Source organism: Phaethon aethereus (assembly GCF_964289735.1).
Source record: "Phaethon aethereus genome assembly, chromosome: W".
NCBI classification, from domain to species: Eukaryota; Metazoa; Chordata; class Aves; order Phaethontiformes; family Phaethontidae; genus Phaethon; species Phaethon aethereus.
Genome location: NC_138581.1, coordinates 38,620,900 through 38,765,078, shown reverse-complemented (window position 1 = coordinate 38,765,078; position 144,179 = coordinate 38,620,900). Strand labels below are relative to the sequence as shown.

Here is a 144,179-nt window from a genome sequence, read left to right as displayed (position 1 = left end):
GACCTGGGGAACACCGCTTGTGACCGGCCACCAGCCGGATTTAACGCCGTTCACCACAACTCTCTGGGCTCGGCCATCCAGCCAGTTCCTCACCCAGCGAAGAGTACACCTGTCTAAGTCATGAGTCGCCAGTTTCTCCAGGAGAATGCTGTGGGAGACGCTGTCAAAGGCTTTACTAAAGTCCAGGTAGACAACGTCCACACTCTTTCCCTCATCCACTAGGCGGGTCACCTGGTCATAGAAGGAGATCAGGTTGGTCAAGCAGGACCTGCCTTTCATGAACCCATGCTGGCTGGGCCTGATCCCTTGGGTGTCCTGCAGGTGCCCTGTGAGCACTCTCAAGATAAACCGCTCCATGATCTTCCCCGGTACGGAGGTCAGGCTGACAGGCCTGTAGTTCCCAGGATCCTCCTTCCGGCCTTTCTTGTAGACGGGCGTCACATTGGCAAGCCTCCAGTCTCCTGGGACCTCCCCTGTTAACCAGGACTGCTGATAAATGATGGAGAGTGGCTTGGCAAGCTCCTCCGCCAGCTACCTCAGTACTCTCAGGTGGATCCCATCAGGCCCCATAGACTTGTGGGTGTCCAGGTGGTATAGCATGTCCTTGACTGCTTCCTCCTGGATTATGAGGAGTACATTGTGCTCTCCATCCCCATCTTCCAGTTCAGGGGGCTGAATACCCTGTGGATACCTGGGCTGGCTATTAAAGACTGAGGCAAAGAAGGCATTAAGTACCTCAGCCTTGTCCTCGTCCTTGGAGACAATGTTCCCCGCCATATCCAGTAGGGGATGGAGATTCTCCTTGCCTCTCTTTTTGTTGTTAATATATTTGTAAAAGCATTTTTTATTATCCTTTGCGACTGTGGCCAGACTGAGCTCTAGCTGGGCTTTTGCCTTTCTAATTTTGTCCCTGCTTGACCTAACGAGATCCTTGTACTCTTCATGAGTTGCCTGTCCCTTCTTCCAGAGGTGATAAACTCTCCTCTTTTCCCTGAGTCCCAGCAAAATCTCCCTGTTCAGCCAGGCCGGTCGCCTTCCCCGCCAGCTCTTCTTACGGCACATGGGGACCGCCTGCTCCTGCGCCTTTAAGATTTCCTTCTTGAAGACTGTCCAGCCTTCCTGGACCCCTTTGTCCTTCAGGACTGTCTCCCAAGGGACTCTCTCAACCAGTGACCTGAACAGGCCAAAGTCTGCCCTCCGGAAGTCCATGATAGCAGTTTTGCTGACCTCTCTCCTTACTTCACTCACAACTGAGAATTCTATCATGTCGTGGTCGTAAGCCCAAGACGGCCTCCGACCACCACATCTCTCACCAGTCCTTCTCTGTTTGTAAACAGCAGGTCCAGCAAGGGACCTCCCCTGGTGGGCTCACTCACCAGCTATGTCAGGAAGTTATCCTCCACACACTCCAGGAACCTCCCAGATTGTTTCCTCTCTGCCGTGTTATACTTCCAGCAGATGTCCGGTAGGTTGAAGTCCCCCACAAGAACAAGGGCCAGCGAATGCGAGACTTAGTGATGCACAGCACAATTGATCACCTCCCGCTGACCAATGCCCAGTTAGTTCCCAAGCCACAGCCCCTCCCCAGCCAACTCTCCCAGTTTATATACTGAGCATGACGTTGTATGGTAGGGAATATCTCTTTGGCCAGTCTGGATCAGCTCTCCTGGCTGTGTCCCCTCCCAGCTTCCCATGCACCCCCCACCTTCTCTCTGGCAGGCCAGAGCATGTGAAGATGAACAGTCCTTGACTGCTTAGCAACTACTAAAAACATCAGTATGTTATCAACATTTTTTCATCCCAAATCCAAAACACAGCATTATACGAGCTATCAGGAAGAAAATTAATTCCATCCCAGCTGAAACCATCCATCCAATTCCTTATCCATCAAACATTCCATCCATCAAACCCATATCTCTCCAATTTAGATGCAAGACTGTTGTGGGGGACCGTATAAAAGGCCTTATAGAAGTCCAGGTAGATGACATCTTTAGCTCTTCCCTTGTTTAAAAAGATAACGATCTGCAGGATCTGCAGGAGAATGAATCTGGTATATAGCTCTTCCTGTGCATCCAGAGGCTTTTTCTGGCAGTGTATCGTTTACAGTCCTGAGTCGTCGTTACTGTGCTGAGCAGGCAGTAGGAAACTTCTGTACTGATAACATTCCTATAATCTGTTTTAATAAAAACTTAATTTCCTTCCTTTCTCGCTTCACTTGCAGTATTCTTAAATAATTTATTTTTCTGAGTTCTACTACTGGTCATCTTGCAAGCATCCAAATCACATTGTTGTTAAACCTTTGAGAAAGGATGTGGTGGGTTGACCCTGGCTGGATGCCAGGTACCCACCAAAGCCACTCTATCACTCCCCCTCCTCAGCTGGACAGGGGAGAGAAAATATAACAAAACAGCTTGTGGGTCGAGATAAGGAGAGAACAATCAGCAATTACCGTCATGGGCAAAACAGACTCGACTTGGGGAAAATTAATTTATTACCAATCAAAATCAGAGTGGGATAATGAGAAATAAAAACAAATCTTAAAACACCTTCCCCCCATCCCTCCTTTCTTCCCAGACTCAACTTTACCCTTGATTTTCTCTACCTCCTCCCCCCGAGCAGCACAGGGGGACGGGGAATGGGAGTTGTGGTCAGTACATCACACGTTGTCTCTGCCGCTCCTTCCTCCTCAGGGGGAGGACTCCTCACACTCTTCCCCTGCTACAGCATGGGGTTCCTCCCATGGGACACAATCCTCCACAAACTTCTCCAACATGAGTCTCCCACAGGCTGCAGTTCTTCACAAACTGTTCCAGACTGGGTTGCTTCCATGGGGTGCAGTCCTTCAGGAACAGACTGCTCCAGCGAAGGTCCCCCACAGGGTCACAACTCCTGCCAGCAAACCTGCTCCAACGTGGGCTCCTCTCTCCATGGGTCCACAGGTCCTGCCAGGAGCCTGATCCACTGTGGGCTTCCCACGGGGACACAGCCTCCTTCGGGCATCCATCTGCTTTGGCGTGGGGTCCTCCACGGGCTGCACGTGGATATGTGCTCCACCGTGAAGCTCCATGGGCTGCAGGGGGACAGCCTGCCTCACCGTGTTCTTTACCACGGGCTGCAGGGAAATCTCTTTTGCTCTGGCACTTGGAACACCTCTTCCTTCTTCACTGACCTTGGTGTCTGCAGAGTTGTTTCTCTCACATATTCTCACTCCTCTCTTCTGGTTGCAATTGCTTTTGGTTTGGTTTTTTTTTTTCCCCTTTTTAAATATGTTATCACAGAGGTGCTACCACCATTGCTGATGGGCTTGGCCTTGGCCAGTGGTGGGTCCGTCTTGGAGCCAGCTGGCATTATCTCTGTTGGACACAGGGGAAGCTTCTAGCAGTTTCTCACAGAATCCACCCCTGCAGCCCCCCCACTACCAAAACCTTACCACACAAACCCAATACAAAGGAATAGATCGATTTTACTGTGAATCTGAGCCCAGACTAGACAATCAGGATTTCTCTACATCTTTGACAGTTTATCACAGAGAAAATGTTCTTGGGGCATCTTTGGCATATACAAGTCTGTCAAATGCTTTTGGAAAGCAAATACAAAGCAAATATGTTTTTTTGGAAAGTGCTAATCAAAGGCAATGTAACAAAAAAAAAATCCCCAAGATTCTTCTTTTTTTATTGCAAGTAACATTTATTAAGCAGCTGTTTTTTCTTTGAATGGACTAATGGTCATCTTTCTTTAATATTCCTAACTAACTGTACTTGCTGTAAGAGTGCATCAGTTATGTCAGGACCTATCATATACATTTAGACATGGCTAGACAGGATGAGATTATGTTGACTGAAGTGGTCTAGAGACAAAAATATATCACAGAATCACAGAATCATTAAGGTTTTAAAGGACCCTCAAGATCATCAAGTCCAACCATCAACCCAACACCACCATGCCCACTAAACCATGTCCTGAAGCGCCACATCCACATGTTTTTCGAACACTTCCAGTGATAGTGACTCCACCACCTCCCTGGTCAGCCTGTTCCAATGCTTGACGACTTTCTTGGTGAATAAATTTTTCCTAATATCTAATCTAAACCTCCCCTGGCGCAACTTGAGGCCATTTCCTCTCGTCCTATCACTAGTTACTTGGGAGAAGAGACCAACACCCAAGTTGCCACAACCCCCTTTCAGGTAGTTGAAGAGAGTGATAAGGTCAAAACAGACTCCTTATATGTTTCTTTTCTAAACCATAATTTAGGTAATGTTATTCTTTGAGGAACTGATGGAGATTAGTTATTAATTTCTGAGGCCCAAAGTACAATGTGGAAGTATATGTGCAAAGAAAGGCAGAACATTTATTGTAATCCACATGCTTTTTCAATGTGTGAATGTGTGAGGCAGAACACATACAGTCACCCTCTGATGTGCTTAGCTATTCATTCTGATTTTAGTCCCAGTTATTTTTTATATAGATGTAATTTCTCAGGCTCAGGTGTACTTACCTTTGTTTTATACTGGTAAATCCACAATGCTGGGAGCTCACAGTCCATTTGCTGCCAGTGAAATTCAGAGCATATTTTAGAATATTGGTATAAAATTGTGGGCTTTCTGAAATCAAAGGGAAAACTGTTGCTGAGTGACCAGTGGCATAAGTCCATCTCACATGATGACCTGAACCCCATCTGAAACAATCAAATCTCTTGATGATTTAAAACCATGCTGAAAAATCTCATGAATATAATCATAGTCACAGATTTATGGGGCTTCCTTTTTTAATTTTTCTGAGTGAAATTCTTGCAAAATTTGTCTCTACTGAGCAATGCGTCAGTACCTCATCTCTACCTAGAGTTAGAAGTAAGATATGCAAAGAAATTGGAAGCAAATAAAGTTAAGCAAAATTTTTTACTGCTGAGAAGCAGGTCTGGAGATTTTTTTTGTCCAAACCACTTCATGCATTCTCTTTCTTCACGTATCAGAGCTCTAGGCAGCAAATGAAGCTTTACTGCAGCCTGTGATGGATGCACTCAACCCCTTAACCAAACTAGTGGTACTTGTTAGGTACTAGCTTGGTACAGGCTCCAAAGGAGGTAGAGGCCTGAGCTGTAGCCGGGCCAAGAACTCCTCTAGTTTCAACCTGTTCTCTGAAAACCCACAAAGGAACAGAGTGACACAGTAAACATCAATACATATGAGTTTGGAACAGCAATCATGTGATTAACGCATAAATAACAGGTGGCTTTTCCAAAACTCATTTATCAAAAAAAAAGTTGTTGGTACAAGGAGTCTCATGCCTACCTTTCCATCGCATGTGATTTGACTATGAGACAACCACTTTATTCCATGAATATGACAGCCTAAGTGAGCCGCCTTTGAGCTCTCCCTGCTAGGCAGCATGGCTGCATGGGGGTGATCTCCCCTTAAGCTGGGACACCTCTCAAGGTTGCTCCTCAAGGCAGAGAGACCTTTTACCAATGGCAGATCATTGGACGAGCCCAATTTGAGCTCCCCCTGAATTGCAGCTAGACTGCCACCAGGTGAGTCTCCCCTTGAGCAGGGATGTCTCTCAAGGTTTGAGATTCCTCACCTGAGACTCAGAGATCCTTCCTTGCTGGAGGCGGAGAGATCCCTTACTCCTTGACGTTGAGAGATTCCTTGCTGCAACAGATCCTCGGTAACTGACTAACAGCTTGTTAAACTTTGTAAGTTTTGGTATCTCAGTTTTCCTTTGTATGTTTCTTCCATGCCATGAAACTTATTGAACCTTAGTAAACCACTGTAAAACTTTGTTAAATTCCATTGAATTTATTGAACTCTGTCAAATTATTATTTTACCTCAATAAAACATATTGCTGCTTCTCTCTCTCGAGTGAGGTGCGTTCCACTCCTCCATGACACAGCCTGCAAGCAGCATCTGTCTAATGTCTAGTTTCAGAGTTGGAGACTGAAGAGAATGGGAGATCATTCTAGACCGTTCCCAGGAACCGATTTTGCCTTCTAGTGTATTTCCTAGAGCTTTGCTACATTTGGTGCTTCCTGTCTAAGATTTTGTAACCCTAATGGCATCATTATAGTTGATCGTTCCTATTATGTTATCAACATATATTTTATTCAGTGATTTAAAACTGTTAATGTTCACTGTGCCCTGAAAATATGCAGGATATCTCAACATATTAAAAAATAGAACGTTGTGGCTCTTTTACAGCAATGCAAGATGTATATTTTAAAAACTATCAGATGCCATTGCAGGGCAGAGACGTTGTTTCCTTGTTCCCTTGATTGGATCAATTTTAAATGAATGAATTTACTCTAATCTTGTTGCAAAACTTTTGGCATCTTGGGTTAAATTATTGACTGAACAAGCTGAGGAATCCTGTCACTTGTTTAACATAGGCATTTAATAAAAGTATTTCATCAGAAGTTTGTGGTAGAGTTTCCTCTTTAAGGTATGTGTATCTGTGTTTTATATGTTTTTTGTCCAACATTTAACTAAAGCATAAAGTATCAATCATTATTTTGTTCAAGCCCTCTTCTGTTACATATTATATCATCTCTAATTTCTGTTATCAAACATGCTCAACTACAGCAAAGAGGAAGTTTGTCTTCCCAATAACTGGAAGTACATTTAAAAGAGCAAAAGGAAAGCATATAGTGCTATTTTATTCAAACCAGCCTATTAGCACTACCTATATATTAGAACCAGATTCCATTTGGGGGCCCAGAGTGAAAAATCTTGCCATCACCACCCCCTAAAAAAAAAAGTGGTGAGAGAAAACACCAACAAATTTATTTGAAATAAAACAATTATATTTCTTGGCCATTACACCTACATTAACTCTTATGAAATAATAAAATAGAATACATTTAATCTCCACAGAAAATTTTCCTTCTGAGGAAGCAGAGGAAAGCAGGAGCAGTTCTTTAAGGAAGACTTTTAAGGAAGGCTTTACAGCAGCAGTCATGCTACTAATCAGTTGGAGGACTATTATTATTCTGTGTTAATGCTCAAAAATAGTCTTGTCTTAGCCTTGTAGAGAAGGAGAATTATGAGTCAAGCAAGGAAACTCTGAAAAAGACTTTGTGAAAGTCCAGCAAGAGGAAAGAACTTTTTATATGCTGTCCTGGTTTCAGCTGGGATAGAGTTAATTTTCTTCATAGAAGCTAGTGTGAGGCTGTTTTGGATTTGTGATTAAAATAATGTTGATATCATACTGATGTTTTCAGTTATTGCTAAGCAGTCAAGGACTGTTCATCTTCACATGCTCTGGCCTGCCAGCGAGAAGGCAGGACCCTTTTTCTTTCCGCTGAGGCGGGGGGGGGTGAGTGAACCGCTGTGTGGTTGTTTTGGCTACCTGCCGGGTTAAACCACGACATACACAAGAGGATTTCTTTTTATATGTAAAGGATAGAGGACATCCTCAGAGTTTTAGCCTAAAACAATTGTTCAGGCTTTAAAAAATGTCCTTTAAATGCATCCTTATTAATGATAGCAGCCTGCAGATAATACACATCAATTACTTCAGCTTAGACAGCTGGGATTTGAATGTACCAGTGTCAAATGTCCTTTTCAAGCTTACTTTTTTTTTTTAATTTGGGAAGTGCTATCAAATTAGGCACTCAAGTTAAAAAGGATTCCTCTTTTCTTTTTCTTTCGAAACCTTGGTATTGAACATAACAATAAGACAATGTGAAACTGATTTTCCTTAAAAGATGAAGGCATAATGAAAGCAAATCAGTGGTGTTGCAAATTGTAACCCTTCCAAAGAATAAAAAAGCCAGAGTTGAAAGGGAAGCACTGGCATATGCTTCCTGAGATGAAAGCTACTGGGGTAGATATTGGTATTTTGACCTAATGGAAGATGTAAAGAGAATAATGAGGTTACATAACCCCACACTAGTTTTGAAATGACTGCTTTCTTAAAGAAGCATTTTGTTTTCAGCAGCTGTGTACCAATTATATCATCTAATAAAATACCCCACCCCCAATGAGTGGTCTCTCTTCTTGCTCCCCTTCTATAATTAAAAAGGAAATCAGAATCACAGAATCACTAGGTTGGAAAGGACCTTCAAGATCATCAAGTCCAACCATTAATCCAGCGCCACCATGTCCCCTAAACCATGTCCTGAAGTGCCACATCCACACGTTTTTTGAACACTTCCAGGGATGGCGACTCCACCACCTCCCTGGGCAGCCTGTTCCAATGCCTGACCACCCTCTCAGTGAAGAAATTTTTCCTAATATCCAATCTAAACCTCCCCTGGCGCAACTTGAGGCCATTTCCTCTCGTCCTATCGCTGGTTACTTGGGAGAAGAGACCAACACCCTCGTCGCCACAACCCCCTTTCAGGTAGTTGTACAGAGCGATAAGGTCTCCTCTCAGCCTCCTCTTCTCCAGACTAAACAACCCCAGTTCCCTCAGCCGCTCCTCATAAGACTTGTGCTCCAGACCCCTCACCAGCTTCGTTGCCCTTCTCTGGACATGCTCCAGCACCTCAACATCCTTCTTGTAGTGAGGGGCCCAAAAGTGAACACAGTACTCAAGTTGCGGCTTCACCAGTGCCGAGTACAGGGGCACAATCACTTCCCTACTCCTGCTGGCCACACTATTTCTGATACAGGCCAGGACGCTGTTGGCCTTCTTGGCCACCTGGGCACACTGCCGGCTCATATTCAGCCGGCTGTCAACCAGCACCCCCAGGTCCCTTTCCGCCGGGCTGCTTTCTAGCCACTCCTCCCCAAGCCTGTAGCGTTGCATGGGGTTGTTGTGACCCAAGCGCAGGACCCGGCACTTGGCCTTATTAAACCTCATGCAGCTGACCTCCGCCCATTGATCCATCCTGTCCAGATCCCTCTGCAGAGCCCTCCTACCCTCCAGCAGATCAACACTCCCACCCAACTTGGTGTCATCTGCAAACTTACTGAGGGAGCACTCGCTCCCCTCATCCAGATCATCAATAAAGATATTGAACAAGACCGGCCCCAGAACCGAGCCCTGGGGAACACCGCTTGTGACCGGCCACCAGCCGGATTTAACGCCGTTCACCACAACTCTCTGGGCTCGGCCATCCAGCCAGTTCCTCACCCAGCGAAGAGTACACCTGTCTAAGCCACGAGCCGCCAGTTTCTCCAGGACAATGCTGTGGGAGATGCTGTCAAAGGCTTTACTAAAGTCCAGGTAGACAACGTCCACACTCTTTCCCTCATCCACTAGGCGGGTCACCTGGTCATAGAAGGAGATCAGGTTGGTCAAGCAGGACCTGCCTTTCATGAACCCATGCTGGCTGGGCCTGATCCCTTGGTTGTCCTGCAGGTGCCCTGTGGGCACTCTCAAGATAAACCGCTCCATGATCTTCCCCGGTACGGAGGTCAGGCTGACAGGCCTGTAGTTCCCGGGATCCTCCTTCCGGCCCTTCTTGTAGACGGGCGTCACATTGGCAAGCCTCCAGTCTCCTGGGACCTCCCCTGTTAACCAGGACTGCTGATAAATGATGGAGAGTGGCTTGGCAAGCTCTTCTGCCAGCTCTCTCAGTACTCTCGGGTGGATCCCATCAGGCCCCATAGACGGCCCCATAGAAGGCTCCATTTTAAATTCAAGTATGCTTTAGATGAATTTTAAGAAAGTTAATTTGAAATGACAGTAAATAAACCTCCACCATTCAGTCACTGGTTTTACATTTCTCTGTAATTGTCAATTTACTGCTTTATGCTGCAGATAAAAATTACATTTCTGTATGGAAACCTAAGCCACTATTCTTTGCCTTTAGGGACCTGTTCAAGGAGACTTATGAATTGTTCAGGTATTGTAAGTGCCAGCCAATGCAGATTTTAACTATGCTTCCTTGCCCTGGAACCCTCCTACTGCTTCAAAGGAAATAGCTTTGTCCTGTCTGTCACCATTTGATCAATGTCTTTATAACAATGCAATAAGCCCCACAAAAGAAGCAAGAGAAAAATATGTACCTCAGAATCCAACAGATGGGTACTTGTGCAAGGACTGGGCATGTCACCTCTTGCTGCGATCTAAAAATTAAGCAGTGCATAGTCTGCTTTACCGTCATCTCTAAAGGGAGGCACTAGAAAATGGAAAAAATCGAAGAATCAATATATACCTACAGACTCCAGGTATCTCAACCAGTGGGCTCCGCTTCCTTTGGACTCACTGGTACGTAACTTCACACCTGGAGATCTGGTTTACATCCAGACCTAGAAGGATGAACCACTAAAAGAAAAGTAGAAGGGATCAGCTCCTGGATCCACTACAGGAGAGTGAAGGGAGCTCCACCAGAGGAACAGTGGACATCTATACCAACGGGAGCACTAAAGCTAAGACTTTCTAAAAACTCTATGGGCTAACGAACTGTTTATAGTTATAATATGGTTTATGGTAACACTGATCTTTTCAAACTAAATCACAATGACAATAAGAATATTAACGAAGGTACTCTTACTGTCACTACTAATCAGACACTCTACACCATATGTGATCAGAGTTCATGGAAACACAGGAAGAATGGGAAAGCCAATACAGAACCTTACATTGACAAACACTGGTAATCATATAATGACAAAAACAAATAGGCACCTTATTTCTGTTACACCACTAGGTGATAGAATCTCTATTGAATGTAATGTGAAAATCTATCTAAAGGGACATGCCTCTGTAGTCATCAAAATGACAAATCAAACTCAATCAAAGGGAAAGGTGCTTTTCACGCCCCTACCGTAACATTAGCTGCTTCTTCAATGACACACCTCTGGCAGTAGTATGCTTATGGGTAGGTACAGGGAGAGATAATGGAAATGGACTGTCCTTAAAGATCATGCTAACACCTATCCCTAAACCTCATATGACTCCAACAGTAACCCTGACTGCCTGTTGATCTATTTCCTACTCTATTGCTTACACAACTACCCAAACTATATGCCCATTGATCACTGAAATTGGACCATATGCAATCAGATATGTAGGACAGCAAGTGATGTTTATCCCATCATAGAGCCTCAAACAAGTAGAACTAACATTGCAAATTAATATCTCTGCAGTTAAACCAACCTGTTCACCATTCATAAGTACGTCTTATGCAGGTTGGTTAGCATGGTTACATGGGCAGTCCCTTACCCCATCAAAATGAGCAAGGAGAGATGTAACTGGTACCTTAGGGACAGGATTGGGAGTCTTAAGCAGCATAAATGCCGAAATACTTGCAAACAAACTTAATACAGCCACACATGATCTAAACAAACTGGAACATCCATTATGGTGACGTGGAAGTCTCGGACACGACACGTACGACCAATATGATCAGGTCAATGCCGTTTATTGTCTTGTCTGACTCCAATATATATCATAATTTTCGCTTAGTCACTGCGCACACACTCATGATTGGTTACAGCTTGTTACACACATTATTGCAATTGGCTATATACAAGATATCACGCGCTGTCCATGCGCCCCTCACACAGTCAGGATTCGCTGCTTGCAGGTGTTCCTGTTTTTCTTGCTTCTTCTTAGCTGTTTACCACAGCTCCTTCTCCTCAAGGCCGAGCCATGCAGATATCCAGCTGTTTACCAGCTTCTCAGTGCCACAGCTCCTTCTCCTTAAGGTCGAGCTGTGCAGCTCAACACCACAGCTCCTTCTCCTTAAGGTCAAGCCGTGCAGAGTGACCCCAACATCTCCCCCTTTTTGTTTTTGTATAAACAAAACCTGATGGATCATTTGCAACCCGAGGAATGTGAGGAAGATGGACCATCTGTACATTCTTGTATCGTCCTGTGCCGCGAACTCAGCCCAGCAGTTGGTAGGTGCCAGCTTTACGTGGGCGTCCCCACGGAGGCAACGGTGGCCTTGCCGTACACCGGCCCACTGCCCTTCAGGAAATCCCGGTATTACACATTTTTAGAGGAACGAGTTTTGACACACGTGGCCAGCGAGCATCGAAACTCACCTCAGTTGTCACCTTTTAACACAGGGAACCTATGGCGCATGCGCCCGCTGGCCAGACGTGCTGCACGCGCCACAGCCATCCCGTCTATTGGTTCGTAGGCTTTGTTCACACGGCATCTTACCATAATCCAGCAGTCACATATCAACTATGCTTAAATCAATAGCAGAATGTTACAAGGCAAACAATTCTAGCTGTACTACTCCTAGCGATAGAAGCTACTTCTAGTGATGGAAAAAGTGCTTGTATAAAGCTATGAAAACCAATATTATATCTTACCAAAGGATTTGTAGTTATAGAGCACTTTGCCCTAAAAGCTTTCCATGTTTGTCTAATGATACTGCTAATTTCAGTGTGATTAATTATTTGCAAATTAGGAACTAGGACGCCCATGGCACAGTCCCCTGACCAGTTCCCGGGCAGCTGTTTCCCAGCCCATTGATCTCCACACAGCCACCATAACCCTTCTGGCAGATTGAAAAGGGATTGCCCGGGGAGGAAAGAGACAGACAGAAGGTGTCCTGTCCTGTTTGATTTGCTAATGTTACCCATACATTTTCTTTTGGCTGAGGTGGCATCCAGATTGCGATGACACCTGATAGTGTCAAGATGTGTCCGACGATGACGATGGTGACTGTTCCACCCATGGTTTTACCCATTTTGTGGGTACCTAACGAGTTCCAGAATCTGTAATGACACAAGCATAACCTCGTCCCCAGGTTAGCAGTTGAAAAGGTCCTTCCAACATATTCTTTTCCAAATTTTTAACTTTTACTTGCACATTTTGTGTTAACTCACGTAGGCTTCCTGTCATTCCTTTTACATGTTTTATTATGGGAGGCACTGTTTCTCCTTCTGCTAGATGCAAATAATTTAACACATATAAGGCTTTATTCAAACGTTCTTAGGGTAATGTGGTAGCCTCTCCCCCTTTTTGTTTTGAGCGTGTTTATCTAACAAAGCTCATTCATTGGGTGTGTAAGACACTTGTTTGAATTATTAGCTAGCCAGGCATTCCTTAGTACCTTTTGAACCATTCCTTGTAGACAGTGTAATAAACACGGTACAATAAGCATTATTATTAAGATAACAAATAATAAAACAAGAGGAAAACCCATTCCAACACTTTCAAACTGTCCGCCGTATTTCCTAACTGCACAATCAATCCTAGTGGATGTTTCCGTTCCCCTCCTGAATTAACTATCATAGTGAGATACTCTCAGTAGGTGAACATCTGTGAGCATAGGCTGTTGCTATCTTTTTAGTAATTTTCTGCAATGCTTGCTGTTGATCCTCGTCCAGTTGACGGTGCTCTGGAGCCTCCACCGAAGACCCCAGGAGCGGCATCAAAGGCCTCAGATCATCATTAGTAATTCCGCAAATATTTCGAACCCACTGTATGTCCCCCATTAATTTTTGGACATCAGAAAGATTTTCTATTTTCGAATTAATCTTTATTTTTTGTGGGCGGACCACTCCACTGGTAATAATCCAGCCCAAATATTGCCATGGTCCCTTCTTTTGAATTTTTTTTTTTCGGTGCTATTTTTAAACCCCATTTTCCTAAATAGTGCTCTAAGTGCTGTAAAATGTGGTCTGCATTCAATTGTGTCCCTGCTATTAATATATCATCTATATAATGATACATTATTAAATCTGGATACTTTTTCCACACCGGTTCTAGAGCCCATGCCACAAATGTCTGACACATCATAGGTGAATTTTTCATTCCTTGTGGTAATACTACCCAATGATACCTCTTTGCTGGCTCTCCTTTATTTACCGATGGTACCGTAAAGGCAATCTTCTCTGCATCCTCAGCTGCTAAGGGAATGGTAAAAAAGCGATTGAAATATACTCTTTGATTCCCTGCAAAAGAAATGATACATTTGTGACAATAATTACAATGACATAGAACAAACCCACAACACCGTTTTACAAATATGGCATATTGAAGTTCCTGCTCTTGACCGCCCAGGGAGAGCCACTGAAACAGTCAATGAGCCATCATTCCGCATACAAAAGAGCGAAAACATCATCTGGGGGTACGTCGGAGTTGACTGCGTCCGTGGGACGTGTGACAGGATCTTCTGGTCTTACTGCCGGCCGTACCGACCTGGCTGGTACCCACTTCGCTCTGTCCCCTCCCCCTCTGCCAAGGCCCCTTGTCTCATGCCTCGCCAATGTTGGGCAGGGTCGTATCTTGACTTGGGGGAAGGATCACCCCAGGCAGCCCCCTCCTGTTGCAGCACAGGCGACCAGCGCTCATGTTCCGGGTCAGGAGGCAGGGGCCAAGGAGGACTCGCCACCTCCGTTGGTTGCGTTAGCGGGGGCGGGGGGCGGGTGGGGTGGGGGGGGAGGCGGGCGGGGGTTGCTCGTTCTCATCATCCCCAGCTCGGCCTCCCTTCTCTCCCAAGGCTGTGGCAGCGGCAGTTGCTGCCGCCGCTGCCCGCTCTGATTTTATCGCCTTTATAGAGTCTCTGACTAATCGCCAGGTCGTTAACACTTTCACAGCCGTATGATCCTCTTTAGAGGCTGCCTCAAACACCAATTTCCCTGCTTTCTCCCAGGTAGGTAACTCAAAAGCTGTTGCAGAGTCTGCTGCTAGCCCCTGGCTCTTCAAAACAGTCTCAAATAGCAATTGCCACGTTGTTGCTAGCTCCGCTGCTTGCCCATCTCCTTTCGAGACTCGCCCCATTGATCTTTCACATGGGCACACAGGGGAACCTTGAGTACATTGTTCTGGGCAATGTTGCCCCGTCTTGCCCTCACATACATCATCTTAGATCTGTTTCTCTGACTTATCTAATGCAGCCGGTTCACCCGGTGCATCTGGCACCTCAGGAGGTGCAGTCGGAGTTGCTGAAGGTCCTGGACCCTCTGACTCAGTTAAAAAGGGATTGGTTGAATACGGTTTAACAGCCTCCTCCATATCAGCTGCAGCTTTTCTCTCTGCCTTTAAAGCTTTTAATGTGGTTAATATCAACTTCCACGCCGTCACTAACTCTGCAGCGGTTTTATCTCCGTTCCCAATATGTCCCTATAACATTTTTCCTATCTCCTCCCACGTCTCTGCCTTAAACGCCACAGACGCATCGGGGGGGTACCCTTTTTGGCACCAAATTAGAAGCCTTCTAAGTGTATATTCATCATATTTCAGTCCTCTCTTAGAGAGCATATGCAGCAGGAGTCTGACCATCGCCCCTTCTTCATGCGATGCGTTCTGCCTTTAGTTCTTTTAATGTCTCTAGGATCAACCTCCAGAGGGTCGTAAATTTTATACTGCCTTTGTTGCCTGTGCTGACTTCATTCCTCAGTGCTGCACCAATTCCTTCCCAAATCGGGATCTCAAAAGCCTCATTTACTGAGGGGATTAGTCCTTTTTGCTGCGCCCATACCAATAATCTTTTTAGGCCGGCTTCCTCATACTGTACACCTCTCTTGGAGAGGATTAATTGGAGGAGCTTAACCACTGCTTCTTCCTCTTTTGTTAGCGTGGACCCCATCTCCTCCCCAGCCGCTCACCTGATCAGGGCGAGATTCCAACAGTTTCCTCAGTTGCGCTAGCGACTTCCAGGCACCGGGGCAGTGCCTGCTACGGCTGGCTTCCGCACCCCCTTTGCTGTCTCTTCTGCTCCGGGAAGCATCGACGAGAGGGTCCCTGTTTGGGCGCCACCTGACGCGGAAGTCTCGGACACGACGCATACAACCAATATGATCAGGTCAATGCTGTTTATTGTCTTGTCTGACTCCAATATATATCATAATTTTCGCTTAGTCACTGCGCACACACTCATGATTGGTTACAGCTTGTTACACACATTATTGCAATTGGCTATATACAAAATATCACACGCTGTCCACGCGCCCCTCACACAGTCAGGATTCGCTGCTTGCAGGTGTCCCTGTTTTTCTTGCTTCTTCTTAGCTGTTTACCACAGCTCCTTCTCCTCAAGGCCGAGCCATGCAGATATCCAGCTGTTTACCAGCTTCTCAGTGCCACAGCTCCTTCTCCTTAAGGTTGAGCCGTGCAGCTCAACGCCACAGCTCCTTCTCCTTAAGGTCGAGCCGTGCAGAGTGACCCTAACATTACGGTCCTCCCTATCAGCTTTAGGAAATCATCAATGGCTCTTATCTGATGTATTGCCTCAGTGGGAAAGAGCTGATGAAAAGGATCACCAATTAATCCTAGATGCACTTGGCCTAGACTAAAGTAATATTCCTCTAGTTCTTAGTTGTATCCAAGCTCAACGGTGGGTGCGATCTACAATAGCAGCAATTGTAAGAAAAGGTGAAGATGGCATCTTACCCACTGAAATTCAAAAAATAATCTGGGAAAATGCAACCAAATTCGAGAAAAAAATCCAATCATGGTGATATCTATCTAGTCAATTTCACTTATGATCCTATGTGTCGTGGTTTAACCGCAGCCAGCAACTAAGCACCACGCAGCCGCTCACTCACTCCCCCACAGTGGGACGAAGGAAAGAATTGGAAGAGTAAAAGGGAGAAAAATCATGGCTTGAGAGAAAGACGGTTTAATAGGTAAAGCAAAAGCTGTGCACTGATTCAAAAAATATAAACTCAATAACATCAAAGTGTTATTAAGCAGACATCTTTATTACAGCGCCAGACGCATGGGGGATATCTCCTCCTGTTAAACACAATCACACAGTCATTAGGCCAAAGAAATCTGTACAAAAGCCAAACCAATCATGCAATCAACAACCCTCCAGAAAGTACACACAAGGACAAAAGGACATTTACAAAGTCCACACCTGACTAATTACATATGCTAAAATAAACTCATAACTGTCCCAGGTCCTTGTTTCAATCCCCCCTTTTCTATTATCCTTGCAAGTTCTTTCACAATTCCTCATAACATACCATTATCACCTGTTCGATTAAAATACTTCCCTGTTGTGACTTCATGTTTGATCTTATTCTTTCTCCAAGCATAATCATCCACTCTCTTCAGACAACACCACATTGAACACTGAATTATACAACAGGTAAACAAAATAAATAGACCACCAACTAATATGAGTACAAACATCTCTTTGATCCATTTAAAATCTGGTAACCAAGAGGTTAATTTCTTCCAAACTTCTTCAAATCCCCAAGAGGTGTCATCTAAAGTTATTCTTATCATGACCTACTCCATAGTGGGGGTTATTAAATAGAGAGATGTTAACCAGAACTGGAGCTCCTATTAGAGATAATGTCTGGCTAGAATGTCTAGGCATTTGCAATCACTCTTGTTTAGAATTTGAGTAATACTTTGGGACAGCATCAGATGTACATTCTGATCCCAGTAAATCATTTCACAGATTGGACTCATGGTTATCAAATTTACAATAAACATAACGTATTTATACATATTGTTGTTTTATCTTTAGCTTCAAGGAATCCTGTTGTTCTGTCATCCATGGAGGGGAAGCCTTCTCGATCCTTGAATAGTGAATTCACGCCAACTGTTCTTTAATCTTGATAGCAGTGAAGGTTGTTAGCAGCACTTGGAAGGGTCCATTCCACTTCTCTTCCAAGGGTTCACCTGTAAAAGCTTTAATATAAACCCAGTCTCCCGGCTTAAAAGGATGAATGGGATAATCCAGACCTCTAGATCTGGTTCCTAAAACTATCTTGTTTACCTCATTAAGTTGTTTTCCTAATATTATTATATATTTCTGTAGATTATTATCTGAGATCTTCCCCTTGGTATTGGGATTGGTACTTCCTCCCAAACAAAATTTCAAATGGACTTAGATTCTCTTTTGTTCTTGGTTTTATTCTAATTCATAATAAGGCTAATGGAAGCGCCTGGTACCAATACAAATTTGCCTCCTGGCTAATTTCAGCTAGCTGCTGTTTAATTAGATGATTCATTTTCTCAACCTGTCCACTTGCCTGTGGCCAATATGGGGTGTGTAGTTCCTGAAGTAGTTCCTGTAGTTTATTCCTAAAATTTTACTAACCTGTTGTACTAATTGTGCACAAAAATGAGTACCCCATCTGAGGACGTCACAGCTGGTACCCTGAACCTAGGAATAATTTCATTTAAAAGTACTTGTGTCACTTCCCTAGCCTTATTAGTCCTACAAGGGAAAGCTGCTGGCCATCCTGCAAAGGTATCTGTTAATACTAACAAATACCAAAACCCTCCTTTTCTTGGGAGTTCAGAAAAGTCTATTTGCCAATTTTGACCTGGAACTTTCCCTTTATCAATACTTCCAAAGTTTACAAGATTTTCTACCTTTGGATTATTCTTTAAGCCTATTTCACATTTATTAACCATGGTTTTTAGAGTTTAAAACAAATTCCTGGCTACTATCTGTTTCATAAGGGAATTATACAAGGCTTCAGTTCCCCAATGAGTCTCGTCGTGTTCTGCTTTTACCAGTTTCCATAATATTCTAAAGGGAACTATTATTTTGTTACCTTTTAATTTCTCCCAGCCTGATGATTCAACTTCTGCTTCCAAATCTTTAATTAATCTAAGATACTTCTCACCATAATTGACCAAGTCTGGTAGTGGCAAAGCTCTTTCAGGAATCAAACTTAATACCTCACCTTGTTCCGCAGCTCTTTTTGCCTCATAATCTGCCGATTTATTCCCCCCTTCCTGAGCGGTGTTACCCTTTTGGTGCCCCTTGCAGTGCATAAACAAAACCTTCGGTGGTTGCACCGCATCCAAAAGCCTTAGGATCATGTCAGCATGCTTATTTTGTTTTCCTTGGGCCGTCAAAAGTCCCTGTTCCTTCCCCATGGGCATGAACTGCATACACCCAAGGCATATTTTGAATTTGTCCAGGTATTCACTTGCAGTCCTTCAACAAGCTCTAATGCTCTCATTAAAGCAATTAATTCGGCTCTTTGTGCAGATGTACCCTTAGGGAGTGACTTTGCTTCCACCACTTGGTCTGTGGTGGTCACGGCATACCCCGCCATTCGAGCTCCATCCTTTACAAAACTACTTCTGTCGGTGTACCAAGTGTGTTCAGCTTCCTCCAGTGGCTCCTCCTTCAAGTCAGGCCTGCTTGCATACACGGTCTCGATGGTTTCTATGCAGTCATGCACAACAGTCTCCATTTCCTGCTTATCACTGTAGAAAAGAAGCAGGGTTGATAACAGTAGATGTGACAATTTCATCATCATCCTGTTCCATCAGGGCTGCTTGATATTTCAGGAACCTTGATGGCGAGAGCTAATGTCTTCCTTTTTGTTCCAAAATGGAAGTTACAGCATGGGAAGTGTGCACAATCATCTTTTGCCCCAAAGTGAATTTTCAGGCTTCTTGAATAATCAAAACAACGGCAGCCACTGCCTGAAGGTGTCCTGGCCATCCTTTTCTGACTTCATCCAGTTGTTTGGTAAAGTACGCTGCTGCTCGCTTATGAGGACCCAGCCTCTGGGCTAGAATTCCCAAAGCCACTCGCCTTTCAGACGAGAACAGCCAGAAGGGCTTTGTTATGTCAGGCAGGCCCAGAGTTGGAGCCCTCATTAGCTCCAATTTCAGTTCTTTGAACGCCCTCTTGGCTTCATCAGCCCGTATTAATTGTGTCTGGCTATTTTTCAGTAGTTCATACAGATGTTTAACCAGAAATCCATAATTATAGATCCATAACCAGCACCAACCTGTCATTCCCCAAAAGGTTCAAAGCTCTTTTACCATGGTCGGTTCTGGAATCCTGCAAATAGCTTCTTTGCGGTCATTCCCGAGCTGTCTCTGTCCCTTAGAAATCACAAATCCCAGGTATATTACTTCTTTCTTCAAGATCTGGGCATCTCTGTAATGAGACTCGGTAGCCACTTAGTCCAAGAAAATCCAACAAACTCACAGTCCATTCTTTACATTCTTCATCCTTTTCTGTGGCTATCAAAATATCATCTACATACTGCAAAAGAATCCCATTTCCCAGAGGTCTTTCCCAGGCCTCTAATTCTTTAGCTAATTGATTTCCAAAGGTCGTGGGGGCTGTTTTTAAATCCTTGGGGTAGCACTGTCCAGGTTAGCTGGGTTTTTCGTCCTGAATCGGGGTTTTCCCATTCAAAGGCGAATAAATTGCAGCTTTGAGGGACCAAGGTGAGGCAAAAGAATGCATCTTTCAGATCTAATACCGTGAATCATTTCTTTTAAATTAGTCAATAAGGTGTATGAGTTTGCCACTACCAAGTGTAAATCTTCAACTATCTTATTTATTGCCCGCGAGTCTTGTGCCAATCTGTAGGCTTTGCCATCGGGCTTTTTGACAGGCAGAATAGGAGTGTTATATTCTGAAGAGCATTCAATTAATAATCCAAATTTTATAAATTCTTCTATAATGCTTTTCACTCTTTGCCTGTCTTCCAATTTCAGGGGATATTGCTTTAACCTAACAGGTCATGCTCCCTTTTTGAGTTTAACAACAACCAATTCTGCATTTTTAGCCTTTCCAAGTATTCCTGAAGCCCATACTCCTGGGTATACCTGGCCTTTTATTTCTTGTATAATTTCTTCTTCCCCAATTTGGGGTTCAGTAAGAGCCAAACTTAAAATTTCATCATAGTTCTCTTCTGGTATTTTAAATTCAATTTCTCCACCTCTAAATCCTATTTCAGCATTCAATTGTTCTAATAAGTCCCTTCCCAAAAGTGGTTTCTAAAGAACGTCTTCTCAGTCTGTCCAGTTGCTCCCACAATATTAGCAGTTTGCCTACTCACAGGTAATAAGGTCTGATTTAATACTGAAAATGTGGCACCTGTATCTATTAAAAATTCTACAAGTTTCTCTTCTTTCCCTAGCTGAACTTTTACCAAGGGTTCCGTTAGGGAAGATTCCCCTGGTCCCTGTCAATTATCTTCCAGGTCAGTAATCATCACCGACTTGCCCAGTCTCGGGCACTCCTTTTTCCAATGCCCCCTTTGCTTACAATAGGCACACTGATCTTTCGGGAGGGATTGATTTCCCCTGGATGGGGCACTTAGGCTACTTCTCCTGGCTCCTCTCCTCCCATTAGTGTTGTTTCCTGGTGGGTTCTGAGATGTTACCTGGCCCCTTGTGGTGCACAAAGCAGCCACTGTAGCACTGGCAATTGTTTTACCCATTACTCTCTCTCTTTCTGAACCTTTAAACATCTTTGTCCAATGCTACAAGCCGAGCAACATCTTTTTTGCTTCCCATTTCGCTTACTTTTGTCTTTATCGCCAGGACCATAGGGTCCTGGGGTGCTAAATTGATTCCACACTCTTTCTGCCATTCAGGGTGGTTTCGCAGAGTGAAAAAACATATCTGCATAAACCACTTCATCCCATTTTCCTTCTCTCTGAAGGAACAACATTAATTGTATTATTACATTATATGTATAATACATATAATATGTACATTAATGTAATAATGTATTATATTTTAATGTCCCATTAAAGGGCCATTTTTCTCCATCATCTAATTTATAGAGAGGCCACCACTGATTACAATACTTAATTAAGGTTTTTCTATCTACACTTCCTCCCGGCACTCCCCCTCAGATCTTTCCAATGCTGTAAAACACATCCCAATTAACTTTCCTTTAGAATTCTGCCACTCTGTGACTCTCCTGTATCTGATGCGAATTTTGCCGTTAATAACCAAAATCCAATAAATGACAAACCAATAATCAATACCCGAAATGCATTAGCCAAAAGTCAGTTAACCAATCCTGTTTTCAAACGGGGACGCAGCCCCTCCAAATGGGGATGTAATCCCCTACCAAATGGGGACGCAGCCACTCCAAATGGGGATGTAATCCCCTACCACATGGGACATAAGTCCCCCAAATGTATACCTATAAGGTGCTAGCAACCTGGTATACGCCGACCTGCGTGCAAGTCTGCACATCTTATAGACGGTCCCAAATCAATCGATCGTTACCAAATTTAGGATTTAAAATTGTCTTCTTACCAGAGTGTCTTTGTCCCCGTGGCGATCCAACTGAGAATGGGAGTCTGTCCGGAAAAGATCTCCGGGGGTACCCAAGAGAGTCCCAGACTCATCGGGTCCCACAGCCGAACAGAGGAGGTCCCTTCGTGGTCGCTAAATGATTCAAAGAAATGCAAAGTTAAGAAATTCAAACTTAATAACATCAAAGTATTCTTAAGCAGACATCTTTATTACAGCACAGGAAAAATGGGGGATATCTCCTCCTAACATGCATGCCTTGAAACAAAAGTTCATCCTTTATATACCTTAAAGACATGAATATTCACACATTTTCTGAGAAATCTCCACCTCCCTGCCTATCTACTACATTTACATAGCCAAGAGATTCTTTCTTATCATCCTTGTTTAAGCACTCCTGCTAGGATGTTTCTATTCTCAAGGTTAATTTCTCAGTCCTTGCGCTTAACTCTTCTTTGTTTTAATTCCATGAGGCCTCTTGGTTCTACACGCACGGATTTCCTTGTGATTAACTATTTACACATAGCTGAAATGTTTGCACTGAGGCAAGTATAGCCTAAGGACTATGAGAGTAGGCTGTTAAACACAATCACACAGTCATTAGGCCAAAGAAATCTGTACAAAAGCCAAACCAATCATGCAATCAACAACCCTCCAGAAAGTACACACAACTACAAAAGAACATTTACAAAGCCCACACCTGACTAATTACATATGCTAAAATAAACTCATAACTGTCCCAGGTCCTTGTTTCACCGAGGTGTGCTAGCTTTGTGGGCCTACCACCTAGCACCCAATTCTGCCCAGATTTGGAATAAAAGCAAATATCTCAGCTCTGTGTGTTTTTCATCTCTCTGCACACTGGGTGGAAGAACCCTTATTTGGGACAACAGTGACACTGGGCCTCCCCAGTCGCTGGGAAGGAATATATTGGTTGAAGACAGCTCAAGCCCTTTGCTCTTTTCAAAGTTCATTTTATTAGTTGTCCAGTTTTTAAACTTTATGTTGGGCTGAGACACCTATACTATTCCCCCCTACCCATGATGGTCTGTCTGTGTCAGGAAGACATTACTATCTAATAATTATTGCAGGGAGGGCTGTTTACACAACCCAATGACCCAATGGTACAGCTCTATATATAGAACAAAGGTTACCCTCCAGTGTCCTCTGTGTTAAGTTCAGCTTGCTTTACAATAATTTGTGGATATTCCTTACATTCTTCCCTGAGCTCATCATTCGTGCCCATCTCCTCTGAGATCCTTCACAACAGAGTATGAATGATATCTCCTTTCTCCTGTAAGGGCATGTATGGGATCACCCGGCTAGACCGGTTTTGGAGCACAAAGGCGAGATGCAGGGAGTTGTGATTCGACTGGGCTTCCTCTCACCTTGACAGATCCTTATCTATGCAGAGATGACTTGGGGGGAGCTGCAGAAACAGCTCAGCCCGGGGTTGCCTGAACAATGCATCATGGTAAGAACCAAAACCCCCGAATGGAGCCTTGAATAATCTCTTAACAAACAAATGCCCTGAGCACCATTCCACCACTATTCAGTAATTTTGTGTGCTAGACATCACAAAATTAGTAATACAGACTAAGGGGCCATCACACCACCAGAGATAAACATCCCAGATAGTATAATCCACTCAGGTGTAACCCTGCCCCCAGCCATCGAATCAGGAAATAAAACCTGTAAGGTTTGGGCAGAAAATTGGGGAGTCTTTTTTTCCGATACAGTTGGCCTGTAGGAGATTCTTCCCCCTCATTGTCCAGGACGCTGTACAAGGTAACTTCCCAGGGATTAAGAGGCCTTACCTGATAGAGAGGGTAAGTGATTAAGAAACATACGTATGGCATTTGGCATGCTTTAAGATCGTGATTAGTGCACTCTTTTTACAGTATTAATATGTAGCGTGTTTGTGGTTTGTGTTAGTATCCTATGAATTGTGTTAATTGCATTTGCATTGCAATTACATTATACTGGCATCTCTGCTAACCTAAAGAGCAAAAGAAAATAACAGGGCATATTTGAGGCTTAATAAAACATTGCAGTATGGAGTCCTTTCTGAACTATTATAAGCATTTGCTGAAGTGCATTTGCTGATTTAACAAACTGGTTTAGATGTTTAATATGCTGTTGTAATGATGTTCAGATGCTTTTCTTAGTATTTGTTGATCTGCAAAAATGTGTCCTTGCCCAATTGCACTAGAGTGGGATGAAATAAATAAATAAATGTAATGTGATGTATTTGCACAAAAGCAGAGGAGTGACTGCCCCTGACAGTTAGAAAAAAAGTCAGTATGATGTCTGAGACAGCCCAGGGTCTGCACTGCAAAATAAATTACATGATTACCTTAATGCCTGGGCTTCACACTGACATACAGAAAATTGGAAAGGTAAACGCTTGCATTGGCTTCAGATGATATTTACTACTTAATGGATTTATTAACAGCCCCAGTACAGTCATATTGTATTGAATTATTGGTCTCTATTTAGCTGTGTGTCTGTTGAAGCTTGAATGTCCATTTAAGGGCAAGTGAGCCTTGTGAAGGCTTTTTGAAGCTTTGTGTACAGAGGAAGATGCAAGCTAATGGCTACTAGCTTGAATAACAAGGAACTTAAGGATGCTGGGAGTAGACAGCAAAGCATAAGGTGCATTTTTATCAAAATTAATGCCAACATAAATATTAATGCAGTCTGTCCGGCACATCATTTTTAAATGATTCTTGTTTTCTTTGTATTTTATCACAAATGGATAGAAATCACTGTGATTTCTCTCTCTCTCTGTCTCTTTTTCTCTCAGAAGGTAGAGTTTAAGACAGACCATTATCTTTACAGCTCTCCATTGTCACAGCAGCAGGATTTCTACAAGGCAAAGGAGGCAAATGAAATACTAGCTATAAGAAGTATACTGCTACCAATAAAATATCTGATTATAATATAATGTACTGTACAAAGTTATTGTTATGGATTCATTATTATATTGTACCACAGCAGTTCAATTAAGAAGTATCATGTGTTCATTTACAGTGAGCTCCATGAGATGGTCACAGTGTTGCTATAGCTACATCATAGGAAACACAGGCTGAATGCTTAGCTGCTTAATGCATTGGCTTGTACTTCAAGAAGCCTAGGGCTCGATTTTTGGCCTGGCCCTCACACATGATGTAGCTTGTATAATGGTTCAGCATACCTTAGTATGGTATGGTTACTACCTAGGAGAAATGGCTGTCAAATGCAATGCCATTGGCAGAGGGTTTATCCAGTTAACTATATTTCAAGAAAAGGAAAATAACTGTGAGACTGCATTATGTGGATCAGCAACAAAACTGAGCAGGGTTTTGCTCCAGGTGAATTAGTTGCAGTGACAATGCAAAGGAAAGAGATGATGAGGAAAGATGTGCTTATGGGAGCAAGGAGGGACAGAGACCAAAGAGGGGACTTTATTTTGAGATGCAATAAAAGGTATCACAAAGCTTCTGTCTTCCTATAGATAACATTCATGATGAGGATTCTGACTCACAGTATCTGGTAATTCATATTGGGGATAGTTAAAAAGTTATCACTCTCAGCTGTCTCTTTGTGCCTTTGCCAAAAGTTACTGCTCCGAAGCAGACATGGCAGATGTGAATATGCACTGGTTCTTCAGCTGCCCCAGTTCAAAACACACATACTTGCACAAGCTGTAGCATCAGAAAATGCCTCAGCTGCATCCAGCAGAGATAGTTAGAGCCCACAGTTTTGTCCATTTGCCTCTGGAGCAAGCACAGGGTTAAGCAGCTATTTTCTCTATATTTTAAAGAATAATGATAATAGACTTATAGACTTTATTAATAAACAGACTGTTTATCAGTAAATTAGAAAAGAGAGGAAATGTATCCAACTGTTATATGATAAAGTGAAACAGAAGTACTTTTAGGGTGAAAGATCTCTTGATCTAGCATTCTGGTGTTTTCACTGCCTTTCTCAGAAATTTCTCCTTGCTAAAAATGAAACTGAGCTGATCGTGTCTCTCTGGTGATATAAGCATCTCTCTCGGTACCTTAGTGTGTTTTGGTCACATAGAGCCAAACAGATCAACCAAAAATAAGGTATGGAGAAAAAAAACTTCCATTACAGCTTTGAAATGGCTTTGGAGACACAAATTTTTGTGACACAAAGGGAAAATTCCAATTTTCTATTGTAACGGCCTTGTTATAAGGCAAGCAAGCGTTAATCTGTATACAAGCAAATGTAGATGTAGCTGAGGTATGTTCTTTGTCTAGGAACAAGTTGACCGTCCTTGAGCATGTCAGGAGTGGATAGTGACGGAACTTCTAATCTCGATTTGGCTTCAGATCTGTCCTTCAAGATGGGAACATCCTGGAGTATGAGTGAACTAATTATGTAGTTAATCAGTATATTTAGAATAGTCAGCCAAAAAAAGCACAATTAAGCTGTATCCTTAACCAAGCTATCCTCATTATAATACTAAAAATCACACCCATAGGTCAAGAAGACCCTGGCCCAGGTCAGGCTCCCACCCCCGAGCATGTGTAGTATGTAGAAATGATTGTGTAATCATATGTAAATTAACTAACTGACCAATGGGGGGGGGCTGAGTTAAGGTAGTGGCTATAGATAAGAATGTGTATAAGAAATACCGTGAAAAGTCCCTAGGTGTGCTAGCCTTGTGGCTCTGCCAACTAGCACCCAAACTTGCACAACTTTGTAATAAACTGATATCTCGTCTGTGTGTGTGAAATTGTCTTATTGCACACCAGGTAACGAATCTGTCTTTTCAGACAACAGTTTTCTGGCAACCCAGATGAGACCGCCGTAAGGCCTTGCCCAGGTCAATTTGTTGTGACTGATGGGGAGCTGTGGACTGACTAGATTCCAGCGCGCACCAACCTCTTGTTCGGGGACTCTATCAGGCCATCTCCCCTGCTGGAGCAATAAGTGACACAAAAGTGCAACGCTTAAATTGAGATATCGATTAGTAGGATAGCAAGGAAATAAGAGGATTTGGTTTATTAGTATTGTTATAAATGATTTAGTCCCAAACAGGATTCCAATTCAAATTTACAATTTATTAAGTGAATAGAGGCAAGCAAACAGCGCTGGGTGCGCCGGGAGTCTCTGCTCCAGCAAGACGCACGCGGTACAGTTCCTGTTCCTGGTTTATATCCTGTCCGTTAATACATATTCATGAATAGGCGTGTCTTCTTCGGCGCATGCCCTCTTTTCCTTCTAGAATCTTCTCGACTCTTCCTCAGCGTGATCCTGTTCGCTAATACATATTCATGAATAGGCGTGTCTTCTAATACATATTAATGAACAGGCGTGTCTTCTTCAGTGCATGCCCTCTTCTCCTGCTAGAGTCTTCTCGAATCTTCCTCGGCGTGCCCCCAGGATGACCCCAAACCTTATGCATGCACTTTCTTTACACATTTATTTATTTCATCCCACTCTAGTGCAATTGGGCAAGGACACATTTTCTTTACACTTTCTTTATCCATCCGAGAGTACTGAGAGAGCTGGCGGAGGAGCTTGCCAAGCCACTCTCCATCATTTATCAGCAGTCCTGGTTAACAGGGGAGGTCCCAGAAGACTGGAGGCTTGCCAATGTGACGCCCGTCTACAAGAAAGGCCGGAAGGAGGATCCTGGGAACTACAGGCCTGTCAGCCTGACCTCTGTACCAGGGAAGATTATGGAGCGGTTGGTCTTGAGAGTGCTCACAGGGCATCTGCAGGACAACCAAGGGATCAGGCCCAGCCAGCATGGGTTCAAGAAAGGCAGGTCCTGCTTGACCAACCTGATCTCCTTCTATGACCAGGTGACCCACCTAGTGGATGAGGGAAAGGCTGTGGATGTTGTCTACCTGGACTTTAGTAAAGCCTTTGACAGCGTCTCCCACAGCATTCTCCTGGAGAAACTGGCGGCTCGTGGCTTAGACGGGTTTACTCTTCGCTGGGTGAGGAACTGGCTGGATGGCCGAGCCCAGAGAGTTGTGGTGAACGGCGTTAAATCCGGCTGGAGGCCGGTCACAAGCAGTGTTCCCCAGGGCTCACTTCTGGGGCCGGTCTTGTACAATATCTTTATTGATGATCTGGATGAGGGAATCGAGTGCTCCCTCAGTAAGTTTGCAGATGACACCAAGTTGGGTGGGAGTGTTGATCTGCTGGAGGGTAGGAGGGCTCTGCAGAGGGATCTGGACAGGCTGGATCGATGGGCTGAGGCCAACTCTATGAGGTTTAATAAGGCCAAGTGCAGGGTCCTGCACTTGGGTCACAACAACCCCATGCAACACTACAGGCTTGGGGAGGAGTGGCTCGAGAGCAGCCCGGCAGAAAGGGACCTGGGGGTGCTGGTTGACAGCCGGCTGAACATGAGCCGGCAGTGTGCCCAGGTGGCCAAGAAGGCCAACAGCGTCCTGGCCTGTATCAGGAATAGTGTGGCCAGCAGGAGTAGGGAAGTGATTGTGCCCCTGTACTCGGCACTGGTGAGGACGCACCTTGAATACTGTGTTCACTTTCGGGCCCCTCACTACAAGAAGGATGTTGAGGTGCTGGAGCGTGTCCAGAGAAGGGCAACGAAGCTGGTGAGGGGTCTGGAGCACAAGTCTTATGAGGAGCGGCTGAGGGAACTGGGGTTGTTTAGTCTGGAGAAGAGGAGGCTGAGAGGAGACCTTATCGCTCTGTACAACTACCTGAAAGGGGGTTGTGGCGACGAGGGTGTTGGTCTCTTCTCCCAAGTAACTAGTGATAGGACAAGAGGAAATGGCCTCAAGTTGCGCCAGGGGAGGTTTAGATTGGATATTAGGAAAAATTTCTTCACTGAGAGGGTGGTCAGGCATTGGAACAGGCTGCCCAGGGAGGTGGTGGAGTCGCCATCCCTGGAAGTGTTCAAAAAACGTGTGGATGTGGCGCTTCAGGACATGGTTTAGGGAACATGGTGGTGCTGGATTAATGGTTGGACTTGATGATCTTGAAGGTCCTTTCCAACCTAGTGATTCTGTGATTCTGTAATACTATGCGGTCAGTGGTCAAACTGGTTTGAGCTGATATACCAGCAAAGTAGTTTAACTTTCTCCTGTAAAATACCCCTTTTTATGGTGCAGGAGAAATCCATAAAAGTACAGAAGATTACACTTCATCACACAAATCAGATGAACATATTTCACAATCCCCCATCTTTTTCTTTATAGTATTGATTCGTGTTTTCATTTCCAATTGAGTATAACCAAGTAGATTAATCTAGTAACAATCCCCCACATATCCTCAATACAACTATCCCCATTTTAGTAAGCCGATCACCACCCATAAAATCTCCCCAAAATCCTCCTAGATTGATTCCATTCCAAGTTTGTCTCTCAGGAGGCCATTCGTTCTACCTAATTTAGGGGTAACGGGAAAAAACTAGGTTTTATTGTTGATTACAGGTATGCGCTGTACAATTAGAAAAGGTCCTCAGTTTTTCCATTTTTCTGGGGTAAACCCCAGCTGGAGTCCAAGGAACTCACCCCAAGTAGAACTAGAAGAGGTCCGGTCAGGGCCATAGTGATCGGCGGTCACAGCCCGAAGGGGTTGCAGCCCTTGGCAGACCCTTTTTAAGCCGCAACACCAGTTCCCCTCCGGTCTTGCCCTCTTCTTTCCTTTAAGGGGGTGCTTTCTTAGTACCCAAATTAATTGAGCACTGCTTGTGAAGGCCAGAGCTTTGCTAGATCAGTGGTTTGTCCAGACCTAAGCACTTGCCCGAGCCTGGCGATCCTCTTTATTTGCAAGGCTTTATGGCTACAGAAAACTGCCAGTTAGCCTGCAACACTAATCTTACAAATACACACCACCTTCTACACAAAGGACAAATTCTAGTTCCAGCTCCTTTTTCCTGTTGTTCTTTTGCCAACAACTCCTTCCAATTATACTCATTTGGAGTACCCACTGTTGTTTCCTATTACCCTTTCCCATTGTTTTCCAAACTTGGGGCATTACTTATATTGCTCTCCATAGCTTCCCATGGCCATCGTTCACCTTGATTTGTTCCACCACAAACGTAACAATTAGTTATATTCAATGACTTTACAAATAGATTTTTAGCAACTGTGGGAATTTCATGTTTCACTCCTGTTTTATTACAGGAGTAGCCGCAATAAAATTCCCACAGCAATTTAGTCAGATGTGACCTTCCACTCCTTCACTGGACCTTTTACTCGTGACACATGTGTCCATCCTTTTTCAGCAGTTCTCACAGCTGTTTCTGTAGTTAATAAAACAAGGAAAGGTCCTTCCCAGAGGGGAGATAGGTTTCCTTCTTTCCATGTTTTTATCAGAATTTTATCTCCTGGTTCTAACTGATGAATTGCAAATCCTAAAGGTGGTGTTTGGGCCATCATCCCAATCTCTCTTAATTCTTTTAATCTTTTTCCAATGGTAATTATATATTGTTGGATACTGTGATCCTCAATTACATTGTTCCCCAGAGGCATTCCTTGAAAATAAGGCATGCCATATAACATTTCATATGGTGATAATCCAGTCTCACTGTATGGTTTCGTTCTTATGTTTAGAAGTGCCAATGGTAAACATTTCGTCCAGGGCATTTGCGTCTCAATCATTAATTTCGCCAATTGTTGTTTTATTGTTTGCTTTCTACCTTCCCCGAGCTTTGTGGGTGCCACGGAGTGTGGTATTCCCACTGTATACCTAATGAAATGTGTGCCCTGGTCAGAATCAATGTACTGGATTATCCCATATCTAGGTATCAAATGTTCCAGTAAAATTTTTACCACCATCTGTGCCGTAGCTCGTGCTACAGGGTACGCTTCTACCCACTGTGTTAAATGATCTACTATTACCAATAAATATTTTATCCTCCCTACCTTAGGCAATTCAGTGAAATCGACTTGTACTTTCTCAAAAGGTCTGTAAGCTGTTTTTCACCCTCCCGTGGCTGTTTGTCGAAACACTGTCTTATTTACCTTTTGACAGGTTAAGCAACCTTGTGTAATTTGCTTTGCTATTTCAAAAATTCCAATACCACCAAATTGTTTAAGAAAATGATCACTTAACGCTTTTGTACCCCAATGTGTTTGCGCATGCAAACGTTCTAATATTCGCCTGGTGTAGGCTTTTGGCAACATTTCTCGCCCATCGGGCAGTGTCCATTTTCCTTGTTCTAATTTAGCTCCTATTTTCTCCAATTTTGTTTGTTCTTCTGGCGTAAACTTCTTCTCTCTTTCCTCTCGTTCTTCTTTGCTGGTGTCCTCCTTTGTTTGTATTACATTAATTTTGGCAACTTTAGTCCTCAAGGCTGCTTCCTGGGCCTCTTTATCTGCTAAGTTATTTCCTCTAGTTCGGTAATCTAATCCCTTTTGGTGTCCCCTCACATGTACCACTGCTATCTCCTTTGGTTCTCTTAACGCCTTCAAAATCTTTACTATTAATTCTTGATGTATTAAATTCCTCCCTTGAGTATTAATCAAACCTCTTTCTTCCCAAATTTTTCCAAAGGTGTGGACCACCCCATATGCGTATTTAGAATCTGTAAATATAGTCCCGCTTCTTCCTTTTAATAATTCCAGGGCCCTACATAGGGCATACAGCTCACAAGCCTGAGCTGACCATGATGGACTCAGAGGTCCTGATTCCACAAGTTCCAAGTCCTTATTAATTATTGCATATCCTGATTTTCTCTTCCCTTCTACCACTCTGGAGGAGCCATCTATAAACAGCGCTTCTCCATTTTCCAACTCAGCATCTCTTAAATCTGGTCTCACCTTTGTCTGGGTCTCAATTACCTCTAAACAGTTATGTTGTAATTCCTCTGATGGTTCTCCAAACAAAAATTGTGCTGGACTCTGAGCAGAAGTCACCCTCAGTTCTAAGTCAGGGGAGTCTATTAGTATTGCTTCATACTTTAGGATTCGGCTGTCCGTTAACCATTTTTCTGCTTTTTGTTGTAAAACATTTCTGACATTGTGTGGGGTACACTTTTAAAGGAGAACTAAAGGTAATCTTCCTAACTTCTTCTATTAATAATGCTGTAGCAACCAAAGCTTGGAGACAAGCAGGCCATCCTCTGCTTACTGGATCAAGTAACTTAGAACAATACCCCACGGGTTTTTTGATTCCTGCCCAGTCTTGAGTAAGAACTCCATATGCTGTCTGGCTTGATGTATTCACAAAGAGATAGAAAGGTTTTTCTAGATCTGGGAGGCTCAATACAGGTGCTTGTATTAATGCCTTTTTTACTTCCTCAAATCTCTGATCATCTTCAATAAACCATTTAAGTTGGATATTAGTTAATTTTTCATATAAGAATTTTACTTTATCACTATAATTTTCAAGCCATGGTCTACAATATCCTAATAATCCCAGTATTTGCCTAATTTCCGTTTTAGTTTGTGGGGGTCTTAAGGATAGAATCCCAGATACCCTATCAGGATCTAACTTCTTCCTTCCCTTACTCAGCCAATGTCCTAAGTATTTTACTTCTTGTTCTACAAACTGTAGCTTTGATCGGGACACCTTTAATCCCTTTTCCCCTAGAAAATTTAACAATTTAATGGTGGCTTTTCGGGTCCCCTCTTCAGTTTCTCCTGCTACTAATAAATCGTCCACATATTGCAATAATTTTACCTCCTTAGGTATTGTGAAATCTTGTAGAATTTTTTCTAAAGTTTGTCCAAATAGATTTGGTGACTCCGTAAACCCTTGTGGTAACACAGTCCATCTTAATTGTTGTTTTCGTCCTGTTTCAGGGTCCTCCCACTCAAAGGCAAAATAATCTCTGGATCCCTCATCCAGAGGACAGGCCCAAAAAGCATCTTTCAAATCTATTAAACTATACCAAGTATGTTTGGGAGATATATGACTCAATAAAGTATAAGGATTTGCCACCACAGGGAATTTAGTGATTGTTCGCTGATTTACAGCTCTTAAGACCTGCACCATCCTGTATGACCCATCCGGTTTCTTTACAGGAAGAATGGGCATGTTATGAGGTGACATACATGGTTCTAGGGTTCCTTTTTCCAAAAGTCTGTCAACTACAGGTTTTAATCCTTTTCGACCCTCCATAGGTATAGGGTATTGCTTGATTCTAATTGGGCAGTGCGGATTTATTATTTGAACCCTTATGGGGTCCATTTTTATCTTTCCAGTTTCCCCTTCCTTATACCACACTGAGGGGTTAATAGCTTCTTCATCCCCTTGTGTTAAAGTGTGTAATTTAATCTGCAATTTGTCCCCTTGACTCTGAATGCTCAAGTTTAACTTCAAAATCAAATCCCGTCCTAATAAATTGTATTCCGCTTCAGGGAGCAAAAGTAAATCATTAAGACAAATTTTCTTTTCTGTTTCTACTTCTACATCTTTCAATATATTTACTTTAAAAGGCTCTCCTTTTGCTCCTACTACTGACATGTAACTCTTCCCTTTTTCTATTCCTTTTGGAAGTTTTTGAATGGTTGACTTTTCGGCCCCTGTATCCACTAAAAATAAAACTTCCTCTTTATGGGGACCAATTAATAATTTTATCAAGGGCTCTGTTGATGTTGAAGTCCCCAGAAGATAGAGCCCCTGACACCCCTAGTCTTCTTTGAACATCTTGTCATCTTGTTCCCGCTTACGGCAGTCCTTCTGAACATGTCCCCTCTTGTTACAGTAGTAACAGACGGGAATTGTAAATCTTTCTCGATAAGGCTGTCCCCGGGGTGTCTGCTCTATTCTTTTTTCCCTTTTCTCTCCAGACGGAGTCTTATTTTTCTGACTTTCTCTTACTGCTGCTACAAAAATTTTTGCTTTTGCTTTTTGTTTTTCTTCGTCCCTCCTAACATAGACTTTCTGGGCTTCTCTAAGTAACTCCTCTAATCCTCTTTCTTGCCAATCTTCCAATTTTTCTAATTTCCTTCTTATATCCCCCCAGGATTTAGCTACAAATTGTGTTCTAAGGAGCGCAGTCCCAGCCACTGTATTCGGATCAATTCCAGAATACATTTGTAGGTTTTTCCTCAACCTCTCCAACCATTCTGTTGGAGATTCGTCTTTCCCTTGTTGTTCATTAAACGCTTTAGTAATGTTTTGCCCTCGGGGAACCGCTTCCCTTATTCCCTGTATGATTAACGTTCTCAAATCCCTCATATTTTGTCTTCCTCGGGGTTGCTGATGATCCCAGTGGGGATCCACATTTGGCCATTTCTGATCTCCCGGGGGTCCTGCCTGATTCTGTCTTTCCCAAATTCTCATTCCAGCTTGTCTAATCATTCCCCTTTCCTCAACAGTGAATAGGATCCCTAAAATGGACTGTATTTCTTCCCAGGTATAAGTATTGGGGCCTAGGAATTGGTCCAATTTTTCAGCTACTCCGAGGGGATCATCTAATAGGGTCCCCATTTCTTTCTTGAAATTTCTTACATCTGTGGTATTTAATGGGACTGCCACAAACCCGATGCCTCCCTGATTGCCTCCGAGGGGTACTTCTCGTAAGGGATATAGAGAAGCTCCCTCAGATACAGCAGTCCTACTTCTCGTACATGCAGCCGGAGGTCGATCTAATTCCGGTGCTGTTGGTGGTGGAGATACTACGGCCACTGGAGGGGGAGCCGCCGCCGGAGATGGATTATTAGAATATGGAGGCGGTAGGTTATCCAGTGGCTCCCATTTATCATCTTTTTCCTTTTCACTTTTCCCCTCTTCTTCTTCCTCAAACTTTTCATCTGTTTTTAATGTAAGTATTGAGGCTGGAAAAGGACATAAAGTTCTGTCCCATAATCCTGCATAATCACTTTCCTCCTGACTAAAAGGTTCCTTTGAATTAACATATATATTTAAGGCCTGGCAGACCCAGTCTTCAAAAGATCCAAAAACGGGCCAAAAGACATGTGGTCTCAAAGGTTCTTTTGGCCATTCTACCATACAATATTGAACTAATTTTAATTTACTTTTTCCTTTTCTGGGGCCCCTATCATTCCAATTTTCAATCATTATTCCTAATGGACTCTCCGGAGGTATTTCTAGTAATTCGCTCCCTTTCTTCTGGTCCTGGGTTCTCAATTTTGTCTGACCCATCTAGGAATTTTTACTGTGGCAATTCCTACAGCCCTTGGCTACCAGTAAGGGTGTCTTGCAGGGGGTTTAGGACCTATCACCCACCCACGAATCCTCTAAGAATCGCTTCGGTCCTTCACCGGCCAAGTCCCTCGCGGGAGATTGGAACCGCGGTTAGAAGACCTCCACAATTGCTTCGGAACTAGGTTCCGTCTCAGTCACGCTCTTACACACACAGGCAACCGAATCCCACCCAACCGAATGGTATACACCTTAAATACTTACGACTCCGTCGTCTTCGTTTGGATCTTCGCGTGCAGAATTACGGGCAAAATAAACTGCTGCAGCCGGCAAGGGAGCTCAAAAAAATCAAATTCTTTGCTTGCCCCTATTCAGGTTCAGGATGGCGTTAGTCCCGACCCGACCCGATGAGGAGCCACCAAATGGTGGGGCACCCCTCCTAGATCAAGTCAGAATTCCGGAACCAAGACCATCCCGGACGAGCCCCCAATTGTTATAAATGATTTAGTCCCAAACAGGATTCCAATTCAAATTTACAATTTATTAAGCGAATAGAGGCAAGCAAACAGCGCTGGGTGCGCCGGGAGTCTCTGCTCCACCAAGACGCATGCGGTACAGTTCCTGTTCCTGGTTTATATCCTGTCCGTTAATACATATTCATGAATAGGCGTGTCTTCTTTGGCGCATGCCCTCTTCTCCTTCTAGAATCTTCTCGACTCTTCCTCAGCGTGATCCTGTTCGCTAATACATATTCATGAATAGGCGTGTCTTCTAATACATATTAATGAACAGGCGTGTCTTCTTCAGTGCATGCCCTCTTCTCCTGCTAGAGTCTTCTCGAATCTTCTTCGGCGTGCCCCCAGGATGACCCCAAACCTTATGCATGCACTTTCTTTACACAATACTATGTGGTCAGTGGTCAAACTGGTTTGAGCTGATATACCAGCAAATACAAATATAGTTTAACTTTCTCCTGTAAAATACCCCTTTTTATGGTGCAGGAGAAATCCATGAAAGTACAGAAGATTACACTTCATCACACGAATCAGATAAACATATTTCACATTACCTATATCTTGTTTTCACACTCTGTAAGGCACCCCTGGTACCAAGCTTCAACGTGTGACCCCACTGGTCAATTAAGGCACCCCTTGCCAACATCTACAGGCGACTTATGCACATGCGACTTTATACCTTTTTATACGTTTTCCGTGAAAAATAATTAAATTTTAATACTCACTAATCCAAGGATTCACCCCCCTTTCACCCTTAAGCAAACATCTCTTTTCGGGCGTTGCACCTTTGAGTTGCTCATCGCCCCAACCTCGGAGATCTGGAGGAGTCTGCAATCAACGGGTCGATGCACACTGGAGTCCTATCCGGTCCGATTCTCCGCTGTCAGGGTCGGCAAGACAATCTGTGCAAGGCCTTATGGCTGTCCCATCTGGGTCACCAAAACTGCATCCTTCTTTTTTCCTAGGCATGCTCAGTGAGGAAGGGGCTTTTGTGAGGGGGGGGGGCTTTCCTTGCCCAGGGGCAGGTTTCTATTATACCAATTAGATGTTAATTAGATGTTAATCAGGATAGTTCACTCAGCGTTCAGTAGTTGTGTTCCTTTTGTGATTATCTTGTTCCTTCCCTCAAGGTTGCGCCTTGTTAACTGCTCACAGAGACTAAACAATACCCCCGCTTCATTCCTCGCATACCTTCAATACCAGTGCTTCCACAGAGCCCACCCCGGGCAAGTTTGAAAGGTTGCTCCGCAGACTCGCAGTCCCCCGGGACAATTCCGCGGGCCCAAGGGCAGGCAGCCTTTGATGGGCGCGGGCACTAGCATTCGCAGCCCTCTCCCTAATTCTCTGTTCCCGTCTTGCCCTACGAGGAGAGACCGCGGAGGAGCGGGGAAAGGCAGACACACACACAACCCCTACAATGCGAGAGGCTAGCACTCACCCCAGTCTAACCGCAGCGATATTCGCCCACAGCAGCAAGAAAAAAGCGAGCTGTAGCTATGCAGACGCGCGTACTATCCCATTTTCTCCCTTCCTAGCTCTTCCAATCACGTGGTGCGAGGAGGTGGGGGTCGGGGTGTCATGTGAGAGCAGGAGGCTGGATACTGGTAACCCAGGCTGGAGGGGAAGATGGCGGCGGAGAGAGAGCCTCCGGTATTGGTGGATATACGGCTTGCCGACTTCGAGGTGCTGGAGGATGGCACGAATGTCTTTGCTAGCCCCGTATCCATCTTGGAGGTGAGTGCCCAGTTGTCCTGCAGCCACCCTATCTCCTTCCCTGGCTCAGTCTATTACTGCGGGGTCCAGCCGTTGCCTACACCCCTGCGGTGGAGTGTGATGGTACCGGCACCCATTGGGCCCTCCCTGACTAACAGCGGTCCCTTCTCACCCTCATCTCGGCCTCGAGCTGTGGCCCTCGCCGCTCTTTTCTCTGGGAGCGGCAGCTCCTTGGCCCTTGCCTTTTGGTGGGGAGAGTCGCCTTGCCAGGGGCCCTCTGGGGCCCTCAGCCCCACGTGGATTCTGTCGTTCCCCTGAAGTCTTTCTCCTGTCAAAAAAACCCAAGGAAAAGTCTTTCTCCAAGTATCACACATGCAATTGTTCAGAAAAATCAAGAGTTTGAAAGATCTAAAAATGTGTGGTGAATACATCTATAAACCCCTCTTGCTTTCCATGTTAGGAGTCTGATAAAAAAAACTCCACTACAACTGAATATGTAAATACTTCCTAGTTCTGAAAAATGCTTATGTGTTTATTGAAGTGGTAACTTTTTTCTAAGTTTTGGCCATGTTTCACCTGTGCTAGTGTCTTACGGAAAAACTTTATTCTCCCTGTACAGAGTTATCCATTTAAAAAGAAAATTGTGTTCCTCTTTTCCTGAAGTTTCCTGTTCCTGACCTTTACAGTAATAGGATCAGTGCATATTTCTTTATTTTGCTCTGACTGTTGCCTGTCCTTAAAAAGGTCAGTAAGTAAAGAGGCTCTTAAATGCCTTCTCTGAAGTAGCTTAAAAAGTTTTGTTTATTTTTTCTTTTTATAGATAATCTGTGCAATGCTACAAAAAAAAATCTGTCAAAAAGTATTGTGAAGATATAAGAAATTATGTGATTTGTGAACCTGCATTTGCAAGCACTATTTTAATAGACTTCTGTACATCTGTGTGTGGTACAGTGTGTATTATTGGAGTCTTGTTTTGTACTTTCAGAAAAACTGCAATAAAACATAAATAATTTCTTTATTGATGTGCTCTTGAATTAAACCCCCAAGAGATGTGATAGAATTAATGCCTAAACCACAGTCTAACAATGAAAAGTTATCATCTTAATGATTAAAAATAGTTACTGAAAACTTCTGTAGCTGGAAAAACTGGCGAAGAAATGCACTTTCTCTGTATTGAGTGGTTTGGTTGACAGTTCTGTTGTGCTGCTTTGTTTTTGTAGTCAGTTTATTTGGAAGAAAGTAGTTAAGTAGCAAAGGGAAGGCTCATTGCTTAAAGAGAAACTTTGAAGACAAAGCTTTTTTGACTTTTAATCAACTGAAGTGCTTAGGAAAGAACCTTGCTCTTGTGAATTTCTATCAAATTTAGACGGAAGAGATCACAAAGTCTGAGTTTGAACTTCTCCCTATCTTAAAGCTAGATTGTTTAACTTAAGTATACAGGGCACCTTAGTCCAGAGAAGAATGGTTATGTCATGGTGTGGGTCTAACTAAACTTATGTCTTTGAATGTTGTTGTAGTAGTGTTGTAGTCCTATAATATTAATGAAATAATTGTTTCTAAATGGCAATGGCAGCTTTATTAAAATAAAAACAGAGCTGACAATCCTGATCATATGTATGTTTGCTGATTAACTAGAGAGGAGAGCATGGCAGGTGACAGTGAGGTCCAAAGCCAATTTATGTGAAGGTTATGGTGCTTTGAGAGGGTTCCTAACTGTTTTAATCTTGGAGCTGTTCCCTTGCTTTTTGTGTGATTAATTTCTGTTCTTGCCACCCTCCTTTATTTTTTCCTCATTTTTTTTCTTGCTTTCATTCTTTTTGCACCTCACAGAATACATGCTTTTCTGTTTTCACCTATAATTTGGCTAAGCTAAGTAGTGGAAAAGCTGTAAGATTGCTAATAATTCTTCCAAATAGCTTCAGTGTTAGCATTTGTTTTATAAAAGGAGATTTTGTTAACTCACTTAACTTTGTTCCAACAAAATATAAATTTCATGTATATTATGAACAGTAAAAATAAATTAAACTTTGAAATTTCTTATAGCTGCAAGCAGCTGTGTATTGTTTGAATGGAGTTAAATTGTTCACTTAATCTCTGAAAAACTGGTATGGAGTGCTTTTTCTACATAGAAAAAATTACTAAACAAAAATCTAAATATAAGCCTTTCCAGAAGGACCTTCATAATCAAACTACATTCAGAATGCTAACAAACTTATTCTAGATATTTCTGTAGCAGTTTTTCATGTAAATTAAACATGAGGAAATGGGTATTTATTTTTTTTTCTGACAGAAATGAAGAGAGCTGTTGACTAGTTTGTATCCTTTGTTCATTGTTATGAACATTGACATAACATTCCCCTAGGAGTAGGAAATGGAAAAAGCTGACTGGGCTTCCATTCTGTACATCTCGCTTTGTTTCTTTGCAATGAAAGAACATTTATTGCAATACTTATATACTGATATGTGACAACTGGTTCTCTACTATTTCACTTTTTTTTTTTTAAACAGTCAAGTCCTTCATCTCCAGAGCCAGCAAGTCTTCCTGCAGAAGACCTCAGCACAAACTCTAATGGTCCAAAGCCAGCAGAAGTCATGCCAGATGATGACAGAGAAGACCTCTTTGCTGGTAACTGCTTTTTTTTTTTTTTCTCTAATATGGCTGCATAGACTCTTTTCCTCTTGGACTTAAAGGGGTGTGCTTTTGTGAGGAGGAGGAAAACCTTTTTATTCTGTAAAAAGTAATTTCCATGTCTGTAAGGAAATATGAAGCAGTATCCTTGCAATGCAAACTCTGACTTTAAGCTTAAGCAATTTAATATTGTTGTAAATCTTAACCATTGTTCAACCTGTTGAAGATATACTTTCTGGAAAATTCATTAAGTAATGTTTTCCTTTGGATATTAGGGGTATCACTAGTCTTTGTCGATCATTCTTTATTGGATTCAATGATCACCTATTTAATTGAAGTCCTATGATCTGCAATATACTGTCAAATTTATGAACTTGAAATAATTTGCAAAAAAAGTGACATACTATAAAAGGAAAAACAGCTGAGGTTCTTTGTGTAAAGTTTGTTCTACTGTTGTTAACGCATCTAGCTACTGGTTGAATATTATTGTAAAACTATTTTGAAGTGTAGCCTTTTCTTTTTGAACTGCAAGTAGAAGACTTAATCTTGTTATCAGAGAAAATAAAGTGATATGTGACTTCTCTTTAGAGGTAGATGAGTCTTCTTTAAATTTCAATAGTAAATTAAAATTGGAGATTTTTTCACCAAATTTGTATGTTGTCGTCTCAGCAGTAAACACTTTATTACACTCTTGACAACACATGTTTTTGTAGTGGAACTATTAAGAATTACATACTGAAGTAATGGCACTTTGAGAAGCTTATTTGATAGAAAAGTACAATTTAAATGTCTTAAGATCTTGACAGTGATGTACAGGATTTTTTCTTGTGGGACTCTAGTTAAGTTTGATTACTGAATACAAGTTTCTGTGTGATATGTACTGTCACTGCATAGTATGGCAATGTTAGCTATTTAATAACTTGTTCTGCTGATGGTAATATAGCATGTCTTGTTACGTAATAATATTCAATATTGTGTGTGTGTAAAAACATGAGGCAAGTTAAAGCCTTGCTTCTACTGTATAACCATTTACAGCTGTCACAGTCCTTTTTTCCAATTATGAAGACTGATAATTCAGATGATATTGAAAGCTGAAGGGTATTTCTACATATTAAAAGACTTTTTTATTATAATTAAAAGGTAAGAAACTGACATAGGGGATCAGTCACAGAATCACAGAATCATTAAGGTTGGAAAAGACCTTTAAGATCATCAAGTCCAACCATCAACCCAACACCACCATGCCCACTAAACCATGTCCCGAAGTGCCACGTCCACATGTTTTTTCAACACTTCCAGCGATGGTGACTCCACCACCTCCCTGGGCAGCCTGTTCCAATGCTTGACCACTCTCTCAGTAAAGAAATATTTCCTAATATCTAGTCTAAACCTCCCCTGGCACAACTTGAGACCATTTCCTCTTGTTGTATCGCTAGTTACTTGGGTGATCAGACCAACACCCACCTCACCACAACCCCCTTTCAGGTACTTGTTGAGAGCAATAAGATCTCCCCTCAGCCTCCTCTTCTCCAGACTGAACAAGCCCAGTTCCCTCAGCTGCTCCCCATAAGACTTCTCTAGACCCCTCATGGGCTTCATTGCCCTTCTTTGGACACGCTCCAGCAATTCAATGTCCTTGTAGTGAAGGGCCCAAAACTGAACACAGTATTCGAGGTGTGGCCTCACTAGTGCCAAGTACAGGGGAACAATCACTTCCCTACTCCTGCTGGCCACACTATTTCTGATACAGGCCAGGATGCTGTTGGCCTTCTTGGCCACCTGGGCACAGTGCCGGCTCATATTCAGCCGGCTGTCAACCAGCACCCCCAGGCCCTTTTCCGCCGAGCAGCTCTCCAGCCACTCCTCCCCAAGCCTACAGCATTGCATGGGGTTGTTGTGACCCAAGTGCAGGACCCAGCACTTGGCCTTATTAAACCTCATAGAGTTGACCTCTGCCCATCGATCCAGCCTGTCCAGATCCCTCTGCAGAGCCTTCCTACCCTCCAGCAGATCAACACTCCCTGAATCATAAGTGCTTTGGCTGAACTGTTAAGCTGAGTTATGAAGGTAGAAGAAAATCAGGTTTTTTTCTGCCTGTCACTGGAGACCTGTAAACTTTGCTGTTCCATTTATTAGCGTTGTGATTCTCAGTTCTGCAAATAAGAAAACTATCTTGCTAAAACCATTTAAGAACTTCTTCCCTTAGGATAAAAGTAAAAATGTTCATCATTTTGGCCAATAAAAGCTTAGCTTTGCTTAACTTGCTCCAAATCATGTAGTATTAAGAGTGTCTTGGATGACTTTGGTGGTACGTTATTTTATGGTGGTGGTTGTTGGGGAAGCGCATGAGTGTGCGCACAGGGTTTTTTCTGGATCTCAATAAGAAAGGCTCAACAAGAAATGGCTTAATAAAATAGCCGTTTTAATAAGACAAAATAAGAAGAGTAAATCTTACGTCCCTTCAGATGGTGGGAACCCCGTGATTGTGCAGCATCAGACGGACCCCAGATGGGTTTCTCCCATGGCATGCTGCGCAGATTCTGTCCGAGGAGGGAAGCTCCTTCTTTTTGGTCATTTGAGCTATTATATAATTTTCTTACAAGAAAACAACTCTATTCATAAAGGATGTTCTCATGAGAACTTCTTGCTGCAGTGTTAGATAAAGGCAAGGCCACACACCAGTACCAAGAGGGAGCTGCCTGCAATCTCCTCTCTTACAATGAGCTGTTGAGTTTATCCTGTGGCCAAGGAATTTGCGCAGCACAGGCCAGAAGGCCAAGCTGGATGTGCAGCCCAGCACAGGCCTGGGCATCCTCAAGTTAACTGTTATGTGGATCACTGATGACTCAGTGTGCAATGGTCTCCCGGTCAGGATCGCTACATTCCACCCCATGATCCACATACAGTTTACCTTTACTAAAGGTATATTTTAAGTTACAGATTATATCAATAACTGTCGTGGTTTAGCCCCAGCTGGCAACTAAGCACCACGCAACCGCTCACTCACTCCCCCTCCCGCAGTGGGATGAGGGAGAGAATTAGAAAAAAAACCTTGTGGGTTGAGATAAGCACAGTTTAATAGGACAGAAAGAGAGAAAGAAACAACAATAATAATACCAACAAAGGAATGTACAAGAACAAGTGATGCCCAATACAGCAATTGCTCACCACCTGGCGATCGACAGCCCATCCCCGAGCAGCAATTTCCGCCCCCCGGCCAACTCCAGTTTATTTACTGGGCATGATGTTGTATGGTAGGGAATATCTCTTTGGCCAGTCTGGGTCAGCTGTCCTGGTTGGGTCCCCTCCCAGCTTCCCGTGCACCCCCAGCCTTCTTGCTAGCAGACCAGCACAAGAAGCTGGACTGTCCTTGACTGCTTAGCAACAACCCAAAACATCAGCACATTATCAACGGTTTCTCATCCCAAATCTAAAACACAGTCTTACACTAGCTTCTGTGAAGAAAACCAGCTCTATCCTGGCTGAAACCAGGACAATAACATAAAGGCTTCTCAAGACCTAAGTATGAGGCCCAATAGAGCAGATATGGCCTGTTCTAGATCGCTAACTCCTCGAATACAATGTCTTCTGCAAAGGCAATGTGGGTTGGGGGGGGATGATAATGTTGGGTTTTTGTTTGTGGTTTTTTTGGTCAAGAGAATCCTGTAGGAACTTCTGTTCAGATGATTGCTATCTTAAAACCTGGTCATCCATAAATTTCTTATATAGAGTTAAGAACTAAATCTTGAATGACTGTTCTAAAAACATGGCCTGAAGTTCAATGTATAGATGAAGCTGAAAAAATGTGTCATGGACTGCCTGTGCAGGACATAGCTATGCCTTCTGCTTCTGATACTCATAGGTGATGAGAGTAAGGCTGTGAAATTATATCAGTGCTTTTTCATCTTTTTCAGAAAAATAACAATTTTTTCCACTTGTCTAGTCTGGTAAAAGATTGCTTTTTATGTGTTTTAGGAATGGATCCTCTCATGCAAGCATCTAGCTTCTGGGGAAAAGTGAACATGGGTTTTGTTGTTGTTGTTGTTGTTTTGGGGGTTTTTTTAGCTTCAGATCCAGATAAATTTGTTTTAAGCCTTTATTTCTCAAAGTTCATACAGAAAAGATGATGCTAATTCTGTGGAATACAAAACATGTACTTGAAGCCCAGTTGAACAGCAAAAGTTTAGCTAATAATGTCTGTCAGGCTGTTGTCATGTGAAATGTCTAATCAGAGTAGCTGTGTAGATGCCTGGCTGCTTTTTAGAAGCTGGTTATTGAGTTCCAGGTCTGTTCTGGTAGAAAGAAACATGCAAAGGCCTTTGAACCTACAGTTTTGAAGTCAGAAGAAAGCCTTATGGGTGGCTGACTGTCATGTTAATACTATTTATGTTTTCATTAAGACTGTTCTTAGCCCTCCTATTATAATGGCAAGAGTCATGAGTTCTGACTTGGGCATAGTAGTTTCTCTCAGTTCTGTTAGGATATCTGCCTCTGAAATAGCACTAAACACTGTGAAGCCTTTTTTAGTAACTTGTCCTCTATTCTGGACAGCAGTTTATACTTCAGTTTACTTCCAAATTTGTGTGATAATCTTAGTAAACTTTGAACAATAATAAGCCACTTTAAATACTCAAGTGGTGTCAAAAAGTTAGAGGTCTATGACATTTAGAAATGCAATAAGTAAAAATAACTTATTCAGCTGAAGTGATGCTGCAGTGAGGAACTGCAAAATTGTACTTTCTAAGATGATGATGATTGACAAATACTAGTGGTGACATGTAAAGAAGCAATAGGTATCTAATGCTGAAATTGAGTTCCAAGTTTAAGTGCTGAAGAGTGCTGATAAAAACTTGGTATAGTTTCCTGTGGAATGGTAATTAAGCATAAATAGTCATCTTCTGCAGCAGGCTGAGAGGTTTTCATGTTCTGTTGGAGTTGAGCATTGTGACAGTGATCTTGTATCAAAGACTGTTTATGGATTGTAAAGTAGGTATTATTGCATACAAGTCTTAGGGCATTAGATTTGTGGGAGTGCTTAATATATGCTGATAACTGCCATGACTGATGTGACTGTTGGTCTCAATGTTTTTTTTCCTCGCAAATGTTGGACAAAGCAGTTGCATCTCTTTATGCAAGAAGAACTTGTGCTTTTGAGCACTTTCCAGGAAAGCAGGAGACCTAGATTTCATTTTTCATGTAAATATTAATACAGACTTTACAAAAAAGCCCTAAAAATCACCAAAAAAACCCCCAGCCAACCAACCAGATACTTAAATTTTCATCGGAAAATCTAAACTGAATAAATTGATCAAATGTTTCTGAAAATACCATAGTTTCTACTCTGAAACCTATCAAATTCATCTTTCCATAAAAAAACAAAAGAATTGTCAACAGAACTGATTCGTTGGCTGGAGAGCCAAGGAGTGATCAGCAAGACTCGCTCACCCTTTAACAGCCCCATATGGCCAGTGCGAAAGTCTAATGGAGAGTGGAGACTGACAGTAGACTATCGTGGCCTGAATGAAGTCACGCTGCCACTGAGCGCTGCCGTGCCGGACATGCTAGAACTTCAATATGAACTGGAGTCAAAGGCAGCCACATGGTACGCCACCAGTGATATTGCTAACGCGTTTTTCTCAATCCCTTTGGCGGCAGAGTGCAGGCCACAGTTTGCTTTCACTTGGAGGGGTGTCCAATACACCTGGAATCGACTGCCCCAGGGGTGGAAACACAGCCCTACCATTTGCCATGGGCTGATACAGGCTGCACTGGAACAGGGTGAAGCTCCAGAGCACCTGCAATACACTGATGACATCATCGTATGTGGCAACACATCAGAAGAAGTTTTTGAGAAAGGGAAGAAAATAATTCAAGTCCTTCTGAAAGCTGGTTTTGCTATAAAACAAAGTAAGGTCAAAGGACCTGCACAAGAGATCCGGTTTTTAGGAATAAAATGGCAAGATGGGCATTGTCAGATCCCAACGGATGTGATCAACAAAATAACAGCTATGTCTCCACCAACTAGCAAAAAAGAAACACAAGCATTTTTGGGTGTTGTGGGTTTCTGGAGAATGCATATTGCAAATTACAGTCTGATTGTAAGCCCTCTTTATCAAGTGACCCGGAAGAAGAACGATTTTAAATGGGGCCCTGAGCAAAGACAAGCCTTCGAACAAATTAAACAGGAGATAGTTCATGCCGTAGCCCTCGGGCCAGACCGGGCAGACAAGAAGTTAAAAATGTGCTCTCCACCACAACTGGGGAGAATGGCCCTACCTGGAGTCTCTGGCAGAAGGCACCAGGAGAGACTCGAGGTCGACCCTTAGGGTTTTGGAGTCGAGGATATAGGGGATCTGAGTCCCGCTATACTCAAGCTGAAAAGGAGATATTGGCAGCATGTGAAGGAGATAAACTGCCAGAGAACGAAAGGCAATATGCCCTGTTTACTGATGGGTCCTGTCGTATTGTAGGCAAACATCGAAGGTGGAAAGCTGCTGTATGGAGCCGTATACGATGAGTTGCAGAAGCTGCTGAAGGACAAGGTGAATCAAGTCAGTTTGCAGAGGTGAAAGCCATCCAGCTGGCTTTAGATATTGCTGAACAAGAAAAATGGCCAATACTCTATCTTTATACTGACTCATGGATGGTGGCAAATGCTCTATGGGGGTGGCTACAGCAATGGAAGCAGAGCAACTGGCAGCGCAGAAGTAAGCCCATCTGGGCTGCTGAATTATGGCAAGATATTGCTGCCCGATTAGAGAATCTGGTCATAAAAGTACGCCATGTAGATGCCCACATACCCAAGAGTTGGGCCACTGAATAACATCAAAACAACCATCAGGTGGATCAGGCTGCTAAGATTGAAGTGGCTCAGGTGGATCTGGGCTGGCAACATAAGGGTGAACTATTTATAGCTCAGTGGGCCCATGACACCTCAGGCCATCAGGGAAGAGATGCAACATACAGATGGGCTCAGGATCGAGGGGTGGATTTGCCCATGGACCCTATTGCACAGGCTATCCATGAATGTGAAACGTGTGCTGCGATAAAACAAGCCAAGCGGTTAAAGCCTCTCTGGTATTAAGGACGATGGTTGAAATATAAATATGGGGAGGCCTGGCAGATTGACTATATCACACTTCCACAAACTCGCCAAGGCAAGCGCTATGTGCTTACCATGGTGGAAGCAACCACCGGATGGCTGGAAACATACCCTGTGCCCCATGCCACCGCCCGGAACACTATCCTGGGCCTTGAAAAGCAAGTCTTATGGTGACATGGCACCCCCGAAAGAATAGAGTCAGACAATGGGACTCATTTCTGAAAGAACCTCATAGACACCTGGGCCAAAGTGCATGGTATTGAGTGGGTATATCACATCCCCTATCATGCACCAGCTTCTGGAAAAATCGAACAATATAATGGACTGTTCAAGACTACCCTGAGAGCAATGGGTGATGGGTCATTCAAACATTGGGATAAACATACGGTATGACATTACTACTATGGTTGCTATCTACCATATCAATGGTATTACAGTAAGAGTCACCCAGACTGATGAGGAATGAGCTTCACTGAAACTGAGCAACGTGCAGCGGTGATGGAACCAGAACTGGCTTCAGCAGCTTGCGCCCAACACCTTCCTCAAGATTGACATCTTTGACCTGCAGACCATGGACACGGACCGTGCCAGATGACAATCCAACACCACATACCATCTCCCCTGCCCTGAGAGACTGCTCTGATGGATGAAGCCCAGAGTCATGGACCAAGTGAACTCCACAGACATTTTAAAGTGATGGCCCATGGACTGAGAGAATGGTATCTGTGTGTATATATTAAAAGACAGGAAGAGTATTGATGAATAATTGGAATGTATTGAAAAGTGTAGGACCCGAGCATGACGTAAATGGTATGAAATAATGGGTGGATACTGTCCTGGTTTTGTCTGGGATGGAGTTGTTTTTTTCTTTCCAATCGCTGGTATAGTGCTGTGCTTTGGAGTTGGTATGAGAATGATGTTGATAACACACTGAAGTTTTAGTTGTGGCTAAGTAGTTGTAGTGCTTATAGTCAGTCAAGGACTTTTCAGATTCTCATGCTCTGCCAGTTAGGAGGTACACAAGAAGCCGGGAGGGGACACAGCCAGGACAGCTGACAGCCTGGCCAAAGACATATTCCCTACCATATAACGTCATGCCCAGTACATAAACTGGAGTTAGTTGGGGGATGGGAATCACTGCTCGGGGACAGGCTATCGATCACTGGGTGGTGAGCAATTGCTGTATTGGGCATCACTTGTTCTTGTACATTCCTTTGTCGGTATTATTACTGTTGTTATCATTGTTGTTTCCTTCTCTCTTGCTGTCCTATTAAACTGTTTTTATCTCAACCCATGAGTTTTTTCCCAATTCTCTCCCCCATCCCACTGAGGGAGGGGGAGTGAGTGAGCGGCTGCGTGGTACTTAGTTGCTGGCTGGTATAAAACCACGACAAGTTCAAGAGGAAAATAAATTGTATGATTTTGGGAAGCGTGGTCAGTCTTCGCAGGAAGGTTATAGATCTGTGGTTCATATATGCAGGGAGAAGACATGAAAGGCCAAGGCTTAATTAGAGTTGAAACTGGCCAGTATTGTGTTAGATAAAAAGAAGTGTTTTTTTAAGTTTGTTAATAGCAAGAGGAGGTCTAACGAAAACATTGGATCAATATTTGTTGAAGATTGTCACCTGACTAATAGGGATTAAGAAAAAGCGGAGGCATTCGATGTGTTTTTTTGCCTCAGTCTTTAATAATACTGATAGACCTTGGGCTGCCCGGTCCCCTGAGTCGAAGAAACACAAGTGTGGGAACAGTGACTTTCCATTTGTGGACACTGAAATTGTAAGGGACCAGCTGTATCAGCTGAATGTGCACAAGTCCATGGAGCCTGATGTGAGCACTGAAGGAGCTAGTGGATCACAGAATCACAGAATGGTAGGGGTTGGAAGGGACTTCTGAAGATCGTCTGGTCCAGCCCCCCTGCCAAGGCAGGATCACCTAGGGCAGGCTCCACAGGAACGCGTCCAGTCAGGTTTTGAAGGTCTCCAGAGAAGGAGACTCCACAACCTCTCTGGGCAGCCTGTTCCAGTGCTCCGTCACCCTCACAGTAAAGAAGTTTTTCCTCATGTTGAGGTGGAACTTCCTGTGCTGCAGTTTGTGCCCATTGCCCCTCATCCTGTCACTGGGCACTACTGAAAAGAGACTGGCTCCATCCTCCTGACAGCCACCCTTCAGATATTCAGACACATTGATAAGGTCCCCTCTCAGCCTTCTCTTCTCCAGACTAAACAGCCCCAGGTGTTTCAGCCTTTATTCACGAGAGATGTTCCAGGCCCTTAATCATCCTCGTAGCCCTCCGCTGGACTCTCTCCACAAGTTCCCTGTCTCTCTTGAGCTGGGGAGCCCAGAACTGGACACAATACTCCAGATGAGGCCTCACCAGCACAGAGTAGAGGGGGAGGATAACCTCTCTCGACCTGCTGGTCACACTCTTCTTAATGCACCCCAGGATACCATTGGCCCTCTTGGCCACCAGGGCACATTGCTGCCCCATGGATAACATTGTCTACCAGGACTCCAAGGTCCTTCTCCATGGAGCTGCTTTCCAGCGGGTCAACCCCTAGCCTGTACTGGTGCATGGGGTTGTTCCTCCCCAGGTGCAGAACTCTACACTTGTCCTTGTTAAATTTCATGAGGTTCTCCTCCGCCCAACTCTCCAGTCTGTCCAGATCCCATTGAATGGCAGCACAGACTCCTGGTGTATCAGCCACTCCTCCCAGTTTTGTATCGTCAGCAAACTTGCTGAGGGTACATTCCAACCTTTCATCTAGGTCATTGATGAAGATGTTGAACTGGACCCAGTACTGATCCCTGGGGAACACCACTAGCTACAGGCCTCCAACTGGACTCTGCGCCGCTGACCACAGCCCTTTGAGCTCTGTTGCTTTGCCGGTTCTCCATCCATCTCACAGTCCACTCATCCAACCCATACTTCCTGAGCTTTGCTATGAGGATGTTATGGGAGACAGTGTCAAAAGCCTTACTGAAGTCAAGGTAAACCATATCCACTGCTCTCCCTTCATCTACCCAGCTAGTCACTCCATCATAGAAGGCTATCAGGTTGGTCAAGCGCGATCTCCACTTCGTGAATCCATGCTGACTACTCCTGATAACTTTCTTTTCATCCATGTGCCTAGAGATGGCCTCCAGAGGGAGCTGTTCCATCACCTTCCCAGGGATGGAGGTGAGGCTGACTGGTCTATAATTTCCCGGGTCTTCCTTCTTGCCCTTTTTGAAGACTGGGGTGACATTGGCTTTCCTCCAGTCCTCAGGCACCTCTCCTGTTCTCCATGATTTTTCAGAAATGATGGAGAGAGGTGTTGCAACAACATCAGCCAGCTCCCTCAGCACTCGCGGGTGCATCCCATCAGGGCCCATGGATTTGTGAGTGTTCAGTTCAGCCAAACGATTTCTAACCCAAACCTTGTCGACCAGTGGAGAGTCTTCCTCCCTCCAGGCTTTTTCGCTTACCTCCAGGGTCTGGGATTCCTGAGGAGTAGTCTTAGTAGTAAAGACTGAAGTGAAATGCCTGTATCAGAAATAGTGTGGCCAGCAGGAGCAGGGAAGTGATTGTGCCCCTGTACTCGGCACTGGTGAGGCCGCACCTTGAATACTGTGTTCACTTTTGGGCCCCTTCACTACAAGAAGGATGCTGAGGTGCTGGAGCGTGTCCAAAGAAGGGCAACAAAGCTGGTGAGGGGTCTGGAGCACAAGTCTTCTGAGGAGCAGCTGAGGGAACTGGGGTTGTTCAGTCTGGAGAAGAGGAGGCTGAGGGAAGACCTTATTGCTCTCTACAACTACCTGAAAGGGGGTTGTGGTGAGGTGGGTGTTGGTCTCCTCCCAAGTAACTAGTGATAGGACGAGAGGAAATGGCCTCAAGTTGTGCCAGGGGAGGTTTAGATTGGATATTAGGAAAAATTTCTTCACCGAGAGGGTGGTCAAGCATTGGAACAGGCTGCCCAGGGAGGTGGTGGAGTCACCATCTCTAGAAGTGTTCAAAAAACGTGTGTATGTGGTGCTTTGGGACATGTTTTAGTGGGCATGGTGATGTTGGGTTAGCTTGATGATCTTGAAGGTCCTTTCGAACCTTAATGGTGCTGTGATTCTGTGAAAAAGGCGTTCAGGAACTCTGCCTTCTCTGCCTCCTCTGTCACCAGGGCTCCCACTTCATTCACCAAAGGTCCCACATTTTCCCTAGTCTTCCTTTTACCACTGATATACTTGAAGAAGCCCTTCTTGTTCTCTTTTACTTCCTTCGCCAGATTTAGTTCCAAGAGGGCCTTGGCCTTCCTTGTTGCATCCCTGCACATCCTGACAACATTCCTATAGTCCTCCCAAGCGACCAGTCCCTTTTTCCACCTACTGTAAACTCTTTTCTTCCATACAAGTTTTTCCAACAGTTCCTTGCTCATCCATGGGGGTCTCCTGCCTCCTCTACTTGATTTCTTACTTAAAGGAATGCACCGATCTTGAGCTTTGAGGAAGTGGTGCTGGAATATTAACCAACTCTCTTGAGCTCCCCTACCTTCTAGAGTCCTAGCCCACGGGATACCTCCAAGTAGGTATTTGAAGAGGACAGAGTTAGCCCTCCTGAAGTCCAGAGTCGCAATCTTATCGCCCTGCTTCTTCCTCGTACGATACTGAACCCCACCATGTCGCGATCACTACAGCCAAGGCTACCCCCAACCTTTACGTCCCCAACCAGTCCTTCCTTGTTTGTTAATACAAGGTCCAGCAGCACACCTCTCCTTGTTGGCTCTTCCACCACCTGCGTCAGAAAGTTGTCATCAGTGCACTGCAGGAACCTTCTGGACTGTGTGTGCCTAGCTGTGTAGCATTTCCAACAAATATCTGGGTGATTGAAGTCACCCATAAGCACCAGGGCATGTGATTTTGAGGCTACTTCTAGTTGTTTGTAGAAGGCTTCATCTACTACTTCTTCCTGGTCTGGTGGTCTATAGTGAACACCCACAACAATATCGGCCATATTAGCCTGCCCCTTGATTCTTACCCATAAACTTTCAACAGGTACTTCATCCCCCCCTAGGCAGAGCTCAATACATTCCAGTTGTTTACGTACATAAAGAGCAACACTGCCTCCTCACCTTCCTGGCCTATCTTTCCTAAACAGGACGTAGACATCCATGACAACATTCCAGTCATGCGAGCTATCCCACCATGTCTTTGTGATTGCAATGATATCATGGCCCTGTGACCGCACACAGATCTCTAGTTCTTCCTGTTTATTCCCCATGCTGTGTGCATTGGTGTACAGGCGTTTCAGGAAGGGAGTCGATCAATTGTCACAGACAATCTTGATATTATTATCACCCTCCCCCTTTGCATCTAGTTTAATTCCTGTCAATCAGCCCCGCTGTCTCTCGGGCGAAGACCCTCTTCCCCCTTTGAGAGAGGGGATGTTATGAGGATGTTATGGCAGGACCCGTCTTGATCTGTTCTCCCAAATATGGGTTCTTCCACCCGGTGTGCAGAGAGCCGAAAAACACACAGAGCCGAGATATTTGCTTTTATTCCAAATCTGCGCAGAGCTGGGTGCTAGGTGATAGGCCCACAAAGCTAGCATGCCTCAGTGAACACAAGGAAAATATTTATACACTTTGAGCAACAGTTATCAGTATATTTTACAAGTTGGCTCAGTCACCCTTGTTCCCCTGGGTTCTCACAAGTCTCGTCTCCACTTAAAGTCACAACGTCCTTCTTTTTTTCCAGGCATGCTCAGTGAGGAAGGGGCTTTTGTGAGTAGGGGGCTTTCCCCACCCAGGGGCAGGTTTCTATTATGCATATTATATGTTAATTAGAAGTTAATTAGGATAGTTCACTCAAGGTTGAGTAGCTGTGTTCCTTTTGTGATTATCTTGTTCCTTCCCTCAAGGTTGCACCTTGTTAACTGTTCACAGAGACTAAACAATACCCCCAGCTTCATTCCTTGCATACCTTCAACAGATTCCCCCCTTTGAGACTTAGAGAAATAATCAATATTTCAAATAAGTCTCACTTAGATCTTCTCATTTTAAAGTCCCCATCCTTGGGAAGCTTCAGAATTTTCCAAAATTGCTCTATGGTTTCTTCCCATTGCCATATGTCTTGTTGGAAATTTTTCTATCCTTTATAGGAAAGCTTTTAGGTCTGAGGAGTTTATTTTCCTTTCTCCTGAGCATGCCTACTTTGGGTGATTGCATTAGAGCTATTTGCTTCATTATGAGCCAAGCCTTAAAGTACAATATGATTATAAGCAATACACGTAAACATGTTAGTGACAACAAGACCACAGAGGGATGTCACATGACATCAGAGTATTAAGGCATGGACTCTGGCGGGGATTCAAGCCAAAGACCTTTATTGCTACAAGTGTCTGCTTTTTATACAGTTACAGCTCTCTCACGCACCACAAAATGCATCCTGATTGGTTACCACACACAGTCCATGCGCTTCTCACACAGTCAGGATTGGCTGCCTGCAGGTGTCCATGCGCTCTTCTCTAACCATTCTCCTTCCTTCTTCTGCTCCAGTACCTCCCCTTTTGCTGCTCACGACAATGTCATGCGCTTCTCCTTCCTCCTTAGTTGTTTACCACCTTCTCAATGCCACAGCTCCTTCTCCTCAAGGTCAAGCTTTTGCAAGGTAATCCCAACATAAAACCATTACGCCTTGTCCTATCGCAATAGGCCCTGCCAAATGGTCTGTCCCTATTTTTCTTATAAGCCCCCTTTAAGTACTGGAAGGTTGCAATAAGGTCTCCCCGGAGCCTTCTTCTCTTCTCCAGGCTGGACAACCCCAACTCTCTCAGCCTTTCTTTATAGGAGAGGTGTTCCAGCCCTCTGATCACTTTTGTGGCCCTCCTCTGGACCCGCTCCAACAGGTCCATGTATTCGCTGTGCTGAGGGCTCCAGAGCTGGACACAGTACTCCAGGTGGGGTCTCACCAGAGCAGAGCAGAGGGGCAGAATCATCTCCCTCGACCTGCTGGCCATGCTTCTTTGGATGCAGCCCAGGATACGGTTGGCCTTCTGGGCTGTGAGCGCACATTGCCGGCTCATGTCCAGCTTTTCATGGACCGGTACCCCCAAGTCCTTCTCGGCAGGGCTGCTCTCAATCCCTTCATCCCCCAGCCTGTACTGATAGCAGGATCCTGCACTTGGTCTTGTTGAACCTCATGAGGTTCACATGGGCCCATTCCTTGAGCTTCTCCAGGACCCTCTGGATGGCATCCCATCCCTCAGGCATGTCAACCCCACCACTCAGCTTGGTGTCGTCTGCAAACGTGCTGAGGGTGCACTCGATCCCACTGTTTATGTCATTAATGAAGATATTAAAGACTACTGGTCCCAATACAGATCCCTGAGGGACACCACTCATCACCGATCTCCATATGGGCATTGAGCCATTGACCACTACCTTCTGGATGCAACCATCCAACCAATTCCTCATCCACCCAACAGCCCACCCATCAAATCCATATCCCTCCAATTTAGAGAAGGATGTTGTGGGGGACCGTGTCAAAGGCCTTACAGAAGTCGAGATCACAGAATCACTAAGGTTGGAAAGGACCTTCAAGATCATCAAGTCCAACCATTAATCCAGCACCACCATGTCCCATAAACCATATCCTGAAGCGCCACATCCACATGTTTTTTGAACACTTCCAGAGATGGTGACTCCACCACCTCCCTGGGCAGCCTGTTCCAATGCTTGACCACTCTCTCAGTAAAGAAATTTTTCCTAATATCCAATCTAAATCTCCCCTGGCGCAACTTGAGGCCATTTCCTCTCGTCCTATCGCTAGTTACTTGGGAGAAGAGACCAACACCCACCTCACCACAACCCCCTCTCAGGTAGTTGTAGAGAGCGATAAGGTCTCTCCTCAGCCTCCTCTTCTCCAGACTGAACAACCCCAGTTCCCTCAGCCGCTCCTCATAAGACTTGTGCTCCAGCCCCCTCACCAGCTTCGTTGCCCTTCTTTGGACACGCTCCAGCACCTCAGCATCCTTCTTGTAGTGAGGGGCCCAAAAGTGAACACAGTATTCAAGGTGCGGCCTCACCAGTGCCGAGTACAGGGGCACAATCACTTCCCTACTCCTGCTGGCCACACTGTTTCTGATTCAGGCCAGGACGTACCCCCAGGTCCCTTTTCTCCGGGCAGCTTTCCAGCCACTCTTCCCCAAGCCTGTAGCGTTGCATGGGGTTGTTGTGACCCAAGTGCAGGACCTGGCACTTGGCCTTATTAAACCTCATACAGCTGACCTCCGCCCATCGATCCAGCCTGTCCAGATCCCTCTGCAGAGCCCTCCTGCCCTCCAGCAGATCAACACTCCCACCCAACTTGGTGTCATCTGCAAACTTATCGAGGGAGCACTCGATCCCCTCATCCAGATCATCAATAAAGATATTGAACAAGACCGGCCCCAGAACCGAGCCCTGGGGAACACCGCTTGTGACCGGCCGCCAGCCGGATTTAACGCCATTCAACACAACTCTCTGGGCTCAGCCGTCCAGCCAGTTCTTTACCCAGTGAAGAGTAAACCCGTCTAAGCCACGAGCCACCAGTTTCTCCGGGAGAATGCTGTGGGAGATGCTGTCAAAGGCTTTACTAAAGTCCAGGTAGACAAAATAGATGACAGCTGTAGCTCTTCCCTTTTCCACTGATATAGTCACTCCATCATAGAAGGCCACTAGGTTGGTCAGGCAGGACTTGCCCTCGGTGAAGCCATGCTGGCTGTCTCGAATCACTTCCCTGTCCTCCATGTGCCTTAGCATAATTCTAGGAGGATTTGTTGCATGATCTTAGGCTCAGAGGTGAGGCTGACAGGTCAGTAGTTTCCAGAGTCCTTGCTACCTTTTTTAAAAAAGGGTGCAATATTACCCTTTTTCCAGTCACCAGGTGTTGTCCCTAAAGTCGGGGTTCTTTTACCTGGTGTGCAAAGTGCCAATCATGATACAGAGTCAAGATATTTGTCTTTATTTCAATTCTACATAGAAAAGGGTGCTAGGTATATAAAGTGGCCAACACACCCGCAGGGGAGACAAGCCGAGGTTTTATACAATTATGTTACAAGGATATACACACAACAAAAATGATGATAGGCTATAAAAAGTTATGTAACAAAGGTTCTTTTACGCATGCTCTATTACTTCACTCATTGTACTAAGGTGGTCTTTTAGTTCCATACTCATTATGCACAAGAGGGAGTTAATTTTAGTATTACAATGAGGCAATGTAAGGTAAGGTAAGGACAGAGCTTTCACTTGATACTTATCGAACATTGACCAATCCAAGTTATAAATCAGAAAATAAAAGAAACAAGCAACTACACAATATGGTTCAAATTCCATACTCTAGGTTTGGTAGGAGCTTTCCACCTCAGTTTCCATGGTTTCAGAACAAAAAGTGAGTTAACCAGTATCACCTTCCTCCTTTCAACATCACAGGGACTTCACCCGACTACCATGACTTTTCAAATACCATGGAGAGTGGCTTGGCAACTACATCAGACCATTCCCTCAGGACTCTGGGATGCGTCTCATCAGGTCCCATTGTTCTCCCAAATATGGGTTCTTCCACCCGATGTGCAGAGCGCCGAAAAACACACAGAGTCAAGATATTTGCTTTTATTCCAAATCTGCGCAGAGCTGGGTGCTAGGTGGTAGGCCCACAAAGCTAGCACACCTCAGTTAACACACAGAAAATATTTATACACTTCGAGCAACAGTTATCACTATTTTAAAAAGTTGGCTCCGTTACCCTTGTTCCCATTGACAGTTCACTCGAGGTTCAGTAGCTGTGTTCCTTTTGTGATTATCTTGTTCCTTCCCTCAAGGTTGCACCTTGTTAACTGCTCACAGAGACTAAACGATACCCCCAGCTTCATTCCTTGCATGCCTTCAACAGATTCCCCCCTTTGAGACTTAGAGAAATAATCAATATTTCCAATAAGTCTCACCTAGATCTTTTCATTCTAAAGTCTCTGTCCTTGGGAGGCTTCAAAATTTTCCAAAATTGCTCTTTGGTTTCTGCCCATTGCCATATGCCTTGTTGGAAGTTTTTTCTATTCTTTACAGGAAAGCTTTTAATTCAGAGGAGTTTATTTTCCTTTCTCCTGAGCATGCCTACTTTGGGTGATTGCATTAGAGCTATTTGCTTCATTATGAGCCAAGCCCTAAAGTACAATATGATTATAAGCAATACACGTAAACATGTTAGTGACAACAAGACCACAGAGGGATGTCACATGACATCAGAGGAGGGCTTCCCACCATCTATGTTCTCCATCTTTCTTCATTCGGTCCAAAACACGATGTCTCTCTTCTGCCTCATGGTAAACTGTGATTCAGGTCCTTTGTCCGTCATCTCGGGCACGTCCCATAGATGTTGTAAAGGGTTTTTTTTTTTTTTACCAGCGTGAGATTCATCCCAATCGGAGTAAGCAGAAGGTTTTAAACTAAAGTTTAAAAGTTTAAAGTTTAAAGTTTGCTCAGTGTCAAGGCAAATGTCCTGAGCTTTAATGGTGTTACTTCCCTGTTGTTCCCATACCACACATGCATCAATTTCAACAGTCTGCCGTTTGTTATTGCCTCTTTGGGCCTATACTCTAATGGATAGAGTATAGTAACGTTGTGATTTAATCCTAACGCAATGATCAGGTAGATGGTTTTTACTGATGCATTCTGTATGGGTAAAGCAAAAGCCGTGGCTTTATTATTAATAGGGTCATGAGTGAAGTTAACTAGATACCACCACGACTGGAATTTTCTTTCAAATTTGGCTGTGTTTTCCCAGATTATTTTTCAAATTTCAGTGGGTAAGGTGCCATCTTCTCCTTCTCTTACAATTGCTGCTATTGTAGATTGCACCCACAGTTGAGCTTGGATGCCACTGAGAGCTAGAGAAATATTACTTTGAGTAATGCACACCAAGTGCATCTAGGATTAATTGGTGGTCCTTTTCAGTAACTCTTTCCCATTGAGGTAATATTTTAGATAAAAGCCACTGATGAGTTCCTGAAGCTGATAGGGAGGTTCCTGATAGGGAGGACCGTAATGGATGTTCTAGTTTGTTTAGATCATGTATGGCTGTACTAAGTTTGTTTGCAAGTATTTCAGCATTTACACTGTTTAAGACTCCCGGTCCTGTCCCTAAGGTACCAGTAAAATCTCTCTCTGCTCGTTTTGAAGGGTAAGGCTCACGTAACCATGCTAACCACTCTGTATAAAATGTGCTTACGAATGATGAACTGGTTAGTTTAACTGCAGAGAGATTAATTTGCATTAATAGTTCTACTCATTTGAGGGACCATGATGGGTTAAACATCACTTGCTGTCATCCTACATATCTGATTCCATATGATCCAATTTCAGAGATCAATGGACATATAGGTTGTGTGGTTGTATAAGTAGTAGTATGAGGTTTAGGGGTAGGTGTTAGCATGATCTTTAAGGATAGTCCATTTCCATTATCTTTCCCTGTACCTACCCATAAGCATACTACTGCCAGAGGTGTGTCATTGAAGAAGCTAATGTTACAGTAGGGGCCTGAAAAGCAGCTTTCCCTTTCCTTTGATTGAGTTTGATTCGTCATTCTGATGACTATAGAGGCATGTCCCTTTAGATAGTTTGTCACATTACATTCAGTAGAGATTCTATCACCTGGGTGGTGTAACAGAAATAAGGTACCTATTTGTTTTTGTCATTATACGATTACCAGTGTTATAAATGATTTAGTCCCAAACAGGATTCCAATTCAAATTTACAATTTATTAAGCGAATAGAGGCAAGCAAACAGCGCTGGGTGCGCCGGGAGTCTCTGCTCCACCAAGACGCATGCGGTACAGTTCCTGTTCCTGGTTTATATCCTGTCTGTTAATACGTATTCATGAATAGGCGTGTCTTCTTCGGCGCATGCCCTCTTCTCCTTCTAGAATCTTCTCGAATCTTCCTCAGCGTGATCCTGTTCGCTAATACATATTCATGAATAGGCGTGTCTTCTAATACATATTAATGAACAGGCGTGTCTTCTTCAGCGCATGCCCTCTTCTCCTGCTAGAGTCTTCTCGAATCTTCCTCGGCGTGCCCCCAGGATGACCCCAAACCTTATGCATGCACTTTCTTTACACAATACTATGCGGTCAGTGGTCAAACTGGTTTGAGCTGATATACCAGCAAAGTAGTTTAACTTTCTCCTGTAAAATACCCCTTTTTATGGTGCAGGAGAAATCCATGAAAGTACAGAAGATTACACTTCATCACACAAATCAGATAAACATATTTCACATCAGTGACTGTCAATGTGAGGTTCTGTATTGGCTTTCCCATTGTTCCTCTGTTTCCATCAACTCTGACCACTTATGGTATAGAGTGTCTGATTAGCAGTAAAAGCCAGAGTATCTTCATTAATATTCTTACTGTCATTGTGATGTAGTTTGAAAAGATCAGTGTTACCATGAACCATAACTATAAACAGTTTGCTAGCCCATAGAGTTTTTAGAAAGTCTTAGCTTTAGTGCTCCCATTGGTACAGATGTCCACCGTTCCTCTGGTGGAGCTCCCTTCACTCTCCTGTAGTGGATCCAGGAGCTGATCCCTTCTACTTTTCTTTTAGTGCTTCATCCTTCCAGGTCCAGATGTAAACCCAATCTCCAGGCATGAAGTTATGTACCAGAGAGTCCAAAGGAAGCGGAGCCCGCTGATTGAGATACCTGTGTAAAGAGGATAATACCCATGAGAGAGAGAACAAAGAATCTTTCAAAATTCCTTCACCTTTAATGCGTATCCGGTCACTCCAGCTACCCACCTCATTGACGGGATATAGTTTTCCATATAGTATTTCAAAGGGGCTTATCCCTTCTCTCACTCATGGAGTGATGCTAATCCTCATCAGGGCAACTGATAGGATATCTACCCATTTAAGCTGGGTTTCTTGACATACTTTGGAAATTTGTGTTTTAAGGGTCTGATTGATTCTGTCTACCTTCCCACTAGCCTGTGGTCTCCAAGGGGTATGTAGATCCCATTTCAATTGGAGGAATCTCGACACCCCTTGGATTATTTCTAAAATAAAATGAGGTCCATTATCTGAGGACAAGCCCTCAGGGATTCCGATTCGAGGAATTATTTCTTTTAATAAAATTTTAATTACTTCCCTAGCTTGATTGTTGCGGCAGGGGAAAGCTTCTGGCCACCCAGAGAATGTGTCTACCAAAACAAGTAAATATTTATATTGTCCACATTTTAGTAATTCAGAGAAATCTATTTGCCAGTGCTCCCCAGGGGTATTCCCCTTTTTATGTCACCCATCAGTGGCTTTCTTTGAATCTTAGGGTTGTTCGCATAACAGATCTGACACCTTCTTAATATTAGGTCCACACTTGATTGCATTTTTGGCCCTATTGCATATCTCCTGACACTATCATAGCATCAGCTCCCATATGAGTCTCGTCATGTAGTCTTTTAAGGAGAACTCCCATCATTTTGGCTATAATAAGAACTTGTTGGTTTGGAGTGATCCACCATCCTTCTGCATTCTTTGTACACTTCAATTTTTCTGCTAGTTGATCTTCTTTCTTCGAATACTGAGGGGGCTCTGTATTAAGCTTTCTGCTGGGTATCAAAGCTCCAATTATTTGCTCATGTAAGGCAGTGCTTTTTGCTGCTAAAGCAGCTCTTTTGTTTCCCTGAATTATTTCTCCTTGCCCTTTTTGATGAGCTTTGCAGTGTATTATTGCCACTTCTTTTGGTTCTAATACAGCCTGAAGCAAATTTAAGATCTCTTGTCTATATTTTATACCGCTCCCTTGTGAATTTAGTAGTCCGCGTTCTTTCCAATTAGCTCCATGAGCGTGAACAACCCCAAAGGTTTACTTAGAGTCTGTGTATATATTGATTCTTTGATTTTTTCCAATTTCCAGTGCTCTTGTTAGAGCAACTACTTCAGCTTTTTGTGCTGAGGCATTAGGGGGTAAAGGTTTGGCCTCTATTTCCTCCCATAAGGTAACCACTGCATATCCAGCCTTTCTTTCTCCATTCCGTATAAAGCTGCTGCCATCTGTAAACAATTCTAAATCTGCATTCTTCAGTGGCTCATCTCTCAGGTCTGGCCTACTGGCATAAACATATTCGATAGTAGCTAAACAGTCATGTTGTAAAGGTTCTTGTTCTGCCATTGGCAATAAAGTGGCAGGGTTTAGAGCTGATACTACAATTAGGGTGACATCTTCTTGGTCTATTAATGCAGCTTGGAATCTGGCTAATCCGTTTGGAGAAATCCAGTGGTGTCCTTTTTGGTTCAAGATAGCAACCACTGCATGTGGGACTAGTACTGTTATTGGTTGTCCCAAGGTGAGCTTCCAGGCTTCTTGAAATGACAGCACAGTGGCGGTTACAGCCCAAAGACAAGCTGGCCAGCCTTTACTCACTTCACCCAATTGCTTTGAAAAATAGGCTACCGGCCTTTTCCAGCTTCCAAGAGTCTGAGTCATTACCCCCGAAGCCACTTGTTGTCTCTCATGTACATGCAACTGAAAAGGTTTTGTCAGATCAGGGAGGCCTAAGGCTGGGGCTTCCATCAGTTTTCTTTTGGTTTCATCAAAACTGCTCCGGCACTCTGGAGTCCATTCTGACAGCTCCCCTGGACCTTTTGAGGCTGCATATAAGGGTTTGGCTATGAGCCCAAAATTGGGGATTGCGACGAGCGAGGGAAGGCAAGCAGTCGACTCAATATGAGTGATAAAGCAAGCTTCAACTTTATTGCAAAACCTTACACCTATTTATACACTAAGTTCTACTTTATGCATACTTGTCTTACAATCATTGGCTTAGCTCTAAAGAGTGCATTATCATACTCCTCCTACTTGTGCTTACTGCTACGTGGTCCGGGTTCCATCCTGTTTTTCTTATACAGTGCTGCTTCTTAGCTGTTTACCACAGCTCCTTCTCCTCAAGGCCGAGCCCTGCAGATGTCCAGCTGTTTACCAGCTTCCCAGTGCCACAGCTCCCTCTTCTCAAGGCCGAGCCGTGCAGATATCTAGCTGTTTACCAGCTTCTCAATGCTGCAGCTCCTTCTCCTTAAGGTCGAGCCGTGCAGAGTGATCCCAACATCTCCCCCTTTTTGTTTTTGTATAAACAAAACCTGATGGATCATTTGCAACCCGAGGAATGTGAGGAAGATGGACCATCTGTACATTCTTGTATCGTCCTGTGCCGCGAACTCAGCCCAGCAGTCGGTAGGTGCCAGCTTTACGTGGGCGTCCCCACGGAGGCAACGGTGGCCTTGCCGTACACCAGCCCACTGCCCTTCAGGAAATCCCGGTATTACACATTTGTAGAGGAACGAGTTTCGACACACGTGGCCAGCGAGTGTCGGAACTCACCTCAGTTGTCAGCTTTTAACACAGGGAGCCTATGGCGTATGCGCCCACTGGCCAGACGTGCTGCATGCGCCACAGCCATCCCGTCTATTGGTTTGTAGGCTTTGTTCACACGGCATTTTTTCATAACCCAGCAGTCACGTATCAATTTATGCTTAAGTCAATAGCAGAATATTACAAAGCAAAACAATTCTAGCTGTACTACTTCTAGTGATATAAACTACTCCTAGTGATAGAAAAAAGGTACTTGTATAAGGCTATGAAGACCAATATTATATCTTACCAAAGCATTTGTAGTTATAGAACACTTTGCCTCAAAAGCTTTCCACGTTCATCTCATGATACCGCAAATTTCAGTGTGATTTACCCCTACATTTTCTTTTGACTGAGGTGGCATCCAGATTGCGATGACACCTGATAGTGTCATGATGTGTCCAACGATGACGATGGCGACTGCCGCACCCATGGCCTCACCCACTTCGAGGCACCTGCAAAGTGGGTATAACCATGGGTAAAACCATGGGTAAAACAGCCACCACCGTCAACCTCGTCCCCTGGTTAGCAGTTGAAAAGGTCCTTTCTCCTTCCGCAAATAATTTAACACATATAAGGCTTTATTCAAACATTCTTAGGGTAATGTGGTAGCCTCTCCCACTTTTTGTTTTGAGCGTGATTATCTAACAAAGCTCATTCATTGGGTGTGTAAGATACTCGTTTGAGTTATTAGCTAGCCAAGCATTCTTTACTACCTTTTGAACCATTCCTTGTAGACAATGCAATAAACATGGTACAATAAGCATTAGTATTAAGATAACAAGTACTATAACAACTGCCCCTTTTATTAAGTCGTGTAAGCATCCACTTAGACCCAAACTTGACAGCTATTAACGTGGGGTTCAAGCATGTTTTAAAGGGCTCAGTTGCCGTAGCTGAACTCAGGCAAAAGTCTGTCGCCCCAGTTTTATTCGCCCACGCCACCCATAAGTTCGTACGGTCAGGTAACAGTATCGCTGGGACCAGTATGAGTAGAACTACGCTGATCATCATCAGCAATGGCAGCTTTGGTCCAGCGGCTTGGAATCCACTTCGGCCCTGTGGGAGTAAGTACACACATATAACCTCTACCCATATACTTCACTTCTGCTGGACCTTTCCACAGTCCGGTTGCTGGATCTCTATACATAACAAAAACTGGCTTATCATCCTTATTTTCTTTAGGATAGCTATGCACCCATGCTGGTGGCTCTTTCTGGTCTACAAAAATACATAAATGATTTAACACAAAAAGAGTCTTAACAAGTCTTTCTTGTACATCTGAGATTTCCTTAAATTTTTGCAAATATTGTTTCAGCGTTTGATGTGCTCTTTCAATAATAGCTTGTCCCGTGGGTGAGTGTGGAATACCAATAGTATGTCGCACTCCCCATATTTGGCAAAAACGTTTCATCTTGACGCTTATGTAGGCAGGGCCATTGTCAGTTTTTATCGTTTGTGGTACTCCCATAACTGCAAAACAACTAGTCAAATGTCGCATTACGTGGAGTGCTCGTTCCCCTGTCTGTGCCGTGGCCCATATAAATTTGCTATAGGTGTCAATCGTAACATGTACATATTTCAGTCTGCCAAAGTCAGCAACGTGAGTCACATCCATTTGCCACAATTCTCTGGCCTCGAGTCCCCTGGGATTCACACCGATCCCGAGACCGGGCCCATGATGGCTACACGTAGGACAGGCCCGCACAATCCCCTTGGCTTCTTCCATGGTGATACTGAACTGTCGGTGCAAACCTCGCGCATTTTGGTGAAAAGCACTGTGTGCCTCCCGTGCCTTCACAAACTCATTCAGGGGAGCCGCCATGGACACGAGTTGGTCAGCACGTGCATTCCCTTCTCCAAGTCCCTCAGACCACTTGTGGCTTCGGATATGTATGATACAATAAGGTAGCGTGCGTTGCTGTATGGCTGATTGCAGTTGTCGAAGTAGCTCAAACAGCCGCAGGTTCTGCACTTCCTTGATTTGAGCGTCTTCAATGCGATTTACGATACCCGCTACATACATCGAGTCAGTTACTATGTTCAGTTCCTTGTGCATCCATTGCAGGAATGACCAAACAACAGCAGCCAATTCTAATGTTTGTAGGGAATCACCTGTTTCTGCTTGGAGGAGTTGATGTTTCCACTGACCATCTTCGTGCCACGTTGCTGTCGCTTTTCGTGACCTTTTTCCTGCGTCTGTGTATATCGTAACAGCATTTGATAGAGGTCGTTCACTGCGTTTCGGCCGCTCTATCCAATCATTATTACTAATCCATTTTAACAAAGGTGCTTTTAGTGACTCTACCTTAATGTCTAGAGCTTCACTCAGTAGACTCAACTGTAATGCCGGCGATCTTTGTAGCCACCACTCTAGATCTTCTCTACGTATTGGTAAATACACAACATTTGGTTCTGTTCCGGTAATTTGTAAGATGCGTGATCTCCCTTTCCGGATAATTTCCGCTAAATTTTGTGTCTTCTCTTGAATTGTAGTCTTTGGTTGCATTCCGGTAAAGATCCATTCTAATACTCTCACAGTCTCCCCCTTTTTCTTTTTGCATTGCGTGAGTGCACCAATAAAATGTGTGGGGCCGTGCAAAACGGTTAAGTCCACAGGTAAGTCAGGGTCAATACGATCCACTGCTCGGTCAACGATGTGGGCACTGAGTTCTCGAATCATGGTTTTTTGTGGCTCTGTCAGTGTGACGACGCTGGCTGGATTGGTTCCTTTTAATAAGGGACGTAAGACCTCTAACTCATCATTTGCAATTCCTGCCACAGGACGCAGCCATTGTAAGTCACCCAATAGTTTTTGTGCATCATTTAAGGTGTGAATCTCTGTTCGTATGGTTAATTTTTGTGGGCTCACTTGTGATTCACTGATGTTCCAGCCAAGGTATTTCCACACTGGAGACCGCTGGATTTTCTCTACTGCTATCATGAGATTTTTAGTTTGAAGCTGCTGTTGTAAAAATGTTTCTTGTTGCAGCAAAAAAGGTCGCTCTTGTGCAAACAAGATATCGTCCATATAGTGATAGATAGTTGTTTGGGGCCATGCCTCTCGAACAGGCTTTAAAGCTGCATCAACGAACAATTGACACAAGGTGGGACTATTTTTCATGCCTTGAGGTAATACAGTCCACTCAAACCGCAAATCAGGCCCTTCTCTGTTGATGGCTGGTAAGGTAAAGGCAAATCTTTGAGTGTCATCGGGGTGCAGCTGAATTGTAAAAAAACAGTCTTTCAGATCAATTATTAAAAGATGCCATCCTGTGGGTAACATGGCCGGATTTGGAAGGCCTGGTTGCAGGGCTCCCATAGCTTGCATTTGTTGATTCACTGCTCTCAGATCATGAAGTAGTCGATACTTTCCGGATTTTTTCTTGATTACAAATATGGGTGTATTCCAAGGACTGGTAGAAGGTTTGAGATGACCTTGCATCAGTTGCTCTTGCACCAACAGATGTGCTTGTTGCAGACTTTCCCTTTTCAACGGCCACTGCCTGATCCATACAGGCTCGTTTGTTAGCCACTTCAACGGGATCGGGAAAGTCCACGTGGCAGTGACCGTACCTAAAAAGGTGGTTCTGTAGTAAGAATAACTCCTAATTGATTCAGCACATCTTGTCCAATAAGTGCGTTAACTCCTGTTGGTAGGGGCATAACTGTCACATAAATTGATGCAATTCTCCCATCAATGACAATGTGTATTCTTTGTTGACTGCGCTGAACAGATGCCGTTCCTCCCACTCCTTCTACTCCCCCTATTGCATTCTGTAAAGGCCAGTGATTAGGCCACTGGTTGTTGGCGATGATGGTAATGTCGGCACCCGTGTCTAAAAGTGCTGATAGCTGTTTTTTATCGGTTCCATGTAAAAGTGTGACGCGAGCGAGTGGGCGCTGGTTCATTGGTATAGCTAACATTGCCAGTCCTCCTGTAGATCCAAATCCACTTGATCCACGAAATTGAGCGGTCTCCGCTGCCATCTGTTGAGTTAATTGTTGAATCGGTACAAGTTGGGCGATGCGGCTTCCCTTTGGGATATGAACTGGTGGGAAGTTTGTTTGTACAACTATATAGATTTCTCCTGTAAAGTCACAATCGATTACTCCTGGTAATATAAAAAGTCCTTGGAGACCACTGGATGATCGCCCTAACAACAATGCTCCATGAGATTGTCCATTGATAACTATGGGTCCTTTAATTCCTGTAGCAATTTTTTGCGGCTGGTCATCAATTAGCGTGACATCTACTGCTGTCGCCAGATCCAGTCCGAGGCTCCCCCTGGTTGCTGGTCGAAGTTGGGTTGCTGGTCGAAGCTGGGCAATGGCGTCTGATTTCTCTGCACTGTTATTTGGTTGGGGGCTGTCATTGGTCTGAAGGTGACCGGAGCCGCAATTGGTGTCGGCGCGCTGTGGCTCTTGGCGCTCAGTTTCCCGTTTCCCGAACGCCGGCAGGCTGTAGTATTATGATTGTTCATTTGACAGTTCTGGCACCACACTTGTGGCTCCCGACATTGTTGGCGGACATGTCCTGGGCGGCCACATCGGAAACACTTATACTCTCTTCGGCCAGTCGTCTTGCTTTGGTGGGCATCCGGAGGCTTCAGTGGGGCAAGGGCTGCAAACGCCTGTCCCTGCGCTTTGACTAAATTTTCCCCTAGTTCTTTGATTGTCTCAACTAACATGGCTTGAGCTCCTACAGGAACTCTACTCATTCGCTCTAACATGACTTCTATGCTGGCGTCTAAGGGTAAGGTGACAAGGATGCCCTTCGTGTAAGTATTACAATTCTCTAATACACACTGTCTCAGCAAAGGTCCTTTCATAAAATCTGCCATATCTGCGTGGTTAATAGCATCTGTGACTCTATCTACAAAAGATGCAAAAGGCTCCTCTCTCCCTTGTTTGATTGACATATATGAGGGAGTAACTGGTGCAGTTTTAACTTTCTGCAAGGCCTCTCGCGCTAACTTCATAGATTCTAACAACACGTCTGGGCCAGTTTGCATCTGTATTTCTACAGAGGCAAAAGGACCTATACCCATTAGCTGTTCTACAGTTATTCCAGCCAAACGATCATTTGGGGCTCGAGGCGAGTGCGCAGATATTTCACAAAGTCTTTGCCAGTGGGCTTGCCAAAGTAATTGTTGTGATTGCTTCAAAATAAGTCTCATTATGTTCTTAATATCTTCTGGACATAGCATCCCGCTACCCCAGATATAGTTTAGCATTTGCCTTGCAGGCTCGCTATGCACTCCCGACTCATTAACTGTGTTTCGTAATTGATTTAATATTTTCCAATCTAGGGCCTCATGCACCCCAGTCATAGCCCCCGCATTATCTACCTGGTAGATTACCGGGAAGGCTTGAGGGTTAATTTGATCTAATAAATCAAAATCTTTTTGTTCAACAGCTTCTCGTGCTATTTTGTCCCAACCAATCCGCACTAAACGCAGCTGTCGATAAGCTTGGGATGGCTTGGGGGTGGCCTTTAGAAGACTATCAGCTTGAGCAGTCTCCTGACCGCTACTGTCTACCCTCTCTTCCTCTCTTGGACCTCCCCTCTCCCCCTCCCTCTCCCCCGGCAGTGCGGAGGGACAAGCCCTTTCTGTCGGTGGATCAGGAGGGGGATGAGAGGGTCGGCGAACGACGGGAACAGGAATTCCCGAAGGCGGAGGTGAAAAATAGTCACCCCCTGCTGTGAGACGTCCAGCGGCAGGATCAGACTGCTCGAGCCGATCAGAGGCAGCTGTAGCTATTCGCTTTTCAGCTTTATATCTTTTCATGCAATTAATAACATCTCTCCAAGATTTCATTAACTTTTTTGCTGATTTATCATCATCGATTACTAGATCCCACAAACAATCTCCATAAGAACGCCACTCGTCTACTTCAAACATACTTTCAGGGTCTTTAAAAAACCCTTTCGCTTTCCCTAACGCAATTAACCCAGCCAGATCTTTTAATTGGCTTACTCCCCGCTTTTCTAAAAAGCATTTTAAGATTTCGAATGCTACCTCTATTTCCATTGCGCGCTACGTTGACCTTCTTAATTATCCGGTCAATTATTTTTGCAGCCTTTTCCCTTGGGTAGCCTTCTTTCGGACGGCGAACCCCTTCTTAATTATCCTGGGTTCAAGCACGGATCAGGCGCGCCGCGGCAGCGTCCGCCGATCTTCTGCTCCCTGGTCGCTGCTACCAGTGCTTCTCCGATCTCGCTGTCCGGTGAAAAACAAGGATGGGGGTCCCTGTTCGGGCGCCACTTGCGACGAGCGAGGGAAGGCAAGCAGTCGACTCAATATGAGTGATAAAGCAAGCTTCAACTTTATTGCAAAACCTTACACCTATTTATACACTAAGTTCTACTTTATGCATACTTGTCTTACAATCATTGGCTTAGCTCTAAAGAGTGCATTATCATACTCCTCCTACTTGTGCTTACTGCTACGTGGTCCGGGTTCCATCCTGTTTTTCTTATACAGTGCTGCTTCTTAGCTGTTTACCACAGCTCCTTCTCCTCAAGGCCGAGCCCTGCAGATGTCCAGCTGTTTACCAGCTTCCCAGTGCCACAGCTCCCTCTTCTCAAGGCCGAGCCGTGCAGATATCTAGCTGTTTACCAGCTTCTCAATGCTGCAGCTCCTTCTCCTTAAGGTCGAGCCGTGCAGAGTGATCCCAACAGGGGATCCATATTTGGCAGAATCTGGCCATTCCTAGAAATCCCCATAACTGCTTTTTTGTCTTGGGTACTGCTATTCAGCATATAGCCTCTTTCTCTCTTCCCCTAGTGCTTGTTGTCCTTTTGATATATTAAAGCTGAGGTATCGGACTTCTTTCCTTACAATTTGGGCTTTTTTCTTTGAGACCCGATATCCAGCCATTCCCAGAAAGTTTAGCAGGCTTACCGTAGCTTCTGTACAAACTTGTTCAGTGTCAGCTCCAATCAAGATGTCATCCACATACTGTAAGAGAGTAACATCATTATTATTAATTCACCATTGTTCTAATTCTTTGGCCAATACTTCACCAAACAAAGTGGGACTATTTTTAAATCCCTGGGGAAGAACAGTCCAACATAATTGTCCTTTTCTTCCAGTGGTTGGGTTCTCCAACTCAAAGGCGAAGAGCGTTTGGCTTCGTTCTTCTACTGGAATGCAGAAAAAAGCATCTTTTAAGTCTAACACTGTGAAACAGGCATGGTTCTCTGATATAGACGTCAATAGGGTATAAGGGTTAGGCACTGTAGGATGTATATCCTTGGTCATCCAATTTATAGCTCTTAAATCCTGCACCAATCGGTATTCCTGGGAGTGAGGCTTCCTCACTGGTAGGATAGGTGTATTATATTCAGATTGATGTTCCCTGAGCAGTCCATGTTGTATAAAGTTATTTATCAGAGGTTCGAGGCTTCTTTGAGTTTCCAGTCTTATAGGGTATTGATGCACTCTCACTGGTTTTGCCCCCTCCTTTAATTCTATCTTAATTGAACTTATGTTTTTTGCTTTACCTGGGTTTTTTGAAGCCCACACCAGGGGTATTACCACATTCGATACAGCGTTCGGAATATCCTCTTCACACTCTTCCAATGCTTTATCTGTCAGCAAGTAGATCTGGGCTCTCCAAGCCATTTCAGATGGGATATGGAGCTGTACAGCATTTTCCAAAAAGGTTACTTGTGCATTCAATTTACATAACAAATCTCATCCCAATAGGGGTAAGGGGCATTCTGGCATATATAGAAACTCATGAATTAATTTGGTCCCCCCAATTGTGCATTCCATTGGCTGTAGAAATGGCCTTGATGTTCTTTTTCCCGTTGCCCCAACAATAGGTATAGTTACTTTACTTAAAGGTCCTTTACAACTAGTAACTACTGAATGAGTGGCCCCACTATCAATTAAAAAAACTATAGTCTCATTCCCCAGCTTAACTGGAACCAAGGGATCGGCTGGGGGGGCTTTAATGTTTTCCCCTGGTCCTCTTCATTCATTATCTGAACCTTCTAACATGATAAGATTAGCATTTCCTACATGATCTTGTTCCTCTGGCCTTTTTTGGTTTGGGCATTCGTTCTTCCAGTGCCCTTCCCATGTACAGGCCGCAAACTGATTTGATCCTAGAGGGGTTCGGTTTTGTGGGCCTCTTCCCTGTATTATCACAGTGCGTCCCCTCTTCCCTCTACCCTTTCCTCTGGCATCATTTCCATTTATTGCTGCTGCCAGCAAGGATGCCTACAACCTCATTCTGCTCTGTTTTTCTTTCTTTTCTCTCTCATCCCAATTGTTATACACGTTATACGCTATTTCTATTAATTGTGGAATTGACATTCCACAGGCTCCCTCAATTTTTTGCAATTTTCTCCTTATATCCTGGGTCGACTGCCCAATGAACAACATATTAAAAATCCTCTGATTGGCCTCGCCATCTGGATTCAAGTCCGTCCATTTTCTGGCTACTTCACATAACCTCTCGTAAAAGGCCGATGGATTTTCATTGGAGCCCTGTCCCAACTCTGTCCTGGTTTTGGCCAAGATAGAGTTAATTTTCTTCTTAGTAGCCAGCACAGTGCTGTGTTTTGGATTTGAGATGAAAAGAATGTTGATAACACACTGTCGTGGCTTAGCCCCAGCCGGCAACTAAGCACCACGCAGCCGCTCGCTCACTCCCCCTCCCGCAGTGGGACGGGGAAGAGAATTGGGAAAAAAAAACCTCATGGGTTGAGATAAACACGGTTTAATAGGACAGAAAGAAAGAAGGAAACAACAATGATCATACCAACAAAGGAATGTACAAGAACAAGTGATGCCCAATACAGCGATTGCTCACCACCCAGTGATCGACAGCCCGTCCCCGAGCAGAGATTTCCGCCCCCCGGCCAACTCCAGTTTATTTACTGGGCATGACGTTGTATGGTAGGGAATATCTCTTTGGCCAGTCTGGGTCAGCTGTCCCGGCTGTGTCCCCTCCCAGCTCCCCGTGCACCCCCAGCCTGCTTGCTAGCAGGCCAGCACAAGAAGCTGGACTGTCCTTGACTGCTCAGCAACAACCCAAAACATCAGCACATTATCAACAGTTTCTCATCCCAAATCCAAAACACAGTCTCACACTAGCTTCTGTGAAGAAAACCAGCTCTATCCTGGCTGAAACCAGGACAGTATCCACCCCTTATTCCATACCATTTACGTCATGCCCAGGTCCTATACTTTTCAATACATTCTAATTATTCATTTTTACTCTTCTTGTCTTTTAATATATATACACAGATATCACTTTCTTAGTCCATGGGCCATCACTTTAAAATGTCTGTGGAGTTCAGTCAGTCCATGACTCCATCATAGTAGTCTCTCAGGGCAGGGGAGATGGTATGTGGTGTTGGATTGTCATCTGGCACAGTCCATGTCCATGATCTGCAGGTCGAAGATGTCGGTCTCGAGGGATTTGTTGGGCGCAAGCTGCTGAAGCCAGTTCTGGTCCCATCACTGCTGCACGTTGCTTGGTTTCAGTGAAGCTCATTCTTCATCAGTCTGGGTGATTCTTACTATAAGACCATTGATATGGTAGATAGCAGCCATAGTAGTAATGTCATACTGAACAATTAACATAATACAATTCAAATCATTGACTGTTTTCACCCAAAATCAAGTCTCCTTGAGGTACACATCGGACTTCCCCATCCTTCCGCATTACCCACCAAGTGCACCCAGGTCCCTGGGCAAAGGCAATCCCACGAATGGGTTTGCCTTTGCCTGAGGCAGGAGTAACCCAGACTGTCTTCCCCAGCATATTTCTCACGTGCACCACAGGGACTTTATCCCCTTCTACAGTACATAAAAGTTTTGATTGGGCAGGGCCGGCTCTATTAGTAGATCCCCTAGTGTTGACTAACCAGGTGGCTTTGGCTAAATGTTTATCCCAATGTTTGAATGTCCCATCACCCATTGCTCTCAGGGCAGTGTTTAACAGTGCGTTGTATCGTTCAATTTTTCCGGAAGCTGGTGCATGATAGGGGATGTGATATACCCACTCGATGCCGTGCTCTTTGGCCCAGGTGTCTATGGGGTTGTTTCGGAAATGAGTCCCATTGTCTGACTCAATTCTTTCGGGGGTGCCATGTCGCCATAAGACTTGCTTTTCAAGGCCCAGGATAGTGTTCCGGGCGGTGGCATGGGGCACAGGGTATGTTTCCAGCCATCCGGTGGTTGCTTCCACCATGGTAAGCACATAGCGCTTGCCTTGGCGAGTTTGTGGAAGTGTGATATAGTCAATCTGCCAGGCCTCCCCATATTTATATTTCAACCATCGTCCTCCATACCAGAGGGGCTTTAACCGCTTGGCTTGTTTTATCGCAGCACACGTCTCACATTCATGGATAACCTGTGCAATAGCATCCATGGTCAGGTCCACCCCTCGATCCCGAGCCCATCTAAATGTTGCATCTCTTCCCTGATGGCCTGAGGTGTCATGGGCCCACTGAGCTATAAATAATTCACCCTTATGTTGCCAGTCCAGATCCACCTGAGCCACTTCAATCTTAGCAGCCTGATCCACCTGATGGTTGTTTTGATGTTCTTCGGTGGCCCGACTCTTGGGTACGTGAGCATCTACGTGGCGTACTTTTATGACTAGATTCTCTAGTCGGGCAGCAATATCTTGCCACAATTCAGCAGCCCAGATGGGCTTGCCTCTGCGTTGCCAGTTGCTCTGCTTCCATTGCTGTAGCCACCCCCATAGAGCATTTGCTACCATCCATGAGTCAGTATAAAGATAGAGTATTGGCCATTTTTCTCATTCAGCAATATCTAAAGCCAGCTGGATGGCTTTCACCTCCGCAAACTGACTTGATTCACCTTGTCCTTCAGCAACTTCTACAACTGGTCGTATAGGGCTCCATACAGCAGCTTTCCATCTTCGATGTTTGCCTATAATACGACAGGACCCATCAGTGAACAGGGCATATTGCCTTTCGTTCTCTGGCAGTTCATTATATGGTGGAGCCTCTTCAGCACGCGCCACCTCCTCTTCCGGTGATATTCCAAAATCTTTGCCTTCTGGCCTGTCCATGATCACTTCCAAGTTTCCCGGGCGATTAAGGTTTCCTATTCGAGCCCGCTGTGTAATAAGCACGACCCACTTACTCCACGTAGCATCAGTCGCATGATGTGTAGAGGGGACCCTCCCTTTGAACATCCAGCCCAGCACCGGCAGTCGGGGTGCCAGGAGGAGCTGTGGTTCAGTACCAACCACTTCTGAGGCAGCTCGAACTCCTTCATATGCTGCCAATATCTCCTTTTCAGTTGGAGTATAGCGGGACTCAGATCCCCTATATCCTCGACTCCAAAACCCTAGAGGTCGACCTCGAGTCTCTCCTGGTGCCTTCTGCCAGAGACTCCAGGTAGGGCCATTCTCCCCGGCTGCCGTGTAGAGCACATTTTTAACATCTTGTCCTGCCCGGACTGGCCCGAGGGCTACGGCATGAACTATCTCCTGTTTAATTTGTTCGAAGGCTTGTCGTTGCTCAGGGCCCCATTTAAAATTGTTCTTCCGGGTCACTTGATAAAGAGGGCTTACAATCAGACTGTAATTTGGAATATGCATTCTCCAGAAACCCACAACGCCCAGAAATGCTTGTGTTTCTTTTTTGCTAGTTGGTGGAGACATAGCTGTTATTTTGTTGATCACATCCGTTGGGATCTGACAATGCCCATCTTGCCATTTTATTCCTAAAAACTGGATCTCTTGTGCAGGTCCTTTGACTTTACTTTGTTTTATAGCAAAACCAGCTTTCAGAAGGATTTGAATTATTTTCTTCCCTTTCTCGAAAACTTCTTCTGCTGTGTTGCCCCATACGATGATGTCGTCAATGTATTGCAGATGCTCTGGAGCTTCCCCCTGTTCCAGTGCAGTTTGTATCAGCCCATGGCAAATGGTAGGGCTGTGTTTCCACCCCTGGGGAAGTCGATTCCAGGTGTATTGGACGCCCCTCCAAGTGAAAGCAAACTGTGGCCTGCACTCTGCCGCCAAAGGGATTGAGAAAAATGCATTACCAATATCAATGGTGGCGTACCACTTGGCTGCCTTTGACTCCAGTTCATATTGAAGTTCTAGCATGTCTGGCACAGCAGTGCTCAGTGGCGGCGTGACTTCATTCAGGCCACGATAGTTTACTGTCAGTCTCCACTCTCCATTAGACTTTTGCACTGGCCATATGGGGCTGTTAAAGGGTGAGTGAGTCTTGCTGATCACTCGGCTCTCCAGCCGATGAATCAGCTCATGGATGGGGATCAGGGAGTCTCTGTTGGTGCAATATTGCCGCCGGTGCACTGTTGTGGTAGGAATCGGCACCTGTTGTTCTTTGACCCTGAGCAACCCCACCACAGAAGGGTCCTCTGAGAGACCAGGCAAGGTGGACAGCTGTTTAATTTCTTCCGTCTCCAAGGCAGCTATACCAAAAGCCCACCGGTACCCTTTTGGGTCCTTGAAATACCCTCTGCTGAGGTAGTCTATGCCCAGGATGCACGGAGCCTCTGGGCCAGTCACAATGGGGTGCTTCTGCCACTCCTTCCCAGTTAGGCTCACTTCGGCCTCCAGCACAGTCAGCTGTTGGGATCCCCCTGTCACTCCAGAAATACAGATGGGTTCTGCCCCGATATGGCTTGATGGCATCAGGGTACATTGTGCACCGGTGTCCACTAAAGCCTTATATTCCTGTGGGTCTGATGTGCCAGGCCATCTAACCCACACAGTCCAATAAACTCGGTTCTCCCTCTCCTCCGCCTGGCTGGAGGCAGGGCCCCTCTAGTCCTGGTCATAGTACTCGTTACCCACTTCTTGTAAGTAGGAATCAGAAGTCCCTTCAAGAGGATCAGAGGGGAGATCAGCTCTTCTATTCTTTCTGGGAAGCTGCCCACTGGAAAGTGGATCGACGATTTTTCTGGAGGAACCTGAACCCCCTTTTGTAATTGTCTTTTCTTGCAGCTCGTGTACTCGTGCCTCTAGGGTCGAGGTAGGTTTTCCATCCCACCTCCTCATGTCCTCTCCGTAGTCACGCAATTGAAACCACAGGGTGGCTCGTGGTGTGTATCCTCTATATCTTCTCTCTTGAACAGAAGAGTGCTTACTCCTAATGGCTGAGACGCTGGTCTGTATGGGTGGACGGTAGGGCGTATCCTCTTTGAATTGCCGGAACTCCCAGGACAGTTTCTCTACTGCAGAGACGCAGGCCCGTAGGGAGGAAGAGAGACTTTCTTCGTATTGCCAGAGTTGGCCAGCCAATTCATCCACCGTTGGTCTCTCTCCATCTTTCCAGGCCATTACTGCTAATGAGTTGGCATATTATGATGGTGCACTCCGTACAAACTTCCGCCACATAGGTTGCGTGCAATTGACTTCATCTGGGTCTTTGGATGATTGTCCATTGTCCAAGTCACCATAAATCACTTCCAGCACAGCTAGCTCCCTCAGGTACTGGATACCTTTCTCCATGGTGGTCCACTTGCCTGGGTGACATAGAACATCTTCCTTGAAGGGATACCTTTCCTTCACACCCGACAGGAGTCGTCTCCAGAGGCTGAGGACTCGTGCACCTTTTCCAATTGCTTTGTCAATGCCCCCTTCTCTAGAAAGGGATCCCAGCTGCTTGGCTTCCCTACCCTCTAATTCCAGGCTACTGGCCCCATTGTCCCAGCATTGGAGCAGCCAGGTGACAATGTGCTCACATGGACGACGGCTGAAATCCTTTCGCATATCTCGCAATTCACTCAGGGATAGAGATCGGGTAGTTACCGTCTCTTTTATGAGTTCTTCCTCTTCCTCCTCTTCAAGCGATGACTCGCTCTCTTCCCTCTTCCGTCCTTGTGATGGCCCTGCTTCAGAGCACTCTGCCTCCTCACTCTCTTCCTCTGGCTCCTTCTTAGCAGAATCTTCCTCCTCCCTTACTAAACGAGCTGACTTCCGCTTCCAAGATTTCTTCTTTTGTACAGGGGCAACTGATACAGGGATGGGCTGGTTCTCTGGTTCAGCTGCAACAGTCTGAGTAGCTACAGTGCCTGCCGTGGGGATTGGAGTAGTCACAGTGCCTGCCACATTGCCATCAGACCCAGAGAGCCTCTCTCCCCTTTGCATATGTGAAATAGAGCTCGGTAGGCATGGGCCAGGCCCCAGCACATTGCAATGATTTGTGTCTCCTTGGAGCTGCCAGGCTGACAGCATACTTCTTCCAAATATTCTGCTAGTTTATCAGGATTCTGCACTTGTTCAGGAGTGAAGTTCCAAAACACCGGAGGTGCTCACCGCCCCAGGCATTTGCCCATGCTGTTCCACACACCCTGCCATTCATAACTATCCAGCCTTGGGGCAGATCTCCGAGTGATATTCTTAAATTGCTTGCTAACCTTAGACAAAACCGAAACAATGTTCCCCAGAAGTAGCAATAGAGGTATTTTAACTACCCAAGGGTGTTCAAAATACTGAAAAATTATTGTGATGAAGGAGCAAATGTTATGATAGAGGGTAGCAAAGGTACCACTCTGCATTTCCTCCATAAAAAACCTTTCAGAGGCAGAAGTATAATTGCTAATCGTCTCCACAAGACAGTAGCCAAAATACAGTAATGGCTTTAGTACAGAGCTCAGATGATACCACATTAAGCTCAAGGTCAGTGCTCTAAAAACAAAACTCACAGGCGAGACATTACTAATCATCGCAGAGTGCAGCAGCCCGCAGAAACCAACACTGATCCTTAACATGTACAGCAAAGACGAGAGCATCATGCAAATCAAATAAACTGATATGGTGACCTGCAACCGTTATTATCTCAAGCCTCGAGCCCCACGTTGGGCGCCAAAAAGGATTGTCGTGGTTTAGCCCCAGCCGGCAACTAAGCACCACGCAGCCGCTCGCTCACTCCCCCTCCCGCAGTGGGACGGGGAAGAGAATTGGGAAAAAAAAAACTCGTGGGTTGAGATAAACACGGTTTAATAGGACAGAAAGAAAGAAGAGAACAACAATGATCATACCAACAAAGGAATGTACAAGAACAAGTGATGCCCAATGCAGCGATTGCTCACCACCCAGTGATCGACAGCCCGTCCCCCAGCAGCGATTTCCACCCCCCGGCCAGCTCCAGTTTATTTGCCTGGTATGACGTCGTATGGTAGGGAATATCTCTTTGGCCAGTCTGGGTCAGCTGTCCCGGCTGTGTCCCCTCCCAGCTCCCCGTGCACCCCCAGCCTGCTTGCTGGCAGGCCAGCACAAGAAGCTGGACTGTCCTTGACTGCTCAGCAACAACCCAAAACATCAGCACGTTATCAACAATTTCTCATCCCAAATCCAAAACACAGTCTCACACTAGCTTCTGTGAAGAAAACCAGCTCTATCCTGGCTGAAACCAGGATACACACTGATGTTTGTTGTTGTTGCTAAGCAGTCAAGGACTGTCCAGCTTCTCATGCTGGCCTGCCAGCAAGAAGTTGGAGGGCTGCACAGGAAGCTGGGAGGGGACATATTTTTCAATTTTGGTACTCTGTGCTGGACCCCGTATAATATTAATTGTCGGTATTGCTTCAGCTGAGCCTTTCCTCCCCCCTGTTAGGGTCTTCCTCTATTTCTTTTCTCACCTTCTTCCCTGTTTTGTTTTTTTTTATTATCATTCTTTTTCCTTTGCTGTAAAGAAAGTATTTAATAATGCTTGTACATCTCCCATCTCCCCAACTAGAACTGTGAGTCAGCAGTGTAGTCTCTAAAAGCTGGTGCATTCTTTCAGGATTTTCTCTCTATAAACCAACAGATTGTTTCCAATTTAACAGGTCAGAGGTAGTGAACGGGACATGTACAACAACAGGCAATCGTTCCGGTCCCACCACTTCTAAAGGTGGAAGGTGGGGCTGTTGGGACTCACAATTGCACATCCTCCTGCTCTTGTCCCTCTGTGATTTTTATTATCACAGCCTATGCTACAATCCTTTTTTTTTTAATAATCAGAAGCTGTATACATCATTAAGTCAGTCGTTAGTTTACATTTTTCTGAATATCAGGATTTCTGTACAGAGTCATAAAAGCATAAACATACAAAACTTCAACTCATTTTCCCAAGTCAACGACAAAACAACATTAACTGCAGTATAATATTAAATTGTAAAAAAACATTTTCCAGCTATCATCCAATTTGTAATTTAGTCACCAATGATCACAATAATTTTTTTATCTTTAGTCACTGGATCTCCCCCAAATTTATGCCAGTTCTTCAAAATACACCCCAAAGGGCTACAGGGAGGAATCATGGATTGGTTCGAGTCCATTTTGCCAATTGTTACCTATTACCTATGCCTGGTTCTCACACTCGGCAAGGCACCCCCCTGGTACCAAGCTTCAGCGTGTAAAGAACGTAGCCCTGTGCGCCCTCGGCTCTGACCCCACTGGTCAATTAAGGCACCCCTTGCCGGCGTCTACAGGTGACTTATGTACATGCGACTTTTTTACCTTTTCTGTGAAAATAATTAAATTTTAATACTCACCAATCCAAGGATTCACCCCCCTTTCACCCTATGCAAATATCTCTTTCCGGGCGTTGCACCTTTGAGTCGCTTGTCGCCCTGACTTCGGAGGAGATCCGGAGGAGTCCCTGATCAACAGGTTGGTGTGTGCTGGAGTCCTGTCCGGTCCCATTCTCCGCTGTCAGGGTCGGCAAGACCATCCGGGCAAGGCCTTATGGCAGTTCCACCTGGGGTGCCAAAACTGTTGTCCCAAATATGGGTTCTTCCACCTGGTGTGCAGAGAGCCGAAAAACACACAGAGCCGAGATATTTGCTTTTATTCCAAATCTGCACAGAGTTGGGTGCTAGGTGGTAGGCCCACAAAGCTAGCACGCCTCAGTGAACGCAGAAAATATTTATACACTTCGAGCAACAGTTATCAGTATCTTTTAAAGTTGGCTCCATTACCCTTGTTCCCATTGGTTCTCACAAGCCTCGTCTCCACTTAAAGTCACAGCATCCTTCTTTTTTCCTAGGCATGCTCATTGAGGAAGGGGCTTTTGTGAGGAGGGGGCTTTCCCTGCCCAGGGGCAGGTTTCTATTATACCAATTAGATGTTAATTAGATGTTAATTAGGATAGTTCACTCAAGGTTGAGTAGCTGTGTTTCTTTTGTGATTATCTTGTTCCTTCCCTCAAGGTTGCACCTTGTTAACTGCTCACAGAGACTAAACAATACCCCCAGCTTCATTCCTCCCATACCTTCAACAGATCATCTTCCAAAGGTCTTGGGAGTCCAGGGAGGTCCCTGCTGACTGGAAACTAGCCAACTTTATTCCAATCTACAAGAAGGGCGTGAGGGAAGACCCAGGGAACTACAGACCTGTGAGGCTAACCTCACTACCTGGAAAAATTATGAAGAAGATCATACTGGGTGCTTTTGTAAAGTATTTAAAGAACAATGCAATCATCAGGCACAGTCAACATGGGTTCACAAAGGGAAAATCTTGTCTAACTAATTTGGTATCCTTCTATGATAAGGTCACCCGCCTAGTGGATGAAGGGAAGGTGGTGGATGTAGTTTTTCTGGATTTTAGTAAGGCTTTTGATACTGTCCCTCACAGCATCCTTCTGCACAAGTTGTCCAGCTGTGGGATGAGCGGGTTCACAGTGCGCTGGGTGAAGAACTGGCTGAATGGCAGGGCTCAAAGGGTTGTAGTGAAAGGGGCTACATATGGCTGACCACTGGTCACCAGCAGTGTTCCTCAGGGTTCAATTCTAGGGCCAGTTCTGTTCAGTATATTTATTAACGATCTGGATGCAGGAGTTGAATGCACCATTCACAAGTTTGCTGATGATACTGAACTGGGAGGTGCTGTTGACTCTCTTGAGGGACAAGAGGCCTTGCAGAGGGATCTGGATAGATTGGAGCATTGGACAGTGATTAATGGGATGAAATTTATCAAGTTGAAATGCCTGATTCTGCCCCTAGGACAGGGTAATGCCAGGCTCAAGTATAAATTGGTAAAGGAGTGGCTGGAGAGCAGCCCTGCAGAAAGGGATCTGGGGGTGCTGGTTGACAGCAGTCTCAATATGAGTCATCAGTGTGCCCCAGCAGCCAGGGGGGCAAACTGCATCCTGGGGTGCATCAAACACAATATAACCAGCCGGTCCGAAGAGGTGATTTATCCTGCTGTATTCAGCATTGGTGCGGCCTCAACTTGAATACTTTGTGGAGTTCTGGACCCCACAATTTAAGAAGGATGTGAAGGTCTTTGAATGCATCCAGAGGAGGGCAACAAAGCTGGTGACAGGGCTGGAAGGCATGTCCTGTGAGGAGTAGTTAGTCTTACTGGTTAGAATGCCTCATCTACTAATATTTGTATTTTGCAAGTTGTGGGCTTTTGGTAGGGGATATATATACATAACTTCTCTTGGTATGCTTAGTTATCAGCCTATATGACTTAATCAGCTGTTGTTCAGAGTGCAAAAAAGTACATGTGGCATAGGCGCTGAGAAAAAGTGGTCTGTGGTGGAGAAAATGTCATTAGTCTTCATGATATAACATATAGAAATAAATGATTTAGCAGTTTTGTGACTACTTTAAAAGACTTTACCTGGCATCATATAAAAAAAATAATTGCATACTTAATTTTACTTTAACCTGTTATTCATTAGAAACTCAGATGTTGCCTCTAGTTTTGTCGACATATTTAGAGAAATTATCCGAGAGACAAATGGATGTTATTTATAAATGATCTTATTAAACTTATGTATTATCACTTTTTAATGTGCATGCTTGGTATCTTTTGTGGTGCACATCTATCACTATTGTACAAAAACTTTTTTGTGAACTCAAAATCTTTATCTAGAAGCTACAGAAGAAGTTTCGTTGGACAGTCCAGAGAGGAATCCAGTACTTTCACTAGAACCTACTCATGCAATCACTCCTGTAACACCTACTACATTAGTAGTTCCCAGAATGGAATTGAAAGGTGTAACAGCCCCTGTGATTTTTTATAGATCCAGAGAAGAGGTACTGAGAAAATTTTTAAGTTGTATTTTGATGACTATGGAAATGTCTTGGTGGGGGGTGAGGGGGGTGTTTGCTATTTGTTGGGTTTGTTGTGGTTTTTTTAATGCAGTTCCTAAATTACTCACAGGATCATTTTTTGTTAAAGGGAAGTATGCAAGAGAACAACTATTCTGTTTATTTTGTGTTTAATATGTATTTGACTCAATGTCATGAGTATTCATTGCTTAGATGGTGAGAGATCTGTAGTGTGAGGAGTAACGTGCTCTATTCCTACAGGATAGCTATTGTAAAAGTGTGTGAAGGGAGCAAGTGTTGAGCTAGATGGAGGAGAAATGTTCAAGATGTGTATTAATTCATACTAGCATGTTACAGGTTTTAACTTGGATTTCTGAAGCTGTTGTTAATGAGGAAATGGAGGAAATAATTGTTAGCATTATTCTGCATACTAACAAACAGCTGAAGCTGGTCATAGTTTTACCACTTAATTTGCTATTTACATTTGGCATTCCATTCAAAGTCTGTGCGTTGGCAAATGCCATTCATTCTGGAATATGCTCCTAGAAAATGTCACCGACGAATGAGGTTTGGCAAACAAGACTTGTCTGGGACTCGATGATGGCTGCTTCCCCAGATGTCCTAAGCTGACATTTCATTCTGATTTTCTTCCTCTTCAACCTTGGCACACTGTCTGTTCTGCCATGGTGTTTCTTAACTACTTCTGCTCTATCGAACTTATGTATATTGCATGAAAGATTAGGAAATTCTGTGATCACACAGCTCAGGCAAGTATTTGGAAATTAGTTGTTGCTTTCCCTGTCACCAACTCTTCAACTACAGATACCATTAATAATGAGGAATATATCCGTCTTTTGATTAGAAGTTTATAGAAGCATTGCAAGTGAGAGCATTTTTGAACCTCTGTGCCTGCTGAAATTGAAGGAGATAAAATGAGCATTTCCCCAAGATAAATGTTTACTAAAACTCTGAGGCCAACAAGTCTGAAGAAGAGGTTGCCACACTAAGAAATTTTTCAGGAAGGCTCAAAATTAAAAAACAAGATGTGAAATTATGTTCACTTAAAATTGTATGGTGGATCTAGAAGAGCTTTTTAGTCATTGAGACATACTGACTCTTCCTTCCCTTACATCCTTATCTTTGTACCCATACGTAGTATGAATGCATATTAACTTGTTATATATGGCATACATTTTTTTCTAGATTGAAGAGGAAGCAAATGGAGATTTGCTTGATATAGAAATCAATGTATCAGACCCAGAGAAAGTTGGTAAGTTACTTGAACCTAGTAAGTCATATGTTAGGCTGTCTTACCTCTTAGAGACGATTCTGAAATTATAGCATAATTCCTTCTTCAGTTATCTTTTGATGGGTTTTAGTATGTAAATGAAAAGCTATTTAATGTGCATTTTTGAAAAAAGTGTGTGGTAGGATGAAAGTAACTTGCCTTAGGATAAGTATTTTAATTTTCTTACAGGGGATGGCATGAATGCTTTTATGGCATACAGAGTAACAACAAAGGTAACTAGTGCAACAAATACATTTGCAACTAACTTTCTATCACAGCTGAGTAGATACATCAATAAGTCATAACTAAAATGACTTTTTTTTTAGACATCCCTTTCCATGTTTCACAAAAATGAATTCTCTGTTAAAAGAAGATTCAGTGATTTTCTTGGCTTGCACAGCAAATTATCAATGAAATACATGCATATTGGTTACATTGTGCCTCCCGCTCCAGAAAAAAGTATTGTAGGTAAGTCTGCTTTCTGTAAGGTTGAATGTATGCATGTGATTTCAGTACTATAATATAAATTAAATATTTTAATACCAATTCTGCTTGTAAGATAAATATACGTGGAACATGGTAAAATGGTGGAACTTACCGTTATGTTAGCAAGCTCTGGGTGTGACTTAAGGTCCTAGTGTAGAGACTTTCTTTGGCTACAGATAAGTTGGGAAAACTCACAGACTGTAGAACCTTTCTCCAAAGAGCACAAAGCTCCCACTTTAAACTTGAACTGCCTGCCCTTCAGTGCTTGGGTGGTATTTAGTCCCATCTAAAAGTGTATAGTCCACACAGTTATAATTTTGGAGAGAAGAAGTAAAAATATAGTTTTCTAGGCTGATTTAAAATGAGGCATCTTAAAGCAGAGATCTGGCAAAACAGCTGAAAGTAGATGACATGCATTTACACTACACATACATTTATTTTATTTTGAAGTCTGAAGTCTTAATATGAAATGTCCTGCTGTCGTGCTTTAACCCTGGTAGGCAGCTAAGCACCACACAGCTGCTGACTCACTCCCCCTGCTGAGAGAACTGGAAAGGTAAGAGTGAGAAAACTCGTCGGTTGAGATGATAAAGACAATTTAATAAGAAAAAAAGGAAGGGAAAAAAACCCCCACAAAAACCAACACATAAATAAAAACAAAACCAAGATAAACAAGTGATGCAAAAACCACAAATTGCTCAGTAGCAGCTGACCAATGCCCAGCCAGTCCCTGAGCAACAGCAGTCCTGCCAACACACCGCCCACCCCAGTTTTTATTGCTGCGAGCGATGCCATATGGTATGGCATATGCCTTTGGTCAGTTGGGGTCAGCTGTCCCAGCTGTGTCCCCTCCCAACTCCTTGTACACTCCCAGCCTACTCATTGGCAGGACAGTGTGAGAAACAGAGAAGGCCTTGACGCTGTGTAAGCACTGCTCAGCAATAGCTAAAACATCACTGTTATCAACACTGTTTTCATCACAAATTCAAAACACAGTACCATATGAGCTGCTATGAAGAAAATTAACTCCATCTCAGCGAGACCCAGTACAATCTCCACCCCTTATTCCATACCATTTACATCATGCTCAGGGGCCACACTATCCTATCCATCCTTAACTACTACCATCCTTCCCATCCTTTGATATATACACAGATATCATTCCCTTAGTCTATGGGCCATCCCTGTAAAATGTCCATAAAATGCCGATAAAAATGTCCGTTGAGTTCATTTATTCCATGACTTTGGGGTCCATCTGTTAAGGTGGTCACTCAGGACAAGGACGGATGTTGTGTTGTGTTGGATTGTTGTCTAACAAAGCCAGCTCAGGTTGCGTCACCACTGCACTTGCCTGGTTCCTCATGAGATTCATTCTTCACTGGTTCAGGTGACTCCTGCTGTAATACCTTTGACATATGGTAGCCACAGCAGTGGCAACATACAGCATCATAAAACACTGGCATCATACAGCAAGCCCACAACAGAGGGATCTTCCCTTTTCCAGTGCAGTCTGCATCAGTCCATGACAAATGGTAGGGCTGTGCTTCCACCCCTGGGGCAGTCAATTCCAGGTGTACTGGATGCCCCTCCATGTGAAAGCAAACTGTGGCCTGCACTCTGCTGCCAAAGGGATTGAAAAAAATGCATTGGCAATGTCAGTTGTAGCATACCACTTGGCTGCCTTTGACTCCAGTTCATATTGGAGCTCTAACATGCCTGGTACAGCAGCACTCAGAGGTGGTGTGACTTTGTTCAGGCCATGATAGTCTACTGTTAACCTCTACCCTCTGTCAGACTTTGACACTGGCCATATAAAAAAACCAAAAAAAATCCCACATACTTCTTTTTAGAAATTAGAAAATACTAGAATAAAAATATTATTTATGAGCATACTAATCAATAGACTCATAAACTAAGATTTAATTTCTTGTTCTGCTTTATTAGAGTAGCTGTTTTCTTCTGAACACAAGTGACCAGTAAGACTGACCTTTATTTAGCTTGTCTTCAAAAATGCAAATTCAACTAGTTTTTTGAAGAACTTTAATCACAATAGATGTATTACAGGAAACTGCATATTTCATAGAACTGTTTCCCACAAAAGTGTGCAGCATGCAGTGTTTGTATTCTTTGTAGTCTTCTGTGGTGCTTTTCATTGTAATTTGACTTAAACTTATCTGAGCTTAATCTTCTAATCATACCAGTTATGTTAATGATTTCTTTATGATGACATAAAATCAATACGATGCAATTTTCTTCAAAGGCATGACCAAGGTTAAAGTAGGCAAAGAAGATTCTTCATCTGCTGAATTCGTAGCAAAAAGAAGAGCAGCATTAGAAAGGTAATGTATGTATTTAACTAAAACTTGTTTAGTGTCAAAATGAATTTTCATATACTACATGGGCTCTGTAACTGGTATCTGGACAATCTGTGCTTAGGTGGATTCTGGAGTCTGTATGCAGCTGCCCAATTTTTGTGTAGAAATGGAATAATTGCCGTTAATAACAGGAAACGTAGACTTATTCATAGACAGAATCGTAGTTACCTCTTTTCAAACAGTTCACTTAAAATTGAGGTTGCAGAAATCCAGTAAGCAAAACTTTCTTCATCAGCTTACTTAAACAGAATCACAGAATCACAGAATTGTTAAGGTTGGAAAAGACCTTTAAGATCATCAAGTCCAACCATCAGCCCAACACCGCCATGCCCACTAAACCATGTCCTGAAGTGCCATGTCTACATGTTTTTTGAATACTTCCAGAGATGGTGACTCCACCACCTCCCTGGGCAGCCTGTTCCAATGCTTGACCACTCTCTCAGTAAAGAAATTTTTCCTAATATCCAGTCTAAACCTCCCCTGGTGCAACTTGAGGCCATTTCCTCTTGTCCTATCGCTAGTTACTTGGGAGAAGAGACCACCACCCAGCTCGCCACAACCCCCTTGCAGGTAGTTGTAGAGAGCGATGAGGTCACCCCTCAGCCTCCTCTTCTCCAGACTAAACAACCCCAGTTCCCTCAGCCGCTCCTCATAAGACTTGTGCTCCAGACCCCTCACCAGCTTCATTGCCCTTCTTTGGACAGGCTCCAGCACCTCAGCATCCTTCTTGTAGTGAGGGGCCCAAAACTGAACACAATATTCAAGGTGCGGCCTCACCAGTGCCGAGTACAGGGGCACGATCACTTCCCTACTCCTGCTGGCCACACTATTTCTGATACAGGCCAGGATGCTGTTGGCCTTCTTGCCCACCTGGGCACACAGCTGGCTCATGTTCAGCCGGCTGTCGACCAGAACCCCCAGGCCCTTTTCTGCCGGGAGCTTTCCTCCCCAAGCCTGTAGCGTTGCATGGGGTTGTTGTGGCCAAAGTGCAGGACCCGGCACTTGGCCTTATTAAACCTCATACATTTGACCTCCGCCCATCGATCCAGCCTGTCCAGATCCCTCTGTAGAGCCCTCCTGCCCTCCAGCAGATCAACACTCCCACCCAACTTGGTGTCCTCTGCAAACTTACTGAGGGAGCACTTGATCCCCTCATCCAGGCCATTGATGAAGATATTGAACAAGACAGGCCCCAAAACTGAGCCCTGGGGAACACCGCTTGTAACTGGCTGGCAACTGGATTTAACGCCATTCACCACAACTCTCTGGGCTCGGCCGTCCAGCCAGTTCTTTACCCAGAAAACAGTGCACCTGTCTAAGCCATGAGCCACCAGTTTCTCCAGGACAATGCTGCGGGAGACGCTGTCAAAGGCTTTACTAAAGTCCAGGTAGACAACATCCACAGCCTTTCCCTCATCCACTCGGCAGGTCACCTGGTCATAGAAGGAGATCAGGTTGGTCAAGCAGGACCTGCCTTTCATGAACCTGTGCTGGCTGGACCTGGTCTCTTGATTGTCCTGCACATGCCCTGTAAGTACCTTCAAGATGAACCGCTCCATAATTGTATCAGAAATAGTGTGGCCAGCAGGAGTAGGGAAGTGATTGTGCCCCTGTACTCGGCACTGGTGAGGCCGCACCTTGAATACTGTGTTCAGTTTTGGGCCCCTCACTGACACGGAAGTCTCGGACACGACGCGTACGACCAATATGATCAGGTCAATGCCGTTTATTGTCTTGTCTGACTCCAATATATATCATAATTTTTGCTTAGTCACTGCACACACACTCATGATTGGTTACAGCTTGTTACACACATTATTGCAATTGGCTATATACAAGATATCACGCACTGTCCACGTGCCTCTCACACAGTTAGGATTCGCTGCTTGCAGGTGTTCCTGTTTTCCTTGGTTCTTCTTAGCTGTTTACCACAGCTCCTTCTACTCAAGGCCGAGCCGTGCAGATATCCAGCTGTTTACCAGCTTCTCAATGCCACAGCTCCTTCTCCTTAAGGTCGAGCCGTGCAGAGTGATCCCAACATCTCCCCCTTTTTGTTTTTGTATAAACAAAACCTGATGGATCATTCGCAACCCAAGGACTGTGAGGAAGATGGACCATCTGTACATTCTTGTATCGTCCTGTGCCACGAACTCCGCCCAGCAGTCGGTAGGTGCCAGCTTTACGTGGGCGTCCCCACGGAGGCAACGGTGGCCTTGCCGTACACCGGCCCACTGCCCTTCAGGAAATCCCGGTATTACACATTTGCAGAGGAACGAGTTTCGACACACGTGGCCAGCGAGTGTTGGAACTCACCTCAGTTGTCACCTTTTAACACAGGGAACCTATGGCGCATGCGCCCGCTGGCCAGACGTGCTGCACGCGCCACAGCCATCCCGTCTATTGGTTCGTAGGCTTTGTTCACACGGCATCTTACCATAATCCAGCAGTCACATATCAACTATGCTTAAATCAATAGCAGAATGTTACAAGGCAAACAATTCTAGCTGTACTACTCCTAGCGATAGAAGCTACTTCTAGTGATGGAAAAAGTGCTTGTATAAAGCTATGAAAACCAATATTATATCTTACCAAAGGATTTGTAGTTATAGAGCACTTTGCCTTAAAAGCTTTCCATGTTTGTCTAATGATACTGCTAATTTCAGTGTGATTAATTATTTGCAAATTAGGAACTAGGACGCCCATGGTACAGTCCCCTGACCAGTTCCCGGGCAGCTGTTTCCCAGCCCATTGATCTCCACACAGCCACCATAACCCTTCTGGCAGATTGAAAAGGGATTGCCCGGGGAGGAAAGAGACAGACAGAAGGTGTCCTGTCCTGTTTGGGTTGCTAATGTTACCCATACATTTTCTTTTGGCTGAGGTGGCATCCAGATTGCAATGACACCTGATAGTGTCAAGATGTGTCCGACGATGATGATGGTGACTGTTTCACCCATGGTTTTACCCATTTTGCGGGTACCAATGAGTTCCAGAATCTTTAATGACACAAGCATAACCTTGTCCCCAGGTTAGCAGTTGAAAAGGTCCTTTCTCCTTCCGCAAATAATTTAACACATATAAGGCTTTATTCAAACGTTCTTAGGGTAATGTGGTAGCCTCTCCCCCTTTTTGTTTTGAGCGTGTTTATCTAACAAAGCTCATTCATTGGGTGTGTAAGACACTCGTTTGAATTATTAGCTAGCCAGGCATTCCTTAGTACCTTTTGAACCATTCCTTGTAGACAGTGTAATATACACGGTACAATAAGCATTATTATTAAGATAACAAATAATATAACAAGAGGAAAACCCATTCCAACACTTTCAAACTGTCCGCCGTATTTCCTAACTGCACAATCAATCCTAGTGGATGTTTCCGTTCCCCTCCTGAATTAACTATCATAGTGAGATACTCTCAGTAGGTGAACATCTGTGAGCATAGGCTGTTGCTATCTTTTTAGTAATTTTCTGCAATGCTTGCTGTTGATCCTCGTCCAGTTGACGGCGCTCTGGAGCCTCCACCGAAGACTCCAGGAGCGGCATCAAAGGCCTCAGATCATCATTAGTATTTCCGCAAATATTTTGAACCCACTGTATATCCCCCATTAATTTTTGGACATCAGAAAGATTTTCTATTTTCGAATTAATCTTTATTTTTTGTGGGCGGACCACTCCACTGGTAATAATCCAGCCCAAATATTGCCATGGTCCCTTCTTTTGAATTTTTTCGGCACTATTTTTAAACCCCGTTTTTCTAACTCATGCCCTAAGTGCTGTAAAATGTGGTCTGCATTCAATTGTGTCCCTGCTATTAATATATCATCCATATAATGATACATTATTAAATCTGGATACTTTCTCCGCACCGGCTCTAGAGCCCATGCCACAATGTCTGACACATTGTAGGTGAATTTTTCATTCCTTGTGGTAACACTACCCAATGATACCTCTTTGCTGGCTCTCCTTTATTTACCGATGGTACCGTAAAGGCAAACTTCTCTGCATCCTCAGCTGCTAAGGGAATGGTAAAAAAGCAATTGAAATATACTCTTTGATTCCCTGTAAAAGAAATGATACATTTGTGACAATAATTACAATGACATAGAACAAACCTACAACACCGTTTTACAAATATGGCATATTGAAGTTCCTGCTCTTGACCGCCCAGGGAGAGCCACTGAAACAGTCAACGAGCCATCATTCCGCATACAAAAGAGTGAAAGCATCAGCTGGCGGTATGTCGGAGTCGGACTCTGCGTCCGTTGGACGTGTGACAGGATCTTCTGGTCTTACTGCCGGCCGTACCGACCTGGCCGGTACCCACTTTGCTCCATCCCCTCCTCCTCTGCCAAGGCCTCTTGTCTCATGCCACGCCAATGTTGGGCAGGGTCGTACCTTGACTTGGGGGAAGGATTGCCCCAGGCAGCCCCTTCCTGTTGCAGCACGGGCGACCAGCGCTCATGTTCCGGGTCAGGAGGCGGGGGCCAAGGCGGACTCGCCACCTCCGTTGGTTGCGTTAGCGGGGGGGCGGGAGTGTGGGGGGGGCGGGCGGGGGTCGCTCGTTCTTATCATCCCCAGCTCGGCCTCCCTTCTCTCCCGAGGCTATATACAAGATATCATGCGCTGTCCCCGCGCCTCTCACACAGTCAGGATTCGCTGCTTACAGATGTCCCTGTTTTCCTTGGTTCTTCTTAGCTGTTTACCACAGCTCCTTCTCCTCAAGGCCGAGCCGTGCAGATATCCAGCTGTTTACCAGCTTCTCAACGCCACAGCTCCTTCTCCTTAAGGTCGAGCCGTGCAGAGTGATCCCAACACCTCACTACAAGAAGGATGCTGAGGTGCTGGAGCGTGTCCAGAGAAGGGCAACAAAGCTGGTGAGGGGTCTGGAGCACAAGTCTTATGAGGAGCGGCTGAGGGAACTGGGGTTGTTTAGTCTGGAGAAGAGGAGGCTGAGGGGAGACCTTATCGCGCTCTACAACTACCTGAAAGGGGGTTGTGGCGACGAGGGCACTGGTCTCTTCTCCCAAGTAAACAGCGGCGGGACGAGAGGAAATGGCCTCAAGTTGCGCCAGGGGAGGTTTAGATTGCATATTAGGAAAAATTTCTTCACTGAGAGGGTGGTCAGGCATTGGAACAGGCTGCCCAGGGAGGTGGTGGAGTCGCCATCTCTGGAAGTGTTCAAAAAATGAGTGGATGTGGCGCTTCAAGACATGGTTTAGGGAACATGGTGGTGCTGGATTAATGGTTGGACTTGATGATCTTGAAAGTCCTTTCCAACCTTAGTGATTCTGTGATAATCTTCCCCGGTACCGTGGTCAGGCTGACAGGCCTGGATAATACATAATAATCAAATCAGTTATGACAAACTTGCAGCAGTTTTTAGTGAATGAGGACTGTAGAACTCTTTGGGTGAGCTCTTCAACTCATATTTGTACAATCAATAGTTTTTACATCCATGTAGAAGTGCAAAAAATTGCAAAAGGAAGGAGTTGCAGTAAATTTAACTTCTGAGTGGATGAGTCCTGTAGAACTAATATATAGGTTGAAGGCTGTCTAGCCAGCAAATAAATAGTTCATACCCAAAACAAGATCAGCTCACTTATCCGAGACTTCCTTTAATTATAAAACAAGCCATCCAGAATTAGCTGTAACAAAAAGCCTGTTCACTGCACTGTATGAGAATGTGTTTAAACAAGCCCATCTATTTTCTGGCTTAAATTGTCTGTTGTTAGAGCAGGTAGCCTTCACTGAGGTGTGAAAAATATCAAGTATATTATTTTAATGTTGTGCAACATAGATTTATGGCAAATTATGACACCTTAAGAATTTTGATGTAAGAAAACTAGGTTAGAAACTGCTGCTAGCAACTTGTCTTTAGAGGTGACTTTACAAGTGTTCAAACCCCATTAGATAATGAAGAAAGGTTACATGCTGCCTGCACTGTACCCATTCTTTAGCTAAAGGACACTTTCCAATGCTGTCAGGCACATGAAATCTGTTTTTTTATCTAATATTTTAACTTTTTTAAATCATAGGTATCTACAAAGAACAGTAAAACACCCTACCTTGTTGCAGGATCCAGATTTAAGGCAGTTCTTGGAAAACTCTGAGGTATTTACATTCTTTTAAGTTCCTTATTTGTTTCCAGATATGGTAATGTACAAAGCAATGTACTTTTTGTATTGAGACCTAATCTCCTAAATTCATATGAAATCAAATTGGATTGTACCCTTCATGGGGACAGAGTGACAAAAGGCTACTTAGGTAATCGTGTACAAAGTCTATTGTCTCTACCTCTCATAAATCTTAGGTTGGTAGTGACCAAAAGCTATCTGCTGTTCAATGACTTCTGCCAAGTGAGTTGGTCTGTCTGGTTCTGAGTGAAGCTCATCATACACAGAGTGAAAATCCATAATCAGTGCTACCGAGGCTTAATTAAGATCATGAATTAAACTGACTTGGAAACAGTTCTTGCCTCTAGGAGTCAAGCTTGAGGTTTATTGGCATGATAATGTGAACAGACATGCAGTGCTGCTGTCCATGATAGATACTTTGTGGATAGAGGACTTCAGTCACCAGTGCTATCAATCTGGCACTTTTCACAAAATGAAATATATTGTGGAACAAATTGTCTGTTATGTCTCCAAAAGCATAAGTCTATAAATGTGCATAGTGGATTTGCTGTAATAGTGGATTGTCTTTTGGCCAATGTCAATATCTTAACTATGCTAATAAGTCACAGAGGCCTCAATATTGACAAAAGCATCACTGATAGATAGCTTAAAGTGTCCATACTGCTGACACAAAGTATCAGATGCGAAGGGTAAATGGCCTGACATTGGGGCTGCTTTGTACAGCATATTTAGACTAATGTTAACAAAGAATAATATCAGTTTAAAGTTTGTTAACTTACTCCTGAGGATTTCTAAGTACCTCACAAATGCACAGTTCTCACAGTACTCATGAGGTAGGTTTTGAAACCTGGCCTATATTTAAAAGCAAAAAGACATCAACTTTTTATGATCTGTACATGGTGTGAATCTTGCATTACAATGAAGTGTTTTACAGAATTTCTGTATCTTACTGTAAATCTAAGCTTTTCTCTTTTTGTAGTGGCAGTTTATTCTCTGTAGTATATAGGTGGCTAGTTAGGACCTTTGGCTAGTTCATAACTTCTGACAAGTAGGTTGTTTGTTCCATTTAAATGTAAAGGTGTAGAAGAAAAGTAAATAGTCTATATTGTGAAGTTTTCCTCTGAGAATGTAAAAATAGTAAAACTGAGAAATTAGATTCCATTATATTGTAACACATAGGAGTAAAGAAAATAGGCTATCCTTTTCTTTCTCCCTTGTATTCAGTTTAAACCTCCAGCCTTTTAACCAGTCTGTTTGCCCTTATTTTTCATTCATTTCCAGCTGCCGAGAGCAGTTAACACCCAGGCTCTGAGTGGAGCAGGAATACTGAGGATGGTAAACAAGGCTGCTGACGCTGTCAACAAAATGACAATCAAGATGAATGAATCAGATGCAGTAAGAGCTGATTTTTTTTTTTACTTGAATAATGAGTCAAATTAATGAGGTGCAATAATTGCATTTTAAAGCTGTAGAAGTAGAAAATGAGATAGTAATCTGCTTATTGGCTTGGATTCTTAGTGTATCAGTTGACCATCCTAGCAATAAATAGATAGTTTGCTGCTTTAAAACAAGAAATGCTGTTGGTAATCTAAATTATAATGCTATACTCTTTCCTCTTTTGTCAGTGGTTTGAAGAAAAACAGCAGCAATTTGAGAATCTGGATCAGGAACTTAGGAAACTTCATGCCAGTGTCGAAGCATTAGTCTGCCACAGAAAAGGTAACTTTATTTTTATGTGACTGCATGAGCTTAAGTGCTTAGAGCTTTAGAAAATGTTAATGAAACAGGAACTTAGTATGTCAGAGCTCTTAACTAACAAATAGTTTTACAGTAAATTTTAATGCAAAAGTCTTCTAACTACCTTTTAGTTTAAACTGCTCTAGCATTCTGGTATATCTGTTTTTAATCTTAATTTTATCCAAAATATATATAATTCCTTCTGTTGAACTTTAAAGTTACTATATTGATTGCCATGAATTTTTTGTCTTGCAGAGATTTAATGCCATAACTAGCAGTGATATGTTACAGTAAACATCTATAAATGTATCTAGATCTTATGGTGTCACCCAACACCAAGGGGACAGAGGTTTTTTTAGGGATCCTTGGCAGAATGATGACAGCACTAAGTTGCATTTACAATTAAAGCTTTATTTTTCTTATCAGGATTTTATAATTAGTATAGCATAGAATTTATAATTAGAATAGCACAAGATTTCTATAAGCAGAATCAGTGTAGTACAATTTTATAAGTAGCATAGTACAGAATTTTATAGCACCACTTAGCTTATGGTTTCTAATCACCTGGACCCTCTGCAGATCGGGTCAAATCTTAATACTCAGTTTGCTGTATCAAAACAACAATCATAATCTAGACCTGAAAAACATATAAAAGAATACAAGTCACTCAGTCCTCAGAGGAAGCAGGCGATGGTGGAGGCGTCCCTGGCCACCGGGAGGTCACAGGTCTCACTGTTCAGGCTATTCATCTGAGGAGGGAGGAGAGTAGAAAACATTATTTTTAGTAACTGATATGCATAAAGATTTAAAGCAAGATATAACACAAAATAACATAATTCCAACAGCCTTAATAAGAGCTAATATTAAGAGAAAGTGACAGGCCCATGCTCTGAAGTCAGGTAACAAAGACCACAGCCAAAACCAGGCAGTAGACCTTCTGACAAGGGTTGCTCGAGTTATTTGGTGAAAGGCACATACTTCTCTTTGAATGATGTTTATATGACATTCAATTTGTTTAGATTTGTTAGCATAAAAACAAGTGGTGTTTGACAGTACACATACACCTCCTTGTGATGCTAGAAGATAATCTATGTACCAACAGTTTTGAATAGGTAATTGTGAAAGTGAACTAATTTCCAATTAAAAATCTTTAAAGAATATACAGTAGAATTTTGGACAATTTCAAGTGTAGCAGAAATATTTACGACAGCTTTTTCCAACTCAATAATACCTAAACTTGGAAACAACGCATGCATAAATAGATGGAATCTTATTGGTCTTTTTACCAGGGGTTCAATCACAAAACACTTATGGCATACAAGGGTAATGGTTGTGTAAAAAGGTAGTAGTTAAATTTTTGGTTTGAAATGCATAGTGAGCAAGACGTGCTATGGTACAAGTACTTCCCATTGTGATGGAAGACTTTTATACGTATTTGTGCTACAGAGCCAGAACCATCCAGATGCTAGAATAGTAGGCCACCAATTTGATTTCGTAAGACTTCACAGAATCACAGAATCATAGAATCTTTGGGTTGGAAGGGACCTTTAAAGGTCATCTAGTCCAACCCCTCTGCAATGAGCAGGGACATCTTCAACTAGATCAGGTTGCTCAGAGCCCCGTCCAACCTGACCTTGAATGTTTCCAGGGATGGGGCAGCTACCACCTCTCTGGGCAACCTGTGCCAGTGTCTCACCATCCTCACCTGTGCCAGCCTTTCACCACCCTTGTTGTGAAAAATTTCTTCCTTATATCTAGTCTAAATCTACCCTCTTTTAGTTTAAAAACATTACCCCTTGTCCTATGGCAACAGGCCCTGCTAAATGGTCTGTCCCCACCTTTCTTACAAGACCTCTTTAAGTATTGAAAGGCCACAATAAGGTCTCCCTGGAGCCTTCTCTTCTCCAGGCTGAACAACCCCAACTCTCTCAGCCTTTCTTCATAGGAGAGGTGTTCCTTCCCTCGGATCATTTTGGTGGCCTCCTCTGGACCCTCTCCAACAGGTCCATGTCTTTCCTGTGCTGAGGGCTCCAGAGCTGGATGCAGGACTCCAGGTGGGGTCTCGCCAGAGTGGAGCGGAGGGGCAGAATCCCCTCCCTCGACCTGCTGGCCACGCTTCTTTGGATGCAGCCCAGGATGAGGTTGGCCTTCTGGTCTGCGAGTGCACATTGCTGGCTCGTGTCCAGCTTTTCATCCATCAGTACCCCCAAGTCCTTCTCGGCAGGGCTGCTCTCAATCCCTTCATCCCCCAGCCTGTATTGATACCGGGGGTTGCCCTGACCCAGATGCAAGACCCTGCACTTGGCCTTGTTGAACCTCATGAGGTTCACATGGGCCCATTCCTTGGGCTTGTCCAGGTCCCTTGGATGGCATCCCGTCCCTCAGGCATGTCCACCGCACCACTCAGCTTGGTGTCACCTGCAAACTTTCTGAAGGTGCACTCGATCCCACTGTCTGTGTCACTGGTGAAGATATTAAAGACTACTGGTCCCATTACAGATCCCTGAGGGACACCACTCGTCACCGATCTCCATCTGGACATTGAGCCGTTGACCACTACCCCCCAGATGCGACCATCCAATCAATTCCTCATCCACCCAACAGTCCACCCATCAAATCCTTATCTCTCCAATTTAGAGAGAAAGATGTTGTGGGGGACTGTGTCAAAGGCCTTGAAGACGTCCAGCTAGACAACATCTGTAGCTCTTCCCTTATCCACTGATGTAGTCACTCCATCATAGAAGGCCACTAGGTTGGTCAGGCAGGACTTGCCCTTGGTGAAGCCATGCTGGCTGTCTCAAATCAGCTCCCTGTCCTCTGTTTGCCTTATAGCTTCTAGAAGGATCTGTTCCATGATCTTCCCAGGCACAGAGGTGAGGCTGACAGGTCGGTAGTTCCCCGGGTCCTACCCTTTGGTTGCTACCCTTTTTACAAATAGGTCCAATGTTTCTCTCAGCCTTCTCCTCGTCCGTTGTTACCAGTCTGCCAGCCTTGCTCATCAAGGGGGGTACGCTTTCTTTGACCTTCCTTTTCTGGCTGACATACCTGTAGAAGCCCTTCTTATTATTCTTTGCATCCCTTGCCAAGTTCAGCTCCAGACGCGCCTTGGCCTTCCTGACCCCATCCCTACACAATCGGGCAGCATCCCTGTACTCTTCGCAGGATACCTGTCCCTGCTTCCTCTGCCTGTGCCTTTCCTTCTTGCCCTTTCGTTTGACCAGCAGGTCTCGACTCAGTCGTGTCAGCCTCTTGCCTTCCTTTCCTGATTTCTTTACACCTGGGGATCGATAGCTCTTGCGCTCTATGGAAAGCATCCTTAAAGATCTGCCAGCTCTGTTCTGCTCCCTTGTCCCTGAGGGCAGTTTCCCAGGGGTTCCTATTAACTAACTCCCTGAAGAGCTGAAAGTTTGCTTTCCTAAAATTCAGGGTCCTGACTTTATTCTTTGTTTGCCCCATATCCCTCAGGACTGTGAGCTCCACCAGTGCATGATCACTGCAGCCCATGGTGCCTCCAGTCTTGGCATCACCAATTAGCTCGCTTGCATTGGTAACCAACAGGTCCAGTATGACATCCCCTCTGGTAGGGCTGTCTATGGTGTGAGGAAGATTTCTAGGGAAATCTTCCTCACAGCGTTGATAAGTCTCTTTTTCACTGTCAGGATGATCAAATTTGAGTTGGAAAGTGTGGCTCATTCGAATAGTGTAAAGAGGATTGGCATATATACAGCCGGTCATGTTATGCCAGTTACAGGTGGTCCAATAGTTGTTATTACTTAACCGATCAGTACTCTGTAGAATGTAAAATGTAGAATTAGGACCAGTGAAATTATAGTATCTTTGGCAAAATGTACCATTAATATTCCATGTGAGATTCCAGAGTGATGAAATATTTAAAACAGCAGTGTTTGTAATCACTGATTTGTTTTTACAGATCCATGGGGTTCTTAAATTGGATCAAGTATAAACTCTGGTTCAGTTGCAGCATATCAGCTGAAACTGGGTTTGTTTCCGGTTGTAGAGCAGAGTATAGTCACAATGTCTTGTTTTTCCCACCCATGTTGAATTTGTATGTCTGGGCCTGTAAGGCACCATGGGGTTTTATCATATGAATGTGCCTTAAAAGGTTGGGTTTGATAATTTGGAGGGTTGGGCAGTGAGTATGCCAATTTAGATTGGTACCAAGACATTTCAGGAACAGGTTTGGCTAACCACCTGGAATTAGTATCTGAAGATTGAGGATGGTGTAAACAATACCAGCAGTTTGATTCATTACCCATTTGAGAGATGAACTGAATGACACGGTTATTGTTCCAGTCATGAAATAAGGAGGAACAGGGTACAGATAAGGATAAGTACAATACAATGGGTGCTATGTTCATCATTTTCCTGAAGTTGGAATTTCCATGAAGGTAAAGTGATGATTCCTTGGGTGCATTCCAGGTTTATTCAGGCTAAAGAATCCATCCAAGTATAGTTCATTACCTGAAGTGATAAGAAATTATCTGGTCTTGGAAATTATCCGGTCTTGGAAATTATCCAAGCCTCGGTGACAGTTAGAGGGAGTCCCCATTTAGAAATGGTTTTCCATATGCCCTTTTCTCAGGAAGTTAGTAAAGTGACAGATATTTTAACCATTAAAAGGTAATTAATTAAGAACAGTGTCACCCTGAGAAAAGCAACAGGCTTACAGTGGGGGTTTTAAAGGTTTTGTTGCTTGGAAAGCAGAAAAATGAGCTTGTTCCTTCAGGCATCTGGTGGGTGTCTGTCTGTTATTTAAGCATTGGACAGCTTCAAGTAGGGCTATACCCCATTTTCCTGTATATAAATTTTTCCCTAGAGTTCATTTTAGTAGACCATTCCATCTCTCGACCATGCCATTACTTTGGGGTCTGTAGGGCAGGTGGAACACCCATGCAACTCTGTTACGTTCACACCATTCTTGTTCGATTTTATTTTCTAAATGAGAGCCGTTGTCAGACTGCACAGCAGAAGGCATGGGAGTGTCAGCAAACCATCCATTAAGTCCTGCCACAGTGGTAAGACCATCAGCTTTCCTGCTATTATTTCAACTCCAGTAAGGATATAATGCCACTCCTTGGGTGTTCAAGGGAGAGGTCCAACATAATCAATTTGACCAGGGGACTTATTTCCTATCCCCTATCCATTTGGTCCTGAAAAAGGTAACCTCCTGACTGGGGCCCTGGCATTATTTCTTCATCAGTTGTTTCAAAAGCCTGTTTAATGTTGCCCTGTATGTAGCTTTTGCCTCACAGAATATCCATGCACAATATATTTAGGTTTCCCAGTAGCATTGCGGAGAGGGGGCACAAAAGAGAAGTTTCAATTTTACCTTAACAATTGAATAAGGAACCACTACTCCATTTACTCTGTTTACTAATATTTTCTGATGTTTCAGAGGGATGGCTCCAGGACATGATTCTGCTTTAATCATGGATAATTGTGCTCCAGTATCTATGAGAAAATCAGTTTTTAATTTATCATTTGCTATGCCCTCTGCCAGTCCAAGTCCCTGGTCTAGTTTCCCCAATACTGCTTTCTGATAGGAGACAAATCAGGATATTTTTGCGGTTTGAAAGTGTTTCCCTGTATGGGAGGAGCACTAGGCAAAGGTGTAGATAACTTTTCCTCCTTTTCTCTTTCTTTCGCTAGCAATTTTAGTTTTGGAGAGAAGAAATGTCCATAAGCTTAATATTTTAATCACCTATGTAGCTGTTTTGTCAAGACTGCTTTCCATCAGATGATTTATTTTTTAATAGAAATTAAATAAATCAAAGTTTGATTTGTAGTACACAAAAGACCATAAATGTACCTTCTGACACAGATGCATTATGTTTAGATATGGGGTCACCTTTCAACTCTGCCTTTTTAAAAGTACATGAATGTGTCTTAAGTTGCTTTCTCATACCTCTACCAGGAATTATTCTATGTAGAGGCAGATGTCTCTCAGATCAGATGTCCTCAAGGTTAAAGAGTATTTTAAGTAGTAATGAAAATGGGAATGTATCTCATTACTGCTGATTTGACACCTGCTCTTAGATTTCAATAAATGCTTTTTTTAAAGAGTGGTATTTAAATTGTGATAGTTTTAAATATCTGAAGACTTTTCTTCTACAAATATTTCTGGTGTTCTGATGATTCTGCAAAAGCAGCATAGTTATAAACAAACCTGTGCTTTCAATCCTTAACTAACTTGGATTACAGTGAGATTTTGTTCAAAGGTCCTTCATAGGAGTTAACATTGTACACGATGACTTAACATGAGGTTTGATAAGACAGTTGCCTAAGTGTTTGTTAATGAATAAGCTCAAAACTTCAGCTTCATGGGATGCCAGCTACAAAGTCACATGCCTTTTTTTTTTAATGCATGTCAAAATATGACAATATATTACAGTGTACACAGTCTTGTTAAAGATACTTTAGTCAACAGAACAGTATAATGAAAGCAAATTCCACTCTGGTGTTGATGTTCTCATTGAATAATTCTCTTCCTCTTCTTCCCCCCCCAACTGCATGGAACAACTTCACTACAGATCAGTTAAGATTGTCTTGAATTTTCTGTATAGGTGACTTAACTTTTGTGGGCTTGGACTTTTTCTGAACTAAGCAGTTGGATAATACTGAAGTGACAGTCTCTTCCATGTATTTTGCAAGACACAATAGGCATCACATAAAAGGCTCAGCAAATCATTTACTGATGTTGGAGAGCATTGGGTGCACTATGTTCTCCTAAATGTGGTTTCATTGTGATCTCCTTGTGTATTTTATCGTGAGCTTTGGGAAGTATAGTTTATATTTTTCAGTTGGTAAAGCTAGTGTTGCTGTAGGGCAGAGGTCTGTTTGGTTGATCTATCTTGAAGAGTAACATAACAAAATAACTTCATTGTACTGGATGTCACTCCTGTATTTCAGAGCTTTCAGCCAACACAGCTGCCTTTGCTAAAAGTGCTGCCATGTTAGGTAATTCTGAGGACCACACTGCTCTATCTAGAGCTTTGTCTCAGCTTGCAGAGGTTGAGGAGAAGATAGATCAGTTGCATCAAGAACAAGCTTTTGCTGATTTTTATGTGTTCTCAGAACTGCTTGGTGACTACATTCGTCTTATTGCTGCAGTAAAAGTAAGTACTGCTAGGAAAAATGCTTAATTTTTGTGTTTAGGGTCACACTTTGCAATTTGTATATTTGTCGTGGTTTAGCCCCAGCCGGCAACTAAGCACCACGCAGCCGCTCGCTCACACCCCCTCCCGCAGTGGGATGGGGGAGAGGATTAGGAAAAAAAACCTCGTGGGTTGAGATAAACACGGTTTAATAGGACAGCAAGAGAGAAGGAAACAACAATGATCATACCAACAAAGGAATGTACAAGAACAAGTGATGCCCAATACAGCGATTGCTCACCACCCAGTGATCGACAGCCCATCCCCGAGCAGCGATTTCCGCCCCCCGGCCAACTCCAGTTTATGTACTGGGCATGACGTCGTATGGTAGGGAATATCCCTTTGGCCAGTCTGGGTCAGCTGTCCCGGCTGTGTCCCCTCCCAGCTTCCCGTGCACCCCCAGCCTCCTTGCTAGCAGGCCAGCAGAGGAAACTGGACTGTCCTTGACTGCTCAGCAACAACCCAAAACACCAGCACATTATCAACAGTTTCTCATCCCAAATCCAAAACACAGTCTCACACTAGCTTCTGTGAAGAAAACCAGCTCTATCCTGGCTGAAACCAGGACAGTATCCACCCCTTATTCCATACCATTTACATCATGCCCAGGTCCTATACTTTTCAATACATTCCAATTATTCATTATTACTCTTCCTGTCTTTTAATATATACACACAGATATCACTTTCTTAGTCCATGGGCCATCACTTTAAAATGTCTATGGAGTTCAGTCAGTCCATGACTCTGGGCTTCATCCATCATAGCAGTCTTTCAGGGCAGGGGAGATGGTATGTGGTGTTGGATTGTCATCTGGCACGGTCCATGTCCATGATCTGCAGGTCGAAGATGTCGGTCTCGAGGGATTTGTTGGGCGCAAGCTGCTGAAGCCAGTTCTGGTTCCATCACTGCTGCACATTGCTTGGTTTCAGTGAAGCTCATTCTTCATCAGTCTGGGTGTTTCTTACTATAATACCATTGATATGGTAGATAGCAGCCATAGTAGTAATGTCATACTGTATTGTGTCACAATTAACATAATACAATTCAAATCATTGACTATTTTCACCCAAAATCAAGTCTCCTTGAGGTACACATCGGACTTCCCCATCCTTCCGCATTACCCACCAAGTGCACCCAGGTCCCTAGGCAAAGGCAATCCCACGAATGGGTTTGCCTTTTCCTAATGCAGGAGTAACCCAGACTGTCTTCCCCAGCATATTTCTCACGTGCACCACAGGGACTTCATCCCCTTCTACAGTACGTAAAAGTTTTGATTGGGCAGGGCCAGCTCTATTAGTAGATCCCCTAGTGTTGACTAACCAGGTGGCTTTGGCTAAATGTTTATCCCAATGTTTGAATGTCCCATCACCCATTGCTCTCAGGGCAGTCTTTAACAGTGCGTTGTATCGTTCAATTTTCCCGGAAGCTGGTGCATGATAGGGGATGTGATACACCCACTCAATGCCGTGCTCTTTGGCCCAGGTGTCTATGAGGTTGTTTCGGAAATGAGTCCCATTGTCTGACTCAATTCTTTCGGGGGTGCCATGTCGCCATAAGACTTGCATTTCAAGGCCCAGGATAGTGTTCCGGGCGGTGGCATGGGGCACAGGGTATGTTTCCAGCCATCCGGTGGTTGCTTCCACCATGGTAAGCACATAGCGCTTGCCTTGGCGAGTTTGTGGAAGTGTGATATAGTCAATCTGCCAGGCCTCCCCATATTTATATTTCAACCATCGTCCTTCATACCAGAGGGGCTTTAACCGCTTGGCTTGTTTGATCACAGCACACGTCTCACATTCATGGATAACCTGTGCAATAGCATCCATGGTCAGGTCCACCCCTCGATCCCGAGCCCATCTATATGTTGCATCTCTTCCCTGATGGCCTGAGGTGTCATGGGCCCACCGAGCTATAAATAATTCACCCTTATGTTGCCAGTCCAGATCCACCTGAGCCACTTCAATCTTAGCAGCCTGATCCACCTGATGGTTGTTTTGATGTTCTTCGGTGGCCCGACTCTTGGGTACGTGAGCATCTACATGGCGTACTTTTATGACTAGATTCTCTAGTCGGGCAGCAATATCTTGCCACAATTCAGCAGCCCAGATGGGCTTGCCTCTGCGCTGCCACTTGCTCTGCTTCCATTGCTGTAGCCACCCCCATAGAGCATTTGCCACCATCCATGAGTCAGTATAAAGATAGAGTACTGGCCATTTTTCTTGTTCAGCAATATCTAAAGCCAGCTGGATGGCTTTCACCTCTGCAAACTGACTTGATTCACCTTGTCCTTCAGCAGCTTCTGCGACTCATCGTATAGGGCTCCATACAGCAGCTTTCCACCTTCGATGTTTGCCTACAATACGACAGGACCCATCAGTAAACAGGGCATATTGCCTTTCGTTCTCTGGCAGTTCATTATATGGTGGAGCCTCTTCAGCACGTGCCACCTCCTCTTCTGGTGATATTCCAAAATCTTTGCCTTCTGGCCAGTCCATGATCACTTCCAAGATTCCCGGGCGATTAAGGTTTCCTATTCGAGCCCGCTGTGTAATAAGTGCGACCCACTTACTCCACGTAGCATCAGTCGCATGATGTGTAGAGGGGACCCTCCCTTTGAACATCCAGCCCAGCACCGGCAGTCGGGGTGCCAGGAGGAGCTGTGGTTCAGTACCAACCACTTCTGAGGCAGCTCGAACTCCTTCATATGCTGCCAATATCTCCTTTTCAGTTGGAGTATAGCGGGACTCAGATCCCCTATATCCTCGACTCCAAAACCCTAGAGGTCGACCTCGAGTCTCTCCTGGTGCCTTCTGCCAGAGACTCCAGGTAGGGCCATTCTCCCCGGCTGCCGTGTAGAGCACATTTTTAACATCTTGTCCTGCCCGGACTGGCCCGAGGGCTACGGCATGAACTATCTCCTGTTTGATTTGTTCAAAGGCTTGTCGTTGCTCAGGGCCCCATTTAAAAACGTTCTTCTTCTGGGTCACTTGATAAAGAGGGCTTACAATCAGACTGTCATTTAGAATATGCATTCTCCAGAAACCCACAACGCCCAGAAATGCTTGTGTTTCTTTTTTGCTAGTTGGTGGAGACATAGCTGTTATTTTGTTGATCACATCTGTTGGGATCTGTCGACGTCCATCTTGCCATTTTATTCCTAAAAACTGGATCTCTTGTGCAGGTCCTTTGACTTTACTTTGTTTTATAGCAAAACCAGCTTTCAGAAGGATTTGAATTATTTTCTTCCCTTTCTCGAAAACTTCTTCTGCTGTGTTGCCCCATACGATGATGTCGTCAATGTATTGCAGATGCTCTGGAGCTTCACCCTGTTCCAGTGCAGTTTGGATCAGCCCATGGCAAATGGTAGGGCTGTGTTTCCACCCCTGGGGCAGTCGATTCCAGGTGTATTGGACACTCCTCCAAGTGAAAGCAAACTGTGGCCTGCATTCTGCCGCCAAAGGGATCGAGAAAAATGCATTAGCAATGTCAATGGTGGTGTACCCCTTGGTTGCCTTTGACTCCAGTTCATATTGAAGTTCTAGTATGTCCGGCACGGCAGCGCTCAGTGGCAGTGTGACTTCATTCAGGCCACGATAGTCTACTGTCAGTCTCCACTCTCCATTAGACTTTCACACTGGCCATATGGGGCTGTTAAAGGGTGAGCGAGTCTTGTTGATCACTCCCTGGCTCTCCAGCCGATGAATCAGCTCGTGGATGGGGATCAGGGAGTCTCTGTTGGTGCGATATTGCCACCGGTGCACTGTTGTGGTAGCGATCGGCACCTGTTGTTCTTCAACCCTGAGCAACCCCACCACAGAAGGGTCCTCTGAGAGACCAGGCAAGGTGGACAGCTGTTTAATTTCTTCCGTCTCCAAGGCAGCTATACCAAAAGCCCACCGGTACCCTTTTGGGTCCTTGAAATACCCTCTCCTGAGGTAGTCTATGCCCAGGATGCACGGAGCCTCTGGGCCAGTCACAATGGGGTGCTTCTGCCACTCCTTCCCAGTTAGGCTCACTTCGGCCTCCAGTACAATCAGCTGTTGGGATTCCCCTGTCACTCCAGAAATACAGATGGGTTTTGCCCCTATATGGCTTGATGGCATCAGGGTACATTGTGCACCGGTGTCCGCTAAAGCCTTATATTCCTGTGGGTCTGATGTGCCAGGCCATCTAATCCACACAGTCCAATAAACTCGGTTGTCCCTCTCCTCCGCCTGGCTGGAGGCAGGGCCCCTCTAGTCCTGCTCATAGTACTCGTTACCCACTTCTTGTAAATAGGAATCAGAAGTCCCTTCAAGAGGATCAGAGGGGAGATCAGCTCTTCTATTCTTTCTGGGAAGCTGCCCACTGGAAAGTGGAGCGACGATTTTTCTGGAGGAACCTGAACCCCCCTTTGTAATTGTCTTTCCCTGCAGCTCGCGTACTCGTGCCTCTAGGGTCGAGGTAGGTTTTCCATCCCACCTCCTCATGTCCTCTCCGTAGTCACGCAATTGAAACCACAGGGTGGCTCGTGGTGTGTATCCTCTATATCTTCTCTCTTGAACAGAAGAGCGCTTACTCCTAATGGCTGAGACACTGGTCCGTATGGGTGGACGGTAGGGCATATCGTCTTTGAATTGCCGGAACTCCCGGGACAGTTTCTCTACAGCAGAGACGCAGGCCCGTAGGGAGGAAGAGAGACTTTCTTTGTATTGCCGGAGTTGGCCAGCCAATTCATCCACCGTTGGTCTCTCTCCGTCTTTCCAGGCCATTACTGCTAATGAGTTGGCATATGATGATGGTGCACTCCGTACAAACTTCCGCCACATAGGTCGCGTGCAATTGACTTCATCTGGATCTTTGGATGACTGTCCATTGTCCAAGTCACCATAAATCACTTCCAGCATAGCTAGCTCCCTCAGGTACTGGATACCTTTCTCCATGGTGGTCCACTTGCCTGGGTGACGTAGAACATCTTGAAGGGATACCTTTCCTTCAAACCCAACAGGAGTCGTCTCCAGAGGCTGAGGACTCGTGCACCTTTTCCAATTGCTTTGTCAATGCCCCCTTCTCTAGAAAGGGATCCCAGCTGCTTGGCTTCCCTACCCTCTAATTCCAGGCTACTGGCCCCATTGTCCCAGCATTGGAGCAGCCAGGTGACAATGTGCTCACATGGACGACGGCTGAAATCCTTTCGCATATCTCGCAATTCACTCAGGGATAGAGATCGGGTAGTTACCATCTCTTTTATGAGTTCTTCCTCTTCCTCCTCTTCAAGCGATGACTCGCTCTCTTCCCTCTTCCGTCCTTGTGATGGCCCTGCTTCAGAGCACTCTGCCTCCTCACTCTCTTCCTCTGGCTCCTTCTTAGCAGAATCTTCCTCCTCCCTTACTAAATGAGCTGACTTCCGCTTCCAAGATTTCTTCTTTTGTACAGGGGCAACTGATACAGGGATGGGCTGGTTCTCTGGTTCAGCTGCAACAGTCTGAGTAGCTACAGTGCCTGTTGCAGGGGTTGGAGTAGTCACAGTGCCTGCCACAGGGATTGGAGTAGTCACAGTGCCTGCCACATTGCCATCAGACCCAGAGAGCCTCTCTCCCCTTTGCATAGTGTTAAATAGAGCTCGGTAGGCATGGGCCAGGCCCCAGCACATTGCAATGATTTGTGTCTCCTTGGAACTGCCAGGCTGACAGCATACTTCTTCCAAATATTCTGCTAGTTTATCAGGATTGTGCACTTGTTTGGGAGTGAAGTTCCAAAACACCGGAGGTGCCCACCGCCCCAGGCATGTGCCCATGCTGTTCCACACACCCTGCCATTCATAACTATCCAGCCTTGGGGCAGATCTCCGGGTGATATTCTTAAATTGCTTGCTAACCTTAGACAAAACCGAAACAATGTTCCCCAGAAGTAGCAATAGAGGTATTTTAACTACCCAAGGGTGTTCGAAATACTGAAAAATTATTGTGATGAAGGAGCAAATGTTATGATAGAAGGTAGCAAAGGTACCATTCTGCATTTCCTCCATAAAAAAACTTTCAGAGGCAGAAATATAATTGCTAATCGTCTCCACAAGACAGTAGCCAAACTACAGTAACGGCTTTAGTACAGAGCTCAGATGATACCACATTAAGCTCAAGGTCAGTGCTCTAAAAACAAAACTCACAGGCGAGACATTGCTAATCATTGCAGAGTGCAGCAGCCCGCAGAAACCAACACTGATCCTTAACATGTACAGCAAAGACGAGAGCATCATGCAAATCAAATAAACTGATATTGTGACCTGCAACCGTTATTATCTCAAGCCTCGTGCCCCATGTTGGGCACCAAAAAGGACTGTCGTGGTTTAGTCCCAGCCGGCAACTAAGCACCACGCAGCCGCTCGCTCACTCCCCCTCCCGCAGTGGGACAGGGGAGAGAATTAGGAAAAAAAACCTCGTGCGTTGAGATAAACACGGTTTAATAGGACAGCAAGAGAGAAGGAAACAACAATGATCATACCAACAAAGGAATGTACAAGAACAAGTGATGCCCAATACAGCGATTGCTCACCACCCAGTGATCGACAGCCTGTCCCCGTGCAGCGATTTCCACCCCCTGGCCAACTCCAGTTTATGTACTGGGCATGACGCCGTATGGTAGGGAATATCCCTTTGGCCAGTCTGGGTCAGCTGTCCTGGCTGTGTCCCCTCCCAGCTTCCCGTGCACCCCCAGCCTGCTCGCTGGCAGGCCAGCACAAGAAACTGGACTGTCCTTGACTGCTCAGCAACAACCCAAAACACCAGCACATTATCAACAGTTTCTCATCCCAAATCCAAAACACAGTCTCACACTAGCTTCTGTGAAGAAAACCAGCTCTATCCTGGCTGAAACCAGGACAATTTAAGGTAAATGGCCAGGTTGGATGGGGCTTTGAGCAACCTGATCTAGTGGAAGCTATCCCGGCCCATGGCAGGGGGGTTGGAACTAGATGATCTTTAAGGTCCATTCCAACCCAAACCATCCTATGATTTTATGAATGTTTGTATGCATTTGCACACTTCATTACACAGTTAAGACTTGCTTAGTTTTTGCCTGAAATTCCAATCAAGTAAAATGAATGAATCCATGATCAGTTATTCCCATGATAAAAAATTGTTGTGACAAAAAATGGGCATGGATTAATAGGATCCAGACAAAATCTAAATGGTGAATATTTTCTAATTAGAGCAATATTAATTGTGCAGAGTATTTAGGGACACCATACTAGTTAGCATGCTGTCCATGTTTCTTTCAGGTAACTGTTTTTTACAGTATGCTCCTAAAATGTTTTCAAGAACATAATTTGGCCATATTAGGTAACCAGTAGTTTCAGTAAAAAAGCAACAAATATCACTTGTGGATCTACATCTCATTAAAGAAAGTATTTAGTTTTGGTATACAGCATGATTAGGTTTTTACATTGGGAGGGGTTGTACTGGGTTTATGTGGCAAGGTTTTGGTAGTGAGGGGCTGCAGGGGTGGTTTCTGTGAGAAGAGGCTAGGGGCTGCCCCATGCCAGACACAGCTTGTTACAGACAGCTCCCCAATGGACTTACCGCTGGTCAGAGCTGAGCCAATCAGCAAAGCTGGTGGTACGTCTGTGAAAACATATTTAAGAAAGGACAAATTGCTGCTCAGCAGAGTGTCTGTGTGAGGGGGAAGTGTAAGAAACAATCCTGCAGACACCAAGGTCAGAGAAGAAGGAGGAGGTGCTCCAGGTGCTAGAACAGGTATTTCCCTGCAGCCTGTGGAGAGGACCACACCTGAGCAAGTGGATATGCCCTGAAGGAAGCAGGAGAGCTCTACTGGAGAGCCCATGCAGGAGCAGTTCTTGAAGGACTGCACCCTGAGGGAAGGACTCATGCTGGAGCAGAGTAAAAGTGTGAGGAGGAAGGAGCGGCAGAGAGGAACTGTTATGAACTAACTGCAACCCCCATCCCACCTGTGCTGCTCAGGCAGGGGGAAGGTAGAGGGTTGGGAATGAAGGAGTGAAGTTGAACCTGGAAGAAGGGGGGGGTGTTTTAATTTTTGTCTTTGTTTCTCACCATCCTACTCTGTTTTTTATTGTCAATAAAATAATCTTAGAATCATAGAATAGTTTGGGCTGGAAGGGACCTTTAAAGGTCAGCTAGCCCAATCCCCCTGCAGTGAGCAGGGACATCTTCAACCAGATCAGGTTGCTCAGAGCCCCGTCCAACCTGACCTTGAATGTTTCCAGGGATGGGGCAGCTACCACCTCTCTGGGCAACCTGTGCCAGTGCCTCACCATCCTCACCTTGAAAAATTTCTTCCTTATATCTAGTCTAAATCTACCTTCTTTTAGTTTAAAACCATTACCCCTTGTCCTACTGCAAAAGGCCCTGCTAAAATGACTGTCCCCATCTTTCTTATAAGTCCTCTTTAAGTATTGAAAGGCCACAATAAGGTTTCCCCGGAGCCTTCTCTTCTCCAGGCTGAACAACCCCGACTCTCCTAGCCTGTCTTCATAGGAGAGGTGTTCCAGCTCTCTGATCATTTTTGTGGCCCTCCTCTGGAACCCCTCCAACAGGTCCATGTCTTTCCTGTGCTGAGGGCTCCAGAGCTGGATGCAGGACTCCAGGTGGGGTCTCACTAGAGGGGCAGAATCACCTCCCTGGACCTGCTAGCCACACTTCTTTAGATGCAGCCCAGGATATGGTTGGCCTTCTGGGCTACGAGTGCACATTGCTGGCTCATGTCCAGCTTTTCATCCACCAGTGCCCCCAAGTCCTTCTCAGCAGGGCTGCTCTCAATCCCTTCATCCCCCAGCCTGTATTGATACCGGGGGTTGCCCCGACCCAGGTGCAGGATGCTGCACTTGGCCTTGTTGAACCTCATGAGGTTCACATGGGCCCATTCCTTGAGCTTCTCCAGGACCCTCTGGATGGCATCCCATCCCTCAGGCATGTCAACCCCACCACTCAGCTTGGTGTCGTCTGCAAACGTGCTGAGGGTGCACTCGATCCCACCGTCTATGTCATTGATGAAGATATTAAAGACTGCTGGTCCCGATACAGATCCCTGAGGGACACCGCTTGTCACTGATCTCCATCTGGACATTGAGCCATTGACCACTACCCCCCAGATGCGACCATCCAATCAATTCCTCATCCACCCAACAGTCCACCCATCAAATCCATCTCTCTCCAATTTAGAGAGAAGGATGTTGTGGGGGACCGTGTTAAAGGCCTTACAGAAGTCCAGCTAGACGACATCTGTAGCTCTTCCCTTGTCCATTGATGTAGTCACTCTTCCCCAAGTTGACTCTGTTTTTCCTGTGATGGTAGTTGGTAAGTGATCTCCCTGTCTTTATCCTGACCCACGAGCTTTTTTTCATCTTGTATTCTCCCCCTGTCCTGTTGAGGATGGGGAGGGAGAGAGCAGTTGTGGGTGGGTGTCTGGCAGCCAGCTAAGGGTCAACCCATCACAGGGGTGTCTAAGAATTTTATCCAGAAATATGTTTGAACTTTTCAGACTGTCGGGAATATATTTATATATATTTTTATACGCACACATAATATATATAGTCATAGTCTGTATGTTATTATATATATTGTTATTCTGTATATTATATAGAATACATAATATATTAAAAATGTATACTTTAATTCTACTGCCTTCATCCATTGCTAGCAATAATGTACTGCCAGTTATGTGTATAGTCAATGAAAAAGATTGCTAGAATCTGTATTTAGAGAAGCGTTTGTGCATTATAGCACTTTGCAGTGTTCACTTTGGTAGTATTGTGATGGGACAAGGAACACAAAATGATCTGGAGCACCAAGGTGTCTGCTCTAAAGAGGGTTCTTGAATTCCCTCTTTTACTTTTTGATGGTATTTAGCTGTGCAAGCATGCTGTCAAATGAAATCCATGACACTGAATTTTCTTTTGAGTACACTTGTTCCAGTTTTATCCAGAAATGTCTTTTCCTAATAGGAATGTAAATAGCTTTAACAATTGCAATTGCTTAATAAATGCCCATGCTTACAGGGTGCGTTTGATCATCGAATGAAATGCTGGCAGAAATGGCAAGATGCTCAGGTCACTTTACAAAAAAAACATGAAGCTGAAGCAAAGCTCCAACTTGCCAACAGACCTGATAAACTGCAGCAAGCTAAAGATGGTATAAAAGAGGTAATGTTGTCAAGTATTTATATTATTCTGGAGGCCAGACTTTTTGTACTGATTCATTTAGTCCCCATTAATGCACTATTATATACAATTTTTGTTTATAAATCACATATTTGCTATTTTCCATATCTACTGAAACTATTAAAATGAATTTATTTAAAATATGAGATGTGCACAGTTATTACCCATTCTGAGATATGTAAGGCAGTCGAATACTGTCTCTGCAGAGTCTGGGAGATGGGAGGAGGGGAACATGAACAAGTTTAAAAATGCTTTTAACTGTTGCAGATGACTTGGGTAGTCAGAAGAACATCTCTTGACTTCCAGAGCTAAAAAGACTAATGGAGAACTGTTCTCATGTTTTGCTTAATGATCCAGCATATCTTCTTATATTATTTTAAAATATATATACACATATATTATAATTTCAGTAAAAATCTAACATGTTGAAGTTACATGAATTATATACTTTTTCTAACATGCTTCACTAAGGAAATTGAAGAGGTATGACAGCTTAATTATTTAACATTAATGCATTCTAGTTATGCATCACTATTTTCTCATGAAATAATGGAGAATATCATTGCAGTTTGCAATTTCTTATGCACTTTATTTTGTTTGTCTGCCTCATTGGTCACTAACCCAAGCTGCTTTGTTTTTTCTGCACTTCAATATATTTTATGTACAGTGTTGAAGTTGCTTATTAACATGGCTTTCTTTTTTTTCTTTAAAAAGGCCCTTGTTGACTGGGAATAAAAGTGTCACTCTTTTGTGACCACATTCTTGCTGGTTGGCTCTCTTGATGTCATCCATCACCATGCAAGTGAGCTGGAACTCATTGGCAAAACTAATTCCTGAGTGTTTGGAGTAGTAGGAAATACTCAATGACCCTTTCTCATTTTTAATATAAAAAGAATTAATGATGTTGTTCCTGAAGGATTTCTTTTTCCTACTTTATCATGTGTTTAGAGAAGGTCGTTAGTAAACCCAGAATTTGAATATGCTGACAGAAAATTACTGTGTCCACTGAAATATACTCAGAGTTGCTGAATTCTTTAATAGTAGTCCTTTTGGCAGAGATAACGAAAAGTGGAAGCCTATGCAGCTTGAGCTTCATCTGTGACCTCAGTTCCTTTGTGCAGATAAAAGGTAAAAGAGTAGTCCTTAAAACCCCATATTAAACAAGGGGATTTTTCCTTGTTAGAAACTGTTAAGATGGGAAACTTATCCAGTGATAATTGCTACAAACCCTGGTGTTTGGATATGATAAAACTAGGATGTGGGCCCATAGGCCTATAGAGGCTTTCTCTGAAGTCTCGGGCACCTCTAAGTTGCTGTAATAGGAAGGCACAAGTTATTTCAGAGGAGTCTTAATCTCTCTTTTCCTGGAATGACTTTTATATTGTTTTTGTTATTAGCTAACTCTCTAGGCTGTGCACATATTAGTGTTTCCCTGAAGCACATCCTGTTATGACTTATTGCATAGCTCTTTAAGTGTACATCTGAAAAGACAATAAGGGAACATTGAATAAATACAGACTAAAAACACAAATAGCTCAAGATATTTATTTGAATAGATGTTCATTACATAACACAACAGTAAGATGACACTGCACCACAAAATGCTCTTGTGATTAAATAGCACCACTAGATTGCTAGCAGGAATATACTATATTGGTGTACGTTGCTTCCTGGCTGCTTTTATCTGAGGAAGATAACTGTTACCAGATCTATTAGCTCCCATAATTCAGTTAGTATGTTGAGATTAACAGATGCATGCATATGTCTGAAGTGTCAGGATGATAGCTTTTTTCATGATATACTTGCACAGATGGTTTAAATTTAGCAATATAATAGTTGCATAAAAGCAGGTGCAAAGGAAAGTCTAGTAATGATAAAGTAATATAGCTGGTAATGCTTTCTTAATTGTGTAGCTGGATGTCTTTTGACATAAAATAAGGATAAACATGACCAAGTGTTTTGTAGTATTGATATTAATGCTTTCTTCCCAGTATGGCAAAACCCTACACTTCATCTGAATTTTCCTTCTGTGCTCTTGCATTTTTTTTTATTCCTGCTGTCTCTTAAAACAGTCCCCACTGAGCAAGAGAGCTTGTGCTTTGACTTGCCTAAATAACATACGTTCTGACCAATAAACACATCCCTGTTAGCTTTTCACCTGCAGCAGGAATATGACAAAGATAAACATTTACTTGACCGTAGGCAGAGATGAAGATTTAATAATCTCTTCTGCGAATAGGAAAGTACAGGCAACTATTTTTTGTGACTTTTTCACATTTGATTGAACAGGTAAGAAAATGTAAAGGTTTAGGTTCCTTTTATAGCAGTGTTTATAAAGGGAATGGCTAATAAAGCTTTAGAGATCCTTTTTCTTTGCTAAAGAATCTTTAATTTTTTTGTTGCTAAATATTAGTTAATAACAATATTAAGATTTTTTATATTTGGTATACAGATAACATTACCTTAGGGATATCTTTTTTTAACTGATCTGATGACATCCTTCTCTATAAATTGTTGTTTTGAAATTATTGTACTGAGACTTTCCCTTAAGTATGTCAAAAACCAAATAGGTGCTTTTCAACTCTTGAATGACTATCACTAATATGCTAAAAAAAAGTTCAGATACCGATAGACTGAGCAGAGAACACAGTCTTATATCTGCATGTTTTTCCTTTGCCAGTGGGAGACAAAAGATCAGCAAGGGGAAAAAGATTTTGAACAGATCTCCAAAACCATTCGTGAGGAAGTGCAAAGATTTGAGGCATGTATAATTTTGTCCAAATAAATTACAGTTTTGTTTTAGATAATATTGATGTTCCAAGCAAACTTGGTTAAGAGGTTAATCTGCTATAATTATTTAATTTATTAACAGAGGGAACGAGTGAAAGACTTTAAAACTGTTATTATCAAGTACTTAGAATCATTAATGCAAACACAACAGCAGGTAAGAAATTTTAAGATTTTTGTACAAGTTAATACTTAATACGTTCCATATTAGGTTAGTTTAAAAAGGCAGGCTTTAAGTATAGCAGTTTCTAAAACATAGAGAACTAACTCTAGTCTGTAATATATTGCAGGAGAACATAGTGATTGCTGTTTCCCAGCTATTACTGTTCTCACTTGCATAGCCCTAATTCAGGGGAGCAAGAGAGAAGCTTTGTCAGGGAAGTGGGGGGGAATGGAGGATCTTATAGACTCATAGAATCGTTTAGGTTGGAAAAGACCTTTAAGATCATCGAGTCCAACCATTAACCTAGCACTGCTGCCAAGTCCACCACTAAACCATGTCCCTAAGTATCACATCTACATGTCTTTTAAATACCTCCAGGGATGGTGATTCAACCACTTCCCTGGGCAGCCTGTTCCAGTGCTTGACAACCCTTTAGGTGAAGAAATTTTTCCTAATATCCAATCTAAACCTCCCCTGGTGCAACTTGAGGCCATTTCCTGTTGTCCTAACATTTCTTACTTGGGAGAAGAGACCGACTCCCGCCTCACTACAACCTCCTTTCAGGTAGTTGTAGAGAGCGATAAGGTCTCCCCTCAGCCTCCTTTTCTCCAGACTGAACACTCCCAGTTCCCTCAGCCACTCCCCATAAGACTTGTGCTCCAGCCCCCTCACCAGCTTCGTTGCCCTTCTCTGGACATGCTCCAGCACCTCTGTCCTTCTTGTAGTGAGGGGCCCAACACTGAACACAGGATTCAAGGTGTGGTCTCACCAGTGCTGAATACAGGGGGATGATCACTTCCCTACTCCTGCTGGCCTTGTCTATTCAAGTAATACTTTTACTTGTAGATTGGAGTAAAATGCATTAAATATGTGCTTAGGCTTACTGAAGAGACTTGAATACTCAAATGCTTATCTGCTTTAAAAAAAAAAAAGTACTGAATATTGTACAGCAGTAAAACAGCTTTCAGTGACTCAGAATTAGGCCTGGTTCCCAAATGAGCGTCTGGAGTCTTTCCTTTTTTCAAACTGGGAATATAACCCTCCATCTTTGTTTAATAAAAAGAAAATAAAATAATTAAAAAACAAAACACCTTTAGAGGTAAGAATGGCAAACTCACCGTGTGAACAAATTCTGTATAACTATATTCTGTGGCAATGTGCTCAGTGTGTAAGAATAACTGTTTGCATGAGCAGATTTGTGTATTTATTACTTGTGGGTTTTTTGCATCATGTAATAATGTGAATGGATAATTAATGAATGGACAATGGATAATGTGAATGGAACCATCTGTGTTCTTACTTTGACCAGTGGAGACAAATTCAGTACAAGAGGAGGAAGGTGTATGTGTGTTCTTTTCCAACATTCAGTATTTAAACTAAGGTGGGGTTTTTTTCCTTCTCTGCAAGCTAATAAAATGCTGGGAGGCATTCCTACCTGAAGCCAAATCCATTGCCTAAAAGAAGACTGTTCCAAATAACAAGAGACTCTGAATGTTTATCCTGGATAAAAACTAAATTCCACACTGAAATCACTTCAAAATCATCCAAATAAACCACTATATATTTTATGAATTAACACGTGGTGGTTTTATATATCACAACATTTTATTAACAAGCTGTATGTCATGACCCTCTTTGAAGTGGACTGTGGCATGTTGTTCTGCAATACATTGCTGAATTGAACACTACTTGCACCAAAATGTGCACTGTAAGGCCAGAAAGCAGATATTTTTGTTCTTTACAATAGTGTTCTGTAGTATGTTTACCTGATCTTTGAAACAAATTTAATTGCATTGATTAATGTTCACTTACACATTCCTGTACAAAATCATGTTTCTGTGATTACGATAATAAAGAAATGTATCTTGTGAAACATTAAACTCTTTTTTTGTTTCTCTAGATATTTACTGGTGTTCTTAAAAGTAGCTTTTATAACAGATTTAGATTAAATCAAAGGCAGTAACACATAGAATCATTGAATGGTTTGGGTTGGAAGGGATCTTTTAGAGATTGTCTAGTCCAGCCCCCTTGCAGTGTGTCAGTTGTCATGCATTGAGCATGACAGCTTCACACAATATCATATGCTTGCAAATGGGCCTGGCCTCAGCACCCTGAGACACATTCTTTGGTATCTGATTCTTGGCCTGTGATTTGTCCTGTCTCTAGTGCTATCAGCATAAAGTAATTTTAATAGATTCTGATAGTTTGCTTGCGGAAGGTAAAGAATGCACTATGGATTGTGTCAGGTAGCTTTCTATGGCATGTAACATGGTAGAGGCCCTCATGATGGTGATAACCAAACAAAGAGTATGGAAAAATAAGAACCCTATTTTGAGTGGTATTTAATTGCCCCCCTTCTCAACACTCTGCTGTGGATATCTTTGCTAACTCAGGTTCAAAAACTTAGCTGTTTAACAAAGCAATGTTATTTGTGCTTAATAGTTGTTCACAGGTGGAATATATAGACAAAAAAACAGTGGCATTGTTTCTCCCTATTCAAAAAGAAAAATATTCAAGAGATGTAAAAATATTAAGTAATACACCAAGGTAATAACACCAAGGCTAGAGAAGGAGGAGGATGTGGTGCTCTATGGCAGAGCAGATATTCTCTGCAGCATGTGGAGGACTTGTGACTGATCTGTTGTATATTCCAGAAGGAATTGCAGCCCATGGAGAACCCATGCCAGAGCAGAGCAGAAGTGTGAGAAGAAAGGAGGGGCAGAGATAAACCTTATATACTGAGCAGAACCCCCCACCCCCCTATACCTCGTGCACCACTCGGGGGTAGAGGAGTCTGGAGTGTAGCTGAGCCAGGGAAAGGGGGGAGGAAAGGTGGTGTTTTAATGTTTGTCTTTTTGTTTCCGACTACCCAAATCAGTAATTAAATATCTATTTTAATAGGCTATAAATTAAGTTAATTTTCCCCAAGTTGAGTCTGGTTTGCCTGTGATGGTAATTGGTAAGCAATCTCCCTGTCTTTATCTTAGCCCAAGAGCTTTCTTGTTCCTGTTCTGCCTATTTTCTTTCCCACCACCCAGCCCTGCTGAAGGAAGGAGTAAGCAAGCTGCTGGGTGGGAGTTTGACTGTTAGCCAAGGCTAACCCACCACAGTCGGTGTTAATTATTTGGAGATTAAGTATTCCCTAAATTATGTTCTTTAACACTGTAAAAAAGAAAAAAGCTTGTATAATTCATACAGAAATTTATTTATATGCTCTAGAATATAGATTTGTGAAGTTACTTCATAAATTTTGGTTACAACAGTTATTTGGGAATTTTTAGATAACTAAATCTTTTGACTGTTTAGAATAATTTACTTGCATTATGAAAGAAGTATATGGCATACTTTTTACTCTTCCTTTGATACCACTTAGTTGATATTATTTTACTATTGACGACTCTGATCTTTGCATCATTTCTTTTCATCTGACATCCTTAATTAATTACTGTTTGGTTTTGGAGTCTGCAGAATAGCTCTTGAGAATTCTGCTGGCACCAGTTGATTAATGTGAAGTTGTTAATGTTAGTGATTTCATCTAAGAAACATTCAAAAACCATGTCAGGATTCTGTTCTTTAAAACTGTCAGATCATTAAACCTTGTTATTTTGAACATGTTAGTTTGAGTTAAGAAGGATTTCTCTGGAAAGCAAAAAATCTTTTAGTGAGTCCTGTGGGAAGATCAGATTTTTATTCAATTGTTGTACATTAGTATGGCATACATGCCCATGCTTTAAATATTTTACTTTTTTAAAAAATGTTCTTATTACTATTAATGGTAACTCTGAGGAATATATAAAACTGCTTGAGCACAAACCATTTCTTTCTAGTTTTACAAAGGGAATTTCTAGCAGCAGTGTAACTGAGCACCCCACTAGCTAGTCTGTGTAAGTCTGTTGTTTTCTTACATACTTCACCTTCCATATTTGCTTAGCAGTTTTCCTTAACTAAGCAAAATTTTAAAATGAGCCTGCATTTTTCTCTTTCTGTTCCAAATATATTTTTAAAATACTATCACGTTATACAGTTCCTCAGAGGAATTTTGGATTAGGATCAGAACTCACTGTCATTGTAAATGACATTGCAAATTAAAAGAGAAAAGGAAAGTTGTAGGGCTTTTTTTGTTTCGTTTTTTTTTTTAAGCTCGAGGTAGATCAACTGTGGGAAATATGTTTTGGTTTTCCTTGGTGGTCTGTTCAAGGTCCCTGTATTGGGTCTGGCTGAGATGGAGTTAATTTTCCCCATAGCAGCCCTCATAGTGCTGTGCTTTGTACTGGTAGCTAGAAAGGTGTTGATAACACACCAGTGTTTTGGCTACTGCTGGGCAGTGCTGGCACAGCATCAAGGCTGTCTCTCCAACATTCCCCCCCAAAGGCCAGTAGGCTGGGAATGGGAAAGGTCTTGGGAGGGGACACAGCCAGGACAGCTGATGCAAGCTGACCAAAGGGATATTCCATACCATATGACATCAGCTCAGCAATAAAAGCTAAGAGACAGGAGGAGTGGGGGGCATTCGTTTTCCGATGTTTGTCTTCCAGAGCAACCACTACATGTACTGAAGCCCCGTTCCCAGGAAGTGACTGAACATCGCCTGCTGACGGGAAGTAGAGAATAAATCTTTTGTTTTCTTTTGCTTCCGCACGTGGCCTTTGCTTTCTGCTTATTAAACTGCCTTTATCTTGACCCACATGTTTGGTCATTTTTTCCATCTTAATTTCTCCCCCCCTGTCCTGCTGAGGAGGGGAATGATAGAGCAGCTTGGTGGCACCTGGCATCCAGCCAAGGTCAACCCACCACATTCCTGTATAAGCTGATGTTTTAATGACCTCAATGATGGAATAGAGAATGTGCTTATTTAAATTTGCCATTGACACCAAGGTGAAAGTGACTGTGAATGTTCTTAAAATCAAGAGTAGAATTAATAATAAACTTGGTAAATTGGAAAGATTATTTAAGAAAGGAAAAATGGGGTGCAATTCAATAGGAACTGTTGGCAAGCGCTGCATTTAGCAAAAATAATCAGTAGCCCAGAGTAAGATCCAACAGATTAGATAATAGTTCTTCCTGAAAGGATTTGGAGTTTATCATGCATTACAAACTGACTGTGGGTCACAAGCTGACCATGTCACTAATGTCATGCTGTTGCAAAAAAAGGCAAATACATGTTGGAGTTTTGAAAGATGAATATAAACTGTAAGAAAGAGGGAGTTATCCTTACCAATGACAAGTGGAATGTATACTGATCTCAAGTACCATGTCCAATTTTAGGTACTGCATTCCAAGAAAGATGCAAGTCAGTGGGAGAGAGAGACCACAGGAGAAAGCAATATAGGAGAAAATATTACTTATTACACTGCTTTCTAGATCTCTCATCAGTGAGAACAGAACACACTGGAGTTGTTCAGATCTAAAAAAAAAGGGAATGCTGAGTAGGAACTTTGTAACAATCCTCAATAACATAAAAGGCTGTTGCAAAGAGAGAGGAAACAAGCAATGTGTGGATTGGAGATGCTGTAGTCTTACACCCTACAATTTCTTGTCCTATCCACCAGAAGTAAGAAAGATTCATTAGGAAATGGTTTTGAGTAATAAAGATACTGCAGCATGGGGATAACTTCAGGAATAAGGTATGGAAACCCTGTCTTCACAGGGCTTAAATGTTTGTCAAGGGTAAGAAATACAGTTGATCCTGCCTTGAGACAGCAGAGTGAGTTAACTCACAGAAATATAGGGATAGAATAGACCTGAGAACTCTCAGTACTGGGAGAGCAAATAGACTAAACTATGCAGAAAACTTCAGTAAGCAAACTTTGTGGAGGTTTTGAAATCCAACTGACCATCTGTTCTAGGGTGGTTTCGAGGATTCCCAAGAAGGGTAGACACATATACACGGACTACAAGGGGAAAAGCAATAAGCGTTTATTAACTACAAGCATGTGTTACACTAAGGGTATCTTGCAAAGCAATTGTCTTACCGACCCGAGGACTGGGAGGAAGATGGCCCATCCGTACATTCTTGTGTCGTCTTGCGCCGCGCGCTCAGCCCAGCAGTCGGTAGGTGCCAGCTTTACGTGGGCGTCCCCACGGAGGCAACGGTGGCCATCTTTTAACCCTTCTGCTGCAGTTTTCTCACTGTCTACTTCTCACTCAGTGTCCCAACTATGGACCAAAATTCCATCTTTTAACCCCTCCGTATACATGCCACCACGTGGTCCATGGTTGGAACACAATGATATTCTACTATTCTTCTCACGGGCCAAAATTCCATCTTTTAACCACTCTGCTGCGGTTTTCTCGGCTATCTATTTCTCAGTCAGTGTCCAACCACGGACCAAAATCCCATCTTATAACCCCTCCATATACACCATCTCCTAGCAAAGTCTTCTTAAACCTTTTTTGTAAGCCTCCTCTTATAACTTAGTAATTTGTTCTTTGTGTTATTTGAAGAATTTTACTTCTGCCCATACACTAATCTTTTCTCACTTATCAATTATGCAGCTTTCTGAAACTCTTGAAAGATCACCCAAAATAGCTCTGTTCTCTTCTGTTCCAGTGCTGTTTCGTGCTGCTGTTCCCCACTGTTGATTTGTAAAAAAATTAAACCAGGACCTTCGTTTCTTCTGAGTTGACAGTCCTTGTGTTTTCTGTTGGTGTCTCATTACTGTCTAGATGGAAGACAAGGCAACAGTTAAGGACAAACAACCTGAAACTGTTGGGATCACCCTGCAAGGGCTCGACCTTAAGGAGAAGGAGCTGTGGCATTGACCTGCATGGCTCGACCTTAAGGAGAAGGAGCTGTGGCATTGAGAAGCTGGTAAACAGCTGGACACCTGCAGGGCTCAGCCTTGAGGAGAAGCAGCTGTGGTAAACAACTAAGAGGAAGTAAAGGAGCACGTGGACACCTGCAGGCAGCAAATCCTGACTGTGGAGAAGTGCGTGGTAACCAACCAGGACGTATTTTGTGGCGCATGAAAGAGCTGTAACTGCATAAAAAGCGGACACTTGTAGCAATAAAGGTCTTTGGCTTGAAACCCCGCCAGAGTCCGTGCCCTGTTACTCCACATGAAACTACAAGGAAGGCAATGCTATGCTAGGCATCACATTTGTTCATGTCTGGCCACTCTCTTGCACTATAGAAATCATAATGCATGGCATATACTCGATTCAGTGCAATAGAAAGAGTCTTTCCCTCCTTGGAGAATCTCTTACTGAAAATGAGCAGGGACATCTTCAACTAAATCAGGGTGCTCAGAGCCCTGTCCAACCTGACCTTGAATGTTTCCAGGGATGGGGCAGCTACCACCTCTCTGGGCAACCTGTGCCAGTGTCTCACCATCCTCACCTGTGCCAGCCTTTCACCACCCTTGTTGTGAAAAATTTCTTCCTTATATCTAGTCTAAATCTACCCTCTTTTAGTTTAAAACCATTACCCCTTGTCCTATGGCAACAGGCCCTGCTAAATGGTCTGTCCCCACCTTTCTTACAAGACCTCTTTAAGTATTGAAAGGCCACAATAAGGTCTCCCTGGAGCCTTCTCTTCTCCAGGCTGAACAACCCCAACTCTCTCAGCCTTTCTTCATAGGAGAGGTGTTCCTTCCCTCGGATCATTTTGGTGGCCTCCTCTGGACCCTCTCCAACAGGTCCATGTCTTTCCTGTGATGAGGGTTCCAGAGCTGCATTCAGGACTCCAGGTGGGGTCTCGCCAGAGCAGAGGGGCAAGGGGCCAGGGGCCTCCCTGGACCTGCTGGCCACGCTTCTTTGGATGCAGCCCAGGATACGGTTGGCCTTCTGGGCTGCGAGCGCACATTGCCGGCTCATGTCCAGCTTTTCATCCATCAGTACCCCTAAGTCCTTCTTGGCAGGGCTGCTCTCAATCCCTTCATCCCCCACCCTGTATTGATACCAGGGGTTGCCCCGACCCAGGTGCAGGACCCTGCACTTGGCCTTGTTGAACCTCATGAGGTTCACATGGGCCCATTCCTCGACCTTGTCCAGGTCCCTCTGGACGGCATCCCGTTCCTCAGGCATGTCCACCGTACCACTCAGCTTGGTGTCGTCTGCAAACGTGCTGAGGGTGCACTCGATCCCACCGTCTATGTCATTGATGAAGATATTAAAGACTGCTGGTCCCAATACAGATCCTTGAGGGACACTGCCTGTCACCGATCTCCATCTGGACATTGAGCCATTGACCACTACCCTCTCTGGATGTGACCATCCAGCCAATTCCTCATCCACCCAACAGTTCACCCATCAAATCCATCTCTCTCCAATTTAGAGAGAAGGATGTTGTGGAGGACTCTGTCAAAGGCCTTGAAGAAGTCCAGCTAGACAACATCGGTAGCTCTTCCCTTGTCCACTGATGTAGTCACTCCATCATAGAGGTCCACTAGGTTGGTCAGGCAGGACTTGCCCTTGGTGAAGCCATGCTGGCTGTCTCAAATCACCTCCCTGCCCTCCATGTGCCTTAGCATAGATTTTATGAGGATCTGTTCCATGATCTTCCCAGGCACAGAGATGAGGCTGACGGGTCAGTAGTTCCCAGGGTCCTCCTTTCTACCCATTTTAAAAATGGCTGAAATGTTTCCCTTTTGCAGTCTCCAGGGACTTTACCTGACTGCCATAACTTCTCAAATATCATGGACAGTGGCTTGGCAACTACATCAGCCAGTTCCCTCAGGACTTCAGGTCCCATAGACTTGTGTATGTTCAGGTTCCTCAGGTGGTCACAAACCTGATCTTCTCTTACAGTGGGAGGGACTTTGCTCCTCCAGCCCCCGTCTTGCAGGCCATCCCCTTGAGAGGTGTGGGAAGAGGCACTGCCAGTGAAGACTGAGGCAAAGAACTCTTTCAGTACCTCAGCCTTCTCCTCATCCATTGTTACCAGTCTGCCAGCCTTGCTCATCAAGGGGGGTACGCTTTCTTTGACCTTCCTTTTCTGGCTGACATACCTGTAGAAGCCCTTCTTATTATTCTTTGCATCCCTTGCCAAGTTCAGCTCCAGACGCGCCTTGGCCTTCCTGACCCCATCCCTACACAACCGGGCAGCATCCCTGTACTCTTCCCAGGATACCTGTCCCTGCTTCCACTGCCTGTGCATTTCCTTCTTGCCTTTTAGTCTGCCCAGCAGGTCTCCACTCAGACATACTGGCCTCTTTGCCTTCCTTTCCTGATTTCTTACACCTGGCAATCAAGAGCGCTTGTGCTGTATGGAAAGCGTCCTTAAAGATCTGCCAGCATTGTTCTGCTCCCTTGTCCCTGAGGGCAGTTTCCCAGGGGTTCCTATTAACTAACTCCATGAAGAGCTGGAAGTTTGCTTTCCTAAAATTCAGGGTCCTGACTTTACTCTTCGCCTGCCCCATATCCCTCAGGACTGCAAACTCTACCAGTGCATGATCACTGCAGCCCAGGCTGCCTCCAATCTTGACGTCATCAATTAGCTAACTTGCAGTGGTGACCAACAGGTCCAGTATGGCATCCCTTCTGGTAGGGCTGTCTATTACCTGGCTTACGAAGTTATCCTCCATGCACATCTAGAGTCTCCTGGATTGCCTATAGCTCGCCGTGCTACTTTTCCAACAGATGTCAGGGTGGTTGAAATCCCCCAGCAGGACGAGAGCCTGCAAGCGTGTTGCCTCCTGTAGCTGGAGCGAGAAGGCTTTGTCAATAGGCTCCCCTTGATCAGGCGGCCTGTAGTAGACACCAACCACAAGGTTCCCTTTGTTGCCTCGGTTCCTGATTCTTACCCATAAGCTTTCAACCTGCTCGTGGCTATTCCTGAGAGACAGCTTTTCGCACTCTATCCATTTCTTGATGTCCCTTCTGAACAGCCCGTAGCCATCTATAGCCGCGCTCCAGTCGTGGGATTCGTCCCACCAAGTTTCAGTAAAGGCAACCAGGTCATAGCTTTCAAGCAGCATGGTGGCTTCCAAGTCCTCCTGTTTGTTGCCCATGCTGCATGCACTGGTGTAGAGGCACTTCAGGCTGGGTTGTCGGCCATGTTGTTCTCCCAAATATGGGTTCTTCCACCCAGCGTGCAGAGAGCTGAAAAACACACAGAGCTGAGATATTTGCTTCTATTCCAAATCTGCTCAGAGTTGGGTGCTAGGTGGTAGGTCCACAAAGCTAGCATGCCTCAGTGAACACACAGAAAATATTTATACACTTCGAGCAACAGTTATCAGTATTTTAAAAAGATGACTCAGTCACCCTTGTTCCCATTGGTTCTCACAAGCCTCGTCTCCACTTAAAGTCACAGCATCCTTCTTTTTTCCTAGGCATGCTCATTGAGGAAGGGACTTTTGTGAGGAGGGGGCTTTCCCCACCCAGGGGCAGGTTTCTATTATGCATATTATATGTTAATTGGATGTTAATTAGGATAGTTCACTCAAGGTTGAGTAGCTGTGTTTCTTTTGTGATTATCTTGTTCCTTCCCTCAAGGTTGCACCTTGTTAACTGCTCACAGAGACTAAACAATACCCCCAGCTTCATTCCTCCCATACCTTCAACAATGTCACCCTCTTAGAGGAACCTCCTTTAGTTCCCCTGAGGTCTTTCTCTGGTGCAACAGGCTGAGAAGCCTCGCTAACACCCTGTCCCTCTAACCTTGGTGTGCCATCCCACAGTTTGTCGTGGGTGAGCCAGATGTTATCCCCCTCCCTCTTTGAGTCTAGTTTAAAGCCTTGTCAATAAGCCCCGCTAGCTTGTGAGCAAAGACCCTCTTCCCCCTTTGAGAAAGGTGAATCCCATCTGATGCCAGCAAGCCAGGTGCCATGTAGGCCGTCCCATTATCAAAAAACTCGAAATTGGGGCAGTGACACCAGTCATGGAGCCATGTATTAATAGACTGGACCCCTCTATTTCTTCCTATGTCACTGCTTGCAATTGGAAGGAGGGAGGAAAAAATAACCTGTGCTCCAGATTCCTTTGCCAACCGTTCCAAGGCCCTGAAGTCTCTTTTGACTGTCCTTGGTCAGGTTGGTCCTTGGTTGCAGCTTCGTCTCCACCCACATGGAAAAGCAGTAGCGGGTAATAGTCCGAGGGCCGCACCAGGCCAGAAAGTTTCCTAGTGATGCCCTTAACCTGGGCCCCAGGGAGGCAGCAGACTTCCCTAAGAGAAGAGTCTGTCCGGCATATTGGACCTTCAGTTCCCCTCAGAAGGGAGTCACCTACAACTATAACCCGTCTTTTCTTCCTCGTGGAGGTGGTCATGATACAGAGAGTAGACATATCTGACCTTGGCAGCACCTCTGGTGTAGGTGGACCGTTATCCACATCATCCATGGACTGTCCTTCCACATCCAGAGCCTCATACCTGTTGTACAGAGACACCTGGGGAGGTGAGGTGGGCAAGGAGGGGGTTCACCTGCTGCCCCAAGCATGGACCTGCCTCCTTCCCTTTAAGCTACTGCCTTCAGCCTGGCAGGGGGAGGATACAGGATCCCCTTGATCTTGATTTTTTTCTGGTGGCTGATCCAGCTTCTGTCTCAGGGAGGGCAGAGCATGGTTCCTTGAGTCCACCTCTTTCTCAGACACCCTGATGCTCCTTAACCTTTCTACGTCCTCTCATAGCTCTGCCACCAGGCTGAGCAGATCATCCACCTGGTCACACCTCACACAGCTGTTCTCCCTGCTGCCATCGGTTACTAGTGAAACGCTCTGGCACCCTCTGCAGCCTGAGACCTGGATGGCTGCATGTTTCCGTGGGAGCTCTGTCTGGGTTGCCACATTCATTCTGACCAGTGCAGAGGACATGGCTTTCTGCTGGGTGGCTACCATGGCTAAGCTCCTTCTGAGAGGATGATGACCAGAAATTGAACTCACCTCTTGAGCTGGTGGGGCCACTACACCCTTCCTCTGCCCTTCTGCACCAACTGCCGCGCCACACCCTGGCTGACGCACCACACTCTGTTTGCCCACTCTGTTCGTAGCGCTGCTGGTCACTAGGTGCTCCCCAGGCTGCTTTTTATAGGCGTGGGCTGTCATTGCTCTGGCAACGTCCAGGCCTCATCAGTGTCTCCCACGAGAGCTGCCGGCTCCTGGCGGGTCTCTCCACTGCCCTGGCGTTTCCCTGCCTCAGGAAACACCCCGTGCGCCTGTCGTGGTTTAGCCCCAGCCAGCAACTAAGCACCACATAGCCACTCGCTCACTCCCCCACGGTGGGATGGGGGAAAGAATCAGAAGAGTAAAAGTGAGAAGACTCATGGTCTGAGATAAAGACAATTTAATAGGGAAAGCAAAAGCCGCGCACACAAGCAGAGTAAAACAAAGAATTCATTCACCACTTCCCATGGGCAGGCAGGTGTTCAGCCATCTCCAGGGAAGCAGGGCTCCATCACGCGTAATGGTTTCTTGGGAAGACAGATGTCATCACTCCGAATGTCCCTCCATCCCTTTTTTCTTCTTCGTCCCAGCTTTATATACTGAGCATGACGTCATATGGTATGGAATAACTCTTTGGCCAGCCTCTTTGTCCCAGCTGTGTCCCCTCCCAGCTTCCCATGCACCCCCAGCCTTCTTGCTGGCAGGCCAGCACAAGAAGCTGGACTGTCCTTGACTGCTTAGCAACAACCCAAAACATCAGCACATTATCAACAGTTTCTCATCCCAAATCCAAAACATAGCCTCACACTAGCTTCTGTGAAGAAAATTAACTCTATACTGGCTGAAACCAGGACAGCGCCAAGATCTTCTTCTCTGCTGCGGGTCGGACTGGCTCCAGAGCAGCTCCCCTTGGCGACTAACCACTTGAAAGACTTGCTATATCTTACAGTACTCAACCTCTTACTAATTTTATAGGTTACTACTTGTACCCTGAACTGTGCATAGAAAACAAATTAGTAATTTTGCCAAGGATTAGAGTAGGAAATGTGAAACTGGAGCAGAAAGCAAAAAGCAATCTGGAACTGCACTCCAGGACTTGTCATAGATGCTCTACCTGGAAGCTGTGCGTGGGACCATTCTTAATTATGTGCCTTCTGTGCAAAGATGGGCCCACACTCAAAGGATCCTTCCTATGAGACATGTTTTCAAAGACAAAGATCCAAATATGTGATACAGGTTGTAGTGTCTCATGCTTTGGGATTCAAGACACTGGACAGATCTGTAAATTATTATAAAACAGTAAATTACATTGTAAGTATTTGTGACTACATGCTCATGTTTTTCTTAGTCTTTCAGGATTCCTTTTAAAAATGTACTTGGTGTTTTGTAAATCTAAGACAACAGTCTATGGCACTGTTGTGGGTTGACCCCGTGCTCACTCCTCCCCATCAGGAAGGGAGAAAGAATCGGAAGTACAAAAGTGGAAAAACTTATGGGTCGAGATAAAACAGTTTAATAAGGGGAAAAAAAAGAAAAAATAAAAGCAATGCAAAAGCAATCACTCAATACCAGCAGAGCAATGTCCAGCCAACCTCTGAGCAATGGCTACTTTGGAAAAACAGTTTTATTGATGACCATGACGTTATATTGTATGGAATATCTCTTTGGTCAATTTGGGTTAGCTGTCCCAGCTGTGTCCCCTCTCAGCTTCTTGCCCACCCCTAGCCTACTTGCTGTGAGGGGCAGACTGAGAAACAGAGAAAGCCTTGACCCTGTGCAAGCACTGCTCAGCAATAGCCAAAACATTGGTGTGTTATCTGTGCAGTATTAAGGCACGGACTCTGGCTACTTTCTTCTGCAGCTCTCTGTCCCGCTGCTTCTATCCGTTCAGCTGGGCTACTCCACCGGTCGTTCTCTTTACCACGATTCAAGTCCCGATTCGGGAGGCCATTTGTGGAGTATTAAGGCACAGACTCTGGCGGGGATTCAAGCCAAAGACCTTTATTGCTACAAGTGTCTGCTTTTTATGCAGTTACAGCTCTTTCACGCGCCACAAAATACATCCTGATTGGTTACCACACACAGTCCATGCGCTTCTCACACAGTCAGGATTAGCTGCCTGCAGGTGTCCACGCTCTCCTTTGCTTCCTCTTAGTTGTTTACCACAGCTCCTTCTCCTCAAGGTCGAGCCCTTGCAGGGTGATCCCAACAGTTATCAACACTGTTTTAGTCACAAATCTAAAAAACAGCACCATACCAGCTACTATGAAGAAAATTAACCCCATTCTAATCAGAACCAGTACAACCTCCACCCCTTATTCCATACCATTTCCATCATGCTTAGTTCCTACATTATTCAATATATCCTAGCCAACACCCCCCGCCTTTCCTGTCCTTTGACATATACACAGATACGATTCCCTTAGTCAATGGGTAATCTCCATTCAAATGTTCATTCAGTTCATTTAGTCCGTGACTTGGGCTCCATCTGTTGCAGCTGTCATTTGGGACAGGAGAGATGGTGTTCTCTTGGATCGTTAGGCACCAAAACCATCTGTGGAAGCAAAATAGTTAATGTCTCATAGGCCTTTTTAGGCCTCACTAGTTAAGAAACATTTGCAGCTAATAGCCTTGCCAGTCAGCACGATTTAATTAGCATAGGAGCGGATTTCTCCTAAAAGGAGTGGATTATTCCTAAAAGGATGTACTGCCTAGAGCCTTCTTATCTAAAAGATCTCAGTCGTTGCTATTTACCATACTCTGCTTATCTCACATAGTTTTGATGAAGAACGGGTTCTATAACCTAAAGGTATATATAAACTCTGTAACCGCCCCATTTGGGGAGAGTTCATAACAGGAGAGGCTGTCACTCTGCTGCTCTGTGTTCTCTCCTATAGCCATAGTAATAAACTGCTTCTGTTCTGACCTGATATAAATTGTAATTCTGGTTATTTCCATGACAGAATTTGATGCTGTGACTTAGATTCACATGTCCTGCTTCGTCTGGGAGGACCACAGACTGCTCCCTGCTGAAACCTCTTGGGGCAACTCAGAAAGTTATGGGACCTTTTGAAATTGCTGCTGGGGCTTCGGCTAAGGGTCGTTGAGATGGTGTCCTGGTTTCAGCCAGAATAGAGCTGGTTTTCTTCACAGAAGCTAGTGTGAGACTGTGTTTTGTATTTGGGATGAGAAACTGTTGATAATGTGCTGGTGTTTTGGGTTGCTGCTGAGCAGTCAAGGACAGTCCAGCTTCTTGTGCTGGCATGCTAGCAAGGAGGCTGGGGGTGCATGGGAAGCTGGGAGGGGACACAGCCAGGACAGGTGACCCAGACTGGCCAAAGAGATATTCCCTACCATACGACGTCATGCCCAGTACATAAACTGGAGTTGGCCGGGGGGCGGAAATCGCTGCACGGGGACAGGCTGTCGATCACTGGGTGGTGAGCAATCGCTGTATTGGGCATCACTTGTTCTTGTACATTCCTTTGTTGGTATTATCATTGTTGTTTCCGTATCTCTTTCTGTCCTATTAAACCGTGTTTAACTCAACCCACGAGGTTTTTTTCCTAATTCTCTCCCCCGTCCCACTGTGGGAGGGGGAGTGAGTGAGTGGCTGCGTGGTGCTTAGTTGCCGGCTGGGACTAAACCTCGACAGTCCTTTTTTGGCACCCAACGTGGGGCTCGAGGCTTGAGATAATAACAGTTGCAGGTCACGATATCAGTTTATTTGATTTGCATCATGCTCTCGTCTTTGCCGTACATGTTAAGGATCGGTGTTGGTTTCTGCGTGTTGTTGCTTGAAGAGGAGGAAGAGGAAGAACTCATAAAAGAGACGGTAACTACCCGATCTCTATCCCTGAGTGAATTGCGAGATATGCGGAAGGATTTCACCCGTGGCCCAGGTGAGCACATTGTCACCTGGATGCTCCGATGCTGGGATAATGGGGCCAGTAGCCTGGAATTAGAGGGTAGGGAAGCCAAGCAGCTGGGATCCCTTTCTAGAGAAGGGGGCATTGACAAAGCAATTGGAAAAGGTGCACGAGTCCTCAGCCTCTGGAGACGACTCCTGTCAGGTTTGAAGGAAAGGTACCCCTTCAAGGAAGATGTTCTATGTCACCCAGGCAAGTGGACCACCATGGAGAAAGGTATCCAGTACCGGAGGGAGCTAGCTATGCTGGAAGTGATTTATGGTGACTTGGACAATGGACAATCATCCAAAGATCCAGATGAAGTCAATTGCACGCGACCTATGTGGCGGAAGTTTGTACGGAGTGCACCCTCATCATATGCCAACTCATTAGCAGTAATGGCCTGGAAAGACGGAGAGAGACCAACGGTGGATGAATTGGCTGGCCAACTCCGGCAATACAAAGAAAGTCTCTCTTCACAGAATCACAGAATCACAGAATCACTAGGTTGGAAAGGACCTTTAAGATCATCAAGTCCAACCATTAATCCAGAACCACCATGTCCCCTAAACCATGTCCTGAAGCGCCACATCCACACGTTTTTTGAACACTTCCAGGGATGGCGACTCCACCACCTCCCTGGGCAGCCTGTTCCAATGCCTGACCACCCTCTCAGTGAAGAAATTTTTCCTAATATCCAATCTAAACCTCCCCTGGCGCAACTTGAGGCCATTTCCTCTTGTCCTATCACTAGTTACTTGGGAGAAGAGACCAACACCCTCATCGCCACAACCCCCTTTCAGGTAGTTGTAGAGAGCGATAAGGTCTCCCCTCAGCCTCCTCTTCTCCAGACTAAACAACCCCAGTTCCCTCAGCCGCTCCTCATAAGACATGTGCTCCAGACCCCTCACCAGCTTCGTTGCCCTTCTCTGGACACGCTCCAGCACCTCAACATCCTTCTTGTAGTGAGGGGCCCAAAACTGAACACAGTATTCAAGGTGCGGCCTCACCAGTGCCGAGTACAGGGGCACAATCACTTCCCTGCTCCTGCTGGCCACACTATTCCTGATACAGGCCAGGACGCTGTTGGCCTTCTTGGCCACCTGGGCACACTGCCGGCTCATATTCAGCCGGCTGTCAACCAGCACCCCCAGGTCCCTTTCCGCCGGGCTGCTCTCCAGCCACTCCTCCCCAAGCCTGTAGCATTGCATGGGGTTGTTGTGGCCAAAGTGCAGGACCCTGCACTTGGCCTTATTAAACCTCATACAGTTGGCCTCTGCCCATCGATCCAGCCTGTCCAGATCCCTCTGCAGAGCCCTCCTACCCTCCAGCAGATCAACACTCCCACTCAGCTTGGTGTCATCTGCAAACTTACTGAGGGAGCACTCGATTCCCTCATCCAGATCATCTATAAAGATATTGAACAAGACTGGTCCCAGAACCGAGCCCTGGGGAACACCACTCGTGACCGGCCGCCAGCCGGATTTAACGCCATTCACCACAACTCTCTGGGCTCGGCCATCCAGCCAGTTCCTCACCCAGCGAAGAGTAAACCCGTCCATGTAACGAGCCGCCAGTTTCTCCAGGAGAATGCTGTGGGAGACGCTGTCAAAGGCTTTACTAAAGTCCAGGTAGACAACGTCCACAGCCTTTCCCTCATCCACTAGGCGGGTCACCTGGTCATAGAAGGAGATCAGGTTGGTCAAGCAGGACCTGCCTTTCATGAACCCATGCTGGCTGGGCCTGATCCTTTGGCTGTTCTGCAGATGCCCTGTGAGCACTCTCAAAACCAACCGCTCCATAATCTTCCCTGGAACAGAGGTCAGGCTGACAGGCCTGTAGTTCCCAGGATCCTCCTTCCGGCCTTTCTTGTAGACGGGTGTCACATTGGCAAGCCTCCAGTCTTCTGGGACCTCCCCTGTTAACCAGGACTGCTGATAAACGATGGAGAGTGGCTTGGCAAGCTCCTCCGCCAGCTCTCTCAGTACTCTCGGGTGGATCCCATCAGGCCCCATAGACTTGTGGATGTCCAGGTGGCTTAGCATGTCCTTGACTGCTTCCTCCTGGATTATGAGGAGTACATTGTGCTCTCCATCCCCGTCTTCCAGCTCAGGGGGCTGAATATCCTGTGGATACCTGGAGTGGCTATTAAAGACTGAGGCGAAGAAGGCATTAAGTACCTCAGCCTTGTCCTCGTCCTTGGAGACAATGTTCCCCGCCATATCCAGTAGGGGATGGAGATTCTCCTTGCCTCTCTTCTTGTTGTTAATATATTTGTAAAAACATTTTTTATTATCCTTTACGACTGTGGCCAGACTGAGCTCTAGCTGGGCTTTTGCCTTTCTAATTTTGTCCCTGCTTGACCTAACGAGATCTTTGTACTCTTCATGAGTTGCCTGTCCCTTCTTCCAGAGGTGATAAACTCTCCTCTTTTCCCTGAGTCCCAGCAAAATCTCCCTGTTCAGCCAGGCCGGTCGCCTTCCCCGCCAGCTCTTCTTACAGCACATGGGGACCGCCTGCTCCTGCGCCTTTAAGATTTCCTTCTTGAAGACTGTCCAGCCTTCCTGGACCCCTTTGTCCTTCAGGACTGTCTCCCAAGGGACTCTCTCAACCAGTGACCTGAACAGGCCAAAGTCTGCCCTCCGGAAGTCCATGATAGCAGTTTTGCTGAGTCGTCTCCTTACTTCACTCACAACTGAGAATTCTATCATGTCGTGGTCGCTAAGCCCAAGACGGCCTCCGACCACCACATCTCTCACCAGTCCTTCTCTGTTTGTAAACAGCAGGTCCAGCAAGGCACCTCCCCTGGTGGGCTCACTCACCAGCTGTGTCAGGAAGTTATCCTCCACACACTCCAGGAACCTCCTAGACTGTTTCCTCTCTGCCGTGTTATACTTCCAGCAGATGTCCGGTAGGTTGAAGTCCCCCACAAGAACAAGGGCCAGCGAATGCGAGACCTCCGCCAGTCGCTTATAGAATGTCTCATCCGTCTCTTCATCCTGGTTGGGTGGCCTGTAACAGACTCCCAGCAGGATGTCTGCCTCATTGGCCTTCCCCCTCATCCTTACCCACAAGCACTCTACTTGGTCTTCACAATCTTCAATTTCTATGCAATCAAAACACTCCCTAACATACAGAGCCACCCCACCGCCTCTCCTTCCCATTCTATCCCTTCGGAAGAGCTTATAGCCATCCATTGCAGCACTCCAGTCATGAGAAGCATCCCACCATGTTTCTGTGATGGCAACTACGTCATAGCTGTCCCGCTGCACAATGGCTTCCAGCTCCTCCTGTTTGGTGCCCATGCTGCGTGCATTGGTGTAGATGCACCTGAGCCGGGCTATAGATTTCAACTCTGGCACGTTGAACCTACCCCTAGGTTCAACTCTAGTGAGCCCGGTTTTAGCCCCTCCCCCCTCCAATTCTAGTTTAAAGCCCTCTCAATGAGGCCTGCCAGCTCATGAGCTTCCCCCCTACGGGCCTGCGTCTCTGCTGTAGAGAAACTGTCCCGGGAGTTCTGGCAATTCAAAGACGATATGCCCTACCGTCCACCCATACGGACCAGTGTCTCAGCCATTAGGAGTAAGCGCTCTTCTGTTCAAGAGAGAAGATATAGAGGATACACACCACGAGCCACCCTGTGGTTTCAATTGCGTGACTACGGAGAGGACATGAGGAGGTGGGATGGAAAACCTACCTCGGCCCTAGAGGCACGAGTACGCGAGCTGCAAGGAAAAACAATTACAAAAGGGAGTTCAGGTTCCTCCAGAAAAATCGTCGCTCCACTTTCCAGTGGGCGGTTTCCCAGAAAGAATAGAAGGGCTGATCTCCCTTCTGATTCTCTTGAAGGGACTTCTGATTCCTACTTACAAGAAGTGGGTAACGAGTACTATGACCAGGGCTAGAGGGGCCCTGCCTCCAGCCAGGCGGAGTGATCAGCAAGACTCGCTCACCCTTTAACAGCCCCATATGGCCAGTGCGAAAGTCTAATGGAGAGTGGAGACTGACAGTAGACTATCGTGGCCTGAATGAAGTCATGCCGCCGTGCCGGACATGCTAGAACTTCAATATGAACTGGAGTCAAAGGCAGCCAAGTGGTACGCCACCATTGATATTGCTAATGCATTTTTCTCAATCCCTTTGGCGGCAGAGTGCAGGCCACAGTTTGCTTTCACTTGGAGGGGTGTCCAATACACCTGGAACCGACTTCCCCAGGGGTGGAAACACAGCCCTACCATTTGCCATGGGCTGATACAAACTGCACTGGAACAGGGTGAAGCTCCAGAGCACCTGCAATACATTGATGACATCATCGAATGGGGCAACACAGCAGAAGAAGTTTTTGACAAAGGGAAGAAAATAATCCAAATCCTTCTGGAAGCCGGATTTGCTAGAAAACAAAGTAAGGTCAAAGGACTTGCACAAGAGATCCAGTTTTTAGGAATAAAATGGCAAGATGGACGTCGACAGATCCCAACGGATGTGATCAACAAAATAACAGCTATGTCTCCACCAACTAGCAAAAAAGAAACACAAGCATTTTTGGGTGTTGTGGGTTTCTGGAGAATGCATATTCCAAATTACAGTCTGATTGTAAGCCCTCTTTATCAAGTGACCCGGAAGAAGAACGATTTTAAATGGGGCCCTGAGCAACAACAAGCCTTTGAACAAATCAAACAGGAGATAGTTCATGCCGTAGCCCTCGGGCCAGTCCGGGCAGGACAAGATGTTAAAAATGTGCTCTACACGGCAGCCGGGGAGAATGGCCCTACCTGGAGTCTCTGGCAGAAGGCACCAGGAGAGACTCGAGGTCGACCTCTAGGGTTTTGGAGTCAAGGATATAGGGGATCTGAGTCCCGCTATACTCCAACTGAAAAGGAGATATTGGCGGCATATGAAGGAGTTCGAGCTGCCTCAGAAGTGGTTGGTACTGAAGCACAGCTCCTCCTGGCACCCCGACTGCCGGTGCTGGGCTGGATGTTCAAAGGGAGGGTCCCCTCTACACATCATGCGACTGATGCTACGTGGAGTAAGTGGGTCGCGCTTATTACACAGCGGGCTCGAATACGAAACCTTAATCGCCCGGGAATCTTGGAAGTGATCATGGACTGGCCAGAAGGCAAAGATTTTGGAATATCACCAGAAGAGGAGGTGGCGTGTGCTGAAGAGGCTCCACCATATAATAAACTGCCAGAGAACGAAAGGCAATATGCCCTGTTTACTGATGGGTCCTGTCGTATTGTAGGCAAACATCGAAGGTGGAAAGCTGCTGTATGGAGCCCTATACGACGAGTCGCAGAAGCTGCTGAAGGACAAGGTGAATCAAGTCAGTTTGCGGAGGTGAAAGCCATCCAGCTGGCTTTAGATATTGCTGAACGAGAAAAATGGCCAATACTCTATCTTTATACTGACTCATGGATGGTGGCAAATGCTCTATGGGGGTGGCTACAGCAATGGAAGCAGAGCAAGTGGCAGCGCAGAGGCAAGCCCATCTGGGCTGCTGAATTGTGGCAAGATATTGCTGCCCGACTAGAGAATCTAGTCATAAAAGTACGCCACGTAGATGCTCATGTACCCAAGAGTCGGGCCACCGAAGAACATCAAAACAACCATCAGGTGGATCAGGCTGCTAAGATTCAAGTGGCTCAGGTGGATCTGGACTGGCAACATAAGGGTGAATTATTTATAGCTCGGTGGGCCCATGACACCTCAGGCCATCAGGGAAGAGATGCAACATATAGATGGGCTCGGGATCGAGGGGTGGACCTGACCATGGATGCTATTGCACAGGTTATCCATGAATGTGAAATGTGCGCTGCGATCAAACAAGCCAAGCGGTTAAAGTCCCTCTGGTATGAAGGACGATGGTTGAAATATAAATATGGGGATGCGGGAGAAGGATGGACTTCACAGCTCTATGAGAGGTATATTCTGAAGCCGTTTATTGCCTTGTCTGACTCCAGTATATATAATAAATTTTGTTTAGCCACTGCACACACACACTCATGATTGGTTACAGCTTGTTACACGCATTATTGCAATTGGCTATGTACAAAATATCACGCGTGGTCCACGCGCCTCTCACACAGTCAGGATTCGCTGCTTGCAGGTGTTCCTGCGCTCCTTTGCTGCTTCTTAGCTGTTTACCACAGGTCCGTCTCCTCAAGGCCGAGCCGTGCAGATATCCAGCTGTTTACCAGCTTCTCAATGCCACAGCTCCTTCTCCTTAAGGTCAAGCCATGCAGGGTGATCCCAACATCTCCCCCTTTTTGTTTATCTATAAACAAAACCTGATGGATCATTCACAACCCAAGGACTGTGAGGAAGATGGACCATCTGTACATTCTTGTATCGTCCTGTGCCGCGAACTCAGCCCAGCAGTCGGTAGGTGCCAGCTTTATGTGGGCGTCCCCACGGAGGCAACGGTGGCCTTGCCGTACACCGGCCCACTGCCCTTCGGGAAATCCTGGTATTTATACATTTGCCGAGGAATGAGTTTTGACACATGTGGCCAGCAAGTGTCGGAACACGCCTTGGTTGTCGCCTTTCAACACAGGGAGCCTATGGCGTATGCGCCCACTGGCCAGACGTGCTGCACGCGCCACAGCCACCCCGTCTATTGGTTCGTAGGCTTTGTTCACGCGGCGTCTTGCCATAATCCAGCAGTCACATATCAACTATGCTTAAGCCAATAGCAGAATGTTACAAGGCAAACAATTCTAGCTGTACTACTCCTAGCAATGGAAACTTCTCCTAGCGATGGAAAAAGTGCCTGCACAAAGCTATGAAAACCAATATTATATCTTACCAAAGGATTTGTAGTTATAGAGCGGTTTGCCCTAAAAGCTTTCCATGTTCCTCTCATGATACTGCTAATTTCAGTGTGATTTACCCATACATTTTCTTTTGGCTGAGGTGGCATCCAGATTGCGATGACACCTGATAGTGTCAAGATGTGTCCGACGATGACGATGGTGACTGTTTCACCCATGGTTTTACCCATTTTGCGGGTACCAAACAAGTTCCAGAATCTGTAATGACACAAGCATAACCTCATCCCCAGGTTAGCAGTTGAAAAGGTCCTTCCCACATATTCTTTTCCAAATTTTTAACTTTTACTTGCACCTTTTGTGTTAACTCAAACAGACTTCCTGTCATTCCTTTTACATGTTTCTCCTTCTGCTAGACGCAAATAATTTAACACATATAAGGCTTTATTCAAACGTTCTTGGGGTGGTGTGGTAGCCTCTCCCCCTTTTTGTTTTTGCAATAAACACTTCAGGGAATGATTCATTCGTTCAACAATAGCTTGTCCAGTTGGGGAATGCGGTATTCCAGTAACATGCGTCACTCCCCATTGAGCAAAAAAGCGTTGCGTTGACTGGGCTACATAACAAGGACCATCATGGGTTTTAATTTGTAGGGGTATACCATGGGTTGCGAATGCAGCTCGCAAATGCTTTTGTACATGCCTACTAGTTTCTCCTGTTTGTGCAGTGGCCCAAACTACTGCAGAATAGCAATTAATTGAAACATGAACATATTTAAATCTTCCAAAGTCAGCGACATGTGTCACATCCATCTGCCATAGTTGTAGCGAATGCAATCCTCTCCTCGGGGACTTACTGTAATCGTGATTCCTGGGCCTATTTGTTGACAATCAGCACAAGTCTGTATAATAGCTGTAGCGTCACCTGCACTTAGATTAAATTGTCTCGCTAAAACTTTGACAGATTGATGGAAAAAGGCATGAGAGGCTTGTGCTTGACCTAAACGGTCCGGGGCAGGTCCAGCCCATACTGCGGCAGTCAGACGATCAGCTCTTGCATTTCCTTCCACCAATTCCCCTGGAAGGTTGGTATGGCTACGTATATGCATAACGTAATAAGGATGTCATCTTTTCTGCAATAAAAACCAAAGCATTCTAAATTGTTGATATAGCTGTTCCTGCTGTACTTGTCTGAGGATTGAACCTTCCAATCTTTGGAGTACTCCAACTACATATAAAGAATCAGTAATTATATTCACAGGTTCTTCAGACCATAATTTAAAGGCTTCAATTACTGCCTGTAGTTCTACCTTTTGAACTGATCCTGGCACGACAAGTACCCGTTCTTTCCATTCTCCGTGTTCTCGCCATACTATTGCTGCCTTGCCTGTTTTCCCACCACCATCCGTAAATACTGTAGCACCTTGAACTGGATATTGACTACACTTTGATTTTTCTTCTACTTCATGTTTTTTGTTTTTTTTTAAAAAAAGGTAAACATTTTGTGTGATGGATAATTAATCTGAATGTCACCTTCAAATCCTGCTAATGCAGTTTGGAAGGGAACAGAGTGCTGCAAAGCCCAAGTCAAATATTCTTGTTGTAATGGTATTAAAATCGTTTTCGGGTCCTTTGCTGATATATCAATAATTCTGTTGCGCCCTTTCATAATCAAATTTGCAAAACACTCTGCTTTTGTGGTGATGGTTTTTCTCTGCTGCTGAGGCAAAAAGACCCACTCTAAAATTCTCAATGGGTCCGCTTTTGATTCTAGCTTTGTTATCCACTGTATTATAAGCGCATAGGGATGTCGCTCGTGATTGATTACTGCCAAAGGGATCCCTATCGAGAGGTCTACCTTAGAACTAAATGCATGAGTTACCTTTTCAGAAATGTTTGCTACTGCTTCCCGGGTTTCCTTGGTCAATTGTTGAGGAGAGTTTAACCTGCTATCCCCTCGCAAGAGCTGAACCAAGGGCTCCATATCTTGGTTTGTGATCCCACAAATAGGTCGAATCCAATTAACATCTCCTACCAATTTTTGCACATCATTTAATGTTTTAATCTGAATTCTTAATTCAACCTTTTGGAGGGTCACTGACGTTTCAGTGATCATCCACCCCAAGTACCTCCAAGGCGCTTCAGCTTGTATCTTTTCCGGCGCCACTTGCAGCCCACTTTGTCTTAAAAGCTCAATGAGCTCCCCGATCATTTCTTCCGGATTTAATTGATCACCGGCCAACAATATGTCATCCATATAATGATAGATGAGATATTGAGGCCACCTTTTTCTGATTGGCTGTAAAGCCCAATTTACATAACTTTGACACATCGTGGGTGAATTTTTCATGCCTTGTGGCAATACTGTCCAATGATATCTTTGCATGGGTTGCACCTTGTTTGTACTTAGGACTGAGAATGCAAAATGTTTGGCATCATCTTCATGCAGAGGGATTGTAAAAAAGCAATCTTTGAGATCTATAATCAAAAGCTTCCAATACTTCAGTATCATACAGGGAGATGGTAGCCCTGGTTGCAAGGCTCCCATGTCCACTATACCTTATTGACTTCTCACAAGTCATGTAATAGTCTCCATTTTCCACTTTTCTTTGGAATCACAAAAACAGGTGTGTTCCAAGGACTAGTGGTTGGCACAATATGGCCTTTTTCGTCAATGACTCCAGGGAGAACAAAAAGTCCCTGCTTTGTTGCTGAAGATCGTCCTAACAACAAAGCACTCAATCCATATCCTAATGGTCCATTCGCGTTAGTCGGGACATCATAAACCGACATGTCCCATAAGGTAACTTCTACTGTTGTTTCCATGTCCATTCCGGCGCTCCCTCTGGTTTGGGCGCTGAGGCTTGCCAAGCAGCCTGGTGGTGCTTCCCCATTTGTGTCGTCGTGTGGGGTGCCTTCGCGCTCGGTCGCCCGTTTCCCAATTTCATACCATCCCGATGATACTTTGAATAGCATTCTGAGGTTTGGTGACCAAATTTTTGACATCGACCACATGGTGCTCCTGCTGGGCCTATTCCTTGCTGAAAGGGTCCTTGTTGGAAGGATTTATGACCTGTCTCAATCTGCCTAGGTCCTTTCCTTGTGGCCTTGCACTGAGCTCTAAAATGGCCTGTTTTTCCACAATTACAGGGGAGGTCCCAGAAGACTGGAGGCTTGCCAATGTGACACCCGTCTACAAGAAAGGCCGGAAGGAGGATCCTGGGAACTACAGGCCTGTCAGCCTGACCTCTGTTCCAGGGAAGATTATGGAGCGGTTGGTTTTGAGAGTGCTCACAGGGCATCTGCAGAACAGCCAAAGGATCAGGCCCAGCCAGCATGGGTTCATGAAAGGCAGGTCCTGCTTGACCAACCTGATCTCCTTCTATGACCAGGTGACCCGCCTAGTGGATGAGGGAAAGGCTGTGGACGTTGTCTACCTGGACTTTAGTAAAGCCTTTGACAGCGTCTCCCACAGCATTCTCCTGGAGAAACTGGCGGCTCGAGGCTTAGACGGGTTTACTCTTCGCTGGGTGAGGAACTGGCTGGATGGCCGAGCCCAGAGAGTTGTGGTGAATGGCGTTAAATCCGGCTGGCGGCCGGTCACGAGTGGTGTTCCCCAGGGCTCGGTTCTGGGACCAGTCTTGTTCAATATCTTTATAGATGATCTGGATGAGGGAATCGAGTGCTCCCTCAGTAAGTTTGCAGATGACACCAAGCTGAGTGGGAGTGTTGATCTGCTGGAGGGTAGGAGGGCTCTGCAGAGGGATCTGGACAGGCTGGATCGATGGGCAGAGGCCAACTGTATGAGGTTTAATAAGGCCAAGTGCAGGGTCCTGCACTTTGGCCACAACAACCCCATGCAATGCTACAGGCTTGGGGAGGAGTGGCTGGAGAGCAGCCCGGCGGAAAGGGACCTGGGGGTGCTGGTTGACAGCCGGCTGAATATGAGCCGGCAGTGTGCCCAGGTGGCCAAGAAGGCCAACAGCGTCCTGGCCTGTATCAGGAATAGTGTGGCCAGCAGGAGTAGGGAAGTGATTGTGCCCCTGTACTCGGCACTGGTGAGGCCGCACCTTGAATACTGTGTTCAGTTTTGGGCCCCTCACTACAAGAAGGATGTTGAGGTGCTGGAGCGTGTCCAGAGAAGGGCAACGAAGCTGGTGAGGGGTCTGGAGCACATGTCTTATGAGGAGCGGCTGAGGGAACTGGGGTTGTTTAGTCTGGAGAAGAGGAGGCTGAGGGGAGACCTTATCGCTCTCTACAACTACCTGAAAGGGAGTTGTGGCGATGAGGGTGTTGGTCTCTTCTCCCAAGTAATTAGTGATAGGACAAGAGGAAATGGCCTCAAGTTGCGCCAGGGGAGGTTTAGATTGGATATTAGGAAAAATTTCTTCACTGAGAGGGGGGTCAGGCATTGGAACAGGCTGCCCAGGGAGGTGGTGGAGTCGCCATCCCTGGAAGTGTTCAAAAAACGTGTGGATGTGGCGCTTCAGGACATGGTTTAGGGGACATGGTGGTTCTGGATTAATGATTGGACTTGATGATCTTAAAGGTCCTTTCCAACCTAGTGATTCTGTGATTCTGTGATTCTGTGAATTAAAACATTTTTTCTCCCCTTTTCCATTTATAAATGGCTTAATTGCTGCTGCAAAGGCACTTGCGAGTGTCTCTGCCTGATGTGTGGCAGAGCCTACTCTGTTGCAGGCTTCGACCATTTGTACTAACGTTGCTTCTTTTGGCAAAGCTAACAAAATTCTTTTACAATCTACATTGGCATTTTCTACCGCCAAATTCAACAACACTGCTAGTTTTGCGTCTTCATTGGTATACACTTCATTCAAAGCGTCTCTCAGACGATCAACAAAAGACATATATGGTTCATCTCTCCCTTGTCTAATTTGAGTATAAGATGGTTGCCCCTTTCCCTCCTCAGGGACTGTTCGCAACGCATTCAACGCTAGTCGCCCAACTAATTGCAAGGCTTCTAAGGGCAGCCGAGCTTGCAATCTAACATCCACAAACAGTCCCTGGCCTGTCATTTGTTCCATAGTAATGTTCTGAAGTGGATCGCCGTCTTGACGCTCCAGGTTTCTCAGGGCTTCTTGCATACAGAGTTTATACCATCTGTCTGCCCACAATAACCTTTGGGTTGGTGTCAACAACATATCTATCATCTGCCGACAATCCCATGGTGTAAGAACCATTCCCGTGAATATGTTATCTAATAGAGCTTGCGTGAAAGGTGATTGCAAGCCATAATTTTGCACTGCCTTCCGCACTTTCTTAATCAAGTCCCAATGAAATGGGTCCCAGCGATTGGGCCCATGAGGCTGTACACTAACAGGAAATGCCATTGGTAACTCCGTTTCCTCGTCTTTCATTGCTCCTAAAAAAACGTCTTTCCACCGCTCCCTAGGGTCGCCTTTCATCCTAGGATCTTGCCTCCCTATAGTCTCTACAACAGGCTCTTCTTCTTCGTCGCTGCTATCAGGCAACGGGGGCCGTAAAGGTGGCAGGGGCTCGGCTGAGGTCTTCAAAACTACGGCTTTCGATCGGTTAAGTCTGGGTGGTTTCGGGGATGGTGAAGCCCGCCCCATCGATCTTTCACACAAGCACACAGGGGAACATTGAGTACATTGTTCTGGGCAGCTTTGTCTTGTCTTGCCCTCACATACATCATCGTAGATCTGTTTCTCTGACTTATCTAATGCAGCCGGTTCACCCGGTGCATCTGGCACCTCAGGCAGTGCAGTCGGAGTCGCTGAAGGTCCTGGACCCTCTGACTCGGATAAAAAGGGATTGGTTGAAGGTGGTTTAACAGCATCCTCCATATAAGCTGCAGCTTTTGTCTCTGCCTTTAAGGCTTTTAATGTGGTTAATATCAATTTCCACGCTGTCACTAACTCTGCGGCGGTTTTCTCAATATGTTCCCATAACATTTTTCCTATCTCCTCCCACATCTCTGCCTTAAACGCCACAGATGGATCGGGGGGGTACCCTTTCTTTTGGCACCAAATTAGGAGCCTTCTAAGTGTATATTCATCATATTTCAGTCCTCTCTTAGAGAGCATATGCAGCAGGAGTCTGACTATTGCCCCTTCTTCATGCAATGTGTTCTGCCCCATGCCGCCCCGGTTGCTTACCTCACCTTGCTGGATGCTTCTCCGTTGCAACGTATTCCTTTTTCTTTTTCCTTGCATCAGTCCCGCTGACTGCAATTCTTCCAACCGGGCTTCTCCCGCGGCGTCCTCTGCTCTCGACCAGTGTTCACTGATGAGATCCCATAGATCGTGTCACGTTGGGGTCACCAGTTGCGGGAGAAGTATGGACTTCACAGCTCTATGAGAGTTATATTCCGAAGCCGTTTATTGTCTTGTCTGACCCCAATATATATCATAATTTTTGCTTAGCCACTGCGCACACACACTCATGATTGGTTACAGCTTGTTACACACATTATTGCAATTGGCTATGTACAAAATATCACACGCTGTCCACGCGCCCCTCACACAGTCAGGATTCGCTGCTTGCAGGTGTTCTTGCGCTCCTTTGCTGCTTCTTAGCTGTTTACCACAGGTCCGTCTCCTCAAGGCCGAGCCGTGCAGATATCCAGCTGTTTACCAGCTTCTCAATGCCACAGCTCCTTCTCCTTAAGGTCGAGCCATGCAGGGTGATCCCAGTATGGGGAGGCCTGGCAGATTGACTACATCACACTTCCACAAACTCGCAAAGGCAAGCGCTATGTGCTTACCATGGTGGAAGCAACCACCGGATGGCTGGAAAAATATCCTGTGCCCCATGCCACCGCCCGGAACACTATCCTGGGCCTTGAAAAGCAAGTCTTATGGCGACATGGCACCCCCGAAAGAATTGAGTCGGACAATGGGACTCATTTCCGAAACAACCTCATAGACACCTGGGCCAAAGAGCACGGCATTGAGTGGGTGTATCACATCCCCTATCATGCACCGGCTTCCGGAAAAATTGAACGATTCAACAGACTGTTAAAGACTACCCTGAGAGCAATGGGTGATGGGACATTCAAACATTGGGATAAACATTTAGCCAAAGTCACCTGGTTAGTCAACACTAGGGGATCTACTAATAGAGCTGGCCCTGCCCAATCAAAACTTTTACGTACTGTAGAAGGGGATGAAGTCCCTGTGGTGCATGTGAGAAATATGCTGGGGACGTTAGTCTGGGTTACTCCTGCCTCAGGCAAAGGCAAACCCGTTCGTGGGATTGCCTTTGCCCAGGGACCTGGGTGCACTTGGTGGGTAATGCGGAAGGATGGGGAAGTCCGATGTGTACCTCAAGGAGACTTGATTTTGGGTGAAAATAGTCAATGATTTGAATTGTATTATGCTAATTGTTACACAATACAGTATGAAATTACTACTATGGCTGCTATCTACCATATCAATGGTATTACAGTAAGAATCACCCAGACTGATGAAGAATGAGCTTCACTGAAACCAAGCAACGTGCAGCAGTGATGGAACCAGAACTGGCTTCAGCAGCTTGCGCCCAACAATTCCCTCGAGACCGACATCTTCGACCTGCAGATCATGGACACGGACCGTGCCAGATGACAATCCAACACCACATACCATCTCCCCTGCCCTGAGAGACTGCTATGATGGATGAAGCCCAGAGTCATGGACTGAATGAACTCCACAGACGTTTTAAAGTGATGGCCCATGGCCTAAGAGAGTGATATCCGTGTGTATATATTAAAAGACAGGAAGAGTAATAATGAATAATTGGAATGTATTGAAAAGTATAGGACCCGGGCATGATGTAAATGGTATGGAATAAGGGGTGGATACTGTCCTGGTTTCAGCCAGGATAGAGCTGGTTTTCTTCACAGAAGCTAGTGTGAGACTGTGTTTTGGATTTGGGATGAGAAACTGTTGATAATGTGCTGATGTTTTGGGTTGTTGCTGAGCAGTCAAGGACAGTCCAGCTTCTTGTGCTGGCCTGCGAGCAAAGAGGCTGGGGGTGCACGGGGAGCTGGGAGGGGACACAGCCAGGACAGCTGACCCAGACTGGCCAAAGAGATATTCCCTACCATCCGACGTCA

General features: G+C 44.6%; 1 protein-coding gene across 1 annotated transcript; it reads left to right on the top strand.

Annotated features, from left to right (window-relative positions):
• Nucleotides 1-37,041: 37,041 nt before the first annotated feature.
• On the top strand, nt 37,042-115,060 carry LOC309415044 (sorting nexin-2-like; the record flags this gene model as incomplete). The annotated part of the gene is made up of 15 exons (XM_082012435.1): nt 37,042-37,149; nt 39,637-39,754; nt 81,109-81,272; nt 82,491-82,557; nt 82,765-82,808; nt 82,902-83,043; nt 85,322-85,400; nt 91,471-91,546; nt 92,851-92,964; nt 93,195-93,288; nt 100,237-100,442; nt 110,491-110,634; nt 113,333-113,413; nt 113,525-113,596; nt 115,010-115,060. The coding sequence occupies 15 exons, from the start codon at nt 37,042-37,044 to the stop codon at nt 115,058-115,060; spliced, it is 1,560 nt and encodes a 519-aa protein (XP_081868561.1).
• Between the last annotated feature and the right edge of the window lie 29,119 nt (nt 115,061-144,179).